This window comes from Scyliorhinus torazame, chromosome 8 (assembly GCF_047496885.1).
Source record: "Scyliorhinus torazame isolate Kashiwa2021f chromosome 8, sScyTor2.1, whole genome shotgun sequence".
Classification (NCBI taxonomy): domain Eukaryota; kingdom Metazoa; phylum Chordata; class Chondrichthyes; order Carcharhiniformes; family Scyliorhinidae; genus Scyliorhinus; species Scyliorhinus torazame.
In genome coordinates this window covers 218592438-218718257 of record NC_092714.1, presented here as the reverse complement: position 1 = coordinate 218718257, position 125820 = coordinate 218592438, and the positions used below count along the sequence as shown (strand labels likewise).

At 47.4% G+C, this 125820-nt stretch overlaps 1 protein-coding gene across 1 annotated transcript; it reads right to left on the bottom strand.

Annotated features, from left to right (window-relative positions):
• Positions 1–11587: 11587 nt before the first annotated feature.
• On the bottom strand, positions 11588–77201 carry LOC140428376 (Golgi-resident adenosine 3',5'-bisphosphate 3'-phosphatase-like). The gene is made up of 5 exons (XM_072514768.1): positions 76775–77201; positions 45131–45293; positions 41935–42030; positions 29795–29956; positions 11588–14815 (listed from the first exon to the last, which is right to left on the bottom strand). Exons 1-5 carry the CDS (start codon positions 77093–77095, stop codon positions 14535–14537), a joined length of 1023 nt encoding a protein of 340 aa, XP_072370869.1. The 5' UTR covers positions 77096–77201; the 3' UTR covers positions 11588–14534.
• Positions 77202–125820: the final 48619 nt, after the last annotated feature.

Genomic DNA, 125820 nt, shown 5'->3' with positions numbered 1-125820 from the left:
GTAACCAAACTCTTCCGGGCCCAGAAAGTGGCATGCCTGTTGTTTCTACCTAGAGGTTTTGCAGCCACAGTTCTTTATCAGATAGGACTAGGTCCAACTTAAAGTTTGTGAGATGGTGATTAGACAAGGTGTCTGCATTCTAGAATTTAAATCCAGAATTGTTGACCTCACCCAAGAAGCATGGTTGTATCTCCTCCTGGTATGCTGCCTTGACCTCATAAACCTTGTGGGATCTTTGCTGCATTTTGATATTGTGGCTTTGCAGAGCTTTCCAAAGTGTCCCAATCAGTTACGATGAAAGCATTGGGCTGAAACTCCAGGACATTGATCCTGCTTGTGGAGGCATTTTGCTTCACAGCACTTGCATGGTCGTTGCACAAGCCAGGTAGTGTGTTGCTCCCCTTGAACTGTAGTGTCCCTGTTTCTGGGCTGTTTCACTAACTGGACAGTGAAGTACACCATAGTTTGCTTTCCCTCCTTAATATGGAGTTTGCTGTAAAACGATTTCAGATTGCCTGACATTCTGGAGGGCTTTCTCTGCTTGAAGCATGCTTGAGAATATCTTCACCACCACTCCTACAACCATTTAGTCCTGATTAGCTCCAATTAGCTCCGATTTCAGGCCACCGTGATCATAGCCTTCAGCCACTCTGTATAGCTCATTAATGAGGGAGTTGGCAGGTTCTCCTAGCTGCTGGATATGTTTTGTTAGATTCAGCCCGTCCAAGGACTTTTCTACTTCTAAGGTTAAAATGAATAGCGAATGGTTTTGAAACATAATCAAATTTTGCCGATGGTTCGTTGATTCTTTGTCTAGCTATTATGTTGTCAGCTGCCAGGCCTACTGAATAAAGCAATGTGTTAACTTGCTCATCTTCTGTCTTTTCATTCAGACCCGAAGTAATCAGGTATCTAGGGAATCTCTTTCTTCAAAGTCCCCAATTTTGAGATTACCTGAGCCTTGGATAAGACCAAATTGATATGGAAGAGTGGATTTTTAAAAATAAATTTGGAATACCCAATTCATTATTTCCAATTAAGGGGCAGTTTAGCATGGCCAATCCACCTACCTTGCAAATCTTTGGGTTGTGGAGGCGAAACCCATGCAAACACGGGGAGAATGTGCAAACTCCACACGGACAGTGACCCAGAGCCGGGATCAAACCCGAGACCTCGGCGCCGTGAGGAAGAGTGGATTTCTGATCCATGGTTCAAATGTTTAAATTTCAGGTTCAGTTTTAACATGCTTCTGAAAAACCAGGCTGCCGTCCTTCGTACACTTCTTCACAAGGGGTTTTCATGTGCTTGCCAGTTTTAGCAGCTCCTGTAGTAATGAAATGAAATGAAAATTGCTTATTGTCACGAGTAGGCTTCAATGAAGTTACTGTGAAAAGCCCCTAGTCGCCACATTCCGGCGCCTGTTCGGGGAGGCTGTTACAGGAATTGAACCGTGCTGCTGGCCTGCCTTGGTCTACTTTAAAAGCCAGCGATTGGTGCTCGCAATCTCAGCAATTAAATGTTTTCAACAATGGCCATTTTTTTTTGTTCGGAGCGAGTTTGGCCGTTGACATTCAGACACCGACTTAGGAATTGGTTTCCTCGGACTGCGATTTAAATGGTAATTTCTGACCACTGCAGTATTTAATGTTTTTCAGGACTTGTGCTATCCAGGAATCTAACATTTTTAATTCAGCCCTGCTAGGTCTGATGCTCTGTATATTTTATATATATTAAAGCTGGACCTCCATGGGATTCAATCCTCTGTTGCAGTAAGGATTACATTTCTGCCTTCAACTTCCAAACCTCTCTTTGGAGCTTTTCTCTGGTAATTTCCATCTACGCCTTCAATTCTTGAGCTTTTCTTCAGGTCAGAATATTTCTTTAGTTTATTCTTCAATTTTCAAGAGGTTTAATATTTTTCTGTAGTCAATGCTAGGTTTTGAGTTGTTCCATTCACTGTCGCCATGTTATAAAGTGTTGGTCATAGTTCAATAGGTCTAGTTAAGGTATTTGCAGTCTCAGGTAGTTCAACAGAAAGTATTAACCACAAGAAACTATATACATAGGGACAGGAAAGGTCGAAGCTAGGAGCTGTCTCCATGCTTGTTTCTACACAGGGCTCTGTCTAAGACTTCAGTAACCCCTATGTGCGGGCGATGTGTTCTTCTCATCACAGTACGGACGGCACTGTACTCAATCCCACGTTAACAGTTTATGTGCCAGACCCTTATACTACAGAAAGGGGGAAGTAAAGAAGGCCTTTCCTTTATATAATAACTTTTTTCTTCTCATGAAAGTAACAAAGGAAGTACTGAATGAAAAAAAGACTAAGGTCCACCAAATACATTCTGCAGTTCTGGTACTTGCATTAAACAATGATAATGGAGCTATCGATTTATCGCAGCAATAAATCTCTGATAATTCACCAAAAATGACACCATCAAACAGTGGGGGATCCACAGGTCCAAAGTTACTTTTTTGCTCCCAAGCATATCACTCTTACATGTGATGGGCTGGCTTCTCCAAAAATGGGGTGATGTCAAAAGGTCAAGAGCGATTCTCCTACCTGCTGGGGGCTAGCAGGGCCCCGGCGAGCTGCTCGCAGATCTGGCTGAGGAAACAGCCCCTGCACGTCAGGTCAGGCCGTGCGAAATGGCGGACCCGGACCGCGGAGCGACATCCAAAATGTAGGCCCCCAGAAAGATGGCACGTGCCCGCGGATCCGAGCTGCCCGATCGCTGCCCCTGCCACCCATGAGGACCCCCCGCTGCTTGACCCCCCGCCCCCCACCAGGCCGGCAGTGGACTGAGTCCGCAGCTGCCACCTGAGGTTCCCAACCGGCAATACGCGGTTAGAACCACGTGTCGGGAACTCAGCTAGTTTTGCCCGGAGAATCGTTGGGGGGTGGGGGCCTCTGTCAATGGCCCCCCAGCTGCGCTGCGCAATCCCCGCGCGATCGATTCTCCGGGGACGATCCCCGCGTAAAAATGGATTCTCCGCCCCCATGCCAAACCCGATTTTGGCACAGGGCTGTGGAGAATCCAACCCGTCATGTCTCAAATTACTCATCCAGGTACCTCAAAATACCAATTTCTGGAATGAATCCATCTTGTATTTGTTTGAATGAATCAATATCAGCTGCTTCCACCATCTCCCTAGGGAGTATGTTCTACATACATTTTGGATAGTTTTGAATTTCCTCACCTCAGCATTTTGTGCCCTCTGGGTCTCCTTTGTTCGAAAGCACCCACCAATTAGTTAACCTTTGTAGTATAGTCACTATTATGTTGTAGGATAACACGGGCGGCACGTGGTGCTGTGGCTAGCACTGCTGCCAATGGCACTGAGGACCCGGGTTCGGATCCCGGCCTTGGGTCATATCAATAAATTATTGGTAAACATCAATAAATGACAAGGATTGGTAGTGTTGACTGAGAGAGAAATGTTGGCCAAGGCATCATATGAACATGCTTTCTTTTTAGAAAGTAATAGGATATTTTGCATCCATCCAAACAGGCAGAAGAAGTGATTTAATACCTCAATTGAAAGACAGCAGGCAGGATTCTCCCTTATGGAGACTATGGCCAGGATTCTCCCGTACCTGGCGGGGTGAGGGGTCCCAGCGTGATTGAGTGGAGGGAACCACTCCGGCGTCGGGCCGCCCCAACGGTGCGGATTTCTCCGCACCTTTAGGGGCCAAGCCCTCACCTTGAGAGGCTAGGCCCGCGCCAGAGTGGTTGGCGTGCCGCCGGCTGGCGGGAAAGGCCTTTGGCGCCACGCCAGCCAGGGCCAAAGGGACTTCGTCGGCCGGCAGACGTCCACGCATGCGCGGGAGTGTCAGCGGATGCTGACGCCATCCCCGCGCATGCCAGGGGAGTCACTTCAACATCGGCCATCGCAGAGGCTATGGCAGAGGTGGAAGGAAAAAAGTGCCCCCATGGCACAGGCCTGCCCACGGATTGTTGTGCCCCGATCGCGGGCCAGGCCACTGTGTGGGGGCACCCCCTGGGGCCAGATCGCCCCGTTGCCCCCCCAGGACCCCAGAGCCCGCCCGCGCCGCCAGTCCCGCCGATAAGGTAGGTGGTTTGATTCACGCCAGTGGGACTGGCATGATAGCAGCGGTACTTCGGCCCATCGCGGGCCGGAGAATCGTCGGGGGGGGCCCGCAGACCGGCGCGGCGCGAACACCTATGGACGGGATTCTCCGTTGTCCAACACCGATATCGTAATCGGCGGTCGCGGGGAGAATCCCTTCCAATGCCCAAATTGGGGGCAGTGCTGGTTTGACGGCGGTTTTTGATTCTCCGCCCCCTCTGAAACGGCATCACCGTGTTGCGTGCCGCATGCCATTGGAACAGGTGTTGGCGCGGCATCGGCAGGCCCTCCCCTGATGCTCCGCCCCATTGGGCCGAGTTGCCGACCACGCGGTCGACCTGTGGTCTGAGTGGTCGGGAACCCGGCGTGGCAGCTGCGGACTGTGTCCAGCTCACTCGACCGAGAGCTGTGCTGCAGACTGTGGGGAGCTTTCGCGAGGGCTGTGGTACCGGTGGGTGTGGCCAGGGGCTGGCCAAGGGTTGTCTTGTGGGGCCGTATGTAGCAGGCTGGGTCCGCGCCATGTTATATGGCACAACCACTGCAGGTCATTGCCATGCGCTTGCGCGGTCACAGACCTGGCCATTCTCCGCCCGTTTTTGACATGGGAGCCGGGGTTTTACCGGGGGAACAATGCAGTTAGTTTGACAGCAGACTGCTGCTAGCCCCTCACCGGTTCAGGAATTGGTGACGGTTCGGCGCCGATTTTGGCATTGTAAAACGCCACAGTTCCCATGCAGCGTAGGCACTTAGCCTCAGAAACGGAGAATCTAGCCTATGTTCTCCCAACGGAGTTGAATTGCACCTGATTTGTGCTCATGCCTGAGTGTGCAAATCAGGAAGCGAGTCCCAATCGTCAGCCATACAAATTTATGCACAGTGAGGATTGCGAGAGGTTTCCTCGGGAATCCTGCTATCGGGCCGCCATTTTGAGTAGGCGACCCAAGGGCGAAGTCCAGTGGCTGGGGGCCCTCCCCCTGCATTGCAACTCTGCCCTCCCTCGGGATTTTTGTGTCACCCTCTGCTCTGCCCCCCCTCCCCACTGACCCGCTCCCCCCCACCAGAGACCCTCTAATTAAAGAGACCTCCACAGGAACACACTAATTAAAGAGACCCCCTCCAGAGATTCCCTAATTCAAGAGACCCCCAACAGAGACCCCCAGAAGAGAGATTCCTGTCTGAAAGTCCCCAGAACAGTGGCCCCACTGGAAGACCCAAGAAGAGAGGCCCTTGTTTGTAAGGATTGGATTGGATTTTGTTTATTGTCACGTGTACCGAGGTACAGTGAAAAGTATTTTTCTCAAGCAGCTCAACAGATCATTTAGTACATGAAAAGAAAGGTAATAAAATAAAATACATAATAGGGCAACACAAGGTACACAATGTAACTATATAACACCGGCATCGGGTGAAGCATACAGAAGTGTAGTGTTAATGAGGTCAGCCCACAAGAGGGTCGTTTAGGAGTCTGGCAACAGCGGGGAAGAAGTTGTTTTTGAGTCTGTACGTGCGTGTTCTCAGACTTCTGTACCTCCTGCCTGATGGAAGCAGTTGGATGAGTGAGTAAGCCAGGTGGGAGGGGTCTTTGATTATGCTATCCGCTTTCCCCAGGCAGCGGGAGGTGTAGATGGAGTCAATGGATGGGAGGCAGGTCTCCAGAAGAGATATCCCTGTCTGGAAGCTAGAGAGCAGTCCAGACAGGCAATGAAAAAAAATGCTGTTTTAAAACTCACCTGTGCAATACACCTGCTGGTTCAGGCACAGGAAGCAACATCTGTAATTGCTGGAAAGAGGAAAACAAATAGCTTGGTATAAACCTCCCCAGATCTTGATCTGCAAGCCATTCATTCATTCATCTATGATACTGATTTTGAAGTAGTCTGCTGTTAAACTAACTGCATTATTTATAAATATCAAGCTATGATTGACAGCTCCTGGACCCCATCAAAGAGAGTTATGTATTTTCAGTTAGTTTAACAGCTAACCACTTCAAAACCACTCTTGTGTAAATGTAGATGAATGGAACAATGCAGCCAGCTGGGTGTGGCTGTAAGCTGGCAATCACAAACTAGTGAAATCCAGATCACAGAGAAATGAATGAATGGCTTGCAGACTTTTTTTCACTGCCTCTGTCTGAACTGCTCTCTAACTTCCAGACAGGGGTCAAGCATGTCGAGGAGAGGGGCAAATAAAGGATGTTTTTGTATTTTATAGGTCAGTATCAAAGGATAGGCATCTATGCACTTAAATTACGTCATTCTAATTTTTCTTCTGAAACAGAATTTGTGACAACTTTCCTGTTTCCAATGTTTGCTATTTAGCATTGGTGAAACTTTTAAATGAAGCTTTTTCTTCTCAAAAAATGTTTACTGTACCAGCCAGCTGCTGGACAGAGTAGATGGGGGAGAAACTGTTCCAGCTCATAAAAGCATCAAGAACGAGCGATCACAGATTTAAAGAGACTTGCAAAAGAAGCAAATGTGGTGTGAGAAAAATTGATTTCACACAATGAATGGTCTGGGTCTGGAATGCACTTCCTGCAAGTGTGGTGGAGGCAGGTTCAATTGAAGCATTCAGGAGGGCATTAGATAATTGTTTGAATAGAAACAATATGCAGGTGTACAGGGAAAAAGGCAGAGGTCGTAATGCACATTTTGAGTGCCAATATAGACACAATGGGCAGAATGACCTCCTTCTGCACTGTAACTATTCTGTAATTCTGTGTACGATATATATTCCAAAATATCGACCGAAATATTCTGATGGAAAAAGATAGCACAAGAGATATGCCTCCGTTCCTTAAATATCTTCCTTTATTTTTGAATGGGCAGCACGGTAGCATTGTGGATAGCACACTTGCTTCACAGCTCCAGGGTCCCAGGTTTGATTCCGGCTTGGGTCACTATCTGTGAGGAGTCTGCACATTCTCGCCGTGTCTGCATGGGTTTCCTCCGGGTGCTCCGGTTTCCTCCCACAGTCCAAAGATGTGCAGGTTAGGTGGATTGGCCATGATAAATTCCCCTTAGTGTCCAAAATTGCCCTTAGTGTTGGGTGGGGTTACTGGGTTATGGGGGTAGGGTTGAGGTGTTGACCTTGGTAGGGTGCTCTTTCCAAGAGCCGGTGCAGACTCGATGGGCCGAATGGCCTCCTTCTGCACTGTAAATTCTATGATAATCTATGACTAGATGCACTGCAGCAGTGGTAGAAGTAAATGTTTAAGGTAGTGGATGGGATGCCAATCAAACAGATTGTCCTGGATGGTGTCAAGCTTCTTGCACCTTGTAGTTACACACATCAAGGCAGGTGGAAAACATTCCATCACACTCATGACTTGAGGCTTGCAAATGGTCAACAGGCTTTGGGAGTCAGGAGGTGACTTGATGCAGAATTCCCAGCCTCTGGCCTGAGTTTGTAGCCATCATATTTATACAGCAGGTTGAGTTCAGCTTCCTGACAGGGATCGTTAATATTTAAAGTAAAATGCCTGAACACCCCACAATTCATCAACCGATCTATCACACAGGTTTTCATGTTTTTAAACAAATGTTAACTTTCTTGTCTATCAAAAAGAATTAAACAAAGTAAGCACAATTCACATAACACCATAGTTTATAAATACATAGATTATGACTTTTATTTTACTAGTTATTTCTCTTATGGCAGACTGGTACAAAAGGTGAAGTCACACAGGATCAGGGGTGAGCTGGCAAGATGGATACAGAACTGGCTAGGACAATGGAAGGGTGCTTTTCTGATTGGAGGGCTGACTAGTGGTGTTCCACAGGGATCAGTGCTGGGACCTTTGCTGTTTGTAGTATATATAAATGATTTTGAGGAAAATGTGACTGGTCTGATTAGTAAGTTTGCAGACGACACAAAGGTTGGTGGAATTACGGATATCGATGAGGACTGTCAGAGGATACAGCAGGATATAGATCGTTTGGAGACTTGGGAGTTTAATCCGGACAAATGTGAGGTAATGCATTTTGGAAGGTCTAATGCAGGTAGGGAATATACAGTGAATGGTAGAACCCTCAAGAGTATTGACAGTCAGAGAGATCTAGGTGCACAGGTCCACCAGTCACTGAAAGGGGCAACACAGGTGGAGAAGGTAGTCAAGAAGGCATACGGCACGCTTGCCTTCATTGGCCGTGGCATTGAGTATAAGAATTGGCAAGTCATGTTGTAGCTGCATAGAACCTTAGTTATGCCACACTTGGAGTATAGTGTTCAATTCTGGTCGCCACACTACCATGAGGAGAGGTTGAATAAACTCGGTTTGTTCTCACTGGAACGATGGAGGTTGAGGGGCGACCTGAGGTCTACAAATTTATGAGGGGCATAGACAGAGTAGATAGTCCGAGGCTTTTTCCCAGGGTAGAGGGGTCAATTACTAGAGGGCATAGGTTTAAGGTACGAGGGGCAAGGTTTAGAGGAGATGTATGAGGCAAGTTTTTTACACAGAGGGTAGTGGGTGCCTGGAACTCGCTGCCGGAGGAGATGGTGGAAGCAGGGACAATAGTGACGTTTAAGGAGCATCTTGAAAAATACATGAATAGGATGGGAATCGAGGGATATGGACCCCGGAAGTGCAGAAGATTTTAGTTCAGACGGGCAGCATGGTCGGCACAGGCTTGGAGGGCCGAAGGGCCTGTTCCTGCGCTGTACTTTTCTTTGGTCTTTGTTCTTTGTTATACTTCACAACAATCTTGAAGCTTCATTCACTTCTTTCGGGACCAATGCAAAGGTCTGCCACACACTCTGGAATTTACTTTCATTCCCCGCAGTATTCCAATTATCCTCCAAGATAAGAATCTATCAGTGTCTTTCCATTTTTCTTTTAGTTGCACGATCGTTCAACCTTTCTTTATAGACTTCATGATTGTGGATGATTCAGCTCATTGTTCAAGCTAACTGCTTTCTCACAACTTTCAAAGCTACCTTTGCTGACTGCTTTCTGACACAAAGCTCTGTGAGATCCATTGTAGATTTCTTCCACTTACTGATGCGAAAGCAAATCTTTCAGCTGTTCGTTCCTCACGAAATCCAACCTGAGATAGTGCTCCACCACATTCCACATGGCAAACAACAGTTAGTGTCTGCTCTGATTGAAATGCAGACATACCTGACGATCATCTCCTGTTTGCTCTCTCAATCTGGTGAGGTGCTGTCTGTACCACAGCTTGGCTGCAACTATTTCTGTGTGTTCCCCAAACTGAACTGCTTGTTTCTGTCCGCAAACTCTCTTTGATAAATCAAACAAATGAATCTTCTAGGGGCTCCCCAGCCCATCTCTGAGGTGATGTATCATGCTCTGGAATATTCTCAAATCGAAATGTAAGTGTACCTTTCATGCTACTCTTTAATTCTGCAAACCATATGAATAAGTTGTGTTGCTAGTAGACTCCTTCGATCGTGAAGAAACCTCATGGGTGAAATTTTGCATTAAGCCCGAGGATGGGCAGGAAATTCAATGTGAAATGAATGAAATGAAAATCGCTTATTGCCACAAGTAGGCTTCAAATGAAGTTACTGTGAAAAGCCCCTAGTCGCCACATTCCAGCATCTGTTCGGGGAGGCTGTTACGGGAATCGAACCGTGCTGCTGGCCTGCCTTGGTCTGCTTTCAGAGCCAGTGATTTAGCCCTGTGCTAAACAGCCCCTAAACATGTGATTTCCATTGGCGGCAGGACAGCTGAAAATATGTAATATTATGTTAGTCAGCTCATTAATTATGCTTCCACAAAGAATTGGGAAAATCTTGTGGGGGCAGGTAGGATACCGGCACCCCACTGTCTCCTCAGGGAGTGAAAGGTCCTAGAAAAGGCCTCTAAAAGGCATCTCGCCGACCATTCACTCAATGCAGGACAGGAGCTCTACATTACCTTTGCAACACAGATAGACTGGCTGCATGAGCCCTTGTCATCCATGACCACCATTCAACCAGGAGGTTGGAGTTGGGAGTTACAAGTTGATTGCTCTACACCAACTGTGCCCCTTTGGCGCCATATGCCCCTCTCCCCCCCACCATACACGCTTCTGACAGCAGCAAAAAGTTGGCAAAAAGTACAGGATAAACAGCAGCTCCAGACTTTGGTGGGATCTCAATTTTATTAGATCCATGAGTCAGGAACACACCTGCTGCAACGTTGTTTCACCATAGGGAGAACAAATCTGAGCATGGTTGGTATCCAGTTGCCTCCACTTGTGCTGCCCTCGAACTCCACCCATAGAATAGAATTCCAACAATGCGGAAGGAGGCTATTCAGTCCATTGAGTCTTCAATGACACTACGAATGAGCACCTATGGCCCACTCTCCCACCCTATCCCTGTAACCCCTTCTAACTGTTGGGTACAAAGGGGAAATTTAGCAAGGGCAATCCACCTAATGAGCACATCTTTAGACTGTGCGAGGAAACCAGAGTACCAGGAGGAAAACCACACAGGCACAGGGAGAACGTACAAACGCTACACAGTGACCCAAGGCTGGAATTGAACTCAGATCCTTGGTGCTGTGAGGCAGCAGTGCTAACCAGTGTGCCACCGTGCCACACATATGTCCTGGGCTCAGCCAGCTTGGTCGGTACTGGTGCTTGCACTCGATTCCTGGTGATGGACATTGAAGTGCGCCCACACAGAGTTCATTCTGTGCCTTTGCTGCCTCAGTGCTCTTCCAAGTGTTGCTCAATATGGAAAGAATATTGATTCACTAGCTGAGGGGGGAACCATCGATGGCAATCAGCAGCAAATTTCCTTGCCTATAATTGATCTGATGCCATGAGACTTCATGGGTCCCAAAGTTAATGTTGAGGACTTCCAGAGCAACTCCCTCCCAACTGCATATTACTATGCTGTTACCCCCGGCGGGTCTGTCCTGTTGGTGGAACTGGACATACCCAGGAATGGTGATGGAAGAGTTTATTTGGGATATTGACTGTAAAGTATAATTCAGGGACTCTTTCACACTGTTTTCTGTCTGGTCTATGAGACAATTCTGACGATTTTGGCGCAAGTTCCCAGATTGAGGAGGCTATGTTGACTGGACAGGGTGTTGTCTTTGTTCGTTCTGACATCTAGGTCAATATCAGGTGGCTGGTCCAGTTTTATTCTTATTTGACTTTTCTGTCGTGGTTTGCTATAACAGTGGTTTACTCAGCCTTTTCAGAGGAAAGTTCAAGGCGAATCATATTATTGTGGGGCTGGAGTCACTTTCAGGCCGGATGGGAGAAGGACGGCAGACTTCCTTCCCTGAGTGACACAGGTTAAACAGATGTGTTTTCATAACAATTTGAGGGTTTCATGATTATTATTGAGACCAGCATTTTATTACACATTTATTAATGAACTGAATTTAAAATCTGCAGCTGTCATGATAGGATTTGAACTCAGGCTTTTGGAGCTGGGCCAAGTCTGAGCCTCTGGTTTGCTGTTCCAGTGACATTACCGTCAGCTCATTTGTATCAGCATATACACAAAAATCAAAGACCACACCAAATTATTCTAGTTATTTATTTTCTATTGTACATGTTTAACAAATAACCCAACCTCTAAAAAATATAACTTATTAGTGCAACTTCAACAATCAAACATACAATTTTAAATAAACTAACAAATTTATACTATAATTAATGTAAATCATGAATCTAGTTCAATGATGTTTAATCAAGTGATTCCCATAAAGCTGATTATTCACCAGTGATAGACACGTCCGGATATATTATTAAATGGAGCGGGCGGAGCATTTGTTGTATGCTGTGCATGCAACTGGAAGACCCAGATTCAAATTAGCTTTATATTGCTATACTCACAGCTCAGTCATCAGCCTAAGATGTAAGTCAATAAAAAAAAGAAAGTGCTGACCTCCAAAGTGTTTTTTTTACGCAGAGGGTGGTCAGTGCCTGGAATGTGTTGCCAGGGGAGGTTGTGGAAGCAGGTACATTAATGGCATTCAAAAGGCATCTCAACAAATACATGGATAGGATGGGTATAGAGGGGCACGGCACTAGGAAGTGCTGAGGGTTTTGGCCAAGAGTGGCATCATGACCGGTACAGGCTTGGAGGGCTGAAAGGCCTGTTCCTGTGCTGTATTGTTCTTCGATCTAGTTCTTTGACTGAACCAAGGTCAACTAATAAAACAATATATTCTTTGGGACTTCAGAGTGATCATGTCCTAGCCCAATTCTCCACTGGTAACTAAAATTGTGGTAATTTTGAGGATTGTGCTGTAGTTTGGGAAAAGGTTTTCCACCCCCAATACCCCCCCCCCCCCCCCTTCCTCCCCTGCCCCAGTGGCGTGCTTTCCAGCGGCAAAGGTGGCTTTTAGTCCTGCCGATGCCTGCCCCGTTTTGCGTGGCTTGCCCGTCCCGCCGCTGAGGAATCCATCATGGAGGGGTCTCCTTTGGTAGGAATGGAAGATTTTACCGGCAGAAAAGTCTGGAAAATCCCATGCCTGGTGTTCAAACCATGTGCCTCTTGGAAAATAGTGGATGCCCAGCTCATGATTTTCTGTCATTCGATTACAATGGATGGAAAATTACTGGCTAATTGGCAGTGATTTTCTAAGATGTGCTCTCTGGGAGTACCACATATGGAGTCACCCTTACGTATATTCATAAAATTGACATGGAAAGTAAAATGAAAAATACTGTTGTTTTACAGAACTTGTGAAACATACAGTAAGCTCCATTGTGACCTTGATACAGAATTTCTACTAGAATCAAAGAATTTACAGTGCTGAAGGAGGCTATTCGACCCATTGAGTCTACACTGGCCCTTGGAAAGAGCACCCAACTTAACCCCACGCTTCCACCCTATCCCTGTAACCCACCTAACCTTTTGGGACACTATGGGCAATTTAGCATGACCAATCCACCTAACCTGCACATCTTTGGACTGTGGGAGGAAACCGGAGCACTCGGAGGAAACCCACGCAGTCACGGGGAGGAGGTGCACAGACAGTGACCCAGCTGGGAATCGAACCTGGGACTCTGGGGCTGTGAAGCAACTGTGCTAACTACTGTGCTACCGTGCTGCACCACTGTCTATTATAGACCTACAAAGTGTATTGAAGTAATCCCTCTTACTTACCCATTTTGGTTTGTCGCTAACTAATCAAATCATTATACAATAATTGAAAATATATACAAACAAAACCACTGCTCACCTTCAAGAAAGAAAATAGAAAAGTGCACTACTATTTTGGAAAGTTTGTTTGAGATACTAAGGGTGATTTTGTTTTTGTTTTTTAAAATCTGAACTTGATTCAGAGTGCCACCCTGACCATTTCAACTGCTATTCCGACCAACACTTCGGAGGTCATCAAGATCAGACTGACAAATTTAAATTAAATCAATTGGCTATAGCTCAAAAGAGGCCCCATTCACCACATGGCATTAATAAATGTGGTCCTAATTCAAATATTTTAAAAATCCACATTTTCAGAAAACGGAGACCCAGAGGAAAATGGCGTTTGACGTTTTATGCAAAGGCAATAAAACATGATATCTACATTCAGGAATATGAAATTGCTCTTCAGACGAGATCAATACCGTACCAGCCTCCCCGAACAGGTGCCAGAATGTGGCGACTGGGGGCTTTTCACAGTAACTTCATTTGAAGCCTACTTGTGACAATAAGCGATTTTCATTTCAATACATTTTCAATATTACGGGAGGATCGGTACAGAATTTAATTTGGCATGATCAATAGTTTTGTGGAAAGCAGCAAATTAAATTCCAATTACACTCACTATACTGATAACTGTCCTTTTGGGAATGTTATCCTTCCCCCACCTTTGATGTTCAGATAACCAGTCCCTACAGGACTTTGTACATGACACATACAACCCCAATGAAGATGGTAATATGCAATTTATTCTGCTCCTTAACCATGTTCTAAGATCAATATGACACAGCCCTGACCACTTGTTCAGCAATGTCTCCCTCACTTCACTACCAATCAAATCTCTGCTTATCACCTGCTCAATAAACCCATGTGATATCAGAAGCCCAATCACATGGAGAATTATTCTGTCACAGTCAGTCCCTGCACCAACACAATAAAGAAAATAATCGCTGAAAATGGAGCAATAGTTTAGCAGTGAATAGTTTATATGTAGACTTACTTTATAAATTACAGTAACAGGCGCACAGAAATGGCAATACCATATGCAAAAAGAAGCTCAAGTGTTGTTCAATCAATTATACATGGTTCTGTGGGAGTACACAATTTATAATAATGTTTTTTGGGAAATCACAGAGGCACAATTAATTTCGACAATCATTTGAACAGTACTGCTTTGGGAGTCCTCTTGAGTTGATTATTTTCTCCAAGTTAATGGGGAAGAAATCTATCCACATTGTTGGTGAAATGTTGTGCCGGTTTGGCTCATGATTCTTTAAAGGTTTACCACAATGACAATAACTGGAGGGGCCTGGTTTTCCTCAGTTTTTTTTCAGAGCAAGGCTTTTGAGGTCAGGCAATCGCTTCAGCAAAGCATGGTGATCGATCCCAATACTTGCTACAAGTCCACCATTATTGGAGGAAAAGTCACTGTAATCGATGAAATCTCCTTCAATTGTTGTCATCTGACCTCCCAAAGCTTTCATTATGGCATTTCCGGCACAAATGTCCCACTTCTTAATGAAGGTCACATGGATGTATACGTCTGCACTGTCAAGTTGTGTGCCTTCTCCAGAGTCTAAAAGTGAAAGAACTTTGTACCCTGTTATGTATTAAAGTAAAAATATATATGATCAAAACAAGATCCCAATGGAATTTCACCTGAAGAATAAATAAGGTCTTATTAGCGTACAAATGGTATAATAATTTTGTCAGTGCCACATGATACCAAAAAAAGAACTTTACTTAATCTGGTACCAGTAGAGCAAGCAAATATCACATTAGAATTAAGGAGCATTAGAATCCAAAAGCTGCAGTGAAGCCTGGTGTGAGGCAACAATATGGTAAGGCAGAGGCCGGAGAATACATTAATTGTTGCAATGATTCCTTGGATGCCAGATGGAGCACAAATTAACAATAATAATGATATTTATTAGTGTCACAAGTAGGCTTACATTAACACTGCAATGAAGTTACTGTGAAAATCTCCTAGTCGTCACACGACCGCACCTGTTCGGGTACACCGAGGGAGAATCCAGAATGTCCAATTCACCTAACAAACAAGTCTTTGGCACTTGTGGGAGGAAACCGGAGCACCCAGAGGAAATCCACGCAGACACGGGGAGAACGTGCAGACTCCGCACAGACAGTGATCCAAGCCAGGACTCGAGTGTGGGTCCCTGGCGCTGTGAAGCAACAGTGCTAACCACTGTGCTCCCCCACCAACTGGCGGATGTAAAACTGTTTCCCAGCATTTACTTTGTACAAGAGGCCATTCCTATATTCCTAGCAGCATCCAATTCCTACCCCAAACACTGGTCCCGCACATTGGACTTGATGTCTGTGATAACCCTCATGTGGACCATGGGGGAATCGTTGACTGCTCTCCCCGTGGGTTTAAGTAGGATACGTGTTCCTGTGGTGAGTGGACGGAGGCCTGCCCAACTGGGGCTCATTAGTGGAATGTATAAATGTAGCTCCCACACCCTAGAAGTACCAGGAAAGCCTCTCTGGAGGACTACAAGTGTCAGCTGCAAGACGTCTGTAGGTTTTGCCAAAGGCAACCCAGACAGGGCTGCCAGAATCAGCAATGCATGTGCTGTCCAGGCCGGAAGCCAAAGCCACCTCAAGCCCGGGTCTTGCAAGTCTATCAATCCATAGAGGATGAGCCAATGCAGCTAAATTTCATCATCCCCCTAAGGTTGCCCCGATAATTACAGCACTCTTGGTCAACAGCCATTCCATAGAAATGGAGGCGGATATGGGTGTTGCCATCTCCATTGTCAGGGAACAGACCTTCTGGCATTTCTGGATGGACACCTTACCCATAGACCTGTGAGACACCAGGGTCAGGTTGGCCAGATATACAGGGGAACCTTTGCAGATTATGGGGACCACTATGACCCCAGTTGCCTATAGGATGCAGACAGCTCAACTCCCACTCATTGTCCTATGAGGACAAGGACCCAGTCTTTTGGGCAGGGAGTGGCTCCAGAGGATCCATCTGGACTAGCAACAAATTTTTAAATTAGGAACAGATGGACTGTAAGAGGGCAATGGCAAATACCCAGAGGCATTCCAAAAAGGCCTTGGTAGAATAAAAGGAGCAAGGTCAAAGATCTTTGTGGACACCGCGCCCCACTCTAATATTTCAGGGCATAGCCAGTCCCATATGCTTTACTTTCCAAAGTAGTGACCAAACTCAAGCAGTTACAGAACCTCTGGATAATATGGCCACCAATAGTCCCTATCCTCAAGCCTCACATGTCGGTCCCCCTTTGCAGGGACTGTAAACTAACAGTTAACAAAGCCTCATGTTAAGGTCGGTACTCCATACCATGCAGGAGATCTACATGCCAAACTAGCAGTGGGCAAACCTTCACCAAATTGTATATGAGCCATTCCTACCTCCAGCTAGAACTCAACAAGTCATCTAGGAAGTATGACGATTAACACAGGTTTTATACGAATATACACACCTGCCCTTCAGAGATTTTAACCATGATTCCAGTGAACGAACAATGATACATTGGTGAGTTGCTCAACTTGTAGATGATGCACACTATAATCATGCAATTATGAGCATGGTAGCTACCGTGCTCATAATTGCATGATTATAGTATGCATCATCTACAAGTTGAGCAACTCACCAATTGACCGGACTTACCAAACCGCAACCTCTAGCACCTAGGAGTTAAGGGCAACAACACCATCTGAAAATTCCCCTCTAAGTCACACACCATCCTGGAAATTTATTATGGTTAAAATCCCTGAAGGGCAGGTGGACCTGGAGGAGATGGAGGACGAGCCCGGGGAGGATCAGCAGCAGGAGCCGGAGGTGGCGGCAAGGGTCCAGCATGCCAGGAGGACCAGAGAGGCCCTTACCTTCATCAGCTTCTCATAGGACATGGATTTGTCTGCCAGCTCACTAACCCCCCATTCCTCTCCCTCCTCCCATTCCCTCCTCTCTCCCCCAACCCCCTCCCTCCCCCCCCAGCATCCTGACCCAGCCTCCCAGGGTCTCTGTAACATCACTCCAGGGTGATGGGCCTCTGTCGGCACTGTCAGTGGGTCAATATACAAGGCAGGAGAGTGATGATCACTCACTCTGAGGAAAGCTCTGGTGCTCCTCAGTTTATTCCGAAGTCTGACTCCTGTCTTTCTGCTAACACTGCGCTCACATCCATCGTCTGAACCAGGTCTGCATCGGGGGCGTTTGATCTTGGACCACTGTGCCTGTGGGGAGGTGGGGGGATCGGAGGTCAACACGGGGAGGATGTGCAGTCATCTTTTTTAAAAAATAAATGTTTTATTAAAGCTTTTCCAACCTACGTTTTTCCATAACAAAGATAGAAGTACAAATAATAATAGAAATAAAAAAAAAGAATTATTAACCCCCACCCCCCGGATGCTGCTGCTGACAATTACTGCTCCCCTAGAAAGTCAAGGAAAGGTTGCCACCGCCGGGATAACCCCATCAAGGACCCTCTCAAGGCGAACTTTATTCGCTCCAGGCTGAGGAACCCCGCCATATCGCTAACCCAGGTCTCCACACTCGGGGGTTTTGAGTCCCTCCACATTAACAAGATCCGTTTCCGGGCTACCAGGGAGGCAAAGGCCAGTACCTCGGCCTCTTTCGCTTCCTGCACGGCCGGATCCTCCGACACCCTAAATATTGCTACTGTTGGACTCGCCTTCATCAGAGTGTCCAAAATCCTAGACATCACCCTCGCAAACCCCTGGCAGAATTCTTTAAGTGCCGGGCATGCCCAAAACATATGGGCATGGTTTGCCGGACTCCCTGCACATCTCGGGCACCTGTCCTCCACCCCAAAAAACTTACTCATTCTTGCTGCCGTTATATGCGCCCGATGCATCACCTTAAACTGAATTAAGCTGAGCCTGGCACATGATGAGGAGTTCACCCTGCCCAGGGCGTCGGCCCACAGACCCTCATCCAGCTCCTTGTCCAGCTCCTCCTCCCACTTGCCCTTCAACTCCTCCATTGAGGCTTCCTCCACCTCCTGCAGCTCCTGATAAATGTCCGACACCTTCCCCTCCCCTACCCAGATGCTAGACACCACCCTGTCCTGGATCCTACGTGGGGGCAGCAGCGGAAATGTCCCAACCTGTTTTCTCAGAAAGTCCCGAACCTGGAGGTACCTGAACGCATTCCCTGGGGGCAGGCCGAACTTCTCCTCCAGCGCCTGCTTGCTAGGGAAAGTCCCATCTATAAACAGGTCCCCCATCCTCCTAATACCTGCCCTATACCAGCCTTGGAATCCCCCATCCATCTTACCCGGAACAAATCTATGGTTATTCCATATCGGGGTCCACACAGAGGCCCCCTCCTCCTGCCTGTGTCTCCTCCACTGCCCCCAAATCCTCAGTGCTGCCATCACCACCGGACTTGTGGTGTATCGCGCCGGTGAGAACAGCAGCGGAGCCGTGACTAGTGCCCCTAGGCTGGTGTCTTTGCATGACGCCGCCTCCAGCCACCCCCATGCCGCCCCCTCCTCCATCATCTACTTCCTAATCATGGCCACATTGGCCGCCCAATAATAGCTGCAGAAGTTCGGCAGAGCCAGTCCTTCCCCCCCCCCCCCCCCCCCCACCCCCACCCCAGCTACGCTCCAAGAGTGCCCTTTTAACTTGCGGGGTTTTATTCGCCCACACAAATCCCGTAACAATTCTTTTCACCTGCTTAAAAAAGGACTTGGGGATGAAAATGAGGAGGCGCTGAAAGACGAAGAGGAACCTGGGGAGAACCGTCATCTTCACAGTCTGCACCTGTCCCGCCAGGGAAAGCGGGAGCATATCCCACCTTTTAAACTCTCCCTCCATCTGCTCCATGAGCCAGGTTAAGTTGAGCCTGTGCAGGGCATCCCAGTTCCTGGCCACTTGTATCCCGAAGTACCGAAAGCTCCTCTCCACTATCTTGAGCGGGAGCTCCCTTAGTCTCTCCTCCTGGCCCCTAGCGTGGATTACGAACAGCTCACTCTTCCCCACGTTCAATTTATACCCCGAGAAGCTCCCAAAGTCCCTCAGGATCCGCATAACCTCCCCCATCCCTTCTAGGCGGTCCGAAATGTAGACGAGACCTGGTGTTCCTCCCCCCCACGCACCAGTCCCTTCCAATTCCTTGAAGTCCTGAGCGAAATGGCCAACGGCTCAATTGCCAGGGCAAACAGCAACGGGGCCAGGGGACACCCCTGCCTCATCCCCCGGTGCAGCCTGAAATACTCCGACCTTAGCCGGTTCGTGGACACACTCGCTACAAGGGTCTGATACAGCAGCTTGACCCACCCGATGAATCCCTCACCGAATCCAAACCTACCTAACGCCTCCCACAAATACTCCCACTCCACCCTGTCAAAGGCCTTCTCCGCGTCGATTGCAGCCACCACTTCTGCATCACCCCCCCCCCCCCCCCCCCCCTCCCCCTCCGAGGGCATCATGATAATATTCAGGAGCCTCCTCACATTAGTGTTCAGCTGCCTGCCCTTAACAAAACCCGTCTGGTCCTCCCCAATCACTCCCGGGACACAGTCCCCTATTCTGGTGGCCAGAATGTTTGCCAACAGTTTGGCGTCTACATACAGGAGCGTTATCGGCCTGTAGGACCCACACTGAAGCGGATCCTTCTCCTTCTTCAAGATAAGCGAAATCAATGCCTGCGACATCGTCGGAGGGAGGGCCCCTCTCTCCTTTGCCTCATTGAAGGTTCTTAGCAGGAGCGGGCTCAGTAGCTCCGAGAACTTCTTGTAAAATTCTACAGGGAAGCCGTCCGGACCCGGGGCCTTGCCCGACTGGATGCTTGCCAGCCACTGACTACCTCCTCCAACTCAATTGGGGCCCCCAATCCCTCCACCCGCTCCACTTCCACCCTCGGGAACCTCAACCGGTCCATAAACTGCCTCAACCCTTCCCCCTCCCAAGGGGGTTCCGACTCGTATAACTTCACGTAGAATCATAGAATTTACAGTGCAGAAGGAGGCCATTCGGCCCATCAAGTCTGCACCGGCTCTTGGAAAGAGCACCATACCCAAGCCCACACCCCCACCCTATCCCCAAAACCCAGTAACCCCACCCAACACTATGGGTTATTTTGGACACTAAGGGCACTTTTGGACACAAAGGGCAATTTATCATGGCCAATCCACCTAACCTGCACATCTTTGGACTGTGGGAGGAAACCGGAGCACCCGGAGGAAACCCACGCACACACGGGGAGAACGTGCAGACTCCGCACAGACAGTGACCCAAGCCAGGAATCGAACCTGGGACCCTGGAGCTGTGAAACAATTGTGCTAACCACTATGCTACCGTGCTGCCCTGCAGAACTCCCTGAAGACTTCATTGACCCTCTCTGGGCTCAGCACCATGTTGCCCTCCTTATCTCGCACTCCCCCAATCTCTCTAGCCGCCTCCCTCTTGCGCAGCTGGTGCGCCAGCATCCTACTCGCCTTCTCCCCACACTCGTAGACTGACCCTTTCACTTTCCTTATCTGCGCCTCTGCCTTCCCCGTGGTCAGCAAGTCGAACTCCGCCTGAAGTTTCCGGCATTCGTTCAGCAGCTCCCCCTCTGGGGCCTCCGCGTATCTCCTGTCTACCCGGAGTATCTCTCCCACCAGCCTCTCCCGCTCCGCCCTGTCCTTCTTCTCTCTGTGGGACCTGATGGAGATTAACTCTCCCCTATCGACCACCTTCAAAGCCTCCCACACCACTGCCACCGTTACCTCCCCTGTGTCATTCACTCCCACATAGTTCTCAATTTTCCTCCCTATCCGCCCACACACCTCCTCATCCGCCAGCAGCCCCACATCCAGTCTCCAGAGAGGGCGCTGACCCCGCTCCGCCCCCAGCCGCAGTTCCACCTGATGCGGGGCATGGTCCGAGACCACAATGGCCGAGTATTCAACCCCCTCCACCCTTGGAATCAGCGCCCTACTCAACACAAAGAGGTCTATCCGCGAATAGACTTTATGGACGTGGGAGAAAAAGGAGAACTCCTTCGCCCTTGGCCACGCAGACTTCCACGGGTCCACACCCCCCATCTGGCCCTGGCTGCCGCCAACCTCTTTCCCGACCTGGACTTGGAACAGTCCAAAATCGGGTCCAAGACCGTATTAAAGTCCCCTCCCATAATCAGGTACTTGACTCCAAGTCCGGGATCCTACCCAACACGCGGCTCATGAAGTCCGCATCATTCCAGTTTGGGGCATATACATTCACTAGCACCACCCGGGCTCCCTGCAGCTTGCCAGTCACCATTATGTACCTGCTCCCCTTGTCCGCCACAATACTCCCCGCCTCAAATGCCACTCGTTTGCTAACCAAAATTGCCACCCCTCTGGTCTTTGAGTCTAATCCCGAGTGAAACACCTGTCCCACGCATCCTTTCCTTAGCCTCGTCTGGTCTGCGAGCTTTAAGTGCGTCTCTTGCACGCCCGCCTTCAACCCCTTTAAATGCGAGAACACGCGGGATCTCTTGACCGGCCCATTCAGGCCCCTTACGTGGAACGTGATCAGCCTGGTCGGGGGGTTGGCCATCCCCCCATCCTTCCGACTAACCATCTCCCTTTTTCGGCCAACCACGTGCCCCCGCCTCCCGATTCCAGCCCTCCCCTCGGCGGCCCCCCAGCCCGACTATCCATCCATTCCCCTCACCTGGCTCCCTTTCAGTCAGCACAGCAGCACCCCTTCCCACCCCCCCCCCCCACCCCAACTCCCCAACCCCCCCCTCAACCAAGCATCCACTTAGCTCTGATTTCCCCCCCACTATACTTCCGTGAGTCAGCTCAGAGGATGTGCAGTCATGCCCTCTGTGAAGGTTAACGTGACAGAGGCTTCACATGTATCAGCTGTAACATGTTTTAATTGTTAACACTGCCATTCCTATTCCTCCTAGTTACAGATCGTGCACCCACCACCCTCATGCCCACTTAATGATCTCCTCTCCTTTTGATCTTTCATGGTCTCGTGCTATGTCTAGGTGTGTCTCCAGGATGCACATCAGAGATGGAGGCAGCCTGCTGTTCTTCATGCCCTGTGGTCTTTAATGCCCTTGGCAGACATCCTCTGGAGGGCATGGAACCAGAGAGCCCCGGCCGACGTACCAGTATCACTGGCTTCGCTGGACCACCTTATTCTGCCCATTGCCCTTGAGATGTGCTGGTGTCAGTTGTGGGGGATACAGAAGTACTGGAGAACACCATTGTCTCCTTGGTGGCAGGCCCCGGGTTGGTCTCCAGTGCTTCCTCCACCCTGATGTTGCCTGTAGAGCCGTGGGGTCATCTTGGTGTGAAGGGGCAGCTGGAGTAACCTCCACAAGCCTCTGTGTCATCTGGCTCTGCCAGGTCTGATGTCTCCACATTGTCTACAGCATGGTGTCGACACCTTCAGCGATGGTCCTCAGTGAATAGGTCATGCCCTGGAGTGTGACGGCAATGTCCTTCATCACCTGGGACATGATGTCGAGATCCTCAGTCATGGTCATCACAGAATGAACCATGCCTTGGACACCAACACTCAAGGTGCTGACCTTGTGCTCCAGGCTTTTCATTGTGGCCACCACCCTAGCAGTGTTGGTCTCAGTACCACGCAATGTTGGCATCATCTCCTGCACCCGTAGCCTTTGGGACTCCTCCAATCGGCTACATACTCACTGGAATGTTGCTGACATCCCCTTATGAATCTCACGGCCATGTCCTAGCATGTGCACCAGCTCTGGGAGAACCTTGGCCAGAAGCTCGGCATCTGACCGGGACTCAGCTGAGTCCTGGCACCCAGCAGACCTCCAACTGCTGACTCTCTTGGATGTCCCTGCCTCAACCTCATATGTAGCAGCAACTGTGTGGTGCTGTCCACCAGATTGTGCTCCAGAAGCCTGTCCTAAATGTTGCCCACCGGGGTGTGTGTTTCTGCACTGGTGGAAGGTGGGGGTGATAACTATGAAGCCTCGATGGTTGTCTCCTCAGAGCTCTCCTCCGAGGTGGTCTTTTGGGTGGCTGGGGGAATGCCTCCAGATGGTCCGGCTCAATCAGATGGAGAACCTGCAAGAGAATGAACATGTGGTCAGTGAGATTATAGGTTCAATTTTTCTGACATGAACAACTCCCTTGAGACAGGTCATCTGGGTGGAGGGGCAGTAGATCCTCACCTCTATGGTGCAGGCTAAACTCGCCATCTGGGACTTCTCTCTCCTTGGTCAACCCCATGATCTCCAGGGCCTTTTCCTCATAGGGGGATGAGCACTCGTACCTCTGGTGCTCCGCCCCCTTGTCCTTGCCCTTTCCTGCTTATTATGGGCTATCTTCTTTTGCGGGGACAAAGAGATGGCTTTGTAAGAAGCCATGAGATTGATGGATCAGAGGGTCTATAGCAGATGACATGTGTGGGCACCACAAGTATATATGACGGGGTTGTGCTGGTGGGTGCCAGGGGGTGCTGAGGAACAAGCACAAAGATCGGATATGTGGAGGGTGCAAGGTGTCAGCCAGTGATTTGTGTGTGGGGGGGGGGGGGGGGGGGGGGGGGGGGGGAATTTGAGGCATGGCAGGCAGGACTGATGCCAGGAGAGAGGTGGTAACTTAACCTTGCAGAGTGGTGGAGGTCGTTGGTCTTCTTCCTTCCTTAATTGTATGGTGGTCATTCTTGTCATGCTGCATGCACTGCTGGCAACTGTCCCCAAGCAGTATTGGTGACCCTCCGACCCCCTTGGGAGAGCTGATGCACCGTCTCTCATCGACAGCATCGAAAAGCCTGGCCAGTTCGGCAATGCTAAAGCGACGAGCAGATCTGCGTGCTGCCATGATTGTGTGTTGACTGGGAATGAGTGGCATGGGAGTGTTTAAAAGCAGCTCCCCTTGTTAGTGGTGAACTGCTGAGGTGCGAGCCTGGCGAATTAGACGACGAGACAACTGGTAATGACAAGAAGCTCGTTGTCATGATATTCATATAAACATATCATGGTGCAATCACACACACACTGATGGACAGATCAACGGACCAATCAACACACACGCAACATCACAGCCAATCACCAGTGAGAGCACACGCTCTATAAAACAGGGAACACTACAGTTCCCGCTCATTCCAGCAGGAGTTAGCTCAGAGCACAGAGCTCACAGCGTGCCACTCAGACATACACCATGTGCTGAGTGCCTCTCTAAGATAGTGTTAGGGCTGGGTCCACAGGTTAACGGGTAAAGTACGAACCACAGCCATGAGTTAACAGATGTTGTTATCAAGAGTAATAAAACAGAGTTGTACCATCTACAACCGTGTTGGTTCGTTTGTATAGCGGAACACCCAACACGACACCCGTGGGAGTTCATTTCTGGTACTAAATGCCCTTACATATGGGCTGCGATCTCGCCACAGCGTGCATTGAGAAACACCCCACCAATTGCAGCCAAAGTATTACTTCGAAATGTTTCTGTTAAATTGCACCCCATATGTTAGGCATCACAAGAAACAACTGTTACTCCATGTATGTGCATTGTGACCTGTACTAGGAAATGTTAATCCATGGTTCCTGGGATGTAAACATGAAGTTTTAACTCTGAGGCAATCAAACATGCAATCCGTCTTTTAAGAAAAAGACAGTGTCCTGAGAGAAATGGGCTAAAGTGCAACAATGATCAATGAGCTCCATGTAGGCCAAGCCAGGTAAGGACAGCAGATTTATTTCCCAAAATGACATTTGTAAACCAGGTGGATTTTCATGACAATTAATGACAGCTTCATGGTAACCATAACTGAGACAAATTTATTGGTCGAACTTAAATTCGACCAGGATCTGTGGTTGGTTTTGAATCCATGTAAAGCATTAGCCTGGGCTTCTGGATTACTAATCCAGTGACATTATCACTCGGCACCATCATCTCCACTACAAATCTCACTGGGCAACACTTTAGATGAAGCAAGATAGGTTTATACTATCCCACAGGGAAGATGAGAATGCAGGTGGAATGCTGTGGATGCCAAACATGCTCTTCACTGAGCAGCTTGGGAGTCGATAATGGAGGCAGTTAAGTGTAGGCCTGCAGGAGGTTATATTTTTGTGGAGCTAGGAAGAATGCTGCTGCTCTGCCTGGAACAGAAAAATAAGTTGGAAGAAAAACAGAGGTTTGGAGTCTTTTAGTGGAGTGGCCACAATTGGTCCCTTCAAGGACAACTACTTAGGCCTCTCACTGTGTGACATATTTGGCTGCTGCAACATTCAAAATTCCAATCAGGGCTCTGATATCAGGGTCCCAATTTGCAGGCAGGCAAGCTCTGTGTCATTACAGGCCTATGTGAGAGCTCAATCAAGGTGGCCAAGTGTCTCACCCTCCCAAATTTTCCTGCTGCCTGCCCATTTATCACCTGACAATATGGGCAGGCAGCCGGAAAATTCTGTCTATTTCATTCTATTCAGAATATTGTAAGGGTCCTTCCTGGTTGTTCCTGTTTATTCCCTTATTTCCCCTTTCTTTTATTTTCAGCGTTGCATTTTGATCCATCGCATATTTATGGACATGTGCCTTAAAAGCAGCCTGTGTCTTTAATTCAAACAGAAGGATCCAGAAGGCTGTGCTGATTTAAATTGGTGATTGCAGGTGGACTGGCACCAATGACAGAGATTGGCCAGCATCAGTAATGACTCTGTTTGATTGATTTGGCTGATGGCCAATGAATTGGTCCAAAGGGATGTGCTCTGCCCGGAACAGGTGATGATTGGATCTTATCCCACTGGAATGTTTCAGAGCTTCATGTGTTGAGTTTTTAGTTTCGATTTGACTCCTGGAAGCTCTGAGGAAGGACTGCTGTCCTACCTCCTCTCCGTTTTTCTCCAGAAAAACTGTGTTTCTGAACTTGCAGGGAGCGTGGATGAATTTATGTACAGGACAACCATTACAGGCTGTGCCAGCAAAGTCCAGAACTGACCAACTTTCTCTGCAGGAAAGGCAGAGGCTTTGAAATCAATTACAAACTGAAAGCAGAGTTTGATGAGAAGCAAAGGGGCCTCTGCAGGAAAAGCTGTGAGTAATAGATTTCTAAACTACACAGAAGATCATTACAGGCTGCAAACCAAGGACTTTGATCAACAAGCGTGCTGTGAGGAAAGTGTGCTGTGAGGAAAGTGTGCTAAGGAACCACCATTGGAAGCAAAGATTCTTATCTTTTGCCATTCATCCTCATGGTTTTTACCCTTTTCCCTCGCTCTGTGATTGTATGTCTTGTGTGTGTGGGTAGAGGGTGGGATGGTTAAAGGGGGTAGTGGGTTAGCTTGTTGTTATCCAGTTGCATTTACTGCATATTCCATCACTACTCTTGTCATAAATAAACAGTAATTGTGTTTCAACTGACAAACCTGGTGACTGTAATTATTGGGCCAAGGACATCAGGAATCTTTATAAGAATTATTGGTTAATTTATTTGTGTTGTGACTCTGGGGTACGTGGGCCTGGAATTGACCACGCACTTGCCCGACATGGCGTAACAATATTTAGAATTATGCAGTTGTTTGCTTGCTTTGCATATTTGTTGCAAAAACTTGCTGATTCATTACTTGTACATAGAACATTACAGCGCAGTACAGGCCCTTCGGCCCTCGATGCTGCGCCGACCTGTGAAACCACTCTAAAACCCATCTACACTATTATAGAACATACGGTGCAGAAGGAGGCCATTCGGTCCTTCAAGTCTGCACCAACCCACTTAAGCCCTCACTTCTATCCTATCCCAGTAACCCAATAACCCCTCCTAACCTTTTTGGTCACTAAAGGCAATTTATCATGGCCAATCCACCTAACCTGCTCATCTTTGGACTGTAGGAGGGAACTGGAGCACCCGGAGGAAACTCACGCAGACACGGGGAGAAAGTGCAGACTCCGCACAGACAGTGGCCCAGCGGGGAATCAAACCTGGGACCGTGGCGCTGTGAAGCCATAGTGCTATCCACTTGTGCTACCGTGCTGCCTTTTAAAATTCATAAGCAGGAAAAGAGACGAGCAAACAGGAATGCTGTTTTGTGCGGAAGCAGGTATGCCTTATGTGTTTAACAGGCTTATCACTGTATTTCTTCTTGAGTGCCGCTATCTTCTGTTGGTTATTGATTTTCATTACTACTATCTATTCCTCTCACTGATGCAATATCACTGGTGACTTTAAGCATAAGGACACGGTAGCTTCACTAGACACTTGTCTTCACTGCACACAATCATGTTCTACCATTGATGAACACAGCATAATGGGTGAGTTGACCCATGTAAAATCTGCCTGTACGACCCGCCAAAAAACACTGCTGCAAAAATAATAAAAACTTATCATTCAATCACTTTATATAAAAAAGGTACTTTTGTCAAATTCATTGGGTATGGCCGTTGCTGGCTGGGCCAGCATTTATTGCCCATCCCTAGCAATTAAGAGACAACCAAATTGCTGTGTCACCTGTAGGACAGACCGAGTTAAGGTACACTTTCACCATCTGCCATGGTGGAATTTGAACAGGTCCCCAGAGCATTACCCTGGTCTTTGGATTACCAGTCCAGTAACAATAGAACTACGTCACTGCCTCCCTTGAACTCAGCAACCAGATTTTCAACTTCTTCATTATTTGTGCTAATTCAGTTGATAAGCGACATGTTAAAGGATTATTGTTACAGCTGTGGTTGAATTACTACCTCCCATCTCCCGCCATTCTGACAAATGAAATTCCACATTCCTAATTAGCACTTTCTCACCACTTCACTTGCAGGTTGGAAACAACAGAAAAAAAGATATTTTGTCAATTCTTTGACAGGATGGGCAGCTAGCTAGAGTAGAATATGATTACAATAGCATCACTAATGAATATTATGAGTACACATTAGATGACATTATATTATTATTCAACAGTTCACAAAGACAACATCAGGTTTCAAAGCTTGTATTGACAAGGCTTCCAAGCCATGCTATCATGGAAACATGAAGGATTGGATTTTCCTCCACAATCTCACCCCAAAATAGGAAGCACAGTGGGATAAATTTAGTTCTGAAATTCCCTCCTTAGACGTCATTTCCTCCCCAGGAAGCTCAGCAGCTTCCCCTTTGCCATTCAATGTCTGGAAATGCTGGTGGTGGGGCAGGCCCTGTCAATCTGCTCAAATTCTCTACTTTTATCTGCTGTTATCGTTGTCTTCCCCAGAAACCACCAGAAGGATTGTAGTAGTGCCTAGGCTGATGGAGGAAGATAGCCTAATGTCAAATTTCCCTCCCTATTGGGCCCTTATAGAAGCCAGCTATTTTCTATAGGTAAAAGTGATAGGTAAAAGATAGCTATTTAGCATTAAGCCCCTAGTCTATTAAATACCATTTTAAAACTCACTCATAACCTCAGGTCATTTCAAAACACATATTCAGCATGCGAAACATAGCTTCAACAGAACACAGAAACAGATAGATTAAAACAGCATTCTTATTCAGCTAACAAATACATTTGCAAGATTAAGTGACTAAGGACAGGGCAGGCTCCATGACAACAGCATAGAACCTAAAGGAGCCATTGTCTTAACAGTCAAGTCAGCAATAATACAGTTCAGGCAGCTTGCGATAACAGCACTGAATCACATTCCATAGCACAGATAAGAATTCATTAATGAAACATTTCAAGTTAATGTTGCACATTACAGACAGACAGCTAAACGTTGAATCAAACTTATTTGATTCTAACCCAAACCAATTAGGATTACATAGGGGTATAGTTAGATGGCTAAAGACTGATATGATTTAGTATAACCGTGCTAGTTCGTACGGCCATTTTCCATTCCGGAATCAATCTATAATTTGACCTAACTATTCGCTGTCTCTATCTTTCATATTTTCACTTTCCAACTCTGACTCTTGAAGTAAATGCAAGCTGTTTGCCGTAAGCAAGACAATCATTTCTGTATTATTTGAAAGTTGAATTGTCTGCAAAATTGCTTCTCTTTGAGTCCTTTTGCTAGCTGACTTATTAGAGAATAACATTTAAATGATTCTCAATTGTAATCGATAGAGACAAATAAAACAATTCTTATTTGCACCCAGAAGTGTTAACTCAAATTTCTACTGAGTGTTAGTGTTCGCAAGTGCCACTAGATCCGCATGGTAGATATTACAGCCCTCTTAGCTTCTGAAGGTGCCAGTCCCACCTGAGGCCTTCATCAAAGTGGTATTTTAGTCTTTGGGGCTTTTCTGACCACTCCACTTGTATTGCTGTAGTGACTGTTCCACTGTAGCACTCCCTCAATTTGCACCTCCTCAACAGTAGGCTTCATTTTGAAGGATGGGTTCCCAACCCATCCTGGAGGTAAAACTGGCTTGGGGTCACTTAGAGATAATGTTTTATCCCTCAGCATATGTGGATGATTTTGGAAAATCCAACGCCAACTATAATACGATATGTTGAAGCGTTTTTTTCTTCACCTGGTGTAAGTTTTTTGTTTAAAAAAAAGCCAATTTTTGTATTTGCCAAATGAGCGATATTAACGTTGGCAACAACATTAATGAACTGATCCATGAATGGGACAGAGGAGAATTAATCGATGTAGATTTAGTAAATCAGATGACCCACCTGCTCCACCTGCAGGGAGAATGGTTGTGCCATTTCCAAAAGCTCCTTGGCAGTAAGACTTCACTGCTCCTGCGTGGGATCTGGAGACAATGACTGTAGGTGTCTTCTCATTGTAGGCTTTTCGCGGATGAATGTTTGATGCCCCATCAACCATAGCCCAAGCTACAAGATGAAAAGTAGAAGAAACACATTGTTTTGAATGTCAGGCAAGGAATGCTAAAAGAGGGCAACTCTTAATCCAAAGGCTTTCTTATGAAAACAGATTTAATTCACTGCAATCCTCTTTTAATACTAATTCCCAGTTGTTAATCACCAATTCATTGTGTAAAATTGTATCCAGATGGTGGACATTAATAGGGCATTCATTCACTTGAGCCTCTTATGAATATACACATTCTAAAACGATGGTTGTTGGGTTAATATATGTCTATCATATGTATCTCTATGAACAACTATAAAAGTGCGTAATTATTAAGACTGGATTGACTCCAGTTCTATCCTTTATATTGTTTTAGTTATCAAACATATCAAGGGATATGAGTGTAGTGCAAGAACATGGCTTTGTGATAAGATCAGCCATGATCTAGCTGAGTGGCTCGAGGGGCTGAATGAGCTACTCCTGCTCCTAATTCCGAAGCTCCTATGTTCCGATCCTTGCTTCTGGAATAGGATGCTAGTATCTACAATGTTTGAGCAAATAGTTGGAAATCAAATCCATCCTTCGAACTTCAGATTATTTTTTCAATATTCTTGAGTATTTGGTTTGGCTGTTACCCAGTACAAATTGCACACAGTGAGATGGGAAATGGATGGTGTAAATGTTGACATTTTAGACAGCAATCTGGCCACTGCTTTCTCCAAAATGGCCTACATTTCTAATTTCAGTAGACTGCAGCGATTATAGTGCCAAATCAAGAGCTGCAGAGCCAAAGGTTAGTGTGCTTTCTGTCACGCCAGAGACAATACCCAGCACCTTCACTTAGGGTTGATACTTTAACACCAATAGTTCATAATTATTCATAACAGTAATTTTAGTGAAGTTACCTTTTCACCAACTTTGCAGGGGTGGGGCGGGGGGTGGGGGGGGGGGGGGGTCAGTTATGTAATTTCCACATTTATGAATAAAGGATTGGACAAAATTTGTTTAACAATCCTGATTTTGCTAATAATGGCACTGACGACCAATTTAAGGTCATTAGCCTAGCTCGCCATGTAGCTCACTTACTATGCTAGAAACTGAATCAGTAGTGGGCTGCATGCCGCCAATCAGAGCCCTGAGTATGGCCCACAAGACATTTTGTTGACTATTGCCCATGTGTAGAGTTGCCACATTCTGCAGGTTTCCATCCACATAGCTTTTTTCCTACCGGTATGACTGAAGTGATACGTAAAGAAAGGGCATGTGAAGTGAGGTGTGTGCTGATTACCCAGAACATTGACTCTGAGAGCCATGCACTCATTCTGAATCTAATCAAGCACAAATATTTCTTTTGTCTTTACCATTTGAAGTTGATGATAGTTCTATTGATATATGAATGGTTAAGCATTTTCTATAACTCGTTATTAAATATTCAGTGAATTCAATCTTATTCAAGGGTCATAATTAGTGAACTAGCTCGATTTCAATCCTGCAGCCCATTGAGATGAAGGAGAGCCATTCATGTGACCCATTAACCTAGCCTAGGTTGTCAACCACTGAACTGCATATATTCACACACAGGGCCATGACCATTGCAGACAGAAGGAGCATATCCGTGCATTCTGCCTTTTCCAACTGAACAAAAGCTTGGGGGAACAGACATTTTCTGGTTCATTCCCAACGGAAACTGGCCGTGACCAATTAGAGTTAACTGGGCAGATTTGAATTTGAACAAAAACTTGGCAGTTAACAGTTCTCTGCTGCATGTGCCATGGCCACACTTCCTGCAAAACCAAAAATAAAATGTCTGTTTTTAGATACGATTCTGTAAATGGGCAGCACTAGCTCAACAATCCTGAGTGTGCTAATAGCTACACTAACAATCAGTTAAAAATGACACATCAAACTCAAGTCAAGTCATAGTTCATTTATACTTGCTGAAATGGCATGCATTCATACACAGAATCCATTGTCTGCACAAACAAAATGAATATGTCAAGCTTTGCAGCGGGAGCTTGGGGAGCCTTTACTTCCCCCATTGCTTTCTTCATAGCAATGCCTTTGCCAATCAGAGTCAAGTTACCAACCCTTTCTCCTGTGATATGAGTGCAAGATGAAAAGTATCAGCAACATGTCTCTCTTTTCAGTATTAGTCAAAATTTAAAATGTGCTTTGTTCCCTAGTTCAACATGATCAAAATATCTGTATTTGAATTCCAATCCTTTATAGTCATCCGTTGTGAAACTTTAATAAGCAAGCACGTTTTACTAAATTAAGGTACTTCTATTTGGCAAAGAAGAAAAACCTAAACTATTGTTTCAGGTAGATCTTTGTGGACCAAGTACTAGGACCTGGATTTTGAGAGAATCTCTGCATTGTTTCAAAAATCTCAGAGAAGACTGAAATTACAAGTCCTGCTCCCGAACCTGGCACTTCCCATCATCACAGGGGTGGCATTGGAGACGAGCCGGTGTTCTCGCATACATGATTTGTGTAGGCAGTTGGTCATTTAAGTCACCAGATGCCTCTTCTGAAGTGAGGTTTTAGAAGAACAGGAATGTGCGGGCGGGATTCTCCCCTACCCGGTGGGGCAGGCCGTACCGGCACTGAGGAGTGGTGTGAACCACTCCAGCGTCGGGCCACCCGGAAGGTGCGGAATCCTCCGCACCTTCAGGGGCTAGGCCGGCGCCGGTGGGGTTGGCGCCACGCCAACCGGTGCCGAAGGGCCTCTGCCGGGCGGCGCAAGTTGGCGCATGCACGGGAGCACCAGCGTGTGCTGGCATCATCCCAGCGCATGCACAGGAGGTTCTTCTCCACGCCGGTCATGGCGGACTGTTACACCTGCCGGCGCGGAGGGAAAGAGTGCCCCCATGGCACAGGCCGCCCGCGGATCGGTGGGCCCCGATCGCGGGCCAGATCCTCCCGCACCCCCCTGAGGACCCCACATGCCGCCCGCAGAGCCAGGTCGCGCCGGTACGGACCTGGTGTATTTTACGCCGGTGGGACCCGCCAACAACGGGCGGCCACTCGGCCCATCGCGGGCCAGAGAATCGCTGGGGGGTGGGGGGGCGTTGCCAACGGCCCCCGACCGGCGGGGTGCGAGTCCCACCCCCGGCAAAAAACTTGTGCCGGATTCTTGGGGCGGCGGGCCGGGTTTACGCCGCCCCCCTCCGGTGATTCTCCGGCCCAGCGGGGGATCAGAGAATCCCGTCTGAGGTATCCTGAGTGTGTAGATTAGAACAAGTAAGGGGAGGTCCAAACTTGGTGGATTCTTATGGATAGCTACAGCACCCCTTTGGAGAAGCAAGGTACACCATTCAATAGTATTCTGAGCCACGAAAGAGAAAATGCTGGAAAATCTCCGCAGGTCTGGCAGCATCAGTAGGGAGAGAAAAGAGCTAACGTTTCGAATCCAATGACTCTTTGTCAAAGCTAACAGACAGAGAAAGTGGGAAATATTTATACTGTGGAGTGAGAATGAAAGATGAGTCATAGCCACAGAAACCAAGGGAAACCGGGTGCTAATGGCCACAGAAACCAAGGGAAACCGGGTGCTAATGGCCACAGAAACCAAGGGCTTGTTAAGGCATTGAATTATGCGAAGGATGAAATGAAACTGGGGACAGGGACAGCTTTGAGAGAGAGTAAGATGGTGCTGCTGAAGAGAGATGTTGAGTGTCTTCATGTGGCAGCGCATGGCACTGAATGTGGCTTTCAGGATACGGCGAGAGCAGCAGTTCGAATCTTGTTAAGGCGTCGAATGATGCGAAGGATGAAATGAAACTGGGGACAGGGACAGCTTTGAGATAGAGTAAGACAGTGCTGCTTGTATCCTGAGACATCTTTGGGAGGAGTAAGGCACCATTTTGTGAGTAGTAAGGTCCCCTTTAGGGTTGCTAAATCTAACATGAATATGCACTTTTTAACGCACATATTCATTGGAACTGCCAATCTGTAAAAAGCTGTCTAGTTGTCAAGGAGCTGTACAGCTGTTAAAGAAGCTTTCCAGCTGTCAAGGCACCATTAAGGAACTGCCCATCTGTCAAAGGGACTGTCCAGCTGTTAAATCTGTCAACGCTATGCAGAAAGTGTAAAACTTGTCAAAGCTAAACAGAAAGAGTCAAATCTTTCTGAGATATCTAGGAAGTAGCAATGCTGTCAAAGCTATGCAGCAATTGTCAAAGAATTGTCAAAGCTGTCAAAGAACTGCCCAAGGATACTAGCTGAGCTGGAATGGAGGGGATAAGGGCAAAAGTGTTGGGATGGGGCATGGATTGACATGAGTTGGCTTTGTTAGCATTGGGGGTGTAGGGGCCATGCGGAGTGGGTAGAGGCATGGGATGGCATAAAGTGTAATGGGGCCAAGGGGTTGGGCAGGGGCTATGGGTTGGCATAGATGGGGCAAAAGGAGAATGTAGCGGGTGCCGGGGTACAGGGATGTTTTTTTGTTTCACTTCAACACAATGCCAGTGTAGGGAGGCAGGCCTTGTGCCTAGCCTATATCCACACCCGCTAATCTGTGTAGTTGCTCCACCTAGACTTGTTTCTCAGGCCGTGTTCACTAAGCCAGGAGATCTCCAACTCGTCGACCACAACCCTGGAATGAAAATTTAGGCCTCGTTGTTTATTAAATGGGAGGAATTCAGAACTGTTTATTTTTACATAGTTTAAATGATGCTTTGAAACCCAAATTTAATATTTGTGAGTAATAATTACCACATTGAATTGTAACTGAGCTGATCTAACTTACTGACACTTTGTTCCTCTCCTTTTGCAAAACATCACTGAGGTATCTAAGACCCTGGATTTCTGTACTCATTTGTTGAATCTATTTTTAATTACTTAAATAAAATGTCTGACATTGATCTATTAACACCTGCAATTTAAAAGCATAAATTACAAAGGGGTAGGGTTGGCTCTGCTCTTAATTGTGTGTTCTCTTGCTTTAAATATAATTCCCATTTTAGATAAAATGTAAACCTGTACAATTCATACTTTTCAACATCATCACCAAGCTGACAATGTCATTCAAATCAGACTACGCAGCTATCGCTGCCTGCGGCATTGATGCAAAGTGTTCTCTCTTTATCAGGGAGTGGGTGGAGCGATCAGATGAAAGAAATAACAATAGGAATCTGCCAGAGCACTGTTATCTTCACGATGATTGCCTGAGGAAAGAAGACCTTGGACTGAAGCATGTTGTGGTTCCAATTAATTCAATGTCTTTTCCAAGCTTGAGCAAAAACATAAGCAAATGTTATTACATTAATAGATCCGTAAACCGTGCCTTCCATACAGATACACAATATTTTAGTTTAACTGTGATGATAGAATTGAGGGGTACATACTCTTAAGAGTCCTTTAACTTCATAACATTCGGGTGGATATTACTTGTACCAGCTTTTGCGGCACCCGCCAACCCAATTTCTTTGCACAAGTATTTCGACCATTGTGTCAACGGTTGCTCAATTGGTGATATTCTGGCCTCTCAGCCGACTTGTTCTGGGTTCATGGCCCAGTTAAGTGCAATAAACTAGGCTGACCTTCCAGTGCTGTACTGAGGGAGTGTCAGAGATGCCATCTTTTAGATGGGATATTAAGCATAGAACATAAGAACAAGGAGCACGAGTAGGCAATTCAGCCCCTCAAGCCTGCTCCGCCATTCAATACGATTATGGCTGATCTACTCTTGGCCTCAACTTCACTTTCCTGTCTTCAACCCATTGCTAATTACAAATCTGTCAATCTCCTCCTTGGATTTACTCAAATTCTCAACATCCACTTCCCTCTGGGGCAGTGAATTCTAGAAATTCACGACCCTTTGAAAGAAATAATTTCCCCTCATCTCTGTTTTAAATCTGCTACCCCTTATCCTAAAACTATCACCTCTCATTCTAGATTGCCCCACAAGCGGAAGCATCCACTCTACATCTACTCTGTCAATACCTTTTATCGTCTTATGTACCTCAATTAGCTCTCCTCTCATTCTTCTAAACTCAAAAGGATATAGGCTCAATCTCTCTTAAACTGAAACCACATCTGCTCTCAAGTGAAGGTGAATGATCCCCTGGCCATTATTTTGAAGAACAGCAGGAGAGTTCTCCCTGGGTGACTTGACCAATATTTATCCCTCAATCAACTGGACAAGAAAAATAATTATGTGGTAATTGTCACACTGCTGTTTGTGGGTGTTACCTCTACGCAAATTGGCTGCCATGTTTCCTATACTACAACAGTGACTAGCCTTCAAAGAGTTCATCATCAACATCCTGAGGTCGTGAATGGTGCTATATATAAAAAGAAACCAAGCACGTGAATGGGGCCCATTTACAAGAATTAGCAGCTTTGAAGCTGAGTGAATGGTAATTTTAGTCACTGCGTGGAACTCAGTGGTTGAATAAGATTGAGGGTTTTTTTTGATAATCTCTTCAAGAGAAATCAAGGTTCAGCTTGCCTATTATTCATTTCCATTACAGCTAATTTGAACACCAGGGATATGGGCTAACAACTGCATCCGTTTCCATGGAGACCACTTTCAGTCTCTCATCATCACTTTTTCTTGTCTGTAATTATCCAGCAAACAGGGTTCCTGACATCCATCAGACAGTTCAGTCAACTGCCATACTTACACTCAAATAGCACACCAATATTTAGCATTTTATGCCTGACAAGTGTATGTAAAGATGCTACTTTTGCTCCCATCTATCACGATTTGTGTGCCGCAAATTGCACAAATATCAAGACACAATTTTTGCTTTGCTGTTTTTGGTACTTATTAATTCCAAAAGGATCTTTCAGCTAAACAAATTTGAGAGATAGAATATTAACACCGATGCTGAGAAAGCAACACAGTTAGAAATGTGAAAAAGAGAGAACTATTAATCGTTAGCTGGATATATTGCTATGGACAGCAAACAAACAAGCCGTTCATCACACTGGCACTTGCCCACAGCCCTTCTATGGGATCTTGCATGGCAAGTACCTGTCAGCCAACACCCAACTTGCAGAGCACACTCCAGGGCATCTGCGATGGGTGTGAAAAGGGCGAAATCTATGGCCAGGATTTTCCAGCCCCCCTCAATGGATTTTCTGCCCATGGAGAAGGCTCACCATTGGCCGACGGCAGGATCTTCCGACTCCGCCGAAGTCAATGACCATTCACATTGCTCGCCGGCCACATCGCTGGAAAACCCGCCATGGCGGGGCACTTTTAGCAGTATCGGAAGATTACGCCAGCAAGACGAGCCAGAAAATTCTGTCCTCTGTATCTCCTTAACCATCAGACTGGAGAGTTATTAACGAGCAGTGCAGTGTCTAAACTAGGGGCAGAATTCTATGTGTGCCAGACAGGTGCACGTCCGACTGGAAGAGCGTGAAATAGCACATGATGATGTTGGATGCGCATCCCAATGTCGGTGGGCGCAGGTGCAGACTGGCAGCACGCCCACCCAAAACTATGAAGCAAATTGAAGGGATTATCTGCCCTCGTGATTGGAACACAATGTGTCCATGTGATTTTTAGATCGTCAGATAGGCAGAACAAGCAGGCTGGCAATTCATTTTTTCAACTTCTCTCAATCATGGAAGGGAAGGTGGGGGGGAGGGGCGGGTAGCACCTCAATCTGAAGACCTCTGCAAACTTGGGGCACCCTCCCCACTGGGACCCGGGGGCTTCTGCCCCCCTCCCTAGTCCCCAACACCACAATTGTTCTCCCCCCACCCTCTAGAGTATCCCCAACCACCCCACCCCAAGGACTCCCAGGACTTACCTTGGGAATGGTCCTGGGACTTAGTTCCAGGTTGAGCACTGCAGTACCTTTTCTGGCCACTGAACTGCTGTGCCTGGAGGGGTTGGAGAGCTGTCGGCCCCTCTGATTGGGACTTCCTTCCAAGGGTGGATAGATGAAAGTCCTGCCCGCTGCCAATCAACGCTCAATTGAGCATTAAATGCCAGTTGATGTCCAAGAGTCGGCATGGGCTTCTGAGAGTTGGCAGGAGTGCATTACGCTCCATCTTTCAGGATGGTGAGCACTATCCTAAAAACTCTACCCCAGAATATGTCAGTTAAAATTGTGAATTCAATATCAAATCACAAAAAATTAGATAAATAGAGGGGGAGAAAGATTGGATCGAGCGAGATAAGAAAAACAACAGAATTAGTTATTTTTAAAGTTTCTGAAAATCTTTAACAATAATTAAAAGCTGAAGAAATGTAACTCCAGAAATTAACATTTACTGTTAATCTAAGGCGCTCGGAGGAGAATTGCACTTCCTACTTCCCAGATCCACATTCAGGTAAGAATGAGTGTTTTTCTCTCTGTTAGCACATATTGTGCTGAGTGAGATCAGTACATGGTGAATGAAGTGCTGGGGTATCAGAGGTTTTTTTGGCAATGGTTAAGATTGATCATGTTGGTAAAGGGATACTTAAACAGAAAATTACAAGCACTAACTTTTTGTAATGAGTTTAGTCTGCATCAACAATGTCAGTACAGATGGTCCACACTGTTCAATGCATTTGGAGGCAAGTTTACAGAGAGCAGAGCATCTCGCATAGCAACTTCACTTTGAACACATGCATGTTCAACGAACTTGCTCTCTGATTTGCGTGTAACAGTGCGGACCATTAGCCTCTGTTACTTTTACAGCAATTACCTTTCTTTTAACATGATAATGTAATTGTTTGAGATTCTGGGCGGGATTCTCCGCAATCGGCACGATGTCCGCCGACCGGCGGCAAAAACGGCGCGAATCAGTGTGGCATCGCGCCGCCCCAAAGGTGCGGAATCCTCCGCATCTTATGGGGCCGAGCCCTCACCTTGAGGGGCTAGGCCCGCCCGCGCCGGACTGATTTCCGCCCCGCCAGCTGGCGGGAAAGGCCTTTGGTGCCCCGCCAGCTGGCACGAAACTGACTTTGCCGTGCGGCGCATGCGCGGGAGCGTCAGCGGCCGCTCACTGCATCCCCGCGCATGCGCAGTGGAGGGGGTCTCTTCCGCCTCCGCCATAACGGAGACCATGGCGAAGGCGGAAGGAAACGAGTGCCCCCAAGGCGATCGGTGGGCCCCGATCGCGGGCCAGGCCACTGTGGGGGAACCCCCCCGGGGCCAGATCGCCCCGCGCCCCCCCAGGACCCCGGAGCCCGCCCGCGCCGCCTTGTCCCGCCGGTAAGAGAGGTGGGTTTTTTCTCGCCGGCGGGACAGGCATTCCAGCAGCGGGACTTCGGCCCATTGCGGGCCAGAGAATCGCCGGGAGGGGGGGGCCGCCAACCGGCGCGGCACGATTCCCACCCCCGCCGAATATCTGGTGCCGGAGAATTCGGCAACCGGCGGGGGCGGGATTCATGCCAGCCCCCGGCGTTTCTCCGACCCGGCGGGGGGGTCGGAGAATCCCGCCCCCTGCGGGTTTTTTTAACAACTCCCGATGAGGTAACTCATCATTCAAATGCAGTCACGGAATCCATTCAATGTCGGTAAGCCATTACGGTGAAAAACAGAAGTATGAGGAGTGAGACTGGAGGATACGCAAAGAATGCTTTTGAAGCAGGGGGAAGAGATTGGACCACAGTGGAGAGGGGAGACTGGCTGCTAGGGCTAGGTTCAAGAGATTGGACCTCATAGATTGTTCAAAAAAAAATGTTTATGACTTTTTCTGAGTTACAAAGCCAGGGCTCAGAGTGTGGGTCAGGGGCAAACCCCTAATCCAGCTCCTCACCTGCTCCAAAAAACTCATTCAAATTGAATCCAATTCATGGTCCCCACAAGAGAGACATACCAGATCTGAACCAAAGGCTCAATCTACATTACACTTGATCTTAGATTGTAGGAAAAAGGATGCTCCCTCCTTCCATATTGTCTTTCTAAGGCGCTCGGAGGAGAATTGCACTTCCTACTTCCCAGATCCACATTCAGGTAAGAATGAGTGTTTTTCTCTCTGTTAGCACATATTGTGCTGAGTGAGATCAGTACATGGTGAATGAAGTGCTGGGGTATCAGAGGTTTGACATTTCCATTCAAATGTTCTTTGCGCACTTTCCTAATGCCAGATCACCTCTACAGGGTATCTGGGATATGTGTGAAAAGGGCATAAATCTCTGGCCTCGCTTTCCAGTCCCCGCAATGGGTTTTCTGATGGCGGAGGAGACTCCCCATTGGTCACTTGCAGGTTCTCCCGCCCCACCGGAGCCAATGGCAATTTGCATTGCTCGCTGGTCACACGGCCGGAGAACCTGCCCCGGCAGGTTGCATTCAGCGGAACTTCTTTGAACTAATTTTAACTGGCTGAGTTGTGGATCTGCTACCCTTGGTATCTCCCGATTTTTATTTCCCTTGAAAGCCACTGAATAACGAGCAGTTGCTATAATGGGAACTCGATCTGTAACAGCAGGTTTAGGCTCAACCAGCATGTTGAAACTTTACCCCTTCACCTCACAGATTTCTGAAAATGCACAGAGGCATTCCACAAAGAGGAGTGTGTGGTGGCAGAGTTTTTGAAGTAGCTGTTCAATACTTCTTGAAAACCTTTAAATACAAGTGCATTCCTGTGAGGCAAACTATTGCCTTGAACAAAGCCACACCAGGTTCCAGTGACCTTTCACCTTGCTGACCTGCATTTTGTTGCTGGTCCGCCAACGTCTCTAATTTAAAATCCCCATCTGTGTGTTTGTAATTGTTTCATGGTCTCATCCTTCCTTACTTATGTAACCTCCTTCAATCCTACGCCTATCTGTTACCACCCCAACAAAAATATATTGCATTTCCACTTCATCTATCTTAATTCCTAACCCTTTATTGCAAGCAAGCAAAATGCTACGCACGTTGTAAACATAAAAGTCTCTTCATAAACCATGGTCTTAACATGGGCTCTTAGCTTGCACAAGGCTGCTATTGATTGAGTACTGTTATGAATGGTCTTTCTGTCTCTACATCAGAGAGAAGCATCTTATTGCAAGTCTTTCATTGAAAGTTAAGTAATGCAAGAAGCAGTACCAGGACCAGAGAATCATTTTACTACATTACTTACTTTTAACAGAAATTTAAGCTACAAACCAACTTCCTCCACCTAATATTTAAAAAAACTTACAAAAAGTAACTATTTTGCGAAGTCAAAATTCATTTAAATGGGATAAACTTTGCTGCTAAAATTGTCCTTTTGTCATATAAATCGGTTTATTTTACTCAATGTTTGTAAAGCTTCCCGAGATGGAAGTGTCGAAAGTTGATGCACTAAAGTAATGGCTAAATTATGAAAAGAATAGCTTCTCCAAATTAAATTGGATCCTATTTAGGCAGCCTGTGCCCCGATCTTCTACAAAACATAATGCTGCTGGTTAGAAAATGGGCTGGGTCCTCTTTGGGAGCTATATCCAAATGACTTTTCTCTTAGTGTTCAATGGGTTTCAAGTGACCTGTCTCTCCATACATTTGTGCTTTCAGACACAGCGCACTAACCCTGGGACTTGTCATCCAGGAATGGGAGGAACGGTGTGTTCAGAGAGTGAAAGATCAAAAAGAAATCAGGTCTACTTAATGGTTGGACTGTAAAAGGTTCCTTCAATGGGACTCTAGTGCTTTCTTACAGTTTAATTTAATTTCAAGATAATCACGTGCACATTCAGAAGGGTGTGGAGGAATGCAAGTGGGAGATATCTCTCTATTACACTCCCTTCTCACTTTTACTGTAATTGTTCCAAGTGCCAGAATTGCTGGGGAGGGCCCCTCCCTGCCAACTATTTAAATGTGGTATATCTGGTCAGGTTGAAATGTAAATTGACTTTAATCTCGCACTCAATTTTACTTAACCAATGGTTCGAAAGTGGCATGTTATGCACCTCAGCCTTTGACCAATGACCTGACTAAATTAGAATTATGGGGAGCAAACTAGGGATGGCTACTAAACTGTAAGACCGACAGGTACCCAAATTAAGCCATAATAAGTCAAAAAAAATTTCTCTGAACAACTTTCTTTAGATCAGAGCATAAATAATTTTATATCAACAACTTACCTGTATATTTTGAAAAGGGTTTATGTATGACTCCAATAACTGGCTTTCCATCTACAGCGACACACACCATAGTGGTTACAAAGTGTTTCAAATCCTCTATAAAACAGAAAAATATGTTCAAATCTGTAAACTGGAAACATCAGCAGTAACACAAAACTGAACAGTGAATGCATTTCCCTTTTTTATGGTTTTTATTTCAGGTTAGCAAAAAATTACATTATTGATGGTTAATAAAATGTAAGTGGCTGAATTCATGACAATTTATTGAAAAATAAACTTATTGAAATTTGCTGAGGTGCCTTGTCTAATTAATTCCGACATATATCAAAATTTTAATTCCTAGAAAAGTTTCTCTGAACTAAAATTTGTCAAAAGAAAATCATGAATCAGGCTTTCTAAACTTCCAGTGTTTTTAGTGAGTTGATGATGCAAACCATTGGGAATATCCTTTGTGTTTTGTTCAAAAAATTAAAGAGTATTGTTGTGAAACGGCATTAGGGGAAGGGAGCACCTTCACCACACAGATTGCAGCGGTTCAAGGAGGTGATCCATCATCACCTAATCCAGGTCAGTTAGAGATAGGTGATGAACGTTGACACTGCCGGTGACACACACATCCCAAGAATGAATTAAAATAACAGTTGTGCTCATGTAAAAAGACGTCATTTTTGCTCAGCATAACTTAACACAGCCATCCAGAATGGAACTAATGACCTTTTTAAAAATATCCTACCAACATGAAGCAATTGGTCGATTCCAATATAATTTAGTAAAAGGAATACTTTCAGGATTGGTTGATAAATGTTTGTTGATTTTTGAACCCACGTTAAAAGGAATATACTTTAGTGACTTTCACATGTTGCATCTGTCACATGCAGGGTTGAAAACATCCAGGATGTTTACAGAAACAAACCATACCTTGTGTGGTGCAGAAGGCTTGAGGTTTCAAACCATCGTCCTAAAACAACCCTTATGAAAGACTATTACTAATTCATTACCATTATTTATGTTCCTTCTGTGCTAATGGCACAGCATAAGAATTCTGTACAATAAGGACCTGCAATGATTAAACATGATATTTCATTTACTCTTTCAGTTTTTAATGAACCAAAACGGTTAAATAAGATGCAGCTCAAATAATTGAGATATATTGTAAGGAAATTATCTCCCTACTGACTACGTCCACTTAGAAGAAATCAAATTCCACAAGTGGAGTCACTCATTATTTCATTGCATCATCTTTCCATTTGATTATTTCATAGTAGCTTAACCTGCTGAGAGTCCTGGTTTTACATTGGCCCCCTCTCAAATTAAAAATATGCTTTAACAGAGAAGTGCAACTAAAAATGAAGAGGTAATCTTTCTGCAATATATTAAGTTTGTCTTATATTTAAACAAATGGGGATTTTGGGAAATGTAATACAGCAGGGAGAGATACAACAATATTCCCTTCCATCTGTACCATTGAGAGATTTCACATTTAGAGATTTCAATCAGGATCAAGCAGTGAGTCAGGTCTCTGAGGAGGAAACATTTGAACAGCTTATTGCAACACCCACCATCCCTTCTCTTCCCATTCTATCTGATATCTATGTGAGATTGACAGTGAAAAGCTGCACCAAATAGAGATTAGCTTCCTTTCCATTTATACCTGTTACCAATGTTCTCCTCTCACCTCTTTAATGTACCCTCCTGAGTTTAGGTCCATAGTCATCAGTTAACCTTCAGTACTTTGTTTACCTGTTCTGCTGTTCGTGTAAGTATTAGAAAACTACCCAATTGCCAGGGCTTTGCAGTTAAACTTGATCCTGCTCTTATCCTATGTGCACACAGAGTTTATTGTGTATAGACCAGGGCCAGAAATTCTGGCCAATTCCCCCCTATCTACCCGGATGGCTAATTCCAATATCCCCAGCCTTTCTCTTGGCTGATAATTCACTCTGAACAAAGTTGTTATGAAATTGTGGACCTTTCTGGTCTGTATGGTTCATATGTTAACAGGATAAACCCATTGAGCTATTAGACAGTATCCATTCCCTGTCTGGTTGCAAATTGAATTGGACATAAAGTCCATATCACACACACATCAATAGTAGACAGCTAAATAACAATGTCATTCATTGAATACACTTTGGTTGAAGTTATATTACTGTACAATTTTCCTTATAACTCATGCTAACTTGTTAGTGACTTCTCGATTCAGCATTTTGGTACACTGCAAACGAATTACATCAACTGACAATGCAATTAATGCTCATATTAAGTAGATTTGTTTTTATGTAAAAAATGAAAACAGATTGATTTTCCTTTGATTTTCCTCAGTAACTTTATTTGAAGCCTACTTGTGACTATAAGTGATTTTCATTTCATTTCATTTCATTTAAGTTGACTGCGTGCCTGGTAGGCACAATACCCTTCAGGTGTGCTGTAAGTTAGAAAAGAATGTTAGGGCAGCACGGTAGCATTGTGGATAGCATAATTGCTTCACAGCTCCAGGGTCCCAGGTTCGATTCCGGCTTGGGTCACTGTCTGTGCGGAGTCTGAACATCCTCCCCTTTTGTGCGTGGGTTTACTCCGGGTGCTCCGGTTTCCTCCCACAGTCCAAAGATGTGCAGGTTAGGTGGATTGGCCATGATAAATTGCCCTTAGTGTCCAAAATTCCCCTTAGTGTTGGGTAGGGTTACTGGGTTATGGGGATAGGGTGGAGGTGTTGACCTTGGGTAGGGTGCTCTTTCCAAGAGCCGGTGCAGCCTCAATGGGCTGAATGGCCTCCTTCTGCACTGTAAATTCTATGATATCTTTATCTTTCCTTCAGCCATTTCTCCCTCCTGCAATAGTGGGCCTGGCACTGAAGATTGAACCCTTTGATCTCCTTGTTGAATCATGAAGTGGTTCAGAACAGGAGGAGGTCATTTGGCTGTGCTGGATTTTTCAGACCTCTAATCCTCAGGTACCTCATCTGTATATTGTGAGGATTGGAAAATGATCCTCAGAACATCTGCTATTTCTTCTTGGCAACCTTTAACAGCCTGGGATAAAGTCCATCTGGCCCTGGTGATTTATCCACTTTCAAGGCTATCAATCCCTCGAGTACTTATTCTGTCATTCTGCTGAGGGGTGATGTTAAATGTACAAGGCGATACAATAAATCTCTTACTCCTGCTGCATGCATCAAAGGATAACAAATAGTGCTCACCTGTGTATTCTTGGGTTGCATCCAATGGATCTATCCATACCGTGACACTTTCGGTTGATACCATCCTAGCATTGACAATGCTTTCCTGGATTAAATTAGGAATTTCATAATTCCATGTGAGGCTCTTATTCACTTTGGATGTATCATGCTCCTCTGAAATCAACTGGCAACAAAAATAAAATTAATAATACAGAATTGAAACTCAGCTCAAGGAACATTTTTATTAGGTGAGTGGATTTAGCTATTTTTGAAAACACCTTTCCAAGGGCCAGTGTTGGGATGAATTCCTGGGTTGGATTCTACGGTCCTCCCCAGCTGCATGTTTCTCAGCAGAAGGAGGAGGCATGCCATTCCCTGGCGACGAGATTCTCTGTTCCCACCGCTGTCAATGGGAATTCCCATTAAAACCACCCCATGCTGTCGGGACGCCCGAGGGCGGGGGCGCGCTGCCAGCGGGACCAGAGAATCCTGCCACCAGCGAACGGCCAGAGGATTCAGGCCGCTTTCTGGCACCTGCCTATGGAATCAAACAAAGCAAATCAGAATCAGTCCCACAAGTGCCAGGCAAAGACCATCTCCAAAAAGGGAGAATCTAACCATCTCCCCACAGCATTCAAAGACATTACCATCAATGAATCCCCTCCTATCAACATTCTAGGGGTGATTATTGACCAGAAAAGGAATTGGACCAGCTATATAAATGCTATGGTTACAACATCATGTCAAAGGCTGAGTATCCTGCCGTGAGTAACTATTATCCTGACTCCCAAAGTCCATCTACCATCTACAAGGCACAAATCAAGAGTATTATGGAATAGTTTCCCCATTAGGCTGGCTGAGTGCAGTTCTTTTTCTCATTCATTACCAAATGAATGGACATTGCTGGTTAGGCCAACATTTATTACCCATCCCTAGTTGCCCTTCAGAAGGTGATGGTGAACTTCCTTCTTGGGCCTCTGCAGTCCCTGAGTTGTAGGTACACCCACAATGCTGTTAGGGAGGGAGTTCCAGTATTTTGACACAGTGACAGTGAAGGAGCGGCGATATATTTCCAAGTTAGGGTGGTGAGTGACTTGGAGAGGAACATCCAGGAGGTGGGGTTCCCGTGTACCTGCTGCTCTTGTCCTTATAGATGGTAGTGGTCGTGGGTTTGGAAGACTCAGGAAGCCCAACACCATCCAGGACAATGCAGTGCACTTGATTGCACCCAAGCCACCACCGTAAACATTAACTCGCACCGTCACCGGTGCACAGTGGAAGCTGTGTATATGTCTACAAGATACACTGCAGCAATTAACTTAGCCACCTTTGACAGCACGTTCCAAAGTGAGGCCTCTACTATTTAGCAAGCAGGGGCAGCAAACACATGGGAACACCACCACATGCAGGTCCCTCTCCAAACCACACACTATCCTGAATTTGAAGGAAAGGTGTTACAGATCACAGTTGCTGTGAACCTGGAACGCCTTTCCTAAAAGCACTGTGGGTGTACATCCACTAGATGGATTGCAGCGCTACAAGTAGAAAACTCACCATTACCTTCTAAAGGGCAATTAGCGATGGGCAACAAATGCCGGCTTTTCCAGTGAGGTTCCTATCCATGAGAGAATGAAAAAAGAGAACTGAACTTCAAATCTTGAATATTTCTAATTTCTACCGCTCGAAGCCGAAGGAGGAAAATAACAGCCGTAGAGAAACATGAATAAATTATTTTGGGTAAGGTGCTACAAAGCAAGGACAGCTGAAGATGTCTTGGACCTCACTGTGTCACATCTCCAAACTTAACGCTACACAGCATGGAACTGCAAAAACTTCTAACTGCAAAAAGAAGCACCATCTAGACCCGTTTCAAAAAAATAACTAAAATTAAATTAGAACTGTAAGTTAGACAGTAAAGCCCTATAACATTCATTGGGAAAGTAAAATTGTTCACAAAATAGACTATTTCAGTGGTATGGCATTTTTCAAATATATCTCCAGTATCCATGATCCTCCTTAACAAGACAGCCAGCCAAAACCTCAGTAAGGAACAAGGAAAATACCTTGGTTCAAGATTTTATACTAAAATAACATGCAACATTTGTGTGAGTATTTCCAGTATCTAAATATTCATGAACATTCATTTGGAAAGGTTTGACTTGCACGTCTTATGATGAATTGAAATTTGATCTAAATTAAGTATAGCTTTCTTTTTGGGGGAACATGCCACGTGGGGAGACTGGATGATACCAGCATGCCTGGCCTTCAAATAATTATATTCAGCCTTTATGTTAAACTGCAAGCTGCAGGCACATGCTGGGCATTTGGGGCAGCTCGCTGTCAGATTGGGATTGCAATTTCTGTCCCCTGCATTGCTGGAATGACACTCAGAGAGGTAATGAGTTTTTGAGCAACAAATGGTAAGAGAGGGGGGGGGGTGGGGGGGGCAATTGTGTAAGGGCTAGTCAGATGCTGGCGACAAGAGAATTCCTGTTCCTCCTAGCTACATAGAGTACATTGTTTAAAAAAGACCTGTTTGATGATGGCTCACAGCAGTACTTGAAAGGACTACTGGCTTGGCCGAACGTGGACCAAGTTTTACTGAATTTAGCTGGTCCAATCAAACAGACATTAGGCGCCTCATTTGTACATGCAATGGGAATAATGCCTCTTTCAGGCACAGGCCCTGAAAGTCTCATTGGTACCTATACCTTGGTACCTATACCAATATAGTGGACAGCATGCTACTGGCTCAGAATGTGTGGGCACATGCCAGTTATCATATTGCATTATTTTGCATCCACTTTATGCAACTAAGTGACATGCAGCAACACTGAATTTCTAGGCCAAAGTATATACAAAGATAGGTCCAAAGAAAAACTCTGAAATCCAATAGTTATTCTGATCTCCTAGCAAGTGGAGGGTCCAGATTATGGGCATGATTTAACGGTCATGTTGCAACCGTGTGGATCCGGGCGCACCGGTTAAATCACGGTGGAGGCCAAAATCGGGATCCGTGCAGGGCATGAGTGGGTTTGCAAACTAACCAGCTTGCTCTCGTTGACGGGTTCCGGATCCCGCCCAGAGGTAGCAAGACACCAATTGAGACCAGTTAAGAGCAATCTTCATTTCATTAGCGAGATGAAAGCCCAATCTAACAGATTAACCAGCTCCCCAGCAAGAGGTTGCGTGGGCGCAGTTTACCACTCCTATTAAAAAATGGGAAGATAGCACAATGGCTACTGAGGGGATCTGCTGCTGCCGCAGCACTCGGGGAGCGGGGAGGGAAAACGGGCCTGGGTGGTGGGGGGTTGGGTGCCATAGGTCGGTGGTCATCCCTGGGCTGGGGGGAGGGGGTTGAGGGGCTCTGCGTCTGCAGGGCCTGAAGGCCATCCGCCAATATTGAGCATACCCATAACTGGGGCAACTGCAGTTGCTCCCTGTCTGTCCTACCAAACACTTTCAGGACAGAGCTCTGTTCATGGACATATACTCCCTTTGGCCTCCGGCTGCACAGCTGAAGACTATTGCTCGTAAGGAATTGCCTTGTTAGTTGTAAGAGCACTTCACAAATGCAGGTTGTGTTTGCTGCTTGTTCCTGCTGGTGGCTACCAGTGCCTAGAGCTTCTGTTGCTGTTTCCTTCCTTTTCTGTAGCCGGAAAGAAGGACAATTTTTGCCAAGATACCTGGGTCCTGGAACACCGGGCTCAGGGGGGGGTATAAGTCCAGAAGGTAATCCGGTTTGAAGCAAGAAGATGGTGTGGGACCTGGTGCACGACATTGATCCAAATGGGCCATCTGATGATGCCACTGAAGACATGCTTTTGCAGTTTTCTGATGCTTTTGTTGCTGGTATGGTGAATGCTGCATGTAACTGGAACATCAGGGACCAAGGGGGGGCACAGTGGCTAGCACTGCTGCCTCACAGTGCCAGGGACCCGGCTTCAATTCCGGCCTTGAGTGACTGGAGTTTGTAAATTCTTCCAGTGTCTGCGTGGGTTTCCTCTGCGTGCCCTGGTTTCCTCCCACAGTCCAAAAATGTGCGGTTAGGTGGATTAAACTTGCTAAATTGCCCCTGAGTGTCTAACGTTTAGGTGGGGTTACGGAGGTAGGGTTGGGGATTGGGCCTATGTGGAGTGTTCTTCCAGAGGGTCGGTGCAGACTCAATGGACCAAATGGTCTTCTTCTGCACTGTAGGGAATTCAATGATTCTATGATTACCGTGGGTTAAACACGTTGGAAGTCAACGGTGTTCAACTGCACCTTGAGTGCCATGGTATATGTGGATACCAGGATTTGGTTCCGATGAGATTGGGCCGTGTGGGAGGGCCTACACAGCTGCGGCCCCTGGGTGGAGAATGGTGCTGATACGTGGAACAAATAACACAGATAATTTCCATGACAAAGTTCTGGACATGATAACACATTCTCAGGCTTATGCTCCTTTTCTGTTGAGGAACCTGTGAGGAGTGATACCGTGTGTTTGTTTATTTGTGTGAAAATGGGCTGATATTGCTTTGTATTGGTACCAATGTGGAACGGTGACGTTTCCTTGTTGTTTAATGGTTTGTGTGATATGTGGGATGTTATGTAGTTGATTTTCAAATCATTGTTTGACCATTTAATGATCAAAATATTCTCAAGTGCATTCCCGTGTGTACATGAGCCATGTCTCAGATGAGTGTTATTGCCCAGTATTTCAATCAAACTGTGAGGCCAGGACACTTTGCCTGAACCCTGGTGGTGTCAGCACAACAGAGGCAGCAGCCAACAATTAAACACTCTGGAGCTGGGCTTCAACACTAGAGATATCCCTGCAACCAGAGGGTGAGTATGTGGATCAGGAGAGGGCATCTGAGCATGGTCTCCCTAATGTTCCCAGTAGGACTCTGGGGTCTCGGGGCTTCTGCTGTGGCCAGGAGTGCAGAGCAGGGTCCTGCAGTACAACTGTTCCGGTGGGTAGCACTCAAACAGGTGGGACACGTAAGGGTGGACGGCATCCCTTGCGGTGCTGGTGGCAGCCCAGGCGGTCAGACACCAGGGGCGAAATTCTGCGACCCCCCGCCGGGCTGGCGTGAATCCCGCCCCCGCTGGTTGCCGAAGTCTCCGGCACCGGAGATTCGGCGGGGGCGGGAATCGCGCCGCGCCGGTTGGCGGGCCGCCCCGCGCGATTCTCCGGCCCGGATGGGCCGAAGTCCCGCCGCTAAAATGCCTGTCCCGCCGGCGTAAATTAAACCACCTACCTTACCAGCGGGACAAGGCGGCGCGGGCGGGCTCCGGGGTCTGGTGGGCGTGGGGCGATCTGGCCCCGGGGGGTGCCCTACGGTGGCCTGGCCCGCGATCGGGGCCCACCGATCCGCGGGCGGGCCTGTGCCGTGGGGGCACTCTTTCCCTTCCGCCTCCGCCACGGTCTCCACCATGGCGGAGGCAGAAGAGACTCCCTCCACTGCGAATGCGTGGGAAGCTGTCAGCGGCCGCTGACGCTCCAGCGCATGTGCCGCCTGGAGATGTCATTTCCGCGCCAGCTGGCGGGGCACCAAAGGCCTTTTCCGCCAGCTGGCGGGGCGGAAATTCGTCCGGCGCCGACCTAGCCCCTCAAGGTTGGGGCTCAGCCCCCAAAGATGCGGAGCATTCCACACCTTTGGGGCAGCGCGATGCCCGTCTGATTTGCGCCGTTTTGGGCGCCAGTCGGCGGACATCGCGCCGTTTCCGGAGAATTTCGCCCCAGAGTAGGCTGCAGCACATCGACATAGGATGGAGGCGGCACCCCATGTGCAGGGGGCTGCCGCACACCCTGCAGGCCCGACCGCCCATCAGACCGAGGTGGAACACAGAAGGGGACAGCAGCGACGGCTCAAGGGGTACAGGTGTCGTTGGTCATTCGAGGAGATGACGGACAATGTGTGCCGCAGGGGACTCCATCTCAACAAGGAGACAGTGTGGCACTTGTGCCCTGTTCTCGCAGAGCTGGAGGAGGAGGAGGAAACTCGCTCCCAGTGGCCATGAAAGCCACCACAGCCCTGAACTTTTATGCAATGGGTTCATTGCAGGGCTCGAGCGGCGTCTTGTGCGGCATTTCACAAGCTGCAGCCCACAAGTGTATCTGTGAGGTTGTGGATGCCCTATGTGCCAGACAACTGACTATATTAACTTTTAACTGGACCAAGTCCATCAAGGTGCCCGGACAGCAGGATTCTCCACCACCGCCGGGGTGTCCCAGGTCCAGGAGATAATAGATGGCAAGAATGTCACTTTGCAACGGGGCATCAGGGAGTGCCCTTCATTACCAGGAAGGGGCTCGACTCCCTGAATGTTCAACTCATGTGCCACCACCACCTCCAGATCATGCAGATGTGTGCGTGCTTCCCAGGGAGTGTGCATGAGAGCTACATTCTGGGACACCCGGAGATCCCCGGCATCATCGAGGACCATCCCAGGATGATGAGTTGGCTCTTGAGGGATAAGTGGTACCCGCTGATCTCCTGTCTGATAACGTCAGTGCAGAGGAAGGAGACCAATGCTCTCTCCTTGGCCAACTGCACGATCTCCAGGACCCGTTCCTCATAGGGGGTGAGGATTCTGATTTCCGGAGCCCCATTGCCCGTCTAGAATCTTTACTGCCTGTAATGAGCCAACTTCTCCTGCAGGGCAAAGAGAGAGTTTTGTGAGCAGCATGGTTGATGCATCTATAGTAGGTGGCATGTGTTGGCACTGCACCTGGGCATTGAGGGGTTGTGCTGTTGGGTGCCAAGGTGTGCTGGGGCACAAGCACGGTGATATGCTTTGGGTGGGGGAGGGGTGTTGCTAGGTGCCAGTTGCCAACCTGTTATGAAGAGGGGTGTCGGAGGTCAGGGGGGTAGCAGGTGGGACTAATGCCAGGGGTGGCAGTGTTAACTTACCCTGGCGGCCTGTTGGAGGTTGTTCTTCTTCCGACACTAGACAGCAATCCTCCTAGCCACACCTCCGGAACTGATGTCCGCTGCCAGTACCTCCCAGGTGACACTGGCAGCCTTGTTGCTCGACCTCCAACCCCCTCAGGGAAACAGAGCGTCCCGTCTCACCTCCACGGCATCCAGCAGCCTGACCAGGTTGGCGTCTCCGAAGCGTGGAGCAGGTGTACGTGGTGCCATGGTGGTGAACTGCCTGGGAGTGAGTTCGGAGGGAGCGTTTATGAGAAAGTCCCCCGTGCGAGTGGGAAGCTGCCTGGTGCAGTTCTGGTGAATCAGCTGGCAGGACAGCCAGTTCCACCGTGAAGCTCATGGGGATCATTTTCGGCACTAAGTGCCGTTAAATACGGGCCATGGTCTCGCCGGCTCAGTTGTCAGGAAGCACCTGGCAAGTCACGCCCGACATAACAATTAGAACTTTTCCCATTAAATTGCCCCCTTTGTGGAAGGAGCAAGCAGCAGTGGTGGAAACTGCATTAATGTCCAATTTTTAAAAATTCATTGTTGCCCTGTGAAAGAATGGAAGGTTTACTGAATGGAAGGTTTACTGCAAGTCTATTTAATATGCAAACACCTTTCCATTATCATTTTTAAACCTTTCCCTCTGTGAAAAAAGTGTATACCTCCCTCTCTTGATTAATTTTCTTTCTTCTAATAAAGAAACCGCCTTGAGGTAAAGCTGACTTGGGAATGTCTCACTGATTAAAATTGCCAGCAGTGGTTTATTGCTGCCAAATGAACAGATCTGGAATTTACATTGCTCCCACAGTGACTGATTGGATGGCACTCCCACAGTGTACGAAATACGAGACCTTTATTTTAACTGGCTACAGACAACATGCTGCCACTAACTTAACAGGTTCAGGCAACAAGCCTCCTTTCATTGTCGTTGCTTCACTCAGGTCAGAGTAACTTGCTGTTACATCTTGCTGTTACCAACTTGCTATCCACGTGAACAGCCAATAAAAATAGTGAATTCACTCAAGTCTACAACATGAATTCAAATGAAATAGGTTTTAAATTTTCCAGCACTTGGGGACTTGCTGTGACTACGTTTGCTTCCAGTAAGGAAAATACAATCAATTATCTTAAACTGCAGGTGCAGTATTAATATCGGAGCAACAGATCATAAAGTAGGGGCGGGATTCTGCGGGAATCGACGGGGCGGGCAACTCCGGCGTCATCCCAGCGCATGCACAGAAAGGTTATTTTCCGTGCCGGCTGTTACCCCAGCTGGCGCGGAGGAATAGAGCGCCCCCACGGCACAGGCCCACCCCCGGATCGGTGGGCTCCGATCGCGGGCCAGCCCACCGTGGGGACACCTCCCGGAGCCAGATCCGGGGGGGGGGGGGTCAGAGAATCCCATCCCAGGTATCAATGAAGATGACCACTTCTCCAATCTTAACTAATCTGGCCACAATGAACTAAAGAGAATCTTTATTTTCTTCAATGCAAACTTGAGCTTCCCAGAAATCTACTCCATCTATTCCACAATCTTTGGAAAGAATTATTTGACATAAGTCTTAAATATGACTTCTACTAAGCTGAATCTTTGGGTGGGATTCTCCGACCCCCCGCCGGCTGCCGAATTCTCCGGCTCCGGTTTTCAGGTGGGGGTGGGGATCACGCCGCACCGGTCGGATGCCGCTGGCAGCAGCGCCCCCCCCCCCCCGGCAATTCTCCAGGCCCTGATGGGGCCAAGCGGCTGCCCATTTTCGGCCAGTCCTGCCGGCGTGGATTGGACATGGTCCATCCCGGCGGGACCTGGCTTGGTGGGCGGCTAGGGGAGTCCTCGGGAGGCGCGGGGGGATCCGGCTCCGGGGTGGCCCCACTGTGGCCTGGCCCACGATCGGGGGCCACCGATCTGCGGGCGGGCCTGTGCCGTGGGGGCACTCTTTCCCTCCGCCATGGCCGGCGCGGAGAAGAAACCCCCTGCGCATGCGCCAGAACACGCCGGCAGTTCTGCGCATGCACCAACTCGCGCCGGCCCTTCAGCGCCGGTTGGCGCGGCGCCAACCCTGCCGACGCCTGCCTAGCCCCCAGAAGTGTGGAGGATTCCGCAACTTGCGGGCGTCCCAACGCCGGAGTGGTTCGCGCCGCTTTTGGTGCCGGCGTCAGGCCGTCCCGCCAATTGCGGGTGAATCCCGGCCTTTGTCGTCTTGTCCTACAAGCATTACTTAATGAGTTGTAGTGTTCAGAATTTTAAAAAACTATTGTACACTGACCAAAAGCAGTTGTACTACTCGTTGTTTTTCAAGGTTAAAAAGCCAGTTTTTTCAGTATTTACTCCTGACTAAGTTCTCATGTTAAGGATCAGCCTTATAACTCTTCTCCAACTGCCTTGAGGACTACAGTGCATCCCTTACGTCTCAAGAAAGCAACAGACCCAAAAGTACTCTGACTGGTACACCTTGTAGTTCCTTTGTTCTGTAATTTCCTGAAATGGCAACATGGTTGAATACTGGATTTGCCATATTGGCCGTACTGTGCAGTGAGTGGATAGGTTAAGTATAGAATCCAATATGCCCAGACCTTCCAATTCCCTCAAGTAACCCCACTTTGTTCAGGAACTCTGTGACAGAGGTTTCAAGCAAAATGGGAATTCATCTTTGAGTATGGTCGAACCTGGTAAAGAAAAAAAGCAGGAAAATGGTGGTATTTTTTAGGAAATGCACAAAAGAAATTTAATTTTTAAAAGCCAGTACAGGCTAACTTATAAAGAAAAGCTATGTTTATTTGGCACCATATTTTAGAGAGTCTATTTACACAAGATAGAGCAACATTGCTGCAAAGCAGTTTCATTTCAAACATTGGAAGTGCAGAGTTCCAAAATATTGGAAAAGGAACAGCAGCAGCACGGTGCCACAGTGGTTAGCATTGCTGACTCAGAGCGCCAGGGACCCAGGTTCAATTCCAACAATCACCTTGGCTAGTAATAATAATAAAGTCACTGCCTGTGTGAAGTTTTCACATGCTCCCCATGTCTGCGTGGGTTTCCTCCGGGCGGTCTGGTTTCCTCCCACAGTCCAAAGATGTGTAGGTTAGGTGGATTGGCCATGATAAATTGCTCCTCCATGTCCAAAGGTTAGGCGCGGTTACGGGGGAAGGTCGGGGAAGTGGGCCTAGGTACGGTGCTCTTTCAGGGGATCAGTGCAGATTCGATCGGCCAAAAGGCCTCCTTCTGCACTGTACCGATTCTATTCTATGAAATGGACAGAATCTACAAACATAGTCAGATTAAAGATACTTTCACAGCCCAAATTTCACATCAATGGTCAGGGAAAGTGGCGATGTAACTCTGTAGTAGGAAATGATCATTCGAAGCATTTTCGGAGAGCGAATTCACACCATTGAGTTTGACAAAGTGTGGTATACCACACATTACAAAGAGTCATCCAGACGTTGGCTCCCTTTTCTCTCCACAGGTGCTGTCAAACCTGCTGAGATTTCCGATTTCCAGTATTTTCCGTTTTTGTTTCACATTCCAGCATCCGCAATAATTTGCTTTTATATCTGTGGTATTACACTGCTATCTTAAACTAGTTTCTAAACATGTTGGGCACTTTATAAACTTTACATCGAATTTTTGACTAACATTTCAAGAAAGCAAGCTGTCCAGTCTTGCTCTCAAAGCATTAAAATGTTACCATCAGGGAGCTGTCGTGTTGGGTGTTCTGGTCTACAAACAGGTCCACACGGCTGGAGATGGTGTAACTCTATTTTATTAACAACTCAACTGTAATAACATATTGTAACTTTGGGTACGTGCATTGCCAGCTTATCTGTGGACCCTGTCCTATCACTATCTAGGTGAGGCACTGAGCACATGGTGAACGTCTGAGAGGCAGGCTGTGAGCTCTGTGCTCTGAGCTGGCTGCTGCTAGAAAGGGCTGAACTCTGATGTCCCCTGTCTTTATAGTGCCTGTGCTCTCACTGGTGTTTGGCTGCGATGTTGTGTATGCTGGTTGGTCCTACTGTATGTCCATCAGTGTGTCAGTGTGTGTGTGTGATTGCACCACGATATGCTGATGTATATCATGACATCCCCCCTTTTCGCAAAGAATATGTGCCTACATGAGAATAAATAAAGTGTAGTGAGTGTGCCTGATCATGTGTGTGCATTATTTACATCAATATGTACATGTGGCTATACTATACACCCGGGAAGGTGCCAGGTGCAGAGGAAAACTATGTTACACCAAGAACGAAACAAATGCTATTAACAAACGTGAAAAACTCTTAAACAGTACAGCAGAACAAGTCAGTGAGGAGGCAGGGTATCCGGAACCAGATGAAGGGCACGCCGATTGCAGCGGCAAATGGAGCCATCAGGCAAATGAACCAGAAACGAGCGGGGAGCCACCTGTCTAAGAACCTCAGCGGTTGCCGACCAGCCACCCTCCGGAAGATGTATGCGGTCATGATCTCCAGGCACCAGGGCAGGACGATCAGTCGCCCGAGCATCATGAGCCGCTTTGTGTTGCTCACGCTCTTGTTGCATCCACCGAAGTACTGGAGCACGGTCGAGGTCTGGGACGTGAATGGACGCCACAGTGGCCCTGAGGGTGCGACCCATAAGCAGTTGGGCCGACGATAGGCCCGTGGACAGTGGGGCCGATTAATAGGCCAGCAAGGCGAGGCAGAAGTCAGATCCTTCATCAGCAGCCTTGCAGAGGAGCCTTTTTACAATGTGGACGCCCTTCTTTGCTTTGCCATTTGACTGAGGGTGCAGGTGACTGGACGTCACATGTGCAAAGTTGTATGCACTGGCTTTGGCCATTCCTGATTCGCGAAGCAGGGGCCATTGCCTGACATCACGGTGAGCGGAATGCCATGGCGAGCAAAGGTGTCCTTACAGGCCCAGATAACAGCCGATGATGTGGTGTCGTGCAGGCGTATGACCTCAGGATAGCTGGAAAAGTAGTCGGTGATGATGATGTAGTCCCTGCCGAGCGCATAGAACAGGTCCACGCCCACCTTCGACCAGGGGGACGTGACCAACTCAGGGGCTGAAGGGTCCCCGTGGTTGTGCCGGCTGGAACTGCTGACAGGTGGGGCAATTGAGCACAGTGTTGGCAATGTCTATATTTATTCCCGGCCAGTATACAGCTTCTCGAGCCCTCCGTCGGCACTTCTCAATGCCGAGATGGCCTTCGTGCAGCTGCTCTAAGACAAGCCGGTGCATGCTGTGTGGGATCACAATGCGGTCCAGCTTCAGGAGGACACCATCCACGACTGCCAAGTCATCCCGAATGTTGTAAAACTGTGGGCATTGTCCCTTGAGCCACCCGTTCATCATGTGACGCATCACACGTTGCAGAAGGGGGTCAGCCGCAGTGTCACGGCGAATGTGGGCAAGGCGTTCGGCAATGGCCGGCAGATTGGCAGAAGTGAAGGCTACATGTGCGTCAACTAAAGCATTAGTTAGGCACCATTTAGAATACTGTGAGCAATTTTGGGCCCCACACCTCAGGAAGGACATACTGGCACTGGAGCGGGTCCAGCGGAGATTCACACGGATGATCCCAGGAATGGTAGGCCTAACATACGATGAACGTCTGAGGATCCTGGGATTATATTCATTGGAGTTTAGGAGGTTGAGGGGAGATCTAATAGAAACTTATAAGATAATGAATGGCTTAGATAGGGTGGACGTAGGGAAGTTGTTTCCATTAGCAGGGGAGACTAGGACCCAGGGGCACAGCCTTAGAATAAAAGGGAGTCACTTTAGAACAGAGATGAGGAGAAATTTCTTCAGCCAGAGAGTGGTGGGTCTGTGGAATTCATTGCCACAGAGGGCGGTGGAGGCCGGAACGTTGAGTGTCTTTAAGACAGAAGTTGATAAATTCTTGATTTCTCGAGGAATTGAGGGCTATGGAGAGAGAGCGGGTAAATGGAGTTGAAATCAGCCATGATTGAATGGTGGAGTGGACTCGATGGGCCGAATGGCCTTACTTCCGCTCCTATGTCTTATGGTCTGATGGACTTGGCAAACAAACCCCGCTGGGTCGGACGGAGTGTCAACTGCCCTCGACAGAGTGTCTGCTATGATCAGGTCCTTACCCGGGGTGTATACAAGTTGGAAGTTGTACCTTCGGAGTTTGAGCAGAATGCGCTGGAGGCAAGGGGTCATGTCATTAAGGTCCTTTTGGATGATGCCAACCAGCGGGCGATGGTCGGTCTCCACACTGAACTGGGGAAGGCCATACACATAGTCGTGGAACTTGTCAATGCCAGTCAACAGGCCTCGGCACTCCATCTCAATTTGCGCATAGCGCTGCTCTGTGGGGGTCATGGCACGTGACGCATAGGCGACAGGGGCCCATGATGAGGCGTCATCTCGTTGCAGGAGGACCGCCCCAATGCCGGATTGGCTGGCGTCAGTTGAGATCTTCGTCTCCCTTGCAGGATCGAAGAATGCCAGTACCGGGGCGGTGGTAAGCTTGACCTTGAGCTCCTCCCATTAACGCTGGTGGGTGGGAAGCCACTGGAATTCAGTTGTCTTCCTGACAAGGTGCCGGAGAGCTGTGGTGTGGGAAGCGAGGTTAGGGATGAATTTTCCCAGGAAGTTGACCATTCCTAGAAAGCGTAGCACCGCATTCTTGTATGTGGGCTTCTGCATAGCTGCCACCTTGTCGGCATCCGGCCGCACACCCAACTGGGAGATGTGGTCCCCTAAGAACTTGAGCTCGGTTTGGCCAAAAGAACATTTGGCTCTGTTAAGACGCAGGCCCTGGTCCCGTATCCGTTGAAAGACGCGTTGGAGGCGACTGATATGCTCCTGCGGTGTGGTAGACCAAATAATGATATCGTCCACATAGACGCGCACGCCTTCGATGCCCTCCATCATCTGTTCCATGATGTGATGGAAAACTTCAGAGGCCGATATGATTCCAAATGGCATCCTATTGTAGCAGTAACTGCCAAATAGAGTGTTGAAGGTACACAGCTTCCTGCTGGACTGATCCAATTGAATCTGCCAGAAGCCCTTTGAGGCATCAAGCTTGGTGAATATTTTTGCCCGAGCCATCTCGCACGTGATGGTATAGGGTAATGGCCCCTCATTATATTGCGATTTAAGTCTTTCGGGTCAGTCGAGATCCGGAGCTCGCCGGAAGGCTTCTTGACGCACACCATGGAGCTGACCCATGCAGTTGGCTCCGTCACCCGGGAAAACACTCTTTGGTCCTGAAGGTCCTGCAGCTGCTGTTTGAGGCGGTCCTTGAGGGGTGCTGGGACTCTGTGAGGTGCATGAAAGACCGGGGTGGCATCCTGTTTGAGCAGGATTTTGTATGTGTAGGGCAGTGTACCCATGCCCTCGAAAGCATCCTGGTTGTGAGAGAGGATTGAGTTTAGTTGCGCCCTGAATTCCACGTCTTGGAAGTCAGACGTGCCTTCTGGAGAGAGAGAGTGTACTCGCTGAACGAGGTGGAGGAGTTGCACGCCTGTACGCCTAGCAGAGAGTCCTTTGAAGAGCCCACGATCTCGAAGGGTAGGATGGCTTTACGCGAGTTGTGCTTCACTTTGAGTTGGCACGACCCCGTGGCGGGGATGGCGTTGCCATTATAGTCGACCAGTTGACAGATGGATGGAAAAATTGCTGGTTTGACCCTCAGGGTTTCAAATGCTGACCATGCGAGGAGATTTGCGGAAGCACCAGTGTCCAGGCGGAATGTGAGCTGGGATCGGTTGACCGTCAGGGTGGCACACCACTCATCGTCCGGATCAATGCTGTGCACCGACAGCGGCTGGTGCGTTCGACTCGGGGACAGCTTGTTCTTGTTGATGACAGCAATGCGGAAAGGCTCCCTCTCCTCAGTGTCACTGGTCTGTATGATGTCAGGATCGGACTCGGTGAACGTGGGTAGAATTGCCCGAACATTTCTGCGAGGCTGGTTAAACTGTTACGAGTTGGCAGGCTGAGGTGCTCGACAGCAGGCAGCATTGTGGCCAAGCCTGCCACAGTGTAGGCATTGTCGCGCTTTGGCCGGACATTGCGGCTTTAAATGGGCGGAGCCACAGTTGCCGCTCGTCATGACGTCAGTGCATTTGTTGCGCCACCGCGCATGCGCAGTGCGGTCTTGCGTAGTGCGCGCCTGCACATCGCGTTCCTCCTCTTTTGGCGCATACAAGCGCGGGAGGCCTCGGAAAGGGAGCAAAATGGCCGCCCTCCTCCGGGCCGCGGGCGGGGAGGTACTCGATCGTCTGGACCTGCTCCGCCTCATGGGGCCCCTGCCGCGCCGTTTCAGCCGCCTGGATGCGTGAGTACCGGCTGGTGGCGTTCTCATGCAGGACGCAGGTCTCGATGGCCATCGCTAGGGTGAGTTGCTTGATTCCAAGGAGCTGCTGGTGCAGGGTGTCCGACATGACCCCGAAAACTATCTGGTCGCGTATCATGGAGTCAGAGGTGGGCCCATAGCCGCAGGACTGCGCGAGGATGCGGAGGTGCGTTGAATAAGACTGGAAAGGCTCATCCTTACCCTGCAGGCGCTGCTGGAACAGGTTGTTCTCCATGCTGCAGGATGGCGGATTGCTGATAAGTTGCAGGTAGGTCCCACAGGGGCTAGTATGCTTCCACTCCTGGAACCATGTCGTGTTGGGTGTTCTGGTTTTCAAACAGGTCAACACAGCTGGAGATGGTGTAACTCTATTTTATTAACAACTCAACTGTAATAACATATTGTAACTTTGGATACGTGCATTACCAGCTTATCTATGGACCCTGTCCTATCACTATCTAGGTGAGGCACTGAGCACATGGTGAATGTCTGAGAGGCAGGCTGTGAGCTCTCTGTGCTCTGAGCTGGCTGCTGCTAGAAAGGGCTGAACTCTGGTCTCCCCTGTCTTTACAGTGCGTGTGCTCTCACTGGTGTTTGGCTGCGATGTTGTGTATGCTGGTTGGTCCTACTGTATGTCCATCAGTGTGTCAGTGTGTGTGTGATTGCACCATGATATGCTGATGTATATCATGACAGGAGCCATGAGCATAGGCGCTTAATACACTTTTCTCAAATCTAGTGTGTTCTGCAGCCAAGCAAAAAATATTGTCTTGCTCGTTCCAACTGCAAATGGCACCTCCTGGGAGTGAGACCTCAGCCACTCCAGGAGCAGCATTTCTATTAATGTTAAGACAAGAGTGAGTGATACTACCACCTCCTAAAACAAAGGACACCTACAGAGACTTACAGTAGAGAAGGTGGAAGGGAGACCTCGTCGAGGTGTACAAAATTGAGTGGCATAGATAGGGTAGCTGGGAAGGAATATTTTTTCTTCGTAGAGGAGTCAATAACCAGGAGGCATAAATTTAAGATAAGGAGCAGGAGATTTAGAGGAGATTTAAGGAAATACTTTTTCATCCAGAGGGTAGTCAGAATCTGGAACTCACTGCCAGAAAGGTGGGTAAAACCGGGAACCTTCAACATTTAAGGAGCATTCAGATGAGTAATCGAAATGTCATAGCATACAAGGCTATGGACCAGGTGCTGGAAAATGGGATTAGAAAAGATAGGTGCCTGATGGCCGGCACAGACATGATGGGACGAATGGCCTCTTGCTATGCTGTAAAACTCTATGATTTGGGGGAAAATGTATCCACTCCATGAAATTACATCTTTGAAAACCTCTTCCTTATGTTTTTCTTCCCTTACCCTACATCCCATCCCCTAGTTGCAGCATGAGCCACATCTATAGCTGACTGGTACTTAAGTTTACAGCACCTGGATCAAACTGCAAATCTGCAGTTTAAAACGCAATGTTTTGTGGAGCAGGGGCAGCAGTGACCACATTTTATGAAGCAAAGTGTAAAGCTTTTAAAACTTCAACGCAAGCATTTTCAAACAGGACAATTGACACCACAGTGCACTTATACATCAAGCGAGATCAAACTAGGATTGCTTTCTATGTTTGGACATATTCCTGCAAGTGTGATCGCATAAACTCCCACCTCCAATATGCCTCTCGCATATTGTCAACGCTTTTCCAATTAATAAACAACAAAGTGTTCAAAGGAAATGAAAAATTAAAACTCTTTTTTAATGTCTTCATGGGGTAGCTGTGATCGATGTCCAGGAGATTTAACTCCAACTCCAGAAGACTCAAGGACAATATTGAAAAGTTGGCAACCTTCGATGAATACACATTTTGACAGTCCCTTTCATAATCTTAAAGACAACACAAAGCACTGTGTAATTAATTGAAACATTTTTGAAAGATAGGAAATACAGCAGCACATCTGCACACAGCAAGCTTCCACAAGTAGCAATATGATCATGACCAGATAAACTGATTTTTTGAGGTGTGGTTTGAAGAATCAATATTCACCAGGACACTGAAGGTAATGTCCCTGATGTTTTTACCTACACCCGAGACAGTAGACAGTCTCTGTTTAACATCTCATGCAAAAGGCTGCACATCTGACAATGCAGCACACCCTCTGTACTGATCCTCTTCCAGTGCAACACTCCCTCAGTACTAAACCTCCAAAGATGCAGCATTCTATCAGTCGTAACCATCTTCCAGTGCAGCATTCCCTCAGTATTTGCCCTCATACAGTGTAGCATTGCCTCAGTACTGACCCTCTGGCAGCCCTCTGACAGAGCGTAATTTTTTCATCACTTCCACAATGCAGCAGTCCCTCCAACCGTACAGCATTCCCTCAGTACTAACCCTCAGTTCAGCATCCTCAGTACTGCCCTGTGACAGTGCGGCATTCCCTCAGTACTAACCCTCTCTTAGTACAACATTCTAAGTACTGACCCACAGACTCTTGATGTTGGGCTAACAGGCCCAAAGTTCCCTCTTTTCTCCCTCCCTCCATTCTTAAACATTTTCTAGCTTCCAACCTGCAGGCAGTATTCCAGAATATATAGAAATTTGAAAGATGATCACCAATCCATCAGTTATGTGGCGATCACTCTGGGATGTAGATCATCAGGTCCATGGGATTTATCAACTTTCAACGCCCATTAATTTCTCCAGTACTACTTTTTTACTCACACAAATTTATTTCCGATACTCATCTCACCAAACCCTTGGCCGAATATTTCAGGCAGATCTTTTGAATCTTCCTCCTTGAAGTCAGACAAAGTAGTTGTTTGTTTTTTCTACCATTATAAATTCTCCATTCTCTGTCAGTAGTGGACCAACATTTTCCTTTACTAACCTTTTCCCTTTTACATATCTACAGAAGCTTTTACAATCCAATTTTATATTCCTCGATCGATTAATTTCATTCTATTTTTCTTATCTATTTCACCATTCTCTTTTGCTGAATTTTAATATGCTCCCAATCCTCAGGCCTACTACTTTTTTGGCAACTTTATATGCCTATTCCTTTGATCTGATGGAATCCTTAATCTTTGACATCTCTTGTTAGCCATGATTGAATCACTTTTCTCACTGATGTTTTATACCTTAAAGGAATGTATATTTATTGCAAACAATGTAGTAATTCTTTAAATACTCGCCACTGACTGTCTAGTGTAAGGGTCCTTCCTGTTTATTCCCTTATTTCCCCTTTCTTTTATTTTGCTGTGACATTTTTGATCCACCAATGATTATTGGACATGTCTTTTTAAGGTAAGAAGCCTGAATCTTTAATTCAAGCAGGAAGAATCCAGAATCCATGCTGGTTTAAAACAGAAGCAGTAAACTGGCCAGCATCAGTGACAGAGATATGGGTTGGGACTCCGGTTTGATTGATTTGGCTGGTGGTTACTGAATTGGCCCATAAGGCTGTGCTCTGCCGCATAACAGGTGGTGATTGGATCTGATCCCACAGGAATGATATTCAGAGTACAGGTTTGACTTCAGTTTTGATACTGGCTGGCTGGTGAAGAGATCCAGCTAACTCTCTCCAGAAGGCCACTGTGAGGGAGACGACAATCTTTCCAGGGTGCCCCTGGGTGCTGTTATCTTGAGATTACAGAGATCTGAAGACAAACCACGAACCAAAAGCAAATTTTGAAGTGAAATAGGATGCCTCTTCAGGAAATCCTGTGAGAAATATAACACTCTCCAGGAAGCTGCTAAAAGTTGTGAGTACTGTAGTCTTGAAACCACAGATAACTGAATGAATCCACAGAAAAAGCCTTGAACTGAAGGCCAGGTTTGAAGCAAAGCTGCTAACAGACCACCTTTGGGTATTTTTTATAAGAATTATTGGTCAATTCACTTATGTTGTGACTCGGGAGCACGCGGGGCTGGAATTGACCGTGCACTAGCCCAGGGTGTCATACATTTAATGCAGTTTCCCAATCTACCTCAGCCCACTTGCCCCTCATATGCTGGTAATTTCCTTTATTTAGATTAAAGACCTTAGTTTCGGATTGAACCACATCATTTTCAACCTTCATGTAAAATTCTATCATGTGGGCAGCACGGTAGCACAGTGGTTAGCATTGTTGCTTCACAGCTCCAGGGTCCCAGGTTCGATTCCTGGCTTGGGTCACTGTCTGTGCGGAGTCTGCACATTCTCCCTGTGTCTGCGTGGGTTTCCTTCGGGTGCTCCTGTTTTTATCATAGAATTTACAGTGCAGAAGGAGGCCATTCGGCTCATCGAGTCTGCACCGGCTCTTGGAAAGAGCACCTTACCCAAGGTCAACACCTCCACCCTATCACCATAACCCAGTAACCCCACCCAACACTAAGGGCAATTTGGACACTAAGGGCAATTTATCATGGCCAATCCACCTAACCTGCACATCTTTGGACTGTGGGAGGAAACCGGAGCACCCGGAGGAAACCCACGCACACACGGGGAGGATGTGCAGACTCCGCACAGACAGTTACCCAAGCCGGAATCGAACCTGGGACTCTGGAGCTGTGAAGCAATTGTGCTATCCACAATGATACCGTGCTGCCCCCCCCATGTACATGGTGCATACTGCTAGTGCTGTGCGCCAGTGGTAGAAGTAAATGTTTAAGGTAGTGGATGGGACGCCAATCAAACAGATTGTCCTGGATGGTGTCAAGCTTCTTGCGTCTTGTAGTTACACACATCAAGGCAGGTGGAAAACATTCCATCACACTCATGACTTGAGGCTTGCAAATGGTCAAAAGGCTTTGGGAGTCAGGAGGTGACTTGATGCAGAATTCCCAGCCTCTGGCCTGTGTTTGTAGCCATCATATTTATACAGCAGGTTGAGTTCAGCTTCCTGACAGGGATCGTTAATATTTAAAGTAAAATGCCTGAACACCCCACAATTCATCAACCGATCTATCACACTTTCCTCCCACAAGTCCCGAAAGACGTGTTGTTAGGTAATTTGGACATTCTGAATTTTCGTTCTGTGTACCCGAACAGGCGCTGGAATGTGGCGACTAGGGGCTTTTCACAGTAACTTCATTACAGTGTTAATGTAAGCCTACTTGTGACAATAGAGATTATTATTATTATGTTTTGGTATTCTTCCCTAAAGGTTCCCTCACAACGAGATTATTAATAAGCCCTTTCTTATTGCACACTACTAGATCTAAAATAGCCTGTTCTCCAGTTGGTTCCATAACACACTATTCTAGAAAATCATTGCATATACATTGCCGGAATTCATCCTCCTCATCATTGGTGTTGAACATGTTTACACAGTCTATGTGTAGATTGAGGTCCCCATAGTATTACCTTCACTGCAAGCATCTACTGATTTATGCCATGCCTTTAAGCCATGCCCTATTATTTGGTGGCCAATAAACAATTCCTACCAAAATTTGCTGGCCCTTGCTGTTTCTTAGTTCAACCCAAACTGATTCTACATCTTGATCTTCCGATCTAAGGTCCTTTCTCGCTAATGTGCTGATCTCATCCTTCATCAACAGTGCAACTCCACCTTGTTTTTAGTTTTTCCAACTTTCTCTATGTACCCTTGAACTTTCAATTCCTAGCCTTTGGCAATCTATGTCTCAGAACTGGCTATTAGATCATACCTATTCACTTTTATTCAAGTACCTTGTTGCGAATGCTGCATGCATTCAGGTAGAGTGCTTTTAATTCTGACTACTTTCGCAATCTCCAGCTTTATCGGCTGTCGGGCGTCATGGTAGCACAGTGGTTGGCACTGTTGCTTCACAGCTCCAGGTTCCCAGGTTCGATTCCCGGCTTGGGTCACTGACTGTGCGGAGTCAGCACGTTTTCCCCGTGTTTAAGTGGGTTTCCTCCGGGTGTTCCGGTTTCCTCCCACAGTCCAAAGATTTGACGGTTAGGTGGATTTGCCTTGCTAAATTGTTCTCAGTGTCCAAAAGGGTTAGGTGGGGTTACTGTGTTACGGGGATGGGTGGAGGTGTGGGCTTAAATGGGGTCCTCTTCCCAAGGGCCGGTGCAGGCTCATTGGGCCGAATGGGACCCTTCTGCACTGTAAATTCTATGATCTATGTTGTATTCTAATGTTTGCATGCTCTGTACCTTCCTGACACTCTCTGATATATTTAGTTTAAAGGCATCTCTATTTCCCTAGTTATATGGCTCACCAGACCTCTGGCCCCAGCATGGTGGAAGTGAAGATACAACTCCCAGGTCCCCCAATACTGATGATAGCGCCCCAGGAATCGAAACCCAATTCTCACTCACAGTTCTCCCAGAACAAGGATAGAGTCTCCCTCGTTCTCACAATTCACTCCACCAGCCTCCGTATGCAAAGCATACGCCTTTATCGCCCACTCCAGCGTGAAGCCACTGCCAAACATATCTTCCCTTCACCCCCTCTGTCAGCATTCCGCAGATTCCATTCCCTTCGGGATAATCTAGTCCACTCTTCCACCTACCCAACCCCTCTCCCATCACCCATGGCAACTTCCCGTGCAATCGCAGACGGTGTAACTACTGCCCCTTTACCTCTTCCATGCTTAACATCCCAGACCCAAAACACTCATTCCAGGTTAAGCAGCATTTCACTTGCACCGTTTTCAATTTGGTCGATTGCATCCGCTGCCCCCAATGTGGTCTCCTCTATATCGGAGAGACCAAACGCAGGCTGGGTGATCGCTTTGCTGAGCACTTTCAGTCTGTGCGCATTCAGGACCCTGACCTTCCCGTTGCTTGCCATTTTAACACAAGACCCCACTCCCATGCCCACATGTCTGTCCTTGGCCTGCTGCAATGTCCCAGTGAAGTTCAATGCAAACTGGAGGAAAAACATCTCATCTTCGGGTTAGGCACGCTACTGCCTTCTGATCTCAACATCGAATTCAACAACTTCAGATGATTAGCTCTACCCCATCGCGACCCCTTTGTTTTCATTCCATTTCATTTTAACTGTCTTTTACCTTTTCTTTCTTGTCTTTATTTATATTCCCTACTACTCTTTACCCCGATCTTATCCCTCTTTCCTTACTTTTTCTCCCCTTTGCTTCCTCCTTTCCCTCCCCCCCTTTTTCTCATTTTACCTCTCTCCCACCCATGTCCTCCTCCCCCCACACCTACATCTGTCACAGTTTACCCTCTGATTTTAGTTTCTCTGGCGTTTGGCCTTTCACACCTTTTATTCTCCGGGGACTGCCATTCGCACTCTCTTACCTTGGTTTCTGTGGCTATGACTCATCTTTCATTCTCTTACCCGACAGTATCAATATCTCCCACTTTCTATGCCTTTCAGCTTTAACAAAGGGTCATCTGGACTCGAAACGTCAGCTCTTTTCTGTCCTTACAGATGCTGCCGAACCTGCTGAGATTTTCTAGCATTTTCTCTTTTGTCTCACACACTAATCATTAAGCCATGCATTTAACATTCTAATCTTATTTATCCTACACCAATTTGCTAGTGGCTCAGCTAATAATCCAGGGATTAATACCCTTGAAGTTCTGCTTTTTCATTTAGCTCCTAGCTGCTCAAACTCTCCAAGCAGAAATTCTTCCTTAGTCCCACCTATGTCATCGAAATCAAAGTGGACCATGACAATTGGATTTAACCCCCTCCTCCAACTGCAACTTCCTCTCCAGCAATAACAGGTTTCTTTAGCCCTGGCAGACAACCAAAGACATCTGGACTCATCATAAGACTATAAGACATTGGAGCAGAATTAGTCCATTTGGCCCATCAAGTCTGCTCTGCCACTCAATCATGGCTGATATGTTTCTCATCCCTATTCTCCTGCCTTCTCCCCATAACCTGTGATCCCCTTATTAATCAAGGACCTATTTGTCTCTGCTTTAAGACACTCAGTGACTTGGCCTCCACAGCCTTCGGGAGGAAAGAGTTTCACAGATTGACCAGCCTCTGGCTGAAGAAATTCCTCCTCATCTTAGTTTTAAAGGATTGTCCCTTCAGTCTGAGCCTGCGCCCTCTGGATCTAGTTTTTCCCACGAGTGGAAACATCCTCTCACGTCCACTCTATCTATGCCACTCAGTACCCTGTAAGTTTCAATAAGATCCCTCCCTCATTCTTCTAAACTCCAATGAGTACAGACCCAGTGTCCTCAACTGCCCCTCATATGACAAGCTCTTCATTCCAGGGATCTTATTGTGAACCTCCTCTGGACACTTTCCGAGGTCAGTACCACCTGCCTTAGATACAGGGCCCAAAACTGTTCACAGTACTCCAAATTGGGTCTGACCAGAGCCTGATGCAGCCTTCGACATGCATCCCTGCTCTTGTATTCCAGCCTTCACAGCATGAATGCGAACATTGCATTTGCCTTCCTGACTGTCGACTGAACCTGCATGTTAACCTTAAGAGAATCTTGAACTTGGACTCCTAAGTCCCTTTTTGCTTCAGATTTTCAAAGCCTTTTCCCATTTAGAAAATAGTCTATGCCTCCATTCTTCCTACCAGGTGCATAATCTCATATTGTTCCATACTGTATTCCATCTTTCACTTCTTTGTCCACTCTCCTGGACTGTCTAAGTACTTCTGCAGGCCCCCTGCTTCCTCAATACTACCTGTCCCTCTGCAGTCTTTGTATCATCTGCAAATATCGCAACATGCGCCCGCAGTTCCATCTTCCAGATCATTAATGTATATTGTGAAAAGTTGTGATCCCAACACCGACACATGAGGCACACCACTAGTCACCGGCTGCCATCCTGAAAAAGGCCCCGTTATCACCACTCTCTGCCTTCTGCCAGTCAGCCAATCCTCTATCGATACCAGTATCTTACCCTTAACACCATGGGCCCTTAACCTATTTAACTGCTTCCTATACGGCACCCCGTCGAAGGCCTTCTGGAAATCTAAATAGATCACATCCACTGGTTCTCATTTGTCTAAATTCCTTGTTACTTCCTCAAAGAATTCTAACAGATTTGTCAGACATGACCTCCCTTTGACGAAGCCGTACTGACTCAGTCCTATTTTATCATGCACTTCCAAGTACTCCGCGATCTCATCTTTAATAATGGACTCTAGACTTCCGGTGATGGGGATGTGCTGGGCAGTCGCACATCAGGTGCGTCTCCTCGGAAAGACAAGAAAATAGGCACTTGTAGCTGAAATTATCCCACAAAAACCAGACTAAAACATCCCCTCAGCCTCAGCAATATGAAGAACAACAAGGATGCCAGGAAGCAGCAGTTCCAGAACCGCAGAGACATTAGAAACGGCGGCAAACGACAGGAGCGGTGAGCGAGTGGGTCAGTGGACCCAGAAGGTGAGGCGTTCCCAGCCACACCTGAGAGAGGGAGACCAGAGACCTGAAAAACAAGCCCCGGGACTGTACGGCCTCGGTCTGAACCGGGGAACTATTTTACAGAAAAGAGGGAACGAGTGCAGGACGGAGTGAGGAGGAGATAGAGGGGAAACTGACAAAGCGGATGTAGAAGGGGGTCAGACCGACCCGAGGAGGGGGGCCACCACACACTAGGAAAGCTAGCGCCAGGAGGTATAAGTGAGAGGAGGGGCCGCGGCAGCGCATCTCCCATCGAGGATAGAGCGCCTGGCGAGGGGGGGCACACCACCAAGGGGGGGGCAGGCAGGGGGGATAGAGGGGGGACAACAGTGGGGTGAGGGTAGAAGAAGGAGGGGGAAACAAAACTGCAGGGGGAACAAAATGGCAGGGGGAAGGGCTCTAGATTGGCTTCGACAAGTCACTTGTGGAAACGTGGAACAAGGTGACACCGCAAGCAGCCACTTTGGAGGGACCCTGAACAAAGGGAAACCCAAGAATTCAGGGGCTTACCCATATGGTCTACACACAGCTGGTAGCCATGTTGGGTGACCCTGGACAAAGGGAAACGCCGGAGCACAGGGGCCTGGTTTCATGGTGAGTACGGTGACCGTGGCGTTTTTGGATGGCCTCCTAACAAAGGGCAACTCCGGAGTGCAGGGGCACATCCACAAGGTAAGTATGGTTGATCCCGCAGGAGGTGGGGGTGGGGGGGCAAAAAAAAAACATCAGAATAGTCTGGGGATTTAATGGCCCAGAGAAAAGATCCAGAGTCTTTGCCCACCTGAAAAGTATGAAAGCCAACATGGCCTTCTTTGACGTTAAATGATGCACATGAGGGAGAAGGACCGACTGCAGATAAGAAAGGGATGGGGGGACAGACCTACCATTCATGTTACGGGATGAGAGCTAGAGGGCCCAGCCACACTACTGAGGAAGAGGATGTCATTTAACATGACAAAGAAGGCTACTAACCCAGGCGGACAGTGCGTCATGGTCAGTGGTGTCCTGGACGGGGCAATGGTGGTCTTAGTTAATGTGTACCCCCCCCCCACCCCCCCCGCAACTGGGTGACATGGAATTTGTAAAGAAGACCATGGCAGAAACCCCCGACATAGATGCGCACTGATTGATCATGGGAGGGGACTTTAACTGTTCAGGGCCCACTGAGGGACACGTCAAACCCCAAAACGGTGAAAGCGGCAAACATGGCTAGAGAATTACAGACATTTATGGTGCAGATGGGGGCGATGGGCCCATGGAGGTTCATGCACAAGGGTGAGAAGGGGTTCTCATTTTTTTCATAAGTGTACAATGTCTATATCCGTAGTGACATCTTTGTAGTCGGGAAATTGATTCTTCCGGGGTAGTAAGGGCGGAATGCTCCGTGATCAAAATCTCCAACTTCGCTCCACTCTACATGGATGTGAGGTTGGAGATGGACTGTGCGTAACTCCCCCCCCATAGAGGTTGGGCACAGCCCTCCTGGCAGACAAGGTCTTCTGCCCGAAACCACCACAGTCTATAGACAAATATATTACTAACAACCTGAAAGGGGAGGTCTCACCCACCATGTTCTGAGAGACGCTGAATGCTGTGATCAGAAGAGTGATCATCGCCTACAACAGTACCCAAGAGGCCGAAGACCATTGGTTAAACCTAGGAGTTTACCATTGGCTGTTGGTACGTAGCTCCGCCTTGACGGGCGGTGTATAAGAACCGGTGCCGTCCCAGCAGCCCTCACTTTCTGTACCAAAGCTGCTGGGGAACAGTTCGAGTCGATTAAAGCCTTCAGTTATGTTACAAACTTGTCTTTGAGTTTAATTGATCGTGCATCAGAAGGGAGGACAGCTAGACAATAACTGATCGACTCCATTCAGGAAGTAGATACTCTGAGGCCCCGACCGTAGAGCTTCTGGCAGAGAGGAAAAAGCTACAACTAGACTTTAACCCGCTATCCACCAGGAAAGCACCGCCAGACAGGGGGTATCTTCTGTGAACACAGAGACAAAGTCAGTCACCTGCTGGCTCACCAACTGAGAAAGCAGACAGCCACGAGCGAGATGGCGTAGGTGAAGGATAGCAAAGGCAGACTGGTAGCCAAAATAGGTCAACAAAGCATTCAAGGCCTTCTACCGGGGCGCTGTCTAACTCCGCGCCCCCCAACAGGGACACGGGGACGAAACAGTTCCTCGATGGACTGGGCATGCCAGTCATTGGGAACGATAGGAGGAGGGGGCTGGAAGAATCACTAGAACTGGAGGTCATGCTCAGCATCAGCTCCATACAGGTCGGGAAGGTGTCCGGAACTGATGGCTCTGTGGCGGACTTCTACAAATAATTTGTGACATCACTGGCCTCCCACTTGCAGGAGATGTTCGCAGACTCGTTTGCAAGGGAAAACTTGCCTCCAACACGAACACAAGCCACTATATCACTGATAACCAAGAAAGACAAAGGCCAAACCAAATGCAGTTTCTACAGACCCATTTCACTGCTCAATGTGGACACAAAAATACTCCCAAAAATCTTGGCTAAGCGACTGGAAAACTACATACCAGAGGTGGTCATGGAAGACCAGACGGGCGTGTTAAGGGTAGGCAGCTAACATCAACATCAAGACTGCTAAACGTGATAATGACCCCATCTGGGTAGAGAACACCAAAGGTGATCATAATAATAACAATAATAATCTTTATTGTCACAAGTAGGCTTACATTAACACTTCAATGAAGTTACTGTGCAAAGCCCCTAGTCGCCACATTCCGGGCCTGTTCGGGTAGACGGAGGGAGAATTCAGAATGTCCAAATTACCTAACAACATGTCTTTCGGGACGTGTGGGAGGAAACCGGAGCACTCTGAGGAAACCCACGCAGAAACGGGGAGAACATGCAGACCCCGCACAGACAGTGACCCAAGCTGGCAATCGAATGGGACCCTGGCGTTGTGAAGCAGCAGTTCTAACCACTGGTCACCTCCCCGGACGCAGAGTCGAGTAGAAGAACCTCATCGAGACACTAGAGTGGTTTGGGATTCACCTCATGGGTGAAATTCCTGTACAATGCTCCCATGGTGAGCATACGGACCAACACCACCAACTCTGAATAATTTGAGCTGCACAGAGGCACAAGGCAGGGATGCCCGCTGTCCCCTCTCCTGTTTGCCCTGGCATTTGAGCCATTGGCGAAAGTCCTCGGAGCGGAGTAAAACTGGAAGGGAATCTAAAGAGGAGACAGAGAGCTCAGAGCCTTACTCTATGCGGATGACCTCTTCCTTCAAATCTCGGACCCGCAAAGAAATGTGGAAGGGGTCATGAAGCTCCTGTGAGAGTTTGGAGCCTTCTCGGGCTACAAGCTCAACCTAAGCAAGAATAAAGTCTTCCCTGTGAACCCAAAAGGGGGAGGGGCAGAACGGCAGGACTACCATTCCAACTGGCCCAAAGCAAATTCCACTATTTGGGGATCCAGATTGCACAGGACTGGACATGGATCCACAAGTGGAACCCACCAGTCTGGCGGAGGAAGTTAAAAGGGCCTACCTGAGATGGGATACACTCCTGGTCTCCCTAGTGGATGGGGGGGAGGGGGGGGGGGGGGGTGGGGGGAGATGATCAAGGTGAATGTGCTGCCCAGGTTCAATGCTTCAGTTGTCTGATTTTCCACTGGCTTATCAACCACAGTAGGCATCACTCCAACCTGCGATCCAGCTATATCATTCCCCAAGATAAACTGTATTCCTGGATAAGATAGTTTCTCTATTACTACTACCACTTTACCACTCTTCACTGGACTTTCCAATCTTACCTTATATAATGGAACACTACTCTTCTCACCCTGAATTCCACATAGTACCACCTTTTCTGGCAACATTCTTCCCAAACTACATAACTCCTCATCTCTTACCATTAAAGATTGACTAGCTCCCGTATCTCTTAAAATTGTGATCTTTTTACCTGCTCCTCCTGATATACATGAGTAAACTTTACCCACGCAAGTAAATTCTTTGAAGAGATCTGGCAACTTCTTATCAATCACCACTTGATCAGACTGTTAAATCTTTTGCACCTCCTTCGCTTCACTTGGGCTTTCCTTTCCCACTTTAACAAACCCCACTGTCTTATCCTGTTTTACCACATCAGCCTTCCCAGTGCCTTTCTTCAACCACCAACACTGTGACTTTACATGGCCTAGTTTATTACAGTGAAAATATTTGAAACTTTTCATTTCTTTTCCACCCTCCTGGATTTGTTTTTTAATCTGAGGTAGACTCTCCTTATTTTCTCCCATCAGATCACGTTTGCCTCGACCACTTGAGCATTTCTCATGTCCCCAGTTTCTATCCCTCACAGGCTGAAACTGATGTCATAAACCAAACTTTGATTTATGAACTAATTAATAATCATTGCCTTTTCTGCTGCTAATCTCGCAGTTTTAACCCTCTGTTCTTCCACACGAGTTCCCATTACATCAGGAATTGAATGTTTAAACTCCTCCAAAAGTATAATTTCTCTGAGAGCTTCATACGTTTGGTCTATTTTCAAAGCCCTTATCCACCTATCAAAATTACTCTGTTTGATCCTTTCAAACTCCATGTATGTTTGACCAAATTCTTTCCTTAAATTTCTAAACCTTTGTCTGTAGGCTTCAAGCACTAGTTCATATGCACCTAAGATGGGTTTTTTCACCTCCTCATACGACCCAGATACCTCCTCTTGTAGTGGTGCAAACACTTCACTAGCTCTACCTACCAGCTTTGTTTGAATCAGTAATACCCACATGTCCTGTGGCCGTTTCATTTGTTTAGCCACCTTCTCAAATGAAATGAAAAAGGCTTCTACCTCCTTCTCGTCAAACCTTGGCAATGTTTGGACATATTTAAATAGATCCCCACCACGCCTTCAACTTTGACGCTCTTTATCACAATCCTCATCACTATCCTCAAACTGTATATTTCCTTTTAAATCCGCCAATCTTAACTGACTGTCATGTTTCATGGCCATTTTCTGAAGTTCAAACTCTTTTTCTCTCTCTCTCTTTCGTATTCAAGCTGCTTTAATTCTTTCTCATGATCCATTTGTTTAATTTGTAACTGAATTTTTGCCATTTCCAATGAGGCAGACTGTATCTCAGGCAATTTTAAATGCTTAGCCATCTTTTCACATTTTGTCACGTAATGTTAACTGCAATGTTTTTGCCAAATCTAAGAGTCTGCTTTTAGTCTCTGTCCGTAAGGTACTGCGTGTGACTGTCTCCACACCCAAAAACTTCTGAGCCTCTGAAAGAGCCATTGTCCACAAAACACTCCCTACTTAAACTGAAATACCACACCTGAAAAGCAACCACAATATGCTCACCCCTCACTGTCGTTAAGTTCACAAAGCCAATCCAATAGATAGACTTTTAACCCCCTTGAGCCCCCAATTTGTTATGGGCCAGGGTTTAGAGAACCCCAAAGTGTATCATGGAGTTCACCTGAGCCACAACTTTCAATAGATTGTGGTACGGGGAGCACATGGCCCACTCTACAGATGTGGTACAGCTGAAATGGAAAAGTATTTTTTTAAGCAAAACAATGTTTATTCTATGAACTCAAGTTAACCTTTTTAAAACATACAGTGAACATCTTAGCAACCATCAATTCAAATACAACCCCCAAAGAATACAACACTAAATAATCCTTACTTTCCTTTTAACATCCATAAGACATTAAAAAATATTTTAACAAAAGGACATCAGGTTTAAATTCACTACTGAGAACAGTTATCACTCTGAATTCACCAAATGATCAAGAGATAGTCTTTACATGGCAGAGAGAACACTACACCTTCTGTGGCAGACTGCAGCTCCAACACTGAAACAAAACCAAAAAAACAGACACACCCAAGCTTTTCTCAAAGTGAAACCTAAAAGCAGAGCCAGAGCTCAGCTACACCCACACTCTCACATCACTGCAGTAACTTTAACAGACTACCATTTCTTAAAGTGACATTCTCACGACAAAGGACAGTGGAAAGTATACCTGTGAATTGGTGTTTTTGGTTGGGCTAAGAATAAGAAGAGGGTATCTCTAAAGTATACATTGCCCACAATTAGTTAATTGTGTTTAGTCATTTGTTACAGTAAAAGACTCAAAATAGGAAACCTTGACATGTCTCTTTCAGTTATTAACTGGAAGTGCACATTTATATTCTAAAGTTTTTATGGGGATCGTAACACAATGCAGCACTGAAGCTCCAACAATGCAACAGCCCTTCAATATTGACCCGACAGTGCAACACAGCCTCAGTACTTGTAAAATGCAAAACACCCTCAATACTGACAGTCCCACAGGGCTGAACATCTGACAGTGCAGCAATCCCTCAGTACGAAGGGGGTGGTTTAGCACAGTGGGCTAAACAGCTGGCTTGAGAGCAGAACAAGGCCAGCAGCGCGGGTTCGATTCCCGTACAGGCCTCCCCGAACAGGTGCCGGAATATGGCAACTCGGGGCTTTTCACAGTAACTTCATTGAAGCCTACTTGCGACATTAAGCGGTTATTATTATTATCTGACAGTGCAGCACTCCCTCAGCACTGACCATCAGACAGTGCAGCAATCCTTCAGTACAGAACTTCTGACAGTGCAGCACTCCCTCAATGCTGAACATCAGACAGTGCAGCACTCCCTCAATGCTGAACATCGGAGAGTGCAGCAATCCCTCAGTACTGAACATCAGACAGTGCTGCACTCCCTAAGTGCTGAACATCAGACAGTGCAGCAATCCCTCAATACTGAACATCTGACAGTGCTGCACTCCCTCAGTACTGAACATCTGACAGTGCTGCACTCTCAGTACTGAACATCTGACAGTGCTGCACTCCCTAAGTGCTGAACATCTGACAGTGCAGCAGTCCCTCAGTACTGAACATCTGACAGTGCTGCACTCCCTCAGTACTGAACATCTGACAGTGCTGCAACCCCCCCCCCCCCCCCCCAATACTGTACTGAAGTGTCAACCCAGATTGTTGAGCTCCAGTGCTGAGAGGTCAGGAGGACGGGGCAGTCTGAAGAACTAGTCCGGTAAATTCCGACCTCCTGTGGGAGATAGCGGCTGTTGTGTGGAAGGTGCCCTGAGCGCCCACTCTATTACCTTGATGCTTGGGAAAGTGTTGCTGAACAAACTGCTCATCCTCCCATACGACAGCAAATCGCCGGTCGTCACCAACTCGTCGGCGCCCTCCTTGGTTTTCCCTTTGGACCTCTGGCGCAGCGAGTCGGACTCCCTCACTTCCCTCACCGCTTTGCCTCCTTCCTCGGCCGCTCTGATGGCGAGAGCCAGGAGCTGGCGGAGATCGACCTGGCTGTCCCTGTTCCTCACCAACTTGAAGTACTGGTAATAAATTACGCCGGTGAGCAGCAGGATGCAGATAAACACCCGGCTGCGGGACACACTCACCCCCATCGGAGCCATGTCCCCCCTGTCCTGTCGCCCTCTTTCTGCTCCCTCAATCACAGTCTCCCTGAGCCAGCCTGTTCATTACCCCTCACACAGACAACAGAGGGAGTTTCCTCACAAAACGAATGCGGAAGTAAAGCAGGAACAAAGTACTGAAGTGTGTGAAAGCAAACATAAATTACAAACATAACACCACTCAATGAAACGTCCCTGGTGCCTGTTACCTCGCAATGTCCGTCTCCTTTCTGAACCGGATACTGGTTAATGCAACATTTCTAGGGCACCTTTAAGATATAAAATAGGAAAAAATGCCCAAGGTGGCTTCACAGAGGCCAAGTCAAGAAGGTGATACTTGGAGAGGGTGACAATAATCCTTGTGAAAGGAGTGGGTTTTAAGCATGGTCTTAATATGAGAAACAAGGAGGATGCAAGTCGCTGGATCTCCTTGCGACTCTGACCCAGGCAATGGCTATGGTGGCCATCCATAGGATCAACAGAGCAATTCAAGTTGTGGCTACATTCTACAGCCAATTTCATGGCAGGGTTAACGCTGAAGAAGGAGCAATCACTGCCCCCCAGATATGCTTAACCCATCTGTGACCATTGAGTAGTTTATACTGGAAACAATATCATGATTTGTGATGTTTTGAGTGTTTAGTATTTGCGCCCTTCTAAAAACGGGGGCATTTTTGTGAGATTACTTTCATTTGGGTTATTCGCCCTGAGTCAACTCAGTGTTTCCTTATTCATAGAACATAGAACATACAGTGCAGAAGGAAGCCATTCGGCCCATCGAGTCTGCACCGACCCACTCAAGCCCTCACTTCCACCCTATCCCTGTAACCCAATAACCCCTCCTAACCTTTTTTGGTCACTAAGGGCAATTTATCATACCAATCCACCTAACCTGCATGTCTTTGGACTGTGCGAGGAAACCGGAGCACCTGGGGGAAACTCACGCAGACACGGGGAGAACATGCAGACTCCGCACAGTCAGTGACCCAGCGGGGAATCGAACCTGGGACCCTGGCGCTGTTAAGCCACAGTGCTAATCACTTGTGCTACCGTGCTGCCCAATTAAAAAGAGATTTGACGAGAGAATTCCAAAGAATGTTTAAAAATTTGTTTTACAAGATTTGGGCTTCGCTGATTAGGGCAGCATTTATTGCCAGCCCTAGTTGCCCTTCAGAAGGTAATGCTGAGCTGCCTTCTTGAACTGCTGCGGCCCCTGAAGTGTAGGCACACCCACAGTGCTGTTAGGGAGGTATTTTGACCCAGCAACAGTGAGGGAGTGGCACTATATTTCCAAATGGGGTTTACTTGGAGGAGAACCTCCAGGTGACGGGGTTCTCAGGTTTCTGCTGCTCTTGTCCTTCTAGGTGGTGGTGGTCATGGTGCTGCCTAAGGAACCTTGGTGAGTTACTTGAGTGTATCTTGTATATGGTACACACGGCTGCCACTGTTCGTCGGTGGTGGAGGGAGTGAATGTTTTTGGAGTGGGTAGTAATCAAGCGAGCTGCTTTGTCCTGGATGGTGTTGAACCTCTTGAGTGTTTTTGGCACTGCACTCATCCAGGCAAGTGGAGAGTATTCCATTAAACCCCTGACTTGTGCCTTGTAGGTGGTGGACAGGCTTTTGGGGATCAGGAGGTGAGTTACTCGCCATAAGATTCCTAGCCTTTGACCTGCCCAAGTAGCCACAGTATTAATGTGGCTAGTCCAGTTCAGTTTCTGATCAGTGATAACCCCCAGGATGTTGATTCTGGGGAATTAAGTGATGGTAATGCCATTGAAAGTCAAGGGGCGATAGTTAGATCCTCCCTTGTAGGAAATGGTAATGCCTGGCACTTGTGTGGCGTGAATTGTATTTCCCACTTGTCAGCTCAAGCCTGGATATTTTCCAGGTTTTGCTGCATTTGGCCATGGACTGCTTCATTATCTGAGGAGTCGCGAATGGGCTGAACATTGTGCTGTCATCCGCAAACTTCCTCACTTCTGATCTTCTGAAGAAGGGAGACCGCCAATGATTGAAGCTGAATATTGTTGTGACTCGGACACGAAGCTGAGGAACTCCTGCAGTGATGTCCTGGGGCTGAGATGGTTGACCTCCAACCACCACAATCATCTTTCTTTGTGCCAGGTATGACTGCAACCAGCGGAGAGTTTTTCCCAATTCCCATTGACTCCAGTTTTGCTAGGGTTCCTTGATGTTATACTCGGTCAAATGCTGCCTTGATGTCAAGGACAGTACTGGGCGTGATTCTCCACTCCCACGCCGGTTGGGAGAATCGCCTGGGCCGCCAAAATTTACCGCGACGCCGGTCCGACGCCCTCCCGCGATTCTCCCAAGCGGCAAGAACGGCCCCATCGAGTTCCGCGGGCCGCAGGCCGGAGAATCGCCCGAGACACCCAAAACGGCAATTCTCCGGCACCCCTGCTATTCTCAGGCCCGGATGGGTCGAAGTCCCGACGGCGTGACCCCAGTTCACGTCGTCGCCGTTCACACCTGCTTTTTAAAGTCGTCAGCCAGTCGTGCTGGCTGACGCTGAGCAGGGAGGAGGGGAGCGGACTGTTGCCCAGCTCCTGGAGACCGGGTCGGCTTCCCCGAGAAGGCTGTGGCCAAAGGGGGGGTGCGGGAGAGTGTGCAGGTGGGGGGGGGGGGGGGTTGCGGGAGAGTATGCAGGTGGGGGGGGGGGGCACGGGAGAGTGTGCAGGTGGGAGGGGGGGCGGGAGAGTGTGCAGGTGGGAGGGGGGCGGGAGAGTGTGCAGGTGGGAGGGGGGTGAGGGAGAGTGTGTAGGTGGGGGGGGGTGCGGGAGAGTGTGCAGGTGGGAGGGGGGGGCGGGAGAGTGTGCAGGTGGGGGGGGTGCGGGAGAGTGTGCAGGTGGAGGGGGCGGGAGAGTGTGCAGGTGGGAGGGGGGGCAGGAGAGTGTGCAGGTGGGAAGGGGGTGAGGGAGAGTGTGCAGGTGGGAAGGGGGTGAGGGAGAGTGTGCAGGTGGGGGGGGGTGAGGGAGAGTGTGCAGGTGGGAGGGGGGGTGAGGGAGAGTGTGCAGGTGGGAGGGGGGATGAGGGAGAGCGTGCAGGTGGGAGGGGGGTGAGGGAGAGTGTGGGTGGTATTGTCTATCCGCGGATGCCACATGTCAGCTGCCCTGATATGGCAGGACGGTGACGAGGACACGGCTGCAGGTTGCGTGTGGCTGATGGGCACAGGCGAGTGGCACACTGGTGAGCAGTACGGTGTGAAGTGACCGTTGGGCGCAGACAGTGACCAGGTGTTAGGCTGGCTGCGTATCTGCAGCGCGACCAGGCCACCGGGGCACACAGGTATCCCATGCAGCCCGGCTGGCGAGGTGTGGAACAACCTCCATGTAACATGTCGTTATGACTATGATTTAGTGGCCATTACTGAAACATGGTTAAAAGATGGTTACGACTGGGAGTTAAATATCCAAGGGTATCAGACTATACGAAAGGATAGAATGGACGGTAAGGGCGGTGGTGTAGCTTTGTTGTTTAAGGATGGCATCCGGCAATAGTAAGGGATGATATTGGTGCTATGGAGGACAAGGTTGAATCAATTTGGGTGGAAATCAGGAATAGTAAGGCGAAAAGGTCACTGATAGGAGTAGTCTATAGGCCACCAAATAGTAACAGGATGGTAGGGCAGGCAATAAGCAAAGAAATAACGGAAGCATGTAGAAATGGTACAGCGGTTATCATGGGAGATTTTAATCTGCATATCGATTGGTTTAACCAGGTTGGTAAAGGCAGCCTTGAGGAGGAGTTTATAGAATGTGCCCGGGATAATTTCCTGGAACAGTATGTAATGGAACCTACAAGGGAACAAGCGGTCCTAGATCTGGTCCTGTGTAATGAGGCAGGATTGATTAATGATCTCATAGTTCGGGATCCTCTTGGAAGGAGCGACCACAATATGGTGGAATTTAAAATACAGTTGGAGGATGACAAGGTAAAATCAAACATTAGTGTTTTGTGCTTAAACAAAGGCGATTACAATGGGATGCGAGAAGAACTAGCTAAGGTAGATTGGGAGCAAAGACTTCATGGTGAAGCAGTTGAGGAACAGTGGAGAACCTTCCGAGCGATCTTTCACAGTGTTCAGAAAAGGTTCATACCGACAAAAAAGAAAGACGGTAGAAAGGGGAAAAATCGACCGTGGATATCTAAGGAGGTGAGGGAGAGTATCAAATTGAAGGAAAAAACATACAAAGTGGCAAAAATTAGTGGGAGACTAGAGGACTGGGAAGTCTTTAGGGGACAACAGAAAGCTACTAGAAAAGCCATAAAGAAGAGTAAGGTAGACTATGAAAGTAAACTGGCTCAGAACATAAAAGCAGATAGTAAAAGCTTCTACAAATATATAAGACAAAAAAGAGTGGCTAAGGTAAATATTGGTCCTTTGGAAGATGAGAAGGGAGATTTAATAATAGGAGACGGGGAAATGGCTGAGGAGCTGAACATGTTTTTTGGGTCAGTCTTCACAGTGGAGGACACAAATAACATGCCAGAGACTGATGGAAATAAGGATATGATAGGTGAGGACCTTGAGATGATTGTAATCACTATGGAGGCAGTATTGGGCAAGCTGATGGGGCAAAAAGGTAGACAAGTCTCCTGGCCCTGATGGGATGCATCCCAGAGTGTTAAAAGAGATGGCTAGGGAAATTGTAGACGCACTAGTGATAATTTATCAAAATTCACTAGACTCTGGGGTGGTCCCAGAGGATTGGAAAGTAGCAAACGTGACACCACTGTTTAAAAAAGGAGGTCGGCAGGAAGCGGGTAATTATAGGCCGGTAAGCTTAACTTCGGTTGTAGGGAAAATGCTGGAATCTATCATTAAGGAGGAAATAGCGGGGCACCTGGAGGGAAATTGTCCCATTGGGCAGACGCAGCATGGGTTCACAAAGGGTAGGTCATGTCTGACTAATTTGGTAGAATTTTTTGAGGACGTTACCAGTGCAGTAGATAACGGGGAGCCAATGGATGTGGTATATCTGGATTTCCAGAAAGCTTTTGACAAGGTGCCACACAAAAGGTTGCTGCATAAACTAAAGATGCATGGCATTGAGGGTAAAGTGGTAGCATGGGTAGAGGATTGGTTAACTAACAGAAAGCAGAGAGTGGGGATAAATGGGTGTTTCTCTGGTTGGCAACTTGTAACTAGTGGGGTCCCTCAAGGATCAGTGTTGGGCCCGCAGTTGCTCCCAATTTACATAGACGATTTGGAGTTGGGAACCAAGTGCAATGTGTCAAAGTTTGCAGACGACACTAAGATGAGTGGTAAAGCAAAAAGTGCAGAGGATACCGGAAGTCTGCAGAAGGATTTGGATAGGTTAGGTGAATGGGCTAGGGTCTGGCAGATGGAATTCAATGTTGCCAAGTGTGAGGCTATCCATTTTGGGAGGAATAACAGCAGAAAAATTTAAACGGTAAGTTGTTAAAACATGCTGCTGTGCAGAGGGACCTGGGTGTGCTGGTGCACGAGTCACAAAAAGTTGGTGTGCAGGTGCAGCAGGTGATTAAGAAGGCTAATCGAGTTTTGTCTTTCATTGCTAGAGGGATGGAGTTCAAGACTAGTGAGGTTATGCTGCAATTGTATAGGGTGTTGGTGAGGCCGCATCTGGAGTATTGTGTTCAGTTTTGGTCTCCTTACCATGGAAAGGACATATTGTCACTGGAGGGAGTGCAGAGGAGATTCACTAGGTTGATCCCAGAGTTGAGGGGATTAGATTATGACGAGAGGTTGAGTAGACTAGGACTGTACTCATTGGAGTTTAGAAGGATGCGGGGGGATCTTATTGAGCCATATAAAATTATGAAGGGAATAGATAGGATAGATGCGGGCAGGTTGTTTCCACTGGTCGGGGAAAGCAGAACTAGGGGGCATAGCCTCAAAATAAGGGGAGGTAGATTTAGGACGCAGTGTAGGGGGAACTTCTTCACCCAAAGGGTTGTGAATCTCTGGAATTCCTTGCCCAGTGAAGCAGTTGAGGCTCCTTCTTTCAACGTTTTTAAGAAAAAGATAGATGCCTTTCTAAAGAATAAAGGGATTCGGGGATATGGTGTACGGGCCGGAGAGTGGAGCTGAGTCCACAAAGATCAGCCATGATCTCATTAAATGGCGGAGCAGGCTCAAGGGGCCAGATGGCCTACTCCTGTTCCTAGTTCTTATGTTCTTATGTTCTCTGCCCCCCACCACCCTCCTGCAGGTCACCATGTATGCCAACCAGACAGCGATGTTTACTGCCGTGGTTGGAGCCGCAGCTCTGCAGTTTGCCATCCGGCAGCGTAGAGTCGGACGGCCTACAGTGGCTGCAGATGCAGCGGTTGCCGGTGCAGCAGACGGGATGGCTGCGGAGTGGCCCGTCGTCGCCGCGCAGGCCGTAGGCTCTCAGGACCCGAATGTACAGGGGGATGCCGAGGGGAACATTGACCGCCAGACGGCGAGGAATGCAGAGGAAGTGCTTGGGGGGAGCAGGAGGAGGAGCAGGTGGAGCAGGAGGATCTACTGATGGTGGTGCCAGGGTGCCACAGGCGTCCAGCAAGGCCGAGGGTGTACCGTGACAGAATGTCGTTCGAGGCCCTAACGGGCATCACATGCAGGAGGAGACTACGGTTCAGCAGGGAGACGGTCGCACATATATGCTAGCTGGTGGTGCACCTCGCACCACGTGGAATGGGAGGAGGACACGCGATACCAGTCTCTGTCAAGGTGAAGGTGGCCCTAAACTTCTATGCAACCGGTTCCTTCCAGGCGCCAAGCGGGGACCTCTCCGGGATATCACAGGCATCGGTCCACAGGTGCAACAGGGCCATCACCGACGCCTTGTACGCCATCGCGGACAGGTACATTCAATTCCCCGAGGACCGAGCACAGCAGGAAGCACGGGCACGTGGATTCGCCAAGGTGGCCGGGATACCGATGGTCCAGGGTGTCATCGATGGTGTGCACGTCCCCATGCGCCCGCCTGCAGACAGCAGGGACGTGTTCATGAACAGAAAGGGCGCATACTCCATGAACATTCAGGTGGTGTGCGACCCCCACATGAAGATCATGCACGTGTGTGCAAAGTACCCCGCAGTGTGCATGACGACTACATTCTGGCACAGTCGTTCATCCCCGCAATGTTCGATGGATGCCCCCCCGGCTGAGGGGCTGGTAGCTGGGCGACAAGGGCTATCCATTGAGGTCATGGCTGCTGACGCCAATACGGAGGCCTCACACCAACGCGGAGAGCCTATACAACGAGGCACATGCAGCGACCAGGGGTGTGGTGGAGCGGTGCTTCGGGCTGCTGAAGATGCGCTTCAGATGCCTGGGCCGATCAGGAGGGGCCCTGCAGTACCAACCCGACAGGGTCGGTCGCATGGTTGTGGTCTGCTGTGCGCTGCATAACATTGCCATGCAGAGGGGAGATGACCTGGTGGAGGAGCCGGAGGGAGGACCCGACGGCACCGGAGCCAACGCAAACGAGGGGGATGGGGAAGAGGAGGATGCGGAGGATGAGGATGATGGGGCGCATCAGGGTGGGGGAGGGGCGCAGGACGCAGACATTGCCCGGCAGCTTGTTGCGCCCAGGAGGCTGCGCGACGGCACTACCGCGGACAACGGGCATGCAACGCGTTGGTGGCCACATGGTTCACTCACTATGGGGGTGGGGTTCGCTGAACACTGCCACTTGCACCGTCACTCCTGTACACGGGCACCACACAGCACCCAACACCTCCCCCCCGCCCCCCCCCCCCCCCATCCCCGCACCGCGTTCACGGCAACAATTCCACATCACTTTACCACTGCGGCACTACGGGATTGCACAACATTGATGATTGGGTAAGCGGGTGTGATCAGTGCCATGTTGAATGATGACAGCCCGCTCTGCGATGAGCTGTGTGCTCAGATTCGCCAGCCGAGGTCTGACTCATGGCTATAGCTGAACCATGCCCTCCGGTGGTCACAGCCTTCGTGACGGATATTTCACCACATGCCCGTGTGGGGTAGCTGGCGTCAGTGTACCGAGGACAAAGGTGTCCGATTATGGGGGGGCGGGTGGGGGGAAAGGGTCACCACATCCGGAACCGACCTTGAACAGCTTGTATACTACAACGCCAATCAGGCACCCTCCCGAGCCCCCTGGCACCGGACATAGCACACAGTCTTACAAGTCAAATTTAACAGTGCGTTTATTCTTGTGGTAAACATAGGTGCCCTACCCACTACAACTAGACTGTGCCCTGCACCCGTGCCAACTTCTTACGTGCCTAACGACTTTGCATTACGGGCCCTACCACTACGTCTAGGTGTGTTCCCAGATGGTACAGCACGAGTGGAGGTGGACTGCCCTTCGACATGGCTCCCCGTCGGCACACGTTTCCTGGGGCGGCCCGGCTTCGATGGGCCAGGCTGCTCTGCGGGCGTGCTGGATGGCGTGATGCCACCCTGACCTGCCCGCTCCCCACCAGATGCGCCAGGGACGGAACGGGGGGAGGCAGAGTGTACCGGGACGTCCCTTGGTGGAGCTACCGGGACGGGCCCCAGAACCTCCTCCTCCCTCGGGGAGCCCGGGGAATGTTCACCGAGACGGGGCCCAGGGAGTGCCACATTCCTGCCAAGGTCTGTGCGATCTCGACCTGTGAGTGCGCGACGCCATCCATCACGTGCGCCAGGCGGTCAATGCTCTCCGCGACTGACTGCTGGGACTGTGCCATCGCTTGCGGGGACCGGGCCATGGCAGGGTGAGACTCAGCCAGGGCCCGGAGAGCGGCGGCAATGTCGTGTTAACTCTGGCGCATGGCTACCTGTGAGAGGGCAGCCCGCTCCTGGGCCATGGATGACGCGTGCACGTGAAGCCCAACGCCTTGCAGAACCTGACCCATGGCCAAAACCCCTTCACCCATTGCCTCCACCGCGAACGCCACCCGTGCGGTGCTGGCCTGGGTGGCTGCGATGAGCGACACCACTCCCTGCTCCTGGACGCGGAGAGACTCCTTCAGCTGCGTGTGCAGGTCCTGGAAGATGGCCCTCATCCCGTTACTCAGTCCCTGGGTGTCCATACGCATCGGTTGTCCGGGTGGGTCAATTACATCCAGGAACCCGGGAACCGTCTGGGTGGCAGCTGGTTGCTGGGCCTAGGCTGCCCTCCGACCGTCCAGCCCCTCGGCTGCTCCAAACTCCACCTGCTGTACCGGCTCGGCTGTGGGGTGCGCACCAGACAGTGACCCGGGAGCCTCATCACTTATATGCCCAGCCGAGGTGAGTGTCTCTGCGATGGTGAACGGTGTGGGAGACAGCAGTGCCGCAAGCTCGAGGTCATCATCTGTACAGAAGTCTGGTGTGTATTGGTCCCCCTCATGGCCCGGCGCAAGCTCCATGCGGGCCATGTCGTCTTGAGTTCGATCCAGCGGTTGTGTGGCCGTGATATGGGCTTCGGCATTACTGTCTACCCTGTGTCCCTGACTAATGTCTGTCCCGGAGGTCTCAGCGTCCCGGTCCTGTGTCCCAGACTGTGAGGTCTGCCCTCCTGTCCGACCAACTGCCAACCTCTGGCGTGCGTCCCTGGGTGCAGTTGCGGTGGGTGGCGTTGCGCTGCTTCCTGGGCGAGACGTCTCTGAAGGTTTCGCGGGTGGCCCTGGGGAACGTAAAGATTCGGGGTTCGTTAGACACAGTGGCCCGGGTGTATGGTGGTGGTGGGTGCACAGTGTGAGGGGGGATGGGATCTGGGGGTGCAGTGGCCAGAGTGTGAGGGGGGATGGGGCTGGGGGTGCAGTGGCCAGAGTGTGAGGGGGGATGGGATCTGGGATGCAGTGGCCAGAGTGTGAGGGGGGATGGGGCTGGGGGTGCAGTGGCCAGAGTGTGAGGGGGGATGGGATCTGGGGTGCAGTGGCCAGAGTGTGAGGGGGGATGGGGCTGGGGGTGCAGTGGCCAGAGTGTGAGGGGGGATGGGGCTGGGGGTGCAGTGGCCAGAGTGTGAGGGGGGATGGGATCTGGGATGCAGTGGCCAGAGTGTGAGGGGGGATGGGATCTGGGGTGCACTGGCCAGAGTGTGAGGGGGGGAATGGGATTGGGGGTGCAGTGGCCAGAGTGTGATGGGGACGATGACGGGTTGGGGGTGGAGAGGACATGCAGGGTTCTCTCACTTGCTTCTGCGCCTCCGACCTGGCATGGCGCGACCTGCCGGGTGGCGGATCCCCCAGCGAGGTCCAGGGCCCTCTGCTCGTGAACAGTTAGGGGGTGCAGGACCGGAGAACCCCCTCCGGTTCTCATGCGCGGGGGGGCGGATAAACCATCACCATTTGGCGGGTATCATCAGGGCATGCAGATATTGACAACATTGTTGCTGGTTCAGGAGACAGCACGCCATGGGTTCGCTCCAGGGGGGTCCCGGAGCTCATGTAGGTCGAATAGATAGTTGGGCACCGTGACCCCCCCCAAACCCCCCTGACCCCCCCAACATCGCCCCTGATGCCCCAGTCCCCCCCAACACCCCCCCCCAACCCCACTTGCCCCCCCGTGCCGGGGGGGGAGCCTGGGGGCACCCTCATGGCACTTACCCTGGCAGCCCGGGTGAGGTCGTGCAGCTTCTTGCGGCACTGCTCTCCCGTCCGGGAGGTCTGCCCCACAGCACTGACTGCGGTGCTCACCTCCCGCCAGCCGCGCCTCACCGTGCTGGATGGCTGGCGATGCCCACGTCTTGGGCAGAGGGTGTCCCTTCTCCGCTCCACCTCATCCACCAGGGTGTCCAGGGCCGTATCCCGGAACCTCGGTGCGGCTCTTCGGGGCTCAGCCATCTCCTCTGTTCTCCGGGTCCTCTGTGCACGGATCGCGCAATTTATGACGCAGCGGTGCGACATTCGGGCATCGCGCGGTGACGACGCGGCCTTCGCGGAATGCCCCCCCGAGGTTCTCGCGGCCCCGATCCTCGCCCTTTTTCGAGACCTGAATCGGTCAGGATCGGTCCCGTTCCGCGCCGTCGTGAACCTCGACGGCGTTCACGACGGCGCGGCCACTTCGGCGTGGGAGAGGAGAATCGCGCCCAGTATCTGTCACCTCACCTCTGGCATCCAGCTCTTTTGTCCAATTTTGAACCCAAGCTGTAACGAGGTCAGGAGCTGAGTGATCCTGGTGGAACCCAAACTGAGCATCCAATAGCAGGTTATTGCGGAGTATGCGCCGCTTGACAGCACTCTTAACGACTTTCCATCACTTTGCTGGCAAGGGACAGTCGACTGATAGGGTGGTAATTGGCTGGGCTGAATTTGTCCTATGTACAGGACTCAAGAAACAGGACAAACCCAATCCAGCCAGAGGTAGGACCTCTGTGACAACCTTTTGACAGAGCGGTAGGAGAAGGGGGTTGTATAAGATACGAGTTCCAGAGGGGAAAGAAGTTTGAACAATGCATTAGGGTTGGAAGAGCTTGCAGAGATAGCAAGGATGAAGTAATGGAGGGATTTTAGAAAAAAGGATAATAATATAAAATTTTAAGTACTTTGAGCTTAGGAGCTAGCAAAGGTAATCAAGAATGTTAGTGAGGAGCGAGAAAGACTCATTTGGAAAAGGATATAGACGTATCAGGTGATCTAGAGTTTATGGAAGAGTGAGGATAGGAATTCATCCAGGAAAGGATTGAGTCAATTGACTCTGGGGATTGTAAAGGCATTGAAAAGAATCAGTAAATGATACAGTACAGAAAGAGGCCATTCAGCCCATCATGTCTGTGCAAGTTCTTTGGTAACATATCTAATTAGTTCCATTCCCATGCTCTTTCACAAAAGCCTTGGGAAAAAAATTATCTTCCTACATTCAGGTTAGAAGTTTACTATTCCAGCACCCTACAGGGCAGTGTTTTCCAGATTGCAACAATTCTATGTATAAAAGGAAAGTTTCCTCGCATTGCACCAGGTTTTGTTTTGCCAATTAATTTAAAATGGTGTCCTCTGATTGTTGACCCTCTGTAAATGCAAACTGTTTCTCCTGATTTACTTTGTAAAAGATCACGATTTTGAAAACTTCCATCAAATTTCCTCCTGACTAATCTTAAAGAAAAACAAAATGTGCTAGGAATACTCACCAAGTCAGTCAACTTCTGTTGAGGGAAATTCAAAGTTAGCATTTCAGGTCAATAATATTTTGTCAGAAAGTTTGAGGCGAACATCCCTAATCTGGCCACGTAATTGTAGTCAAAAACCTTGATACCATTTTGGTAAATCTCTTCTGCACCCTATCTAAGGCCCTGATATTTTTCCTCAAGTGTGGTACCCAAGATTGAACACAGAACCACAACTGAGGCCGCCTAGGATTTTAGAAATATTTATTATAATTTTAGTACTCTACTTGATTAATAAAGCCAAGGATCCTATATGGTTTTTTTCAAACAGCTTTCTCATTCTTTCTACCAAAATGCATCACTTTACAATACCCTATGTTACAGTTAATCTGCCATGTGATTTGGTATGACATCCAGAAGTCTTTCGCTATCCTCTTCAATGTTTTTTTTCATAAATTTAGAGTACCCAATTCATTTTTTCCAATTAGGGGCAATTTAGCATGGCCAATCCACCTAACCTGCACGTCTTTGAGTTGTGGGGGCGAAACCCACGCAAACACGGGGAGAATGTGCAAACTCCACGCGGACAGTGACCCAGAGCCGGGATCGAACCTGGGACCTTGGCACCGTGAGCGACTGATAACTGAAACTGATAGCCAAGTTCCGCACACGTGAGTAGGGCCTCAAGTGGGACTTTGGATTCATATTGCATTACACTCACCCCCCACCACCTGGCCTGGGCTTGGAAAATCCTACCAACTGTCCTGGCATAAGACAATTGACACCTCTTTAACCTGTGATTATCCCTCTCTCCAGTCGCTCTGTCTGGACCTGTAAAGACTTAATTACCTGCAAAGACCCGCATTCAAAGTAATGTCATGCATCATTCAGCTTGTCTATATATGTGTTTCTGGAACCCACCTCTTCATTCGCTTGCTTTATTAGTCAAGCTTCTCTGCTGTATTACTAATCTTACAATTTTCATGAAACTCCAATGTCTGTCTTTTAACCTCTCCAGGGAGCTCTAGCTGTGTCCTTCCTTTACAGCCCGAGGGAACATGTCCACACTCTGCTTAAGCCATTTCCTCTTTGAATGTCCAATGACAATGTTGTCTACCCATTTTTAATTCCAATCAAGCTCAACCAAACCCGTTTTCAACTTATTCAACTGACCTTGCTTCAGTTAAATATTTTCACACTTGAGGGTTCCATGTCTTTTTCCATAACTCTTTTAAACCTGATTATTTTATGTTGTCATCACTGGTCCCAAAATACTCCCTCGCTGAAACATGCTCCACCACCCCCACTTCTTTCTCTGGTGGTCTTGTGCCGCAGTGGGTAGCATCCCACATGCTACTGCGCAGAGGGACCTGGGTGTCCTAGTGCATGAGTCACAAAAAGTTTGTTTTACAGGTGCAACAGGTGATATAAGAAGGCAAATGGAGTTTTGCCCTTCATTGCCAGAGGGATGGAATTTAAGACTAGAAGGTTATGCTGCAACTGTATAAGATGTTAGTAAGGCCACACCTGGAGTATTGTGTTCGGTTTTGGTCTCCTTACCTGAGAAAGGACGTATTGGCGCTGGAGGGTGTGCAGAGGAGATTCACTAGGCTAATCTCAGAGTTGAGGGTGTTGGATTACGACGAGAGGTTGAGTAGACTGGGACTGTACTCGTTGGAATTTAGAAGGATGCAGGGGGGGATCTTATAAAAACATATAAAATTATGAAGGGAATAGATATGATAGATGCAGACAGATTGTTTCCACTGGCAGGTGAAAGCAGAACTAGGGGGATAGCCTCAAAATAAGGGGAAGTAGATTTAGGACTGAGTTTAGGAGGAACTTCTTCACCCAAAGGGTTGTGAATCTATGGAAGTCCTTGCCCAATGAAGAAATTGAGGCTCCTTCATTAAATGTTTTCAAGATAAAGATAGATAGTTTTTTGAAGAATAAAGGGATTAAGGGTTATGGTGTTCGGGCGGGAAAGTGGAGCTGAGTTCACAAAAGATCAGCCATGATCTCATTGAATCGCATAGCAGGCTCAAAGGGCCAGATGGCCAACTCCTGCTCCTAGTTCTTATGTTCTTATTATGTCCTTATTCCTGCCTCTGAGCCAGAAGCTCCGGTTTTGAGTCCCACCCAGGACTTGATAGTCAAGGAAGGTGCATTCATAACACGGTCAAACAAGTTGAGTGTGTCAACCTGAAAATCCTTCCAAACATGCTAATGGCTGGCGGTAAGAGTGTGAGAGTCTCCTGGTCAACCACACTTGGCATGGAGTGGTGCCCCTCAAGCTGTAAGCCCCTGGCAACAGACTAACAACCTGCTCCAGGAATTTCTTGCTATGGAAACAGACTAAAGTCTTCCTTCATGCACCACCAGGTGTGGGAAGAGAATTGGCTTGGACATCTTTCCCCAGAACTAGATTCAGTACAACTTTCTTCCTCATTGGGTTGATCCGGAAATTTCTCTTGCTCACTTTTGTGGAAGGCCTCACCCTCTTTTCCCTTTAGATTGTTACTAGTCTATATTAGGATTGTTATAAGTCCCCTATCATCATCACTCTCTTATTTCTTGCATTTTCTTGCAGCTGACCATAAATGTGCTTCCCCATCTCCTTCCCCCTTATGTGGTTGCCTATAGATCTGGCAAAATTCTAATGCTGCCTCCTATAAAGATGTGCCTATTGCACATGTTCAGATTGTAGAATGTGCATTCAGCTTGTCAAGTCATAGTTCTAAGTGATAACATCGAACTTGAGGCCAGACTTTTCAGAGACTTTTCGTACATACCTTAGGTGTATAATATGTGTAAACTCTTAATTTTTACTTAAATGCAAGTTCCAAAGACTTTTTGTGAATGAAGTTTCTGAAATCACTCAGGATCTAGTCGATTTAACTCCAATTTAAATCTGAGATTTTGGACAACCTTTATCGTATCCCCAGGACAGAGCAACAGCAGTTTGAAAACAGGGTTTCGCCATGCCAACCCGACGTGAAGTGCCAGCTCATTAGAGAGCATGACGAGCCAGCCAGTGACAAGATTGGCGACCAGACAATGCAAGCGTATGGCTCTTTGTTTGGAATGAGGGGGACATGGGCAACATCTTTTGTAATAAATTTAGAATACCCAATTCATTTTTTCCAATTAAGGGGCAATTTAGCGTGGCCAATCCGCCTAGCATGCACATCTTTGGGTTGTGGGGGCGAAACCCACGCAAACACGGCGAGAGTGTGTAAACTCCACACGGACAGTGACCCAGAGCCGGGAGCAAACCAGGGACCTCGGTGCCGTGAGGCAGCAGTGCTACTCATTGCGCCACCGTGTGGGCAACATCTTTTTAAGACCATTGCAGGTGGCATGATGTGGCAAACGTGGACTAGATCTAAATTACAGTGTGGCGACCCCTGATAACTAGTGAAAGTGTGTGTAATTGTGGAAGATTTGTTTATTGCATGACTGACAGATGTGAAAATGAATTGTATCACACTCCTCTGCCGATGATTAAAAATAAGCATTATTATGAATGGAGCTTGACCCTGTTCCTTTTTGTTATTCCGCATGAAATGAAACAGAAAAAGTCAGAAATCCTGAAGGCCAGCTTCTTTATGGTAATGTCTGTGGCATCAGTAGTCACTTTAAGGAAGCAGAGGGGTTGCCTACATTACATATACTAAAGTGAGCTCTTGGGAGGTGCATAGAATGGTGGTAATTGGTTTGATGCTTTGCCATATAGGTGTTGTCTGTGTAGGATTTAAAAAAAGTAATGGTTTGCAACATCAAGGAGTTTTGTACTGCTTGTGCTGCTGAATACTTCAGCGCAGTGACAAGGCGGATGTTGCTAGGTTACAGTCAGCTGGTTGCTAGCAAGAGCAAACACAGCTGTTTGCCAAACTTTTACAAGTAGTCCACATAGGAAAGCTGTTTGCTCAGTTTATTACCTCAACATATACGTGGAAGCAATCACATATCTGACGTACCCGGGATTACAAAGATCTCCCACATGCGTCCTCTCTGCAATGAAAACCCACATTTTAATCATACTTTGGTGTTGATTCAAAATGACCCAGAATTGCTTGGCCGGTGCTGCTTTTCCAAGGTTCAGGCACTTCCTAATAAAGATATAAGCCAGCACTAATTGCCAATTACCAGTTTTCCTTATGAAGCTGCTCATTGACATGCTCAGAAATGTTGCCAGTTTCCCCATGTTTCTTTCTGAGGTGAAGATAATAATGTAACACAGGGTTATCCAGTCAATTGTTAGATGGAACTGCAAATTGGCTTCTTTGTGGCACTCCTGCATCGGGATTCAAAAATTATGGGCTGAGCCCCTTAACCTGAGCTGACATTCCAGTGCAAGTCTGAGTGCATGTTGCAATGTCAGCAATCCCATCTGCAACATTAAAATGAGACCCTCTTTGCTTGCTCATGTGGATACTAAAACATCCCATGATAATTTTCAAAGGGCTGATCCCTTGGGGTCCTACCAAATGTCATAATATACACCAGTATATCATGGTGCAGACACACACACACACACTAATGGACATGCAGTGGGACCAATCAGCGTACACAACACCGCAGCCAATCACCAGTGAGAGCACATGCACTATAAAGACAGGGGACAGGAGAGTTCCTGCTCATTCTGGTAGCAGCCAGCTCGGAGCACAGAGATCACAGCCTGCAACACAGACATTCACCATGTGCTGAGTGCATCACCTGGTTAGGACTAGGCAACGGTCAACAGTTAAAGCTGGTATTGCATTTACCCACAGTTCAAGTATGTTAATATAGTTAACCTTTTCATAAAATAGAGTTGCACCACTTCCAGTGTTGGTGACCTGTTTGTGATCCAGAACACCCAACACATCACCAAACAGACCTCTTGTTATCATTAACATTGGAAAGAGCAGTAAAATTAGCCAGTAAGAAATCATTTTGCTCCGCCAGTTACTCTTTTGAACCAGGTCCACAGGTCAATGCTTATCGAGAAAAAAACTCAAGAACAAGTGGACTTGTCTCTCCTGAGCAATAGTCCTACCAGTGTCCTGTTGCAAATGGATATGAAACAAGTCACTGCATAATATAGACGGAAATTATCACTGTTGCTGTTGTACTTGTTGCTGTGTACGGCAACAAAAAGCTTTGATATTTGGAAGTACCCAGTTAGGAGTAGAAGCTGAGTGAAAACGCAAGTAAGAGATGACAATGGCACTGATGGAAATAGCGAAAAAATGCATAGAAAGAGAAATGGAAGGCAGTAAAATAGACAATGAAGGTTAATGGAAAAAAAAAAAATCAAGAGCAATGACACGCAAAGGGAAAGTGTGAAATGAATGGCAGAGGGTCGGGGGAAGAAATTCTGACAATCAAGGTGAAAGGAAAGAGACAAATTATAGCAACAAATGGGAGAGGGAGGACAGGAGAAGCAGTGACCAGGCTTTGCAATAGGGGAGGAATGGTAGAGAACTGTAGTATGAACTGGGGAGCCAGGAGGAAAGAAAAAAAAAGGATACCCCTTTGGTGGGGATGGTGCGGTTGGGGTTGTGGGGGAGGCAGGTTTCAGCTTGCATTGAAAGGACTGGAGGGTGAAGGGTGTCAAGTTGATTTGGAGTGGGAGAGGAAGGGGGAGAAGATTACCACCTTGAATAGAGGACGGGTGGAAGACGAGTATGAGTTTGAACTATATTTGAGGAGAAAAGAGCATTTATGGAAGAGGTTAAGAGTTCTACGATGAATTGAGGGTAAAATGGAAGTGTCAGTGACAGAGAGATCTCGATTTGAAAGATGGGGAATTGGACAGGGTAAAGCTTTCTGTTAATTTGAGTACAAAAATAGTTTGTGATAGTCCAGATAGACTTTTATAAATTCAAAAGCCATGTTTTTTGCCTTTTGTAAGGAACCTCTTTTAAATCCTTGTTTGACCCATGTTTCCCTTTTTAATTCCTGTTGTGCTGACTGCTTCAATCCTGCATACTGTGCATTTAACTTTTGTATCTGGATGATTACTGAAAACACCCCTGGTCTAATGTGCTCTTTCAACTGGCCCAAGAGGACTCCCCTCAATGCAGTCTGCGATGTGGCAGGGTCCTGTGATGTAATTTTGATGGACTTGGCTAGCAGCCAATCAACTCTTCTGGCATTCCGGGCCTTATCCAATTCTCAATGTTGACTGGTAGAGTCCCTCAGAAGCTTCTGGAAGAAAGGGAGCGGAGTCAGTTCTGCTTAGATTTCAAGAGCAGTGAGACTCAGGTTTAAAACCCTCTCTATCAGCTAAGTCTGACGAGTGAAAACACTTTCTTTCCAGCCAGGCCTGTGAAAGTTATACTCTGAGTAAAAGGCTGGAAACAGTCTCCAGCCAGGTCTGTGAAAGCCTAACATCTAGTTGGAAGACTGAGGAAGGCACAGTGCTGATAACTGTCTCCTGAGATCTCTAGAGGTCCTGAAGAAAGTACCCTTTTCTCTTTCTCTTTCTCTTCAGTAATGTTAATCATGATCTGCAGAAAAAGCAGTCAATCATTCCAGATGCAGAGTGGATGGAAAACCCTCTTTTAATTTTTTGGGCAGAGAATTCTAATATAGCCTCGGTGAGACTGAGATCAGTCAAGTGAAAATGACTCCCCAGAGGAAATACTGCAGCTTGCAGGTTTTAATTGAAGGTACAAACTCGAGGGTCCGATCCAACCAATGGATTTCAATGCGTCTCTTCCTGTAAAGGTGGCTGCCTGCAAAGACCTCAACCTCAGCAGCGAAGACACTCAAATCCCTCATTCCCAGTTTAATCCTCATTATTTTGATCCTTCCCTATCCCATTGTTTGTCTGCCTTGTGTGGGCAGAGGGTGGGATGGTTTCAGGGGAATTGTTAGATTAGCAGACCATTGTTCTATTATTATAATTGCATGTTTATTTCTTCTCCTGTTATAAACAGTTCCTTTTTAGATGTTTTACATACAAATGTGGTGCCTGTAAGGCATTGAAGCAGTCAAAGAGCTCAGGAAAACATACAAAATATTGGTTAATTCACTTCTGCTGGGACTCTGGGGCCTGTGGGGCTGGAATTGACCACGCACTAGCCCAGGGTGTTGTAACTCTTTTAGATAAAAATATGACAATCATGAAATATAACAGGATGCATCATTTAAAAATTAAAATTCAGTAGATTCCCCAGCATGGTAGCACAGTGGGTCGCATTGTTGCTTCACAGCTCCAGGGTCCCAGGTTCAATTCCCTGCTTGGGTCACTGTCTGTGCGGCATCTACACGTTCTCCCCGTGTCCACGTGGGTTTCCTCCGGGTGCTCCGGTTTCCTCCCACATGTCCCGAAAGACGTGCTGTTAGGTAATTTGGATATTCTGAATTCTCCCACTGTGTACCCAAACAGGTGCCGGATTATGGCGATTAGGGGCTTTTCACAGTAACCTCATTGTAGTGTTAATGTAAGCCTACTTGTGACAATAAAAATTATTATTATTATTTTTATAGATTTCCCTAGAAATTCATTACCAGTCTTATGCCTTGAAGAGTTATTGTTTCCTCTTCGAATCTGTACTTATATTTTTTCCTCCAGTACATCTAAATGATGTTCAGCTATACAACTACAACAACATGCATCTATGCAGCACCCTTGAGAAAATGTCCAATGGTGCATTACAAGCATAGCTAAATATAAGTTGACATTGAGCCACACAAGGTGGATTTAGGCCAGATGACCAAATGCTTTGTCAGGAGGTACATTTTAAGGGGTTAAAAGGGGAAGAAGAATTGGAGAAGTGGGCAGCACCATAGCATGATGGGGAGCACTGTTGCTTCACAGCTCCAGGGTCCCAGGTTCGATCCACTGTCTGTATGGAGTCTGCACGTTCTCCCTATGTCTGCATGAGTTTCCACCGGGTGCTCCGGTTTCCTCCCACAAGTCCCAAAAGACATGCTGTCAGGTAATTTGGACATTCTGAATTCTCCTTCTGTATACCCGAACAGGCACTTGATTGTGGCGACTAGGGGCTTTTCACAGTAACTTCATTGCAGTGTTAATGTAAGCCTACTTGTGACAATAAAGATTATTATACATCATTGGGAGGGAATTCCAGAAATTAGGGCTCAGAAAACTTAAGTGATGGTACTTATGATATAGTGGTTAAAATAAGGAATATCAAGAAGCCAGAACTGGCAGAACACAGAAATCTCTAGGGCTGGATGGAGTGCAACTTGGGCTGGAGAAGATCACTGAGAACAGAAGCAGGATTCTGGGGCTTGGATAGGGATAGATTAAAGGAGTGAAGGTGTACGGTATATTGGGGAAAGAGTGAAAATGATATAGTGAAGCAAAGGCATCAAAGAAGGTCGAGAGGGTTTGATTTAGAAAATTAATAACTGCAAAAATGTCATGATGAATTCTTAGCCAACTGCAGGATGGTTAAAACTCCTACAGCTTAAGTTACAAAACATGTATAAATTCTTGTTTACACATAACAGAGGCCTTTACTCAGGGCTATTTTTCAGTTGTCGACTTTTCTGAAGCAGTCACTTAGCATTTCCTCGTGGTTTAGCTTGGCGTAGCTGCTGGCACATTCATCTCAAAGCTTTGAAATATACTATGGGAAAAATAGTTGCTGCATTTATCAATAACACGTCTTACAGGATTGGACTTTCTCTCAAATATCTGCTATTTGAGTAACGACCACGTAAAATAAACTTTAGGTTTCTGATCTGTTTTTCTGAGATGATTACTCTTTTGGTAGATAAATTGTACAATTCTAGAGGAGATGGTGATAATAGCAATCTTCCATCCCATTACAGTAATGCTCTGTTTTCCAAAATCTTTAAGTGGACGGAATGACTTTGTTGCCAGGGATAGTTCTCGTATACAGAAATTGTCATGTGAAGAAGACATTAAAAAAAATTCTATATCATCCTGGCTAACTTGTAATTCTCTTTTTTTAAATATAATGGACAAAGGCTTTACACTGACTGAAGCCATGTATGAAACATTAACCATGTGTAATGATGCAAGTTTAATAAACAAATCTCAGAGTAAAAACCTGCTAGGAAACAGTGACAATAACATGTAGAATTTAGCATTCAGTTTGACAGTGAGGAATTTGGATCAGAAACAACTGTGCGAAACTTAAATAAGGGTAATTATTTAAGGAATGAGGGCAGAGTTGACTGGAGTGGAGTTGCACAGAAAATATGGTTGATCAGCATGGCAGATTTTTATGAAAATAGTTCATGACTATCACAACAAAGATATATACCAATGGGGAAGAAGGATTCTAGGAGGTGAAAATCAACAATGGTTAACCAAGCAATTTAAAGAAACTGGAAATGTGGAAAAGATTAGTGGTAAGCCAAAGGATTGAGAAATTATTAAAAACCAACAAAATATTACCAAACAAAAGTGGGGGAAGCTAAGCGATAATGGTAAACGAGCAAATAGTACAATAACAGACAGTAAGAGCTTCTTTAAATAAGTAAAAAGGAAGAGAGAAGCCAAAGTGAGAATGAGACTGGGTGTCATGATAGGGAGATATTAGGAACTTGGGCCAGAAATGGGATCCAAGATGTAGTGGGCACTTTTGTGCTTAAACAGACTAAGGGAAAAGGCTACATGAGCAGATATACCCATTCAGACTTAACATCATTAGTGGGAAATATACAGGATGCTCCGGTTCAGCCAGGATGATCCACTGAAGATCCATTGCCCTTTAGGCATCTTGTTTGGCAAGCGATTAGCCCATCACAGAGACTGATGACCTATTTGCCCGTCAATGGAAGGTTAGTCGCATATGAATGGCATAGCTCTGTTTTGTAAAAGCGGGAGTGGATAATCAGCCAAGATAACGATAATAGATTCAAGTCCAGAAACCAAGAGAACCTTTGTTTGAGGGGCTGGGCAGAGCATAGAGAGGGAGTGAGAGAGGGAAAGAAATGCTGTTTTGAACAGTTACAGTAGACGGCTGTGGAAACCAAACAGAGAGGTTATGAAAGTTGCCATCGAGGCAGGCTTGGAAAAGGGTTCTGATTTAATGTCCCTAACAGAGAAAAATTGCTTTGTTAAATGCACGTAATGCCTTTACCTGTGTGTCAGTGGAACAAGAGCTACAGCTTCATGCAAAGTGTTGTTCAATGGGAACTAATGTGTTATGGTTAAGAAACTGCATATAATCTGTTTGTATAAGTAACTGAAATAAAAGTTTAAATATTGCTTTCTTTTCTTTTGTTTTATCCAAAGTTTGTTTACCTATTTCTTGTATTATTACGCCTGGAACAAATCGATCTTTCCATGCTGCAAACAGTTTTAGAAACTTATGGCATCTCGTCCAGTCTCTCAGCCACTGTTGAGAGCTGACCAGACATTCATAACCATGGGGAAATAATAATGAGAAACCAGGAAATGGCAAAGAAGTTAAAGAAATACTGTGTGACAATCTCTATGGTAGAAGACATCAATAATATTCCAAATACAAAGTAATCAAGGGAAAAACAAAATAAATACAGGGGGCGATTTCAGCTCACCTTCACTGTCAGAGAAAAGAGACCGAAAGTCCGAAGAGATTCAGGAAACACGACCCTGATTTTCCCTACCATTTGCCAGTAATGTCATGAGGTTCACACCCACAAAGGGCGAGATCCTAATTTTAATGGATTTAAATAAATTTAAATACGATTAGCCAGGCCCCTCCCCGCCACATGATTCCCCCCTCAATGAATATTCATACCTTGCCAATGTGAAGTCACGTCGGCGAGGTTTACAACAGGTTTTTAAAAATGGGATTCATCGAGGGGCTCCTGCTGGGGGCATAAAGATACGTATAGCCCCTGAGGGGAGAGGGGCATGCCTGGCAAGTACACCCGGCACAGCTTGGCGCAGCCAGGTTGGCACATGATCTCATTAAATGGCAGAGCAGACTCATTGGGCCAAAGGGCCGACTTGTGCTCTTACACCTTATGGGCTTATGGTCCATCTCAAGATCCCATACCGGGAATGTACACCCTTTGTCCAAATGAAGGGGAAGAATTGGAAGTTATGTCATATGTCCCTCCAAGCTGCTAGAATCTATAATATTGCCTTTAGGGGCTGGTTTAGCACAGTGGGCTAAACAGCTGGCTTGTAATGCAGAACAATGCCAGCAGCGTGGGTTCAATTCCCGAACAGGCGCCAGAATGTGGCGACTAGGGGCTTTTCACAATAACTTCATTGAAGCCTACTTGTGACAATAAGTGATTATTATTATTATTGTGAATGTAAAAGGTTAAATCTGCCACCTTCTATCAAAAAAAAAACAGCAGCAGAACTAGAGTTCTGTCCAGAATTTAGTAACCTGGACCTCATTCACACTGTTTCCACTGGAATATCTGAACTTCTGTACTACAAGACAAATTAATCTCTGCATACTTCCCACATCATGGCAGTCGGCGCGAATGGAGAACTGGATTACTCCGCATCAGTGTCAGCCTGCTAGCCTCGCAGATGAATACACCATTGGATTTTTGATTCTGGACTCTGGACTCAGGTGAAACAATAGTTCTAATTTTTGTCTGTCATCTTTTCCCAGTACCTTTCTTTCCCTTATTCTTCTTTTATTGTATGAATGCAAAATGGCAGGGAACATCATGAACCCTCTGCCTGCGTTTTGAGTGTGTGTCAAATAAACTGACCCTCTGATTTTACCCTACCTCGAGTTTGTTGTGGGGTTATTAATATAGGATTGGATCACTTCAAAACTGAAGGGTTGAGTAAAACATGCCACCACTGATAAAGAGGAAATGAAAGAACACCTTTGTTTATGGGCGGGTGGTGGAAGGAGAAATCAGGTTTGTTTTAAATTAAACTCCCTCCTGTCCGTAACAAAATAGTGGAACAAATCATAGAACGCTTATGGTACAGAAGGAGGACATTAGACCCGTTGAGCCAATGCTGGATATTTGCAAAAGTGAGAAAGCTTTTCACACTACTCTGTGCTTTCCAGATAGTCCTGAAAATTTGCATCAGTTTTATTGACATAGCAAAGATGTCCAGACTTGCCAATCACTCATTGGTTCTGAATATCAGGGCTGGTTTAGCACACTGGGCTAAATCGCTGGCTTTTAAAGCAGACCAAGGCAGGCCAGCAGCACGGTTCAATTCCCGTATCAGCCTCCCCGAACAGGCGCCGGAATGTGGCGACTAGGGGCTTTTCACAGTAACTTAATTGAAGACTACTTGTGACAACAAGCGATTTTCTTTTCATTTCAATATAGTGGACACTGGGAGGGTGGGTATTGAGGCTGCAGCTGCATGAAGGGCATGTAGGAGCATGGGAGATATTATGGGGCATGAGAACATGAGGGATGGAGGATGGGCTGGTGGGGAGGGGGTGGAACATGAGGGATGGAGGATGGGCTGGTGGGGAGGGTGTGGGTGCGGTTTAGGGCTTGAGCGACTGGCATTCATGATTCTAATTGCCCCAGTAAATGGAGATAGGACTTCAGATTGCTGGCCTCACCACCTGCCTGCATCTATTGCCACTTCGGATTCGCCACCAGAGATAGTGGACCAGGCTCCATCCTGCCTCCATCAGAATGAAGGAATAAAGGGTTAGGACCTCCTTAATGGAGATGGATTTGTGGATTCAGGTCCTTTGCTGGCTCACAATATCCGTTCTCCTTCACAAAATCTAACCTAATAACCCAGATTTTTGCCAAGTCAGGAGACCTTTAAAAAGGTAGGATTTCCCCATTCCCATTTCTGGTCATTTTCACTGGTGCAGAAACAGGGCACAGGTAGCCAGTCCACTCAAAGTACTCTAGCCCTTGCTGGCTCCATTACAGGGGTGGACATTTCAAACCCCATCCCCATTGAGTTGGGCTTGTTATGTTGGGATATATAGTTCATTGCATTTCAGAGGAGCTATGAACCATAGGAGAAGCCTAGTCTTAAATTGGAAAAACAAAGGGAAACCATTCAACATTCTCATTGAAATACATTGCTCTTCTTACCTTCTCATACAGCTGTCACTCAATCATAGCCATTAATAGTATCAAATTCAAAAAATATTTTATCCAATTCAGACCTCTTCACCTTTTGTAAATAATAGATAATGGAAATATCAGGTTATCACAAGGTAAAAGAGCCGTCAGTTAAATAAAGCACTCCCTTTAAATCTGTGTAAACATTGTTTGCTGAGCTAAGTGGATTAGTCATTCTTGGAGCTCAGTCAGGCATTCATAAATGAAGCAATGAAGTATCATATTGGACTCCAAACATTAACTTTATTTCTCGCTCCACAGTTGCTAATAGACCTGCTGAGTTTTTCTAGCACTTTCTGTTTTTATTTCAGTTCCTGATGCCACCTGGGAACTTCAAGAATAGGTGCAGATATCTGTTCTTCCAAATGGGGTAAGGTGTGAGGCCTTAAGGGTCTAAGATTCCCTGAGATTCGTGATTACAACTGAGGCGCTTGTCCCAGTAGATGGAGGTCAGCCTTCCTGTCTGCCAGCCTCCCCACCTGCCTCCTCAGGCCTGCCTCCAACTGTTGGGGTGGTGGTGGGGGAGGAGGGGGGGGTTGCTGTCTAACTCAATCCCTCCTCTACCTTCCCAGTATGAAAATAGAATGGACAGTGGTCTCCTTAACAGGGATGAGTTTGTGGGGTTAGGAACTTTTCCCACTCCCGATACCCATTTCCTTCATGAAAATCCAGCCTGATACTTTAGTTGAGGCTGAACCAGTGTCTTATGAAGGTTCATTATAACTCCCTTGTTTTTGTAATCCATGCCTGTATTTCTAAAACCAGGCATCCAGTATGCCTTTTTAACCATTTTCTTAATCTGCCCTGCCACCTGCAATGATTTGTGCACATATAGCCCCATGTCGCTCTGTTCCTGCACCCCTTTTCAAATTGTACTCTTCATTTTATATTCTCTCTCCTCATTCCTCCTACCAAAATGTATAAAGAATTCCTATAGTGCAGAAGGAGGCCATTCGACCCATTGAGTCCGCACAGACCCTCTGAAAGAGCACCCTATCCAGGCCCACTCCCCCACCCAATCCCCGTAATCCCACCTAATCCCTGGATACTAAATGGCAATTTAGCACAGTCACTCCATCTAACCTGCACATCTTTGGACTGTGGGAGGAAACCGGAGCATCTGGAGGAAACCCACACAGATACGGTGAGAATGTGCAAACTCCACACAGTCACACAAGGCCGGAGTTGAACCTGGGTTCCTGGCACTGAGAGGTATCAGTGCTAACCATTGTACCGCTGTGCCGCCCGTATCCCGCCCATATAAATTCACACTTCTCTGCATTAAATTTCATCTGAGACATGTCGAACCATTCCACCAGTCTATCCATGTCTATGTACTTTGACATCTATCACGAACCTTCTCACAGTTCACTCAAATTCCATGCTTAGTGTGATTTGCAAATTTTGAACTTGTGCCTTGTATACACAAGTCTGAGTGATTAATACAAATCAAGAAACGCAATGGTCTAGTACTGGCCCCTGGGGAACCCCACTTTACACCCTCGTCCTGTTCAGACAACAACTGTTGACCACTATTATCTGTTACCTGTCACCCTGCCAACTTTATATCCATGCTGCTGCTGTCCCTTTTATTTCATGGACATCAGTTTTGCTGGCAAATCGATTATGTGGCATTTTATCAAATACCTTATGGAAGTCCATGTACACAACATGAACCATATTACACTCATCAACAGTTTCTGCTATGTCATCAAAAAATTCAATCAAGTTACTTAAGCCTCTAACAAATCTTTGTGACTTTCTTTATTAATCCACATTTATCCAAGCGACTGTTAATTTTGTCTCCGTTTATCATTTCCAAAGGCTTTCCCATGACAGGTTAAACTGATTGTTGTGTCGTTGTTGGATTTATCCTTATACTCTTTTTGAACAAGGGTGTAACATTTGGAATTATCGAGTCCCCCAGCACCATTTCTGTAGCGAAGGATGATTGTAAGATTAGTGCCAGTGATTATTGGAAGATTATGGCCAGTAACTCTGCAATTTCCACTCTTACTTTCCTCAAGTATCCTTGACTGAACTCAGTTCTGGTGACTTACTAAATTGAAGAACAGCCAGCCTTTCTTATACCTCCTGTTTTATCATTTTAATCAATGGAGCATTGTTGGTTCCATAGCAGTTCCTGTTACAGATGCTAACATCAGGAGATTCGAAGGTCTATCATACCGCATTTTTCTCAGCTGACCAGTGTTGGCCCTGTTCTCAGCCAAAAAGGTAAGATGAATGCTCATGAATAAAATACTGGATTATAACTAGAACTACAAGGCAACTGATTAGGAGCATTCCCACTGCAATATTGCTTTATTTAGCAAAGAATGTCAGCATAAACTATAATCTTGATTGTCTGTGAATTACACAAGTCTAAATTTATTTTGAAAGAGCTGCTGGGGAGTTACTTTTGAAGTTTTGATGTGTTTCCTGGCAAAGGAGATCTGTGTTTTAGTAGAAACAATTTCATTGCATGTGCCCCTAATGTTTGCTTGGCTCAATTTTGATGCATGCAGCTGTTGATAGCCTTAAAACCAACCAATTGTGCAAACTGCTGAATTAGATTATTGCACTAATGTTTTAATTACTTTTCCTGATTTAGTCCCAGCTTGGTTAATCAATTGAAGAAAACAAATTGCAGACGTTTTGAATTTTACAGACTTAATTTAATATTTCATGTTCTGTTTTAAGAACAAGTTGGTTCCCTTCAGGATGATAGATGTGGTATAGTGAAGGAGGGTAATGGTACTGTAATAGGCAGTCCTAAAGGCAGCTGAGATCGTTGAGTATTGCTAGATAACATCCAGAAATAATTAGATGGAGCTCAAAGCTGCCATAAGACAGACAATCCATTTACCATAACAATGTGTTAATCACTCAATTTATAACTACCTTTTACCTGGCACATGAAGGCAAAATTACAATAAATTTCAAACTGCCTTCATGTGCCAAATTTCAACAGTATTTCAGTCATTTATAAACAACTACAACGAAAGAATTTCAGTTACAGCACAATCTCCGAGTGAGGGGGCAGGCAGAGAAGGCGGAATCGGGAAGGGGAACACCAACTGGCTGCAGCTTCCTGTGAATCATATTCAGGGCTGGCCCTGAGACTGCAGGGCAGTTGGCTGTTGACACGCAGGTAGGGTGAGGTTGTAGAAGTAGGTTGAGGCCATGGAAGACTTTATAAATTAGAATGAAGATCTTAAAATAAATGCGCCAGTAAAGAACAAGCTGGGTAAGTGATCAAGATTCTGGAAGGGGTAGAATGCCAGAGTTGTGGATGTGTTTAAATTATAAAGGATGCAGCAGGCTAGGCCTGTGAGGAAAGTGTTCGAGAATCTGATAGATGCCTGGAGATGGTGAAGCAAGGACAAGTGGTTCGGGAGCCGAGGATGGCAGCAAGTGACGTTATTATGGGATAAAAAGGGAAAATGCTGGATAAACTCAGTGTATCTGGCAGCATCTGTTGAGAGAGAAACAGAGGTAACGTTCTGCATCCCTATGACCCTTCTTTGAGTCATACGGGCTCAAAATGTTAACCCTGTTTCTCTATCCATAGATGAAAATGAAATGAAAATCGCTTATTGTCACAAGTAGGCTTCAATGAAGTAACTGTGAAAAGCCCCTAGTCGCCACATTCCGGCACCTGTTCGGGGTGGCTGTTACAGGAATTCAACCGTGCTGCTGGCCTGCCTTGGTCTGCTTTCAAAGCCAGCGATTTAGCCCTGTGCTAAACAACCAGACCTATTGGGTTTATCCAGCATTTCCTGTTTTTATTTCAGATTTCCAGCATCTGCAGTATTTTTCTTTTATTTGAATGTTATTCTGTGGTGGATATAAATAATTTCAGTAATGAATCAGATGTAGGGTTTGAACTTTGGCTTGGGGTCAAACAGAACACCAAATTTATAGTACTGTAGTTTGGATTGAATACTTAAACAAACTGATTGCAATACATTTTGTATTCCTGAAGCGGTTCACCCAGTCAGATTGGGTGTTTACTGATTGGGAAGTGCTTTAAAATAAAACAATAGACTTCAGATCTTCTGAATTGCAAGAGTCCTAGTGTATAATGCCATCACACACTCTATCACACAGGACTCTTATTCACCTTTACTCATGCAATTACATTTTAAATTACACCATTAGAAAGTGTAAAGCTACAGATCGTGGACTAGCCAGGAAATATTGATCACAGTATTGATCAAGGTAATGCATAAATCATACCCTTGGGTTAGCAGGTCATAAAAACCTTTGGAAACACGTGACTTATATATCCACTATATTTCCTGACACAAGTTCATCTCCATTCCCCTAAAATTCATGCAACGTGTTTCCATTGCATCTGAAGATTAATATTAACATCATAATTTGAGAGCAACATTTTGAATGTCATCATGATTATATGGACTAGTGGTACTGAATTAAGTGAATGCCCTTTAGAATAATTCAGTACAAATTGATCGCATCAACTAGTTTTTTGACAAAAGTAATGAAAGATTCAGTCATCCTGGAAAGCATCCCTGTAACCCTAAAGATAATCATTCCACAAATCAATTCATAGAGACAAAACTCTCCATACACTTCCAAATATTATGCAGCTGACTGCGTATTACAGTATATATGTGTGTGGTGAACTATTGAGCAACTCAAGGGTTTCCAGTAACTAATAGTTCTAGTTAACCCGCTCTGATTATTTGCAAATAGCCGATTTTAATTGTCAACTTTTGCAATGCAGATTATCCTTTAAACATACACTGTGCTCATAAATATAAATCAAATAAATTTTGTATATCGGCCATAGGTTATCTTGTTTAGATTTTAACTGGAAAGTTCTACAGTCTTTGATTTTGTATTTAATTTTCACGAAGAAAATGACAACTCCATTAGTTCTCCGAGCAATTCATGTTAATTAGAACACCGACCAATAACATGTGCTCCTTGGCCTTTGTTCCAAGGTATGGAACGCATTCTGAATATTTGCAGCTGTCAGATATGAATGTGGAGTATATTGCATCAGTGCACTGTAAATTTGACCAAGCTTAATTTCTCACTGGACATTCAAATAATATTTTGGCAAATGTATTTTTCAAGCAGTCATATTCACAAGCTTTATGTCCTTCCAGATGTGAGACTTGAAGTGGCCCGAGCTATAACTATTCAGAGTAGTTGAATGCTGGTTCAATTTCCAAGCACCGCTGAACAGCTTACCTCAGGCTCTTTGATATGACTAGGCCCAGAATGGCCAGACTCCACACCACAAGAAACTGGTGGAAATCCTAAGGCACTTCTGTATGTGATTTAGCCATTAGTTCAGAACAGTAACCTAACCATTATCTCAGCCATCATTTTTTTTCTTTGTGGTCCATTATTATAACCCGCATGAAACCTATGGGGATTGTCCAATTAGCTTCCCCATGAGTCTCTTAGAATACGAACGTCCTGCTGAGGGGCCAGGGGCCCATCAGTGGAGAAATGGACTCGAGCACAAACGCAGCCCCAGATGGGAGCCGAGCATGTGTACTCCCGGTTGGGACTTTTGAGTGTACTGTTATTATTGTTTACCTTTGATGCACTATCAATTATCACAAAGACGAGAGTAGTGGAATAATCGAGGCTTTATTGAGCAAAGATGTTGTGCCTCCAGTAGCTGGAACCAGAATGGCTGCAGCATCGGCAAGCACACACATTTATACACCGCCTACTGGGCGGAGCCAGCAGGCAGGGATTTACCCATGTACCTCTACTAAACGGGCCTTACCGTAACACATGTAATACTGCTAGTGGTGACTACCACATTCACACCCTGTTAAAGAGTCCGGCGGGGGTGGTGGAAAACATTACAAGTTCAGTCTGTCAGGGGCCTTGACCCTCCTCTGCGATCACCTCAGTCCTGGTGGTGATGTGGGTGCCGACTTGGTCACCTGTGGCTCCGGGAGCGTGTTGTCCTCGTCTTCGTCACCCCTGAGTGGAACCAGTGGGAGGACGGATACTACTGGGGCGGGGGCAGCGGTGAGGTTCGCTGGAGGGAGGGTGAGTGGCGCAGGTGTGAATGAGGCAGCCGGGGGGGGCGGGGTGTCAGGCCGGGGGCCGTGGGTGGGGATCCAGCGGGTGCCAGGTCCTGGAGGGAGACTGTGTCCTGGCGCCTGTCGGGGTGCGCCACGTAGGCGTACTGCGGGTTCGTGTGTAGGAGGTGGACTCTTTCGACCAAGGGGTCCGACTTATGGGTCCGTACAGGAGGCACAACATCTTTGCTCAATAAATTGATGCACTATCAGTTACCACAAAGACGAGAGCAGTGGAATAATCGAGGCTTTATTGATCAAAGATGTTGTGCCTCCTGTAGCTGGAACCAGAATGGCTGCAGCACCGGCGAGCACACACATTTATACGCCGCCTACTGGGCGAAGCCAGCAGGCAGGGATTTACCCATGTACCTCTACTGTACTGGCGGTGCCATAATACATGTAATACTACTAGTGGTGACTACCACATTCACCCCCTGTTTAAAAAAAATAGTCCGGCGGGGCTGATGGAAAACATTACAAGTTCAGTCTGTCAGGGGCCTTGACCCTCCTCTGCGATCGCCTCAGTCCTGGTGGTGATGTGGGCACCGACTTCGTCACTTGTGACTCCGGGAGCGTGTTGTCCTCGTCTTCGTCACCACTGAGTGGAACCAGTGGGAGGACGGATCCTACTGGGGCGAGGGCAGCAGTAAGGTTCGCTGGAGGGAGGGTGAGTGGCGCAGGGGTGAATGAGGCAGCCGGGGAGGGGGGGGAGGTGCGGTGTTAGGTTGGGGACCGTGGGTGGGGATCCAGCGTGTGCCAGGTCCCGAAGGGAGACTGTGTCCTGGCGCCCATCAGGGTGTGCCACCTAGGCATACTGCGGGTTTGTGTATCGGAGGTGGATTCTTTTGACCAAGGGGTCCGACTTATGGGTCCGCTCATGCTTGTGAAGGAGGATGGGTCCAGGAACTGTCAGCCATGTTGGGAGCGAGACCCCGGAGGTGGACTTCCTGGGGAAGGCAAACACACGTTCGTGAGGGGTCTCGTTAGTCGTGGTGCAGAGGAGCGACCGGATGGAGTGGAGCGCGTCGGGGAGGACGTCCTGCCAGCAGGGGACCGGGAGATGTTTAGATCGCAGGGCCAGCAGGACGGCCTTCCAGACCGTCCCGTTCTCCCTCTCCACCTGCCCGTTTCCCCGGGGGTTGTAGCTAGTCATCCTGCTCGAGGTAATGCCCTTGCTGAGCAGGAACTGACGCAGCTCATCACTCATAAAAGAGGATCCCCAATCACTGTGGATGTAGGTGGGGAAACCGAACAGAGTGAAGGTACTGTGGAGGGCTTTAATGACCGTGGCAGAAGGCATATCGGGCATGGGATGGCAAAAGGGAACCGGGAGTACTCGTCAATCACGTTCAGAAAGTACATGTTGCGGTCAGTGGAGGGGAGGGGCCCTCTGAAGTCCACACTGAGGCATTCAAAAGGGCGGGAGGCCTTCAGCAGGTGCATTCGATCTGGCCGGTAGAAATGTGGCTTGCACTCAGCGCAGACCTGGCAGTCTCTGGTGATGGTCCTGACCTCCTCAATGGAGTAGAGCAGGTTGAGGGCCTTGACGAAATGGGAGAACCAGGTGTCCCCCGGGTGGCAAAGGTCATAGTGGAGAGCCCAGAGTCGGTCCACTTGTGCGCTGGCACATGTACCGTGGGATAGGGCATCAGGGGGCTCGTTGAGCTTTCACGGGCGATACAAAATCTCGGAATTATAGGTTGTTGTGCCTCCTATAGCTGAAACCACAATGGCTGTAGCACCGGCGGGGGCACACATTTATACGCCGCCTACTGGGCGTGGCCAGCAGGCAGGGATTTACCTATGTACCTCTACTAAACGGGCCTTACTGTAATACATGTAATACTACTAGTGGTAACTACCACATTCCACAACCTTGCAATAAAATAAGTTTCTTTACGTCTATTTTTGCATGATTTTGTGGCCACTAAACCCATGAAGGTTAAGGCATTAAATAAAATAGTGGGAGATTTTTTTTTTTTTTAATAAGTTGTTAGCAAGCATAAAATACAAGAATGGCTTTTGATACTTGTCTACTTCTATGTGAGATTATTTGCGCTGTATTTTTATAGGTTATTGTATAGTGGTGGTAGAAGCTGCAGTATGTGATGTTATTATGATCCCAGTTAATGTTACAGATGGGCAGGAGGATCCTAGAATTGACCCTGGCTCAAAAGACCTTCACTTTTACTCTTCATTTAATCAGATGTGGAGGAACAAAATAGCAGAACCGCTAATTAGTTTTAACAACATTAAAAACATTTTTAAAAAAAAATCTTTTTATTGGCATTTTCAAAAATTATAAACAATTATGCACATTGCTGGCTGCGTTCATTCACTGTACCATACAGAAAGGTTTGTCTTTTCCTTCCCTTAAGTTCTCCTATATACAGTCCACTGCCATCTGGCTCAGCGTGTCGTCCCTCCCACCCCCCCCCCCCAACCTGCCCCCCCCCCAGCCCGCCACTCCCTGCCCCCCTCCCACCCCCCCCTATTAAACATGGAAAAATTGGATTATAATGCAGTATGTCTTTATGCACCCCCACACAGGTTTTGAGATTAACAGAGATGACGAAGTACATATGAAGCTGCAATGGTCTCATTGACACACAAAGTCCCTTTGACGCACACAAAATGCCTGTAGTCAAATTCATACTCCACCCTGAAACTCCAACTGAATGTCTGTGAATGCCTCCTCAGAATCCCCCAGATGATTGTCACATAGAGTTTTCAAACTGTCCTTCTCAGAACACGCTTTCAAATCTTTTCTCATAATCATGCTTTCCATTAGTGGTTTGCATTGTTCCACTAAAACCACAAGCTTATTAAACGATTTAGTGTCTGGGACCACTGGGTCTGTGAGGCTCCATATCACTCCACACGTATGTAGCCGCAAGCAGTTATAATATTAGTCTTTATTAGTGTCACAAGTAGGCTCACATTAACACTGCAATGAAGATACTGTGAAAATCCCCCAGTCGCCACACTCCAGCGCCTGTTTGGGAACACCGAGGGAGAATTCAGAATGTCTAACTCACCTAACAAGCACGTCTTTCAGAACCTATGGGAGGAAACTGGAACACCCGGTGGAAACCCACACAGACACGGGGAGAACGTGCAGACTTCGCACAGACAGTGACCCAAGTCGGGAATTGAACCCGGGTCCCTGGCGCTGTGAAGCAACAGTTGTATTAGCAAGGTGACTACCTGGTGGTCGGTCTCTGTGATATTTTTGGCCCAGAAAATGTAACGCATCCTCTATGTGTACTGATTTGAATCTTCCAGTTTGGCATCAAACACGTCCAAACGTCCGAAAAGAGGCATAATGAAAGAACGTTTCCAACCTGTATCCAAGAGGTATGGGGAGATAGCTCAGCAACATTGATAGCTGTCCAGTTTTTACCCTTATTGCCAGTTTTGTAAGGGCAACAAAGAATCCACACCAACGTAAACTTACTTAATTTTATAATTACTATTATACAGCTCCAGTAGTTCCCTACTTGGTCTTCTCTTGTCGGTGCCTTACTGGCCGACTCTATTTATACATCCAGAGATTGTTAATGGTCCCCCATCCTCTTATCGAGGGAGCTTGTATTCCTTGGATCCACGGGTAGTTAACCATCCCTACCCAGTACGTCCCATGCAAGTTAGAACATCTAGCATTTATTGCTTGTCCCTAACTGCCCTTGATTGGCTTGCTGGGCCATTTCCGAGGCCAGTTGAGAGTCAACCACATCTCTGTGGGTCTGGAGTCATATGTAGGCCAGACCAGGTAAAGACGGCAGGTTTTCTTTCCTAAAGGACATAAGTGAACCAGATGGGTTTTTCCAAAAATCGACAACGATTTCATGGTCATCATCAGACTTTCCATTCGAGATTTTTATTGAATTCAAATTTCACCATCGCCAGGGTGGGATTTGAACCCATGTCCCTATTATCCTGGGCCTCTGGATTATCAGTCCATGTGCTGCTATTTGCTCAGGACTGGAGGGAAACGTGATGCATGTTGGGAATTACACCATCAAAAGACTTGCTTTCTGATGTATTAAACAGACCAGAATGTTTCCTGAGCTATATCCAGACTAGCCAGTTGTTTCATGCCATATGAACTTGCTGATGTAATAGGCCTTAAGTAGACAACAATTGTTGACTGCTCTTTTGCACTTGATGGAGGCTGCTTGAAAACTTAGAAGAATTCCTGGAGTGATGTTTAGTATAACTCATTGGGGGTTTCTTTGAATTATCTTCTTTATCCGAATGAAGAGAAGGCAACAGCTGTGCTTTTATATTTCAACTTGTCCGAAGCAATGATATTATAACAACAACAGCAACAATTGGTGTTTATATAGCGCCGTATAATGTGATAAAATAGCCCAAAGTGAATAACAACACTTTTATTATAGGTGAAATGGGGAAAATGCACAACAGAATGATTATGCTAAAAGTCCACCAATTGAACACAATTTTCAGTTTCATAATCTCTACTCAATCTATTTAATCTTCATGGCAGGCAATCATCGGCAAAACCTTCAGGAGAAAGCTTTCCTTGACTCTCTAATATAATCAAAATTCTCCACATTAAGAGCTGGTAATCAAACCTGACCAGTTGACTTTAGATAACATTCCAAGTCCCAATAGAACTGGAACCAAACTGTTACAAAGAGGCTTTTCTCAACTATACAAGTGGGCTGAAACGTACCGACTACCTGTCTCAGTGAGTGGGTGGGGGAGGGGGGAAGAGTCGGGCCAATTGAGGGCCTCCTCCCACTATTGCAGGGATTTTCTTGCAGGGGGAGGCTCATGCCTAATGTTTAGACCCACAGTAAACGCTTGTGACCTGGTGGCTGGACTAGGGTGGAAAGCGGGGTTGGGTTCCTCCTGTTTGAACATCCTGTACTCATAGGGACCTCCTTCCCAAGGCTTACCTACTCACATTTACCCTCTGACCCCATCCCCTGTCTACCCCAGCCCCCGCCCCCCACCCCACTGAATCCTGCCAGGCTACCCCAATGCGATCCCAGGCTTGCCTATTCTGGGCTCCTGGCTCCTCCTCTTTGGCGAACTGGCTGTAGTCCCAGCAGTGCCCTGCTCCCAGAGACACTGGTGGCCAAGGGAACTGCCAGCCATTTGATTGGCAAGCAGTTCTCAAAGCAGGACTTCCTTACAGATTCAATTAAATGGCTGTGGGGCAAGCTGGCTAAGTGCAGGCATGCTGGCCTCCAACGTTTGTACTGTAAGGGGGGGGCGGGGTTCAGAAAAATCAGTCCCATGCAACATTCTACCTGTTTTCTGGCTTTTTAGGAGAAAGATATGTTTAACATGAGACAAGTTTAAAATATTTGGAGATCTGTTACAAGTTGCCTAGTTGCAGGTATATCCTGCAATTGAGGAGAAGAAAAAGGTTTAACCTTGCAATTCCCCAGGCGGTTTAGAAATATATATCCAGCTGTTTCCATGTGGTAGCTATAAATCACAAGGCATGCATTGCACAGAAGGGCTGGAGTCAGAATTTTCAGTTCCATAAATGGTTTGCTCACATTTTATTCTTTTGATTATATATAGCTTCATATTGATACAGTATCAGCTCAATATAAGAGTAAAGTTCAAATGGGATATATCTCCTCATTCTTTAAACATTCAATAACGGGTTATATTCTTAAACAAGCTGGCATTTACAGTTGCTGCAGACTGGTTCAGATACCTGTCTCACTTGTGAAAAATACTTGAGTCTATTGATTCAGAATTAATTTGTAGACAGCATGAAGATGAATAAGACAAACATCAGCAAACATTTTTAAAAAACAATGGGATTGCTTACACATGCCGTCTTCATGTCTGACTTGTTTTGTATCCTTTGGGGCTTCGCTCAATTTTTTCGAGTCATAGGGTGCGAGAAATGACTAAGTGGCATTCCGGGCGGGAATTGCGGGGTGCTTGCCACGAGTGTATGAGTGCAATCCAGGTTGCAATTCCCCCACACTGAGGAACTCCCACGTGAAACACACTGAGCCTGAGTCCCCAGACGTGTGATTGACCCGACTTGGGGCTCAGTTGCTTGCAGCGAACAAGGGAGAGCAGCATTTAAACGGTTCCTCAGCACTCACTCCCAATCAAGCCAGGAGGATGGCAGCGCAGTGACCTGATCCTCGCTTTCTGGACTCAGACCTGGTCAGGCTTCCGGATGCCATGGAGGAGAGTTGGGTCACCCTGTACCCCTGAGGGAGTAGGAGATCCAAGAGAATGATGACAAATGCCGCCTGGGAAGCAGTGGCAGCTGTAGTTAGTACCAGCAGCAAGACAAGGAGGACCACTGTCCAATCTAGGAAGGTGAATGACCTACTACGAGCTGCAAGGGGAAGTTACCACTTCCTGGCATCAGTTCCGCCTCCGTACATACATTTCCAACCCCATCCCCATTCCACTGGCTGACACCTCTCACCCTCCCAGTATACTACTTCCAAGCTTGTTCATCAGAACCCCCTGGCACTCGTTATCGCACCCTCTTAAAATCTAGATGTGGTGCCCACACATGCCACCTGCTATAGACCCCCTACCATCACGCTGCACCCATTCACCCATTTTGTGGCTCACAATATACTCTTTTTGTCCTCGCAGGAGAAGATAGCCCATAATAAGAGGGAAAGGGAGAAGAGTTTTGAGTCCTCACCTCCTATGAGAAAGATCATGGAGTTGCCCAAGGAGCAAGCAGAAGTAAGGATCCATTGCACCTTCATCCAGATGACCTGTCTCAAGTGAGTTGTTCATTTAGCAGAACCTAGCCCTCCCCTTTCAATTAATCTATGTCCCTTGTCCTGTAGGATCACCATCTGATGAGGCTGGGCCATCAGAGTCTCTGCCTCCCCGCCACCCAAGAGACCACCTCAGAGGAGAGCTCTGAAGAGTACATCGACAATGCATCTCAGCTATCATTCGCACCTTCCACCATCGCAGAGATACATATTTCAGTGGATGAGATTAGCAGACAGGTTTTTGGGTCACTATCTAGAGAGCACCACACAGCTGCTGCTGCACATCAGGTGGAGGAAGGAAATTCCAAGACAGATGTCAGTCAGAGGTCTGCTGGCTCCCAGGTCTCAGCTGGTCACTAGGCACTTGCCGAACCTCTGGACAAGCTTCTCCCTGAGCTGTTGGAGTTAATAAACCAGAGCTATGACATTCCTGCAACTGCAAGGCCAATTGGAGGCATCCTAAAGCCTTCAGACACAGGAGAAGGTGCCTGCATTGTGTGGCACCCAGGCCAACATTGCAAGGGTGCCGACCACAGTGGAAAGTATGGCGAACGATGTCCGAGCCATGAGTGGTGGAGTCCAAGGCATGACTCAATCTCTGGTGACCAGGGTTGAAGGCCTCAACATCATGTTCAATTCATTGAGGGACATGTCCCAGACACAGGTGGACACTCCAGAGTTTGGCCCTGTCACAGAGGTCCATCACTGAGTGTTTTACACCATGGTGCAGACAATAGGGGGCCTCCAGGACTGGCAGTGCCAAATGACTCAGAGAGTTCTAGAGCTCACACCAGCTGTTGCTCCATCCCATGGCATCACCCAGAGCTCTACGAGCACCCAAAGGGAGAAAGAAGCGGCGGGGCCCACCGTGGGGCCTTCCACCAAGGAGACACGGGCGGTCTCCAGCCCCTCTGACTTTCCCGCTCTTGACACCGCCGTATCTCAAGGGCAGCAGGCAGAACAGGGTGGCACGGCAACACCTGTCACACCTATAATTTGGCTGGTTTTGCTTTCTGGTTCCAGACCCTACTGTTGTCAACCGGCAAGGGCATCAAAAGGCACAGGACGTGAAAGTCAACACGCAGCATTCGCCTATGATGTGCATCCTGGGGACACATCTAAACATAGTATCAGACCACGGAAGATAAATAAGTTATAGGAATACTGAGTGAGTACAGCTGAGGTCAGTATTCATAGTTAGGGAGAATGGATAAGACTAACTGTTGGTGGGAAGAAAAACCTCAAAGTCTGTTCTCGACCGCGTGGTGTTGGTAAAATTTTGTTTAATTCGGAAAAACTGTGTGCACACAGGAGAGGCAAGTTCTGCTGCTAGCTTTAGCTCGCAAAAGTCAGCTCTGCCCGTCCTCAGAATTACATGCATATATAGTTAAGGTTCTTCGGAGTCACAAGCAGGTATTGACGTCACTGAATCATTCGGGACAATACAAAGTGATCAGTATGCATATTTTCTGGTCCCCGTAATGGGAAAACAATTAAAGAATACAATGTTTCCTTACAATCTCATGGGTTTGTGCTTAACATATTTAACTTCGAGAAGAGTTGCAAATGTGTTGGACAATGGATCCCTTAGACTTACTGGAGCCACCTGTGCTTCCCTTTTCATATTCAAATGCTCTGTGGGATGATTAAATAATTTCCAATGTGTGTGACTTTAACCCCTTGCTTGCTGGTTTTCCCTTGGTATAAGTTTAACCCCTTGCCTGCTGGTTTGCCTTTGACCTGTGCTATTATAATACTTTGAGACATCTTTATTATACCAATCCTGACATATTAAGCAATTTCTTCTGCTAATAGTAACATTAAATGTTCACCACTAAAATATGTCACACCTGAAACATGCAACGCTTCTGTCATCTTAATCTTTACAACAGGGTGTGTCTCTCTCCCCATCTGGGGTCGCTTCCTGCTGCCCCCCAAGAGATGCCACCAATGAGAGGAACCCAGAGTGACGGACATCCTGGACTGCAAGCCCCATCACTCACAGAGCATGTACATTCCCCCAACCCCCATCAGAGTGTTCCAAAATAAAGTGCCCCCGATGCAGATGCCATCATGAGGATGGGTGTCAGCACACTGTCAGCAGAAAGACAGGATTCATACAAAATCAGAACCAAAGGAACACTGTAGAGCTTTCCTCATAGTGAGTGGTCATCACCCTCCTGTCCTGAGTAGTGATCCCCAGCAACACAGGCCAATCACCCTGGTGTGATGTAACATAATCCCTTTGAGGGGGGGGGGGGGGAAGGGACAGGGGAATATGGGAAGGGGGTGCAGGGTGACCTGGGAAGATAAAGTGTGATGTGGGGATGTTGAGCTAACAGACATGTGAATCTGGAGGCTATTGGGGCCTCCCTGGTCTTCCTAGTCAGTCTGACTCTGACTCCATCCTCTGGCTCCTCCCCGAGCTCATCCTCCAGTCCCTCCTGGTCCTGCTCCTTCACCTCAATCAAGGCCGCATGTTCCTCTTCCTCTCCATCCAGCATGTCATCCCGCTGCCGTATCAGGTTGTGAGGGGCACAGCAGGCCACCACAAAGTGGGAGACCCTTTGCGGGCTATACTGCAATGCACCACCAGAGTGGTCAGGGCAGCAGAATGGCTGCTTCAGTAGCCCGATGCACCACCCAATGACAGAATGGGTGGCACTATGGGCCTCATTGGACTCCTCCTCAATTTCAGACCTCTGCACCGGTGTCATCGGCCATGACCTCGGCGGGTATCCCTTCTTCCCCACCAGCTACCTGCTATCCTGTGATGGTCCACAAAGATACCGGGGATCTCCGAATGCCCCAGGATGAATCTGTCATGCAGGCTACAAGTGTAGCAGGCACACGTGAATGTATCTTAGGTGGTGGTCGCACAGGATTTGGACACTCAGGGAATGGAACCCCTTCCTGATGCCATGGTGTTTGCAGGGCGACATGTGTGCCATCAATGCCCTCCTGGACCAGGGGCATCACGGTGATGGTGGCAAATCCTGCAGCCCAGTCATCTTGGTGGGCCTGGTCCAGGTTGAAGTTGATGTGGCGGATGACCGGGCATACAGAGTATCCATCACCTCCTGAATTCACCTATGGGCTGAAGACTGTGAGATGCCACATGGGCCCCCGCTTGAGCCTTGACATGACCCAGTGGCATTGAAATTGAGGGCTGCCCTGACTTTCACAACCACCAAGAGCAAGTATCCTCCTCCTCCATGTGGTGTTATGTACACGAGGACTTGGCACAGGTGCCTGCTGTCTCCATGTTGAGACGCAGTCACCCCTGGCACATGATGTCTGTCAGCTCATTGTAGGACCATCGAGTCCTATATACCCTAGCTCATCTTCAGTGTGCACTTCATGCCCCTTCCTCAACCTGATGGGTCGTCCCGAACCAGAGAGGTGCAGGCTCCAGCTGTATTGGCCTGAATGCCTTCTACGATGTTTGACTGCGATTATCAGGATGGCAGTAAACTCAGCAGAATCGATCCCAACATTCATCTTATATCTGGAAGGATTTGGAGGAGAGGGACAGACAAGCAGTTAGGTCTTCCATCCCTGGACTCTCTCATGATTTTCTTTAAAATGTAATGTAATGTTCCTGCCTGAAGGGAGGCAGAGAGCAGGTCACGCCCCCAAAGTCGATGTCACGTGCTTTGGGCGCAATTACAATTCCTCCATTTTGTCAGCAGAAAACAAGGTAAGAGAAAATGGTGGGTCGTGAAGGTCGGCTGGCGTGGGTTGCGTAGGTCGGCCAGTGGGGGTCGCGAAGGTTGGCTGGCAGGGGTCGCAAAGGTCGGCCGGCAGGGGTCGCGAAGGTCGGTTGGAGTGGGTCCCGAAGTTCAGCCGGCGGGGGTCGCGAAGGTCGACTGGCGTGGGTCCCTAAGGTTGGTCTGTTGGTAAAAATGGGTCCCCTGAAAAAAAGTTTGAAAAACACTGACCTAGAGAACAGGCATGCTACTCAGGCATCAAAGGTTGCAGGACATCCAGGACACAAATTATCCTCTCAGACAGGCCACCTGATCTTTTGATGGCACTAAGTTCAGGGACCATCAAGGGCTCTCATAAATTACAAGGATGATCCGTCCATCGAGTTTGCACCGACCCTCCGAAAGAGCACTTCACCCAGGTCCACTCTCCCGTCTATACCATCCTATCCCTGTAACCTAACCTGCGCAACCCTGGACACTAAGGGACAATATTATTAGCATGGCCAATCTACCTAACCTGCACATCGAACCTGCAAGTAATGGGGACTTGAATTTCACGAACACCTTCCAGCAGGTGTTTTGACGGTGGGTGGGGAGAAGCATGTCATTGAAAGAACCAGGGGCTGGATTCTCCGTCTTTGGGACTATGGCCCCATGCTGGCATTTTACTCCTGAAAATCCTGGATTAAAGGGACACGAGTTCCCAGCCCTGCAGGGGGCTAGCAGGGATCCGGAGTAAATCTCGCAGTTTTTGCTGCAGATACGGGCCCCGCACCTCCAGGTCAGAGGCCGCGCATGCGCACAGCGGCGGCCACCAGCGGCTGCGCCGTGCTCCATGGCGGACTCGGACCACGAAGGTAGACCCTCAAATGAGACCCCTGCGATCGACCGTGCGCCCGACCCTCAAACCTGCACAATCATTCCCCAGCCGCCTATAAGGTCCCCCCTGGCCTCCGATCCGCCCGTCCCTGACCAGGGCGGCTGCAGACTTGGCCCGCGGCCGCCACGTGAGTATCCCGACCGGCTGGACCAGGTTAGTTCCACACCGTCGGGTTTCGTCCGGTCGGGGGCGGAGAATGTCGGAGCGGGCCTCTGGTAATGGCGCTCCCGCGGCACGGCGTACTCCCCGGTGACACCACTTTTCGGTTCCCGGAGAATCGGCTAACCGACGCCAGTCCCAGTTTCCGCGTCAAACTGGATTCTCCGCCCCAGCACCACCCACGATTTTGGTGTTGGGGTGCGGAGAATCCAGCGCCAGATTTCCTCTGGGTTCTAAGTCACCCTAACCTCACAGCTATTTTACTCCTTTATGTGACTAATTATTGGCTCCTTCAGGGCCATTATCTGCCCAGCCCAATTTTTTAATTGGCTGGAGGATTTAAATTTTCTGAGGGAATCTGAAAATGGATGGGGGATGGGCTTAGATCTTGGCTGGGAAGAGGTGAAGAGTGGAGTTGGCATCTCCATCAAAAGCCCCCTTCTATCTTTGGGTTCCCTCCCTGCTTAAGGTCCGGTAGCTGCTGGACCTCCCTTCCCGCCGCCTCCTGCCTTCACCCCCACCCACGCTTCCCACCTCTCTCCGAAACCCCAAATGTCTACTTTTCACCTCCTGGCCTTCCATGCTCCCCCTGCCCGAGGACCCCAAAACTTACCTTGCCGACCGATTCTGGGATTTAGGCTCGAGTTCTTTTGACACGCTTCCTCCTCTGTCCCCTGCAGGTTTTGGCAGTACAGGGCCAGAGAACCAGAGAGCAACCAGCCAACCAAAAGCTCTCTGAGGCGGGGCATTCTCCAAAGTGAGGTGGGAAGGGAAAACCTGCCATCTGAAATATTCAGTCCGGAGTTATTTGTTTCAACATTTTGATTGTTTCCTGCTGATAACAATATTACTGGTGAACAATTTCCTTACCATATTGTTGATATAAATGTTTGCACAACAGTTTAGGTTTACGAAGCACGCATCACTCATTATGTTCCTGAGCTTAATTGTTGTCTAAACATTTCACTGTAACTTCCTCGGAATGCCAATCCATGCCCAATTATATATGTTACATTTCTTGCGTGCCTGTCTTGCCCAACCTTCTGAGTGAGGTCTGGTGGTAAGTGCAGCTTGTCTCAAGGCCTAGAGTTGAAGGTCAGCCATGTAAAAGTGAAGGAGGACACACCACTTTTCTCAAAGCACCAATCAACCATAAAACAGGTGCGTTTAAAGGTCACAGTGAGATTGATAGGCCAGGAGGGCAGCACGGTGATGCTGTGGTTAGCACTGCTGCCTCATGGCGCTGAGGACCCAGGTTCTATCCCAGCCCCGAGTCACTGTCCGTGTGGAGTTTGCACATTCTCCCCATGTTGACGTGGATCTCATCCCCACAACCCAAAGATGTGTAGGGTAAGTGGATTGACCATGCTAAATTGCCCCCTCATTGGAAAAAAAGAATTGGGCACTCTAAATTTATTTAAAAAAAGAGATTGACAGGCCAAGGAGAAGGTGAGTGTCTGAGGTAAGTGGATAGGATTTGAGGCGTATGCAAGATCGGAGGTGTGGGTTGGGAAGGCCAGACATCAGGGGTGGGGGTTGGACTTTGGAGGGGAGTGTAGGGGGATCGAACCTTGCGGCGTTGGAGGGAGAGTGGGGAGTGCAGTTGGGCCTCAGCGGGGGTGAGGGTGATATCAGGATTGGCATGTAGGACCTCGAGGGAGGGGGTCCGGTTGACCTATAGTGTGCAGGGGGTTGGTTGGTTGAGCCTGCGGGTGGAATGGGCCGATTTCGATCGAGCCAGTGGGAAGGGTGGAGGGGAGGGGATTTGGGTCTGGAATGGGAGGATCACGAGTGGATCAGGTTATTTGGTGCGTTTTGGAGTAAGAATGGGCGAGCAGATGTGTGGGGCCAGGGAGGCGGGTGGGGGTAATTCCATGGACAGTCAGAGGGTGGGGAATATTGTAGGAACATTGTTAGTCAGGGGTTGGGAGGAGTCTCATGATGGGTCAGGGGGTGGGAAAAGTCCCATGGGAGAGAGGGGGCATCTGACTGAGTCTTTACAATAGTTTCCCAGAAGGTAGAAGAAGTTTTTCTGAGTAAGTATTGGTGTAACCCTGTTGGAAATGTCCAAAGTTGGGACTTAAATAACATTTTTGAATGGTTCCTAGTGCAGGCAAATTGCCCAAAGAAGTTTGCACTGCTGGGAAATTGCTGGACAAATCCTTGTCTGAAATTTTAAGAAATGTTCCATAATTGCCATATTTGCTGCAGTGGGCAACAGTGGGGTGAGAGGGTGCATAATTTGCTGGCCTTTATTTTTTTCTGGGCCCACCTATTTGCCAGCTGAACTTTCCAATTCTAATCATAATTATGTATCATACCATATATTATAGAGCAAAGGCAACGCAACACTTTTCCAAGTGACTGTGTTGGTTGTTATTGGAAACAGAAGCTATGCACGATTAAGTCATGATAATGTCACCAAAGGTGATTGGTGCCATTCCTTTGTCCACGATTCTGTCTGAATCCGACTTGCCAAATGTGGCCCAGTGGCTATCAATCTTGCCTCTGAATCGCCAGATTCAAATTACACTCCAGAGACTTCAGCACAGAAATCGGGGCTTCCATTCCAATGGAGTATTAGGTAATCATGCACCGTCATCTTTTAGACAAGACATTTCTAAGGTGGGCATAGAAGAACTCACAGCACTGTTTCAAAGAAAAGCAGGGAAGTTATCCTTGTGTCCAGGTCCATATTGATCCCTCACTCAACATTACAACAGCAAAATAACTGGTCATTATCACAATGCTGTTTGAGGGAGCTTTCAGGGTGAAACTTTAATGCCACATTTCCTATATTATGACAGTCGATATGTTTTTAAAAGTATTCAGTTGGTTTTAAGGCGCTTTAGTACACCCTGAGATCATGAAATGTGCTCTGTAACTGCACAAATCTTTTTTTTTTTGACAAATGAAGAATCCAATGAAACATTTTTTCACCTACCCTTTTAATAGGATGCCACTAGAGGGCATATGACATCTATGGTTGTACTGCAGGAAGCACTGTCAGCCAAATGGACAAATCCCTGTGGTTCTGTAGCTTGGAGCAGAAGTTAGCTAACACTGTAGGTAGCTGAACCAAGGCTTGCAACTGTAACTTTAAACTAAAATAGTTACAACCCTCACAGAGATGATGGGGGAATCACTGATTCATTTCCCCGTGAGCATCGTAGAATGTGAGTTCCCCTGTTTAGTGGGAGGAGGCTGCCCAATAGGGGTCTTAAATATCGACTGGCAATTCCTGATAGTCCCGGTCTGGTACATTTATTTTGTATACCGCAGCTGTCGCTTTATTTGTGTTGGAGAATAACCTGCTTTGGCTTTTAGCCTCTCCCTCCGAGAATTTTACAATGGTGATGAGGATCAAGCACAGGATTCTGAGCAGCCTTTTTTAAACTTCAGAAGACAATTCCGGTAATAAAAGAAAACCCGGAAAAGCCTTTCTTTGCAAGACTTGAGCCGCATGATGCAAACGTAGGACTGGGGTCAATATTCCGAGCTCGTGTGCTATTATTTTCATGCCAACGGCATTGAAGGGGATGAGGGAAAAAAGGTGATGCTCCTAACAGCATATGGGGCACCACAAGTGTAGCTAACAAAAGTTTCACCTATTCAGTGACCCCCAAAACCAAAATGTTTGACTAGCTGTGGATCTGGTGAGAAACCATTACAACCCAAAGTTGTCCATAATCAAGTGTGCACCGACCCTCTGAAAGGGTGCCCTACCTAGGCCCACTCCTCCCTCCCTATGTCCATAACCCCACCTAACCATTGGATACGAAGAGGCAATTAATTTTTTTAACATGGCCAATCCACCATCAATCCGCTGTCAAGTGCCCCAGCAGCCCCAGACACACCAATACCCACCATCACAGCTTCCGAAGTCAGATCGGTCTTCCTGAAAGTGAACCCTCGGAGGGCGCCGGGCGCCGACCGGGTCCCTGGTCTTACACTCAGAGCCTGCGTGGACCAGCTGGCAGATGTGTTCACGGACATCTTTAACCTGTCCCTTTTCTGCTCCGAGGTCCCCCCCTGCTTCAAGAAGACCACCATCATACCAGTGGCAAAGAAGAACCAGGCAACTTGCCTCAATGACTACCGTCCAGTGGCTCTGACATCAATCGTAATGAAGTGCTTCGAGTGGTTGGTCATGAAGCGCATCACCTCCATACTCCCAGAACCCCTTGATCCACTGCAATTCGCATACTGTCGCAACCAGTCCATAGCAGACGCCATCTCCCTGGCCCTACATTCATTCCCGGAGCATCTCGACAACAAGGACTCCTACATCAGACTCCTATTTATTGATTACAGTCCGCCTTCAATACCATAATCCCAGCCAAGCTCACATCAAAGCTCCAAAACCTAGGACTTGGCACCTCAGTCCGCAACTGGATCCTTAACTTTCTGACACACAGACCACAATCAGTAAGAATAAACAACAAAACCTCCTTCATGATAGTCCTCAGTACTGGGGCCCCACAAGGCTGCATATTTAGCCCTCTACTATACATCCTATACACACACGACTGCGTGGCAAATTTTGGTTCCAACTCCATCTACAAGTTTGCTGACAACACGACCATAGTGGGTACAACGACGAGTCAGAATACAGGAGGGAGGTAGAGAACCTAGTGGAGTGGTGTGACGACAACAATCTATTCCTCAATGCCAGCAAAACTAAAGAGCTAGTCATTGACTTCAGGAAGCAAAGTACTGTCCACACCCCTGTCTGCATCAACGGAGCCGAGGTGGAGATGGTTAGCAGTTTCAAATTCCTAGGGGTGCACATCACCAAAGATCTGTCCTGGTCCACCCACGTTGACGCTACCACCAAGAAAGCACAACAACGCCTTTACTTCCTCCGCAAACTAAGGAGATTTGGCCTGTCCACACTGACTCTTTTCAACTTTTACAGATGCACCATAGAAAGCATCCTATCTGGCTGCATCACAGCCTGGTATGGCAACTGCTCGGCCCAAGACCGCAAGAAACGTCAAAGAGTCGGAACACAGCCCAGTCCATCACACAAACCCGCCTTCCATCCATTGACTCTATCCACACCTCCCGCTGCCTGGGGAAAGTGGGCAGCATAATCAAAGACCCCTCCCACCCGGCTTACTCACTCTTCCAACTTCTTCCATCGGGCATGAGATACAAACATCTGAGAACATGCACAAACAGATTCAAAAACAATTTCTTCCCTGCCGTTACCAGACTCCTAAACAACCCTCTTGTGAACTAATCTGATTAATACTACACCCCTATCTGCTTCACCCGATGCCGGTGTCTACGTATTTCCATTGTGTACCTTGTGTTGCCCTATTTTGTATTTTATTTTCTTCTCATCTACTAAATGATCTGTTTGAACTGATCGCAGAAAAATATTTTTCACTGTACCTTGGTACATGTGGCAATAAACAAATCCAATCCAATCCCGACCTGCACAGTCACCCGAGGCCGGAATTGAACCTGGATCCCTGGCGCTGTGAGACTGCAGTGCTAACCACTGTGCCACCATGCCACCCTATGTCAGAAGAGAGAGATATTCCAGGCAGGCAAACTGATCTACCAGGTAGTTCAGAAAGGCCTACATCCCATGGAGGATACAGTTAAGGCCATCAAGGAGGCACTGACCCTGTGAAATACAACAGAGTTGAAATCTTTTTTGGCCTGATAAATTACTATGGAAAATTCATCTTAAATTTGGCCACATTTTTCACCCCTTCACATCACAGAATGAAGCCTTCATGAACGCAAAACAGAAACTGTTGTCCTCGAACATATTGGCCTATTATGACTCCAGAAAAGAGCTAATACTGACATGTGATGCCTCTCCATATGGAGTGGGTGCAGCCATCTCACATCGATGGGGTGATAGCATGGAGAAGCCCATTGCTTATGAGTCCAGGATGCTGAGAAGCATTGTACACAGATTGAAAAGGAAGGTTGGCTGTTATTTTTGGTGTGAAAAAGTTCCACCAGTATGTCTACAGCCAATATTTCGTAATCATAACAGACCACAAGCCATTGCTGGGCCTTTTGAAAGAAGACAAAGCAATTTCTACCATCGCCTTGGCTCGGATCCA

Coding starts and splice junctions, on each gene's coding strand:
- LOC140428376 (XM_072514768.1), bottom strand. CDS start 77,095: ATGGCTCCGATGGGGGTGAGTGTGTCCCGCAGCCGGGTGTTTATCTGC. Junction 45,294..76,774: donor ACACTTTCCCAAGCATCAAG/GTAATAGAGTGG, acceptor TTTTGTTGCCAG/TTGATTTCAGAGGAGCATGA. Junction 14,816..29,794: donor TCTCCCTGCAGGTGGAGCAG/GTGGGTCATCTG, acceptor AATACATAACAG/GGTACAAAGTTCTTTCACTT.